This window comes from Notolepis coatsorum (assembly GCF_963971535.1).
Source record: "Notolepis coatsorum genome assembly, chromosome: 7".
NCBI lineage: Eukaryota > Metazoa > Chordata > Actinopteri > Aulopiformes > Paralepididae > Notolepis > Notolepis coatsorum.
Window position 1 is genome coordinate 136,384,083 of NC_140171.1, and position 141,610 is coordinate 136,525,692.

The following is a 141,610-nucleotide window of genomic DNA, read 5'->3' on the forward strand; positions in this document are numbered from 1 at the left end:
AGGTCTTCGCTGTTCCCGATCCTTCATAACTACACTGTTCGCCTTCCACCACCGATCACTACTCCCCAACCTGTCTTCAATGCACAGTTCCGACGGAGGCAGACGCCGCCACTTGGCGCACCTCTTCAAATCCATCCTCCCACATGAACATGCCATACTTTCCAAACATTCAACCCAGCAGCGTTTCAGACTCTCCTTCCCGCTCCGGCTTTTTTCGTTTGTCTGAATCCATGTAACAGCATTGGAACATGTGCCGGCAAGACACCACCTGCATTGAACACCACACTAGGACCCCTGGGCTGTCCGAAGAAGTGCCTGACTGGAAATAATAGGACCCCTGGGCTGTCCAAAGAAGTGCCTGACTGGAAATAATAAAACCCAGCATAACAAATAATGGGGAATTTACAACACTTAGCATGATGTACAGGTCAGAAGTGAGAAGAGACTGTTCTTTCAATGCTCCCTTAGACCTGTATAATTGTATAAATGGTTTTATCTTCTAAGAAAGCTCTACCCAAATCCTTCAAGGCTTTTAAACATACTGCCAAATTAAAGGTAACATTAACATTTAAATGCAGTGTGTCTTGTGTCTTAACCAAATTACAAAGGCTCTGCTGCTCTCACTTGGGCTTTACTCTTAAGTACCGCTCTTTTTATTAAGCTGAAGAGAAGATCATTGTTTTAAATAATCCCATTGGACTCTGTTGAGAAGCGTTCTGGAGTAGTGAGGGCTGTTGTACAGTAGCTTGTTGAGAAGCGTTCTGGAGTAGTGAGAGCTGTTGTACAGTAGCTTGTTGAGAAGCGTTCTGGAGTAGTGAGGGCTGTTGTACAGTAGCTTGTTGAGAAGCGTTCTGGAGTAGTGAGGGCTGTTGTACAGTAGCTTGTTGAGAAGCGTTCTGGAGTAGTGAGGGCTGTTGCTTGTTGAGAAGCGTTCTGGAGTAGTGAGGGCTGTTGCTTGTTGAGAAGCATTCTGGAGTAGTGAGGGCTGTTGTACAGTAGCTTGTTGAGAAGCGTTCTGGAGTAGTGAGGGCTGTTGCTTGTTGAGAAGCATTCTGGAGTAGTGAGGGCTGTTGCTTGTTGAGAAGCGTTCTGGAGTAGTGAGGGCTGTTGCTTGTTGAGAAGCATTCTGGAGTAGTGAGGGCTGTTGTACAGTAGCTTGTTGAGAAGCGTTCTGGAGTAGTGAGGGCTGTTGCTTGTTGAGAAGCATTCTGGAGTAGTGAGGGCTGTTGCTTGTTGAGAAGCGTTCTGGAGTAGTGAGGGCTGTTGCTTGTTGAGAAGCGTTCTGGAGTAGTGAGGGCTGTTGCTTGTTGAGAAGCGTTCTGGAGTAGTGAGGGCTGTTGTACAGTAGCTTGTTGAGAAGCGTTCTGGAGTAGTGAGGGCTGTTGTACAGTAGCTTGTTGAGAAGCGTTCTGGAGTAGTGAGGGCTGTTGTACAGTAGCTTGTTGAGAAGCGTTCTGGAGTAGTGAGAGCTGCATGCTCTCTACAGTAGCTGCCAACATTAGATTTTATTGTACCTGTGAACATTCATAACTGTGAACAGAAGATCCTTATTGATTTTGGTGACCCCATGACCTTTCTTCTAGTGCCACCATCCTGTCAACATTTTCCAATGAGCACATCTCGTGACCCATTAGTCATGCAGTCAAAAGATTTGCTGTGGACATTCATGACCCCTAAAGGAAGAACCATATTTCCTCTCCCTTTAGTCATACAGTCACAAAAATGATAGAGATATGGCTTCTAATGGACAAAACATTTGCCATTGGAGCTATGAACTCTGGCATATTGATTTAATTTATTTTTACAAATCTGTGTAATCCCGATTCCCTACTCCTCCTGACCTCCTGGACTATTCACTTAATACAAAAAAAAACAAGCTGTGTGGCATCTAGGAACCAGCATATTTATATGAACAATCGAATGTTGGATAAACATGTGGTAAACAGGAATACTTGTGAATAGGGATGTCCGATATTATCGGCCTACCGATATTATCGGCCTACCGATATTGGCATTAAAATGTGATATCGGAAATTATCGGTATCGGTTTTAAAATTTATTTTTTATTTACCCAGGCAAGCAAGAACTAATTCAGATTTTTTTTATTGTCAAAAGTATGCATAATGTTGTGTTAATTCCACGACAAGAGATATGTAAGGATCGGAAATGCAGCCTTTATCAACTATGCCCCAAAACTGTGGAACAAACTACCCCAAAACATCAGGGAAGCCAACTCGCTAGACATCTTCAAAAGACAGCTTAAAACCTATCTCTTTGCTCAGGCATTTCAATGACTTACCTGCACTATTCTTACCCTGCCTACTTTTCTATGCTAATTTTATCTTATTTTACACTGCCTATCAAATTAATGTGTCGGTTATCACACTTTTTACTTCTTACTGATGACTATTTTTAAACTGAATAATTTGAAACAATTTTTCACACTTTTTACTGTAACCTTGCTATTTACATTTTTTACTGTTGTTGTATGTCCGTTCTATTTTATAATTTTTAGACTATTTTTAAACTTAATCATTTTAAACTACTTTATTATTTGTATTACTGAATAGAGAGCCTATTAAGATGCTAGATCCTAATGTGAAACACTGTGATTTACCATACCCTGCTATGCTCACCCATGCCTGTATTTTTGCTGTTGTGAAGCACTTTGAACTGCAACCTCTGTATGAAAAGTGCTATACAAATAAAGTTATTATTATTATTATAATTACCTGAAATTATTCCGTTTGGGGGGGGGGGGGTTGATATCGGTTGATATCGGTATCGGAAATTAAGAGTTGGACAATATCGGTATATCGGTATCGGTAAAAATGCGGAGGTTTGCTCTCTACTGAGTGCATTCTAGTAGTTTTAACTGGCATGATTTCAGGCTTTCCATTGGGATATCCACTTAAAACATACAGAGAAATGTAAGTCCCTTGAGCAGGCTGTTTGTAAAAATGTCCAAGCCTTTATCAACCAAAGTCTGGGACAATATTATCAGTCCTTTTTAATAAGGGGAAAGAAGAATCAGAGAATCAGTGTGCTGTTAGTTGAAACATTTATTCTTTAAGCAGCTGAATGCTATGTAGGCCTATTACATTGATTAATGTGAAATGGTGAGCCTTGATTGCAGAGGGTGTTGAATAAAAATCATCTTCCGCTGCATATCACAGTGCACAATATAAAATTTAAATCACATATCCTTTTGTACTGGAGTTATACTATTATAGTTTTTTTTTGTTTTACAGAGATGTGATATATATTATAATTACAATTATAGATAACCTTTTATATGAATAGTAAAACGAATGGAGACATACAGTATTTTTATTCTCTATTGCTCGACTGAGCTCTTGATACAAGGACTAACACTACACAACAGATACTGTCAGGGGTGTAGCTCCAGATTCTGGGCCCCATGAAAGAATGTATTTGTAGGCCCCCAGTGAATGCGAGTGCGCGTAAGCGATTTATTTTTTTGCCATTTTTTTATTGATGAAAACGCATAATATGGTTTTCACCTATACATTCGGATCAGCAGTTCAGCACCTGCACTGTTGGTGGGTGAGCCTAGTAAAGGATGTCGCATTGCGTTCATCTTCAATGAATGGACCAATGCAATAGTCTACCAAAGCCCCCCCTCTCTCTCTATATATCTCACACACACACACACACACACACACACACACACACACACACACACACACACACACACACACACACACACACACACACACACACACACACACACACACACACACACACACACACACACACGCACACACACACACACACGTCAGAAAGAAACATAGTATCAATGAGAGCTTCAATAATACACCTGAGTGATGTCTAGTAAATTTTTTTTTTTTTTTTTTTTGGCCCCCCCCCAGTGCTGGGCCCTTGGAATCATCCTAAACTACCCCCCCCCCAGCTACGCCCCTGGATACTGTACATGTGAGTTTTAAACAGTATTTTCTGTATTTTCAGGCTGTAATAGGTTTGTTTATGTTGGTAATGTTTGTAAACATTGGAGTAAAACAGACCTATATTTGTATTTATTTGGGGTAAGAAAGTTCCACATATATTGTCCATCTACAAATGAAAAGCTTTCGGAATGTATATGAATATAACCCTATTTATATGTTAAAAGAACGTCTCTCTGTATCTGTCCCTGAGACATATTCCCACGTTTCTCTGTATCTGTCCCTGACAGCCAACATATTCCCACGTCTCTCTGTATCTGTCCCTGAGACATATTCCCACGTCTCTCTGTATCTGTCCCTGAGACATATTCCCACGTCTCTCTGTATCTGTCCCTGACGTCTCTCTGTATCTGTCCCTGACGTCTCTCTGTATCTGTCCCTGACGTCTCTCTGTATCTGTCCCGGACTGACAGCCAACATACCAATGTCTCGTCCTTGTCCTCATGATGCTGCACTCATCTCTTTTTTTTTATCCACTTTTTCTCCCATTTTCTATATTTTCTCCCATCCCAATTTCGTATCATCCAATTCAACCCTCCCCTGTCACGGACGCTGTTTCTTGCCTCCCACAAGCCGGCTGCAATGTGGACTAAGTCATACATAGCACAAGTCCCCTCCGGTACTTGAGGTAACAGCAGTCGCATCTTTTCACCTGCGCAGCTCGATCTCTCAGTGGCGAGGAGTAACGTGTGGGAGGCTCACGCTGCCCCCGACACTTCCTGATTCTACTGCGCAGGCGCACCAACCGACCTGTAGGAGTCGCTGTCCACAACGCCCGATCCCCACCCATCAGTTTTCCTCCCCCTAATACGGCCAATGTGTATTAGTACGGACGACCAGCTAAACTGAAAGCAAATGTGATGCGCTGGGCTCGAACTGACGAGCCCAGCGTCTCCAGCATTTCGTGGCGAGCGCCTTGCCCACTACGCCACGTAGCCGCCCTATGCTGCACTCATCTCTAAGAGGATTGGACAAACAAGACTGCAAAAAGTCCCTCTTCCCTTGATTGATAGGTCGAAGTAGCCAGCCACCATTTACATTTAGTCATTTAGCTGACGCTTTTATCCAAAGCGACTTACAAGTTCTGTATGACAAGTCATCAGGAAGGGCACAACTCTATCAGCTGAGTAACAATGTTCATCAAAGTGTTGAGTGCTACAGTGTAGGTTAGTTTATTAGGACATGACAGTAAGGTTAGTTAGGGTTAGATTTTTCTAAAGACAATTTAAATTTCAGATAATGGTTGAAGAAGTGCGTCTTTAGTCGATGGCGAAAGATTGGACAAGTTTCGGCTGTCCTAACTGGGGTGGGTAGTTCATTCCACCATTGTGGGGCAAGGACTGAGAAAAGGCAGGTTCTGTTTGATCACCCTCCCGGAGCTTGGATAGGAGTAGGTCTGAGGCGGCCAGAAGATGCAGAGTGTAGGGATCTTGAGGGTGTGTAGTTAGAGACCATTGACCGGAGGTAGGCGGGAGCGGTTCCCTTTGCCGCACAGTATGCCAGGTCGATGCTGGCAATGCTGGCTTGAAGAGGGGAAAATCTAGTCAAGGGTGTTCTATCACTGCCAATAGCCCTAGTCGATGTTCACCCTCACTGGGAGATTCATTTATCATCATCTATCTGATCCCATACCCGTAATTAGGAAGGAAATACAGGACTTACAGTAAGTGTTAGAGGAATGAGGCACAAACAACAGGGAGGCTGAGCATCTTCTCTGTCATTCTTAACACCAGTAGCCCAGGATGACAGAGTCATTGTCTGAGGAACCCGTCAGGGCTGATCAATTACTCCTGCTATTACAACATGCCACCTCTAAATGGCCACTGAACAGGGTGGTTGTGGAGATATCACTACATTAATACATTTGGAATCAAAATAACTAAACAACCTGCATAGTTCTTGCAGGGATTCATGAATATATTAGTGGAGAGTGGTTCCAGTCAGCCAGTGTTGAATAGCTTGTTGTACATGATATTTTGTTGGTCCAACTTATTATTCAGATCAATATTGTTAGGACTCGGTGACAGGTGGGCTCGAATGCACAACACGGGAGATGGGATAATGTTAAACCCTGTAGGGCATTTAATAATACGTTGAAAAGGAGAAAAAGAAAAAAAACAAGTGTGGTGTGTGCAGGAACACACCACACACCCTCCCCATGTTTAGGGTAACAATGCCTGGTGATATTGGTTCCCTGCGGTTCCGCCTGACCTCTGTCTGTCAGACAGTTCATGCCTGACTGCCAACTCACATCCCCCGATGACTGTCCTCAACCCACCGCTGTGTCGTGAAAGGGTTCATTGAGCACAGACGGTGTTTATAGTGGTACGGTCCCAACACACACACAACCTTACTCACTCTCACACATTTTAAGCAAAACACTTATCCACGCCCGCACAAACACACACACATGCAGACACAGATACACACACTCCAGGGGCGGTTCTAGCATCAGACCTTTAGGGGGGCTCAGCCCCTAGAGCTTAGCATTTTTTTGAGGCCTCAAATTGACTAATTTGAGGGAACAAAATATTTTTCTATTTTGAAGCCACAAAATATACTAAATACATTTTGAGGTAACAAAATACTATTTTGAGGCCACAACATATTTTTTTCATTTTGTGTGGCAGCAATAAGCCTTTGTAGCAAGCAGATTAGCTGGGCTAGCTAGCTAACATTAGCTGAACTGACATTAGCTTGATAGCTAACTAGCGAATAGCATCAGCTAGCTAACATTAGCTAACGTTCTTTGACACTATTATTACACCAACACCATGGAACTAATGACCAATTTGACAACGTTCTCTGTCAGAATAGTCAGTAATTTTATATAGTGCTAGCTAACGTTTCAACATAGGCTACTTGTCTTGTTACCCATCAGCAGTGGCAAATTCACTATTACTAAACTAGTTACAGTAGGTAGCTAGCTCCACAAATCATGTTAAACCCAGATTCGGCTCACACAAGGGACTAAACACATTTAGCAATTATGCCACATCAATGTGGAACGCCCTACCCACAGCTGTACAGGAATGTGAATCACTACCCACTTTCAAAACCACTCTCAAAGAGCACCTACGGGAGACTGCAATTCGAAACTGGCCCCTGTAAATGTCCTAACCCAACCCCCTCCAATGTACAGTTACCCCCCCCCCCACCCATCTTAGGGGGGCTAATATTACATTTAGGGGGGCTTCAGCTTAAAGGCACTGGATCCTATGTACATTTCTATACAATGTGCAGTTTTTCTTCTATGTCCCTATGCTATACTTGCTGTTACTAACTATACTATACAACAATCACAACAAGTTATTTTCTTAAAGTGTCCTTTTCCTTCCTTTAAAGTGTCCTTTTCTTGTGTAAAGATTAGTGCACTTGATATTTTCCTCAGGCTCAGACCAGGGGCGTTTTTAGGGTTAGAAAACATTGGGGGCTTCAGCCCCCCCCCCCCCCTTTTTTTGTCCACACAGAAATACGCAATTTTAGAGTAATTAGAGACGAATACTGAAGAACTAGATTCAAGGTTTTTAAAGTGAGGTCCAGGTCCATGAGAGGGATATGGGCAGTCCCCATAGAAAATTCAAAGTTAACAGGACCAAATCATCAGTTTCTTATTTATTTATTTAACCTTTATTTAGCCAGATAAAACATTGATATGGTCCAAGAGGCCCCAACGAGGGTACAAATATACATATATACACATATACATACATACATACATACATACATACATACATACATACATACATACATACATACATACATACATACATACATACATACATACATACATATATACATATATATACATATACATACATACACACATATACACCAATAACAAAATAAAAATACAGTTAAGAATCATACACATAAGCAAATAAACAAACAAACATTATGCACAGCCTATGTACAAAAGAAATAAACAGTTAATCTCTAGTCTTTACAGTTTTCTTCGATTACATAAACACTCAAATCAAAAGTATTACACAATTATCAAAACCTTACACTCAAGGAGCAAAACATAGGCCCAGATTTGCACCCCTATAAGCACAAAGTCAGCCTCACACTTTTTGCAAAACAATACACACAGTGATTTGCAAAACACTAAACACACTTGCATTACATTACACATAGAATGTCAAATTACCACACATATGCGCCAATTGGTTAAACACAGCAATCAGATGCACAAACACACCATTGCTTAATTGTAGATACACCAATCAGGTTTAAGCACTATAAAAATGCAGCAGGTGAGTTCACCTGCCTTCAACCAAAATGGAAGGAGAGTGAAGTACTGTACACAGAGAACGTGAAAATATACAATACATTCACCAAACACTACACAAAACAACCAATGATGCAGACTGATGAAAATATAAATGTTCTCTCCATATACCCAAATCAGTCAACATGTCAACATGGAGAATCACAACAAAAGAATCTCTTGCCAGATCCAGCTAGGCAAAGTGATAATGTCTAGTATTTTCTGTACTCTATTTAAATTGTTTCTATTTTTGTTTTTGTTTTACTGTAATTTTAACCTGTACTGGATACAGTATTTTATGTTTGTCTGATATTTGCTGAGCTTACTGTGTTATGCACACTGTAGTAGCATGAAAACTGGGACATGTTTTGTTGTGATTCTCCATGTTGAAATGTTGACTGATTTGGTTATATGGAGAGAAAACTTATATTGTCATCAGTCTGCATCATTGATTTGGGTATATGGAGATAAATAAATTATATTTTCATCAGTCTACAGCATTGGTCTTGTGTAGTGTTTGGTGAATTTATTGTATATTTGCACATTCTCTTACAGTACTCTAATCACTGAGAAGTAGAATTGCTAAATGTGTTTTAGGTTAAGCACAGCAGTGTGTAACTGGTTCAAACAGAATTAAGTCATATGAAACGTGTGTTTCATATGGTAATTTCTTTTAGTTTTTATAAATTTGTGTATAGTTTGTGTTTAATTTAGCAAAGGATCTGAGGTGTTCTGATAATTGTGTGTGTGGTTGTGCTAATTGTGTGTAGTGTTTTGAAACACGGGCCCTGTTTTCAAAATCGTGCTTAAGCAATCGAAAAAATTATATACATAATGTTTCAGTCTTTTCATAAAAAGAATATTAGATTTTGGGGTATTTTCCTGCCTTTGGTCCGCTTTGCATTCACATCTCAAATGAACCGCAGCAGGGTTCACTTGCAAGAGTGAATGAGCTTTCACACCACCCCAAACCAACCGGACTATCCGAGGAAATGAACCAGGGTTCGATTAAAGCTTATTATAGTTTATCACAGTATCATGAGCATGTCTTTGTCAGTGGACACTGGACATGGGTATGGATGGCTCCAGGTGCTGCTGCGTTAAAGTGCACATCTTCAATACCTATCTGTACTATTTAAAAGCACAGTGCAGGACACACTCAAAGGTTATCGCACCTCAGAGATGGCAGTGGACATGTATGACAGGACAAAGGCCATATGTAATGGCCTTGGGAGGCGGCTACGTGGCGTAGTGGGCAAGGCGCTCGAATGCCTGTTTGATCCCAGCGCTCCACATTGCTTTCAGTTTAGCTGGTCGTCCGTACTAATACACATTGGCCGTATTAGGGGGTGGGAAACTGATGGGTGGGGATCGGGCGTTGTGGACAGCGACTCCTACAGGTCGGTTGGTGCGCCTGCGCAGTAGAATCAGGAAGTGTCGGGGGCAGCATGAGCCTCCCACGCGTTACTCCTCGCCACTGAGAGATAGAGCTGCGCAGGTGAAAAGATGCAACTGCTGTTACCTCAAGTACCGGAGGGGACTTGTGCTATGTATGACTTAGTCCACATTGCAGCATTGTAATGGCATTGGGATTGAGGAACATACTACCAGCCAAAGGAGGAAGCAGAAAAGGATGGACGAGTATGTAGTTGAGTCATCTTGTGGCACAAGCTCAGACCTCATGGAGATCAGCTGAGACAGAGACTGTTCTATCCTCGACAGAATGCTGCAAGAGCTTGAGAGCAGGTTCTCATGAGTTGGAGAACAACGTATGAGAGGCATACAGGCATGTTATCCAGCCTCAGACCAGTTTCTCTCAGTGGAATTGCTGCAACCCCTCGCCACACATTACAATATGCAACTACTGCCAGAGGAGATCACAGTTGCAAAGTGTTTCCTGGCCAGGACAGGCAGAGATGCAGTCCCTACTATCCAAAGTGTATTTCCCTCCTGGATGATAATAATAATAATGCATTTGATTTATAATGCGCCTTTCAAGACACTAAAAGTCCACAAATCGGTGAATGATTTTTTTTTAAACATACTAAAAACCAAAGAAAAATACCAAATACTAACAAACATTCATCACAGACAATGGGGATGCTGCCATAAAAAAATTTAAAACATTTTTATTTATTTTTTTTAGATCCGGGGCTAGGAGAAAAACATCCGGGGCTAAAGCCCCGGAAGCCCAGGGCTAACGACGCCACTGGCTCAGACATTCTGTCATCTCCTATTCCTCAGCGTTCTATACCCTCAGGAGATGCATAGTCTCAAAGCTCCACATTCTAGTTAACGGTCATGGCCGGAGTGTGTCCTAATCAGCCCCGTCAATCATTGGTCATTCTCGAACGGACATACGTGAAAGTTACCAAGGAATTCCTTCGTAACTCAATTTACAAACTTATTTGGCATTCTTGAACGGCTTCGTATTGTAAATTTGTTGTAGGATTTATGTAGGATTTACGAACTCCAAAAGGCAGTCGTAACTCAGACATTAGTCAGCTGTACTCTACTACAAGGTAAAGACATATCACCTATCCTTTTTACATAAGACATGTGTGAAACTGTCTTGCTCTGAAGAGAGTTATCTGTTTCCTGTGAATGAATGAATGAATGAAAACTTTATTTAACAGATTGCAGAATGGGTACAATACTGTAACTGAGGGGTTACAAAACCCTGACTGTATTAAAGATTGTGATAGATTAAACCACTGCTAGTTATGTACTTTAATTACTGGCCAGACAGTACATCAAATATAGATGGTGAACACCCACAAGAACATGGCATTGACAAAGAAATAGTATTTGAGGGTAATTTATTATTATTAGGCAACATTAGGTTACAGAATGAGAATTAGGGTCGCGCTTGTATGGCGAAGAATATACGTAAAGTCAGTCAATAGCATGAGTCACTAAGAATAGCAGGAATCCTACGATGGGTCTAAGTTGACACCACCTGTCGTATAGTAGCAACTAGATAGGGCAACACTGGTACCGCCTGGAGACAATGGGTTCCCTCCGGGGGTGTAAGGCCTGGAGGGTAGAGGAATGTTTGGGTACTCCGTCTGATTCAATGAGGAATAAAGAGACTCCAGGTACAGGAGTCGGTCCTTGTAAACTCCCTTGATCAGCAGCAAAGTAATAATTGTAATCCAAATGCTAGATAGCATTGATGACAGCTAGCCAGCCTCCATCCACGAGGCCGGCCCGAGTTGTAATCCTCACGAGGTTGAATCCCAAACGACAGTGGAAATCAACGATGCTCTTCTCCGGGTACCACGTTCCAAATCAATATAATCCAACCAGTAATGGTTCTGCAATCGCCGACGCCGATTCTCCTGTGTACATGTCCAACGGTTCTCCGCCTAGGACTCCTCGGGTGTGGGCGACGTATTTAGGCCACACACCCTGGCTAAGTACACTAGCTAAAGACACAACGAACCGCTGGGTAATGCTACACACGAACTAACTGTGGCCGCACGATATACAATAAATGAACGACTATTTACTTCACATTAGATTAGGTCGAACTCGACGTTACTTTAATAAACTATTCGCACGTGGTTCTCAATGCTCTGTTAGACGCAAGGTTGCTCACTTCACTGCACGTTGACTCGTGGTGAAGGTGGGTAAGGTACTGAACGTAACTGAATTGAACTACTGCTGTGCGCACCTTGCGCTCTATTTATACTTAAGTGAATATCTAGTCCCAAACCGCAGTCTTTGTCTGGTATCAATACGCTGACTCCGGGCATGTTCTGACATGCCTGAACTTGTCTTTGAACCTGCCGTTGGGGGCTTGCGCGCTGGCGCCTGGGGGCGCTGTCCAATAGGAGAGCGAATATTACTCTGGTTTGAACGCAGGTAAAGGGATATTCCGTGTATATATATAAATAATATACAAAGTATATCAAACAATAAAGGTAGATTCTCAGTTTAATCTGGCCCTTCACAACAATACAGTACGGCTCAATACATACAATTGGTAAGGGGATGCAGACCAGAGAAAGACGTTTGTCTTGTTTACATCAGGGTCCCCCATTTTCAATTCATAGTGACATTTATGACATACACAACATACATGACATCATGACTGTTACATCCCAATGTATATATTCCCCAGTGTGTGTCTCCATGTGTGTGTGTTCTCCATTTTTCTTTCCTCCCTCCAGCCATTGTTCCCTCCACCATTGGTCCCTGCCAGGCCTGCCCTTTCATTATCCAGCACAGCACCGATTGGTGGATGGTTTTCCAGACTCCAACACTCAATCAACACCACCCAATCATGGATCACCACACACCTGTTAAAACATGGCTTCTCCCTTCAGTCTTTCTCTCTCTCTGGCATGAGGCTAGGCCTAGTGTTATTTTGTGGCATTGTACTTTGATAATATCCCTTTTTGTTTATAGGCCTTTGTAATAGTGAAAGTGCCTTTGTGATTGTATGGCCGCAGAGAGAGCATTGTTACCTATAGATTGTTTTGTTATGTTTCCATTTTGTTGTATGTATCATTAATGTGTTTTTCTCTCTTTCTCAGGAAGCACAGATGGGGTGAGCTGCCATTTCCTTTGGATATTGTTTTCTCCTGTTTTGGTTAGGTAAGAGTAGTTTAGGTAATGTAATTTATTTTACCATAGATTAGATTGGGTTTATTTGGAGTATAGTGGTGTTTGTTTGTTGTTTTGGCCTGGGCTCACCCCTGAGCTACATGTGCTTCCTTTGCATCTCTCAATAAATATCATTGTTGTTTACAAACGTGGTCCATCTTTTCTGTCAACCAACTGTTATGTTACAGCCCTTTACCCTTAGACACACAGGGGTCGTAACAATGACATTTATGGCATAGGGACATACATGACATACAGGTATATAGTACTGTTACATTTGTGATATATATGATATGCAAATATACAGTACTGTTACCCATAGATCCTGACAGAGAGTATATACATATGATGGGGAGGAGACTGTACATTAGGAGGGGGTGGGTGGGTGGGAGAGAAATATACATACGGCGGGGAGAGAATATATACATACGGTGGGGAGGAGACTGTACATTAGGAGGGGGTGGGTGGGTGGGTGGGAGAGAAATATACATACGGTGGGGAGAGAATATATACATACGGTGGGGAGGAGACTGTCTATTAGGAGGGGGTGGGGGGGTTTGGACATTTACGGTGGCCAGTATGGCAGACTATGGTGGAATAGCATACAGTAAGTGATCTAGGCTAATATTCACAAAGACAGTAACATAGCCTAAAGTTTCAAAGGAGTTTTAGCTTTTATTCATGAAAGTATTTAGAGCAACTCTGAGCAAAACATGAACAAAAGTTATTGTATTAGTGAAGAGGTGTGGTTGCCCTGGTTGCTAGGTGTCTTTCAGCTTCTGTCATTGGTTGATGGAGGAATATCCAAGCAGGATATTCCCTCGCGGGAATGGGAGTGGTTGGCTCTGCGCTGGCATGGCTGTCATCCTACCTCGATGACCGCTCATACCAAGTAACATGGAGAAGGACCCTGTCCCCAGGGCTCAGTCCTGGGCTGGGACCCCTCCTCTTCTCCCTCTACACCAAATCTCTGGTTAACATTATCACGTCTCATGCCTTCTTGTATCATTGCTATGCCGACGATACTCAACTCATCCTCTTCTTTCCTCCCTCAGATATCCATGTCTTTGAGTGTCTGTCCGACATCTCCGCCTGGATGATGACCAACCACCTCAAACTGAACCTAAGCTAAACAGAATTGCTTCACCTGCCGGCCAAATACTCCCCGCTGACCGACCTTTCCATCACAATGTTGTCATTGACAACCGTCTGAACCAGTGGCGTCGTTAGCCCTGGGCTTCCGGGGCTTTAGCCCCGGATGTTTTTCTCCTAGCCCCGGATCTAAAAAAAATAAATAAAAAATGGTTTAAATTTTTTTTTACTTTTTTTTTTATTTATTTTTTTTTAATGTCAGCATCCCCATTGTCTGTGCTGAATGTTTGTTAGTGTTTGGTATTTTTTGTTGGTTTTTAGGACTTTTAAACATCCATTTTTAGTAAGTAGTTTTCATTTGATCCTATAATTTTTTCATTCACCGATTTGTGGACTTTTTGTTAGTGTCCTGAAAGGCGCCTTATAAATCAAATGCATTATTATTATTATTATTATTATTATTATTATTATTATTATTATTATTATTATTATTATTATTATTATTATTATTATTATTATTATTATTATTATTATTATTATTATTATTATTATTATTATCCAGGAGGGAAAAGACACTTTGGATAGTAGGGACTGCATCTCTGCCTGTCCTGACCAGGAAACACTTTGCAACTGTGATCTCCTCTGGCAATAGTTGGATATTGTAATGTGTGGCGAGGGGTTGCAGCAATTCCACTGAGAGAAACTGGTCTGAGGCTGGATAACATGCCTGTATGCCTCTCATAAGTTGTTATCCAACTCATGAGAACTGTTATGGTTTGAAACCGACCCCAACAGCACGGCACAGACAGGTAGTTCAGAGTTAGCCAAAAACTAGGGCGTATTTATTTACAAAATAGGAAAGAGCGAAAAACAACAAAAGCACAAGGGGAGAAATGTTCTTGGCAGAGTTGTCTGCGGCTCTGCAGCTCGTCTTCTGAGCAGAGATGGCACCGTGGCGTTGCGCCTCTGCCTCTGTTGCTCTGCAGCTACTTGTCGATCCACTCGGGAAAACAGAGAGAGAGATAATGTCAAGAGACGAGCGAACGGGATAACAGGCAGTCCAGTATTGATTAGCTGAGTCAGTAACAACAACAAGCGGCTCCTCTTCAGTGTTAACAAAACACACAAAAAACAGAAAAGTCCCGAGTCCTGGAATTTGCGAGAAAAACAGAGTATCCAAAAAAAGGTATGTTCCAAAACTCACCAAGGCGCAATTGCGCAAAGCGGTCTACGAGGCAGAGATCCAAAGGATGGCAGAGCAAGCAACAGCGGCGACTTCCAACAGACGTCCTGGAGAGAAAAAGACGAGGTACAACACAGGGGGAACAAGCAGCAGCCAGTGGAAATCCAAAACGACCCGACAATGAACGTTAGGAAACCCAGAGTATATGAAGGGCTCCAGCGAGCTGATTAGAACTCACTTCAGGTGCGCGACGGTAATTGGTACCTTGAAGACCTTGAAGCATGCGGCGACAACGGACCAATCCTCACAAGAACCTGCTCTCAAGCTCTTGCAGCATTCTGTCGACGACTGGATAGAACAGTCTCTGTCTCAGCTGATCTCCTGAGCTGAGGTCTGAGCTTGTGCCACAAGATGACTCAACTACATACTCGTCCATCCTTTTCTGCTTCCTCCTTTGGCTGGTAGTATGTTCCTCAATCCAAAGGCCATTACATATGGCCTTTGTCCTGTCATACATGTCCACTGTCATCTCTGAGGTGCGATAACCTTTGAGTGTGTCCTGCACTGTGCTTTTAAATAGTACAGATATTGAAGATGTGCACTTTAACGCAGCAGCACCTGGAGCCATCCATACCCATGTCCAGTGTCCTATAATAAGCTTTAATCGAACCCTGGTTCATTTCCTCGGATAGTCCGGTTGGTTTGGGGTGGTGTGACAGCTCATTCACTCTTGCAAGTGAACCCTGCTGCGGTTCATTTGAGATGTGAATGCAAAGTGGACCAAAGGCAGGAAAAGACCCAAAAATCTAATCTTTTTTTTATGAGAAGACTGAAACATATGTATATAATGAAACACACAATACAGTTTTTTTTCGATTGACTAAGCATGATTTTGAAAACGGGGCCCGGTGTTTCAAAACACACAATTAGCACAACCACACACACAATTATCAGAACACCTCAGATCCTTTGCTAAATTAAACACTTGTCAAAACCATACACTAATTTATAAAAACTACATTTTGTTACCATATGAAACACACGTTTCATATTAATGAATTCTGTTTGAACCAGTTACACACACTGCTGTGCTTAACCTAAAACACATTTAGCAATTCTACTTCTCAGTGATTAGAGTACTGTAAGTGAAGTACGCAGAGAATGTGCAAATATACAATAAATTCACCAAACACTACACAAGACCAATGCTGTGTAGACTGATGAAAATATAATTTATTTATCTACATATGTGTCACCTGGCAGCGCTACTGACCACAACTCGGCCCGCCCCCTTCTCGTCTAGACGTTATAGATTTTTTTTTATTTTTTTTTGTGTGGTTTTTTTTTTTCTTCATATTATTATAAATTGAATGTATAATTACATGTTTACTATAAAAACGAACAGTTAGAATATCTAAAATAGTGTCAATCCTGTGTTTAAAAATAGGTTGTTCACAGACTTTATTTCAATGAAACTGGGGCGTAATTACTGTATTTGCATCTGAATCAAACCTAGGCGGCATCCCGCAGAGATTTACATTGGGGGTGTGTTAGAGCGACGCACTGGCTGTCTGTTTACACTTTCAATGGGATTATCATCACGTTGGAGCAGCTGCACTCTGGATCAGAAAGAGATGAATGCATCGGATCTAATGAACGAGTACATGAACTTTGTTAAACCAGTTAATTAAGTCTTGGCTCACCGGTGAAAACACTGCGCTATTCAACGGAATTAACTATGAGATCGGTCGAGATGCGTCTGCATGGGTAAGTTTAAGAATGTTTGTTTACAGTAGCATCCAACTCCTTACAATTCCGCATCTTTTATAAAACTACACCAAGTTTTTCTGCCGACCACAAGTCCAACCATGTCACGTTTATTGTGTTATTACGACGAGCCCATGCTACATTAACGTTAGCGTTAGCTAGCTAGCCACACAGCCATGTAAGTTAAAGTTGCTAACGTTATATTGATAGCTATTGTTTCAGATAGCAAGGTGGAGAGCTACATAACATTAGGTTGTGGTGGCTAGGAGGGATATGAGAACTGTGTGTGTGTGTGTGTGTGTAACTAGGAGGGATCACCTCTTAACCACTGAGTCCAGCTAGTTTAAGATGCTGCATCACCTCTTAGCCACTGAGTCCAGCTAGTTTAAGATGCTCATCACCTCTTAACCACTGAGTCCAGCTAGTTTAAGATGCTGCATCACCTCTTAGCCACTGAGTCCAGCTAGTTTAAGATGCTCATCACCTCTCTTAGACACTGAGTCCAGCTAATTTAAGATGCTCATCACCTCTCTTAGACACTGAGTCCAGCTAGTTTAAGATGCTCATCACCTCTTAGCCACTGAGTCCAGCTAGTTTAAGATGTGTGTACGTGTAACTAGGAGGGATATGAGGACTGTGTATGTGTAACTAGAAGGGATATGAGGACTGTGTGTATGTGTAACTGTGACACTGACATCCATCACTTCAATCATACATTATTTTATTATTTTTGCATCAGAGAATGGCCCATGCCACTGAGTGAGGACTTTGTTGCTTTTTCTCGTTGTGACATAGATTTAACAATAATTCTGCTTGACTGAGTCCAGCTAGTTTAAGATGCTGCATCACCTCTTAGCCACTGAGTCCAGCTAGTTTAAGATGCTGCATCACCTCTTAGCCACTGAGTCCAGCTAGTTTAAGATGCTGCATCACCTCTTAGCCACTGAGTCCAGCTAGTTTAAGATGCTGCATCACCTCTTAGCCACTGAGTCCAGCTAGTTTAAGATGCTGCATCACCTCTTAGCCACTGAGTCCAGCTAGTTTAAGATGCTCATCACCTCTCTTAGACACTGAGTCCAGCTAGTTTAAGATGCTCATCACCTCTTAGCCACTGAGTCCAGCTAGTTTAAGATGTGTGTACGTGTAACTAGGAGGGATATGAGGACTGTGTATGTCAATGTATGTCAATGTCAATGACCGCTCCTACCAAGTGTCATGGAGAGGGACCCTGTCGGCCACCCGCCCCCCTGCGGACGGGTGTCCCCCAGGGCTCGGTTTTAGGACCCCTTCTCTTCTCCCTCTACACTAAATCACTGGGTAACATTATCACGTCTCATGGCTTCTCCTACCATTGTTATGCCGACGATACTCAACTCTTCCTCTCCTTCCCTCCCTCAGATATCCACGTCTCTGAGCGGATCTCGGCCTGTCTGTCCGACATCTCAGCCTGGATGACGTCCAACCACCTCAAACTGAACCTAAGCAAAACAGAATTGCTCCACCTGCCGGCCAAATCCTCCCCCCTAACCGACCTTTCAATCACAGTCGAGAATGCAGCTGTGACTGCGTCCCCGACCGCCAAGAACCTTGGTGTTGTCCTCGACGACCAGTTGAACTTCTCTGCTCACATCGCAGCGACGACCAGAACCTGCCGATTCCTCCTGAGCAACGTCAGAAGGATCCGCCCCTTCCTGACAAAAGAAGCCACCCAACTCCTCGTCCAATCAACAGTCATCTCCCGCCTCGACTACTGCAATGCACTGCTCGCTGGCCTCCCGGCCACTGCCACTAAGCCTCTTCAACTCATTCAGAACGCAGCGGCCCGCCTGATCTCAAACCTACCGAAGTCGGCCCATGTCACCCCACTTCTTAGGGACCTGCACTGGCTCCCCATTGCTGCACGAATCCGCTTCAAGGCCCTCGACCTAGCATACCGTGCGGCAAAGGGAACCGCTCCCGCCTACCTCCGGTCAATGGTCTCTAACTACACACCCTCAAGACCCCTACGCTCTGCATCTTCTGGCCGCCTCAGACCTACTCCTATCCAAGCTCCGGGAGGGTCATCAAAGAGAAGTCGCCTATTCTCAGTCCTTGCCCCACAATGGTGGAATGAACTACCCACCCCAGTTAGGACAGCCGAATCACGTCCAATCTTTCGCCGTCGACTAAAGACGCACTTCTTCAACCATTATCTGAATTAAAAAAAAAAAAAAAAAAAAAAAAAATCTAACCCTAACTAACCGTACTGTCATGCACTTGTCCTAATAAACTAACCTACACTGTAGCACTCAACACTTTGATGAACATTGTTGCTCAGCTGATAGAGTTGTGCCCTTCCTGATGGCTTGTTGTACAGAACTTGTAAGTCGCTTTGGATAAAAGCGTCAGCTAAATGACTAAATGTAAATGTAAATGTATCTGTAACTAGAAGGGATATGAGGACTGTGTGTATGTGTAACTGTGACACTGACATCCATCACTTCAATCATACATTATTTTATTATTTATGCATCAGAGAATGGCCCATGCCACTGAGTGAGGACTTTGTTGCTTTTTCTCGTTGTGACATAGATTTAACAATAATTCTGCTTGACTGAGTCCAGCTAATTTAAGATGCTGCATCACCTCTTAGCCACTGAGTCCAGCTAGTTTAAGATGCTGCATCACCTCTTAGCCACTGAGTCCAGCTAGTTTAATATGCTGCATCACCTCGTAGCCACTGAGTCCAGCTAGTTTAAGATGCTCATCACCTCTCTTAGACACTGAGTCCAGCTAGTTTAAGATGCTCATCACCTCTCTTAGACACTGAGTCCAGCTAGTTTAAGATGCTCATCACCTCTTAGCCACTGAGTCCAGCTAGTTTAAGATGTGTGTACGTGTAACTAGGAGGGATATGAGGACTGTGTATGTGTAACTAGAAGGGATATGAGGACTGTGTGTATGTGTAACTGTGACACTGACATCCATCACTAGAAAAACAAAAACCATATCCATTCCACCTGGCACTGGCAGTTCAGGATACTGCAAACCATGAACATCCAGAGTAGGACGCACCGCCTCAGGTACAGCCCCACCGTCCCTGGAACATGGCAATACATCAGTCACAAAAGCATCTGGAACACCATCTAAAATGGCGTCGCACAAAATAACATTGCCCTGATCAAAATGGTTGCCACTCATCAGACCAGGTCGCGAAGGCGGCTCCTGCTCCACAGGACACAGGTAACTAGGTTGACTAGCACACCTAGTGCATGGCAGAGAGTCAGTGTGGACACGTGAATCAATGTCAGAATCATCAACTGACATACTGGGACCATCCCTGCCCACAAGTGAAACATCAGGGACAATAGAGCTACTGTGGGAAGGCTGGCAGCCTAAGTCAGGCCTTGTAGCCTCTTCAACTAGAACGGTGTCACATGAATCAACAGCATCTCTCATAGCATCCTTCCCACACTCATCCTCCAATTTGTTCGTGGCCTCAGCCACTGTACAGGCTGGGAAGACCCTGAGACACTGCGCTGCCAGATCATCTCCTGCCACATGCCTATCTGGCACGCATGTCAACTCTGGTTTCACCACCGGGCCTGACACAAAGGCACAATCAAGAGAATCATTATGCAGAGGTACATCCACAGTGTGCTTTCCAAAATTCTCAACAGGTACACTTTTCAATTCAACAAAGAATGTGTCACTAAGTGTAATGTCACAAGTCGAAGTATCAACAACATCACTTTTGTCTTTTGATATTGCCCGTGTCACAGCACACACAGGGAACACTCCTGGATGTTTCTGTGCCAGCTCATTAGGGACCACAGAAACCACAGGAATGGGAGTTACAACTGCAGTAGCCAACACTTTGTCACCAGCCAAATCATTCCCTAGAATGAAGGACACCCCTCTTATGGGAATGTGAGAACATATCCCCACAACAACATTGCCTGATACTAAGGGAGAATTGAGTGTGACCTCATGCAAAGGTGCATCCGCAAATCCACCTCCAAAGCCACGAACAACGACACCGGAATGCAAAGAAGACTTGAAGAAGAAAACGGCAAAATCCCCTCCAGAATGAGGGACTGAAAAGCTCCGGTATCTCTCCAAATTGTTATAGCCTGTTTGGACTCTAGTGCATTAGTCAGGGAAACAAATCCATCCATCATAAATCTTGAGGAACCCTCGAGCTCTTTGTCCACACGTTTGATACTTTCCCCATCACCCTCTAACGTTGGCATAGGTGTTCTGCATATGGTTTCTACCAGAGCCACCGTTCTGAAATTTTTCTGTTCAAGCGCCAGGCATCCAGCAACGATATGACCAGGCTCTTTACAGTAGAAACATATAATCCCTTCTGGGAATGCACTAGCAGAACCACTAGGAGGTGAAGTTAACTGACCAGCAGACACAGGTTTTGGGAAACGGCCCCCCTGAAAAGGACGCCTATCCCTGGACTCAACACAGTAGTCCTCCACAAAAACGGACTTGTGTGTCAACACAAACTCATCAGCGAAGACAGCAGCGTCGCCTATCTTCAATACCCTACGCTCGTTTAGATGCGTGGAAACGGTATCAGGAACACATCTTTTAAATTCCTCTAGGAGAATCAACTGTCTAAGCTGCTCTCTTGACTCTGCTTTCTGAGAGGTGCACCACCTGTCAAACAGGTTCTCCTTCTCTTTTCCAAATTCAACATACGACTGTCCCTCCGACCTGCGATAACCTCTAAAACGCTGACGATAGGCCTCTGGAACTAACTCATAAGCCCTCAATATGGAAGCTTTAACAAGCTCATAGTCAGCACTTTGTTCAAGGGACAGAGCAGTATAGGCTTCTTGCGCCCTACAAACAAGAACAGCAGCAGCAGTGTCCAGGCTGTATCAGGCCACTTCAACGTGGTTGCCACCCGTTCAAAAAGGGGAAAATACCTTTCCACATCCTTCTCAACAAAAGGAGGCACCATCCTAATATTCCTGCCGACATCAAAACCAGAACGCGACTCTGAATGTAGAGCACCCGCCTGCAAGGCAGCATGCTTATAATCAAGCTCCTTCTGCGCACGTTCGTGCTCTAAGTCCTTCAAGTAATGCTCTTGTTGTAGCTGTCTCTCCTTAAGCTCACGCTCCTTAAGCTCACGCTCACGCTCATGCTCACGCTCCTCTCTCCTCGCTCTCTCCTTAAGCTCACACTCCTTAAGCTCATGCTCACGCTCCTCTCTCCTCTCCTCATGCTCTTGCTGTAGCTGTCTTTCCTTAAACTCGAACTCTCTAAGCCTCCACTCACCCTCCGCCACCGCAGATAGTAGCGGAGACACGTCAGACAAAGGAGGCTCCTCCACCCTCGCCGCAAGCACCTGCTCCCTAACGAGCAAAACCCTCAAAGCACTCCAGGCAGTTGGTTTCAAACGTTTCTCACTGGCAGTAAGCTCTACCTTGTAGTGCACAGCAAGCTCCAGAAGCTGTTCTTTGGAAAACCTCTCCAACATGTCATGCGAAGGGCGATCAACAAAATCCTTAATGGAAGCCGTCTTTACTGCACCAGCGCCACAACCTGCTCACTTTAGAGTCACCAAAAGCACCCTAGCATACACACAATTTACCTGAGAACCACCGAAGAACCACCAAAGAACCACTGAAGAACCACTAAAGAGCCACTAAAGAACCACCAAAGAACCACTGAAGAACCACGAAGAACCACTGAAGAACCACTAAAGAGCCACTGAAGAACCACTACAGAACCACTGAAGAACCACTGAAGAACCATAAAGAATGCTAATGCCAATACCAATAACCATAAGGAGACGCGGTGGAAATGTGTGCTCTACTGAGCGCACCTTTCTAGTTTGCAATAAAAAATTTAAAAAACAACCACCCTGAAATAAATAGATGTGTTATACGCGCAGGAGGTCAGGTGCTAACAGGTAGGCTAACCAAACACTCAAAACAAATAAAATAAATACAACAAACAAACAAATTCAAACAGGTGCCCCTTATAACCTGATACAACTACTTACGCTTCTGCATCTAAACTGCAGTCAAAACGGCCCACCACATGTCTACCCTAAGAAACACTAAATCAGGCCCTACCACACTACCTGTGTTTTCTGGCCCCCTAGACTACCTACCCTTAAGCTAATGCCCTGTAGACCTAACCCTCTTCAACCACACCTGCTACCAGCCAAAGATCATATTGACCATCCACCCGTCAAGTATATGGTATGGTACAAGACAAGTAGATGGTGCTAATCACTTCTCTGACTGCCCCAGGAGTATGTGGTGCACAGGAAGCTAACAAACAACCAGAAAATAATATCCCTACCTACATGTGGTGTGCACTAAACTATATATTTTAACAGCATTAAGTAGTCACATCAAATTACAAACAAATAAGGGCATACTCACCTGTTTGATGATCGGCTCAAGTCCCCACGTTACACAACATGTAACGAACACCACCCACATTATAGCACCACGACACACCATGCAAAACAAAACAAAAAACACCAAACAAATTCTAGGGGTATTTGTTTTCCAAATTCACTCCCGGACGAGCGCCCAACTGTTACGACCCTGGCTCAAAGGCACGCAACCTATGTGCAAACCGACACCAAAACCCGTGTTTAACCCAAAAAGACTACTCTAACAATGAAATACTGATACAAACTAAAGAACAAAGAATGGGAGAACGTGCCAACTCTCCCTCTAGCCACAGACAGAGTGCATGTGTGTCTCAGAGACTGTTTTTTTTTTTTTTTTTTCTCCATTTTCCTCCGATTTTCTCCCATCCCAATGTTAGTCGTATGCCAATTCCCAGTCCCTTCCTGGTCGCTGCGCTTTACCCCCCACAGTCAGATCATTTGGGAGAGTGGAGGCTACCACGTGCTTCCTCCGACACACGTCCAGCCAATCACCGCTTCTTTTCACCTGGCAGCGCGGATTCTCATTGAGAGGGCGTAGCGTGTGGGAGGACCACACTATCCCCCTCACGTCCAATCCGCGCTTAGCAGGCGCCCTGACCGAACTGTAGGAGTCGCTGTTTACAACGACCCGGACCCACCCCGCCAGCTTCTCCCACCCTCTGATACAGCCAATTGTATCAGGGCAGACGGCCAGCCAAGCTGGTGACAACCCCGGAGCTGTGAGCTGGATTCGAACAGGCGAACCAAGCTCACAGCTCCGGGGCTGGTGACGAACGCAATCTCCGCTCGACCACCTAACCGCCCCAGAGACTGGTTTTAACCTGCCAGCAGGTATCCAATCAGCAGCAATTAGCTAATTAGCAGCCCTCACCTGCCTGCCCAGTGACACAGGAGTGATCAAGCTCATGGTACATAACATGTGGTAGTGAAATGGTTAACCCTCTGTAGTGTGGTAGTGAAAGGGTTAAGGTGAGGTATGGTCGTACACAGGAGGCGTATAGTAATGGTGATGTTTTGGTTCCCAGCTAAAACTAGTCCTGCCTCTGGGTCTGTGTACATCCTCCTGTGCCTTTTGATTTAGCTTAGTTTATTTGATTTGTAATATTTTTTTAATATATTTAATTAAAAATAAAAATGAAAAATAAGTACGTTTTTTATTTCTACTAACATTTGTGTTGTTTTTTATTTGTGTTTCTTTGGTTTGTTATTTTAGGGTTGTAAGAGATTTTGTTTTATGTATGATATTGTGAGGAAGGGGCAGGACTAGATAAGCATTTGCTTCCTTATCATAATTTGTATTGTGTTTTTTTACATGGTTGATTGTTCGAGATAAAATAAACTCAACTCAAGTAAAACAAATTAAACATCAATGCTCTCAAACTTTAGGTAAAAAACGAATAATAAACACGATTGAGAGCTGAGTGATGTCATGTACAGAGGTCTATTGACCATACAAGATAGTAATCTGGGCAGGTGTTACATGAGCAAAAAACAACCCCCTCAGTAGAAAAATGCTTCTCAAACAGTCCCGGGTAGGCAGATAGTAAACAAAGACGTTTTCAAATGGTAAATCAGGTTTTTATTACATAGTGGGGGTTTCAACCCACGGCCCTTTTCTCAAGGGAAAAGGGGATGTCATCGGTGGGGATTTCAACCCACACACACAAAGGGGAAAAAGGGAATGGAGGACAAACAAGACATATGAATAAAGTGGCAATGGCATACCGCCTACCACCACATATATATCCAGTTCCACTTGAAGGGAACAATAGCAAAAAGGCAGTAAGGTATCACTCCACACTCAGTGGAAAATAGGCACAAAGGCCAACAAGAGGATACTCACTCAGGTAGAGAAATGGCACCTAGGCCAACAATATATATATATATGCACACATCAGTGGTCTAACAATGGCAACCTCACTCCTCTCTAGTCACCAGCAATTGACTGAGACTGAGGCGCCGAGACGTGTGTGTGCTGTCAGGTATTTGGCTACCCATCCCTCTTGAGCTAATTGCCAATCAGCTGTCATTCATTAGCAATCAGCACTCTTCAGTAGGGATGGGCAGCACCTGACAGGGAGAGAAGAGACAGCATTAGCTCTCATGTTTACACACACACACATCATCTACAAAACATAACACATTAAATATACTAACCTGATGTTCAGAAGGTGTCATAAATACAGTAATAATGGTAATGACCAACCCACGTACCCAAGGTACGTCACAAGTGAGTAGAGAAAAACTCTACTCTATTGAGTTTCTCTTCCCTATTTGAAGGGAAAATGCGAACAATTTGTTAACAACGGAGACAATCTCTGGTAACAAGAGGTCAAAAGGTCCTTTAACGGTTTTCCACCTCACGGCTTCTCTTAAGGACTGCTTCGTGAATTGTGGGCATTATCTTGTGTTCATATGGGTGCTGCTCTGTAAAACGTGTTTCTTGCCATTCGCCGTGTCAAACACTGCTGCCCTATTACTCAGAGAAAGGTGGTATATTATGGGATGAGGGTCAAGGCCAGTGCACCTGTATGGTTGCTTTTTAAATGGTCGTTTTTTTTCCTATAGCAGATAATGATGACCATTCAACACACAACATAGTATACTTCCTATGTCCTGTTTAGAGAGAACATCTACCAGTAAAGGATACAATACTGAAAAGGGGCCCAACTAAGGCACCTATAATAACAACTTTCCAATAAGAAGGTTACAGTTTGTTGTTAGTGCATCCTCCTATCTACATCCCAGGCATTCTGGGAGGCACGCTGGACTACAGCAGTTTCTTATTTACAGAGGATGGTGGCAATAACAAGCCAGAGATGAAACCTAAGATTAAAGGACAGGAGGCAGCAGTAAGCAGGAGCAGCTCTCTCCGGGGGTAATTCAGCTTTAATCTGAGCTCTGCAGGTGTGCTTGGGACACAAAGGGATTTGAGCAAGGCACTAGCACAAAGATTTACTCTCAACAGTCCAGTGTTATCACACCCCCAGCAACCACACATACACACACACACACACACGCACATGCACACACACGCACACGCACACACACACACTCTATAAGACTCTCTAGCCTGAATTACACTGATAGCCACAGGAGTTTGTCATGATAAGGGTCCCTTGCACCATTGCCAGACTCAAAGTTTACAACCGGATCGTCCGGTTTTCACATTTTTCAAAGTTTGTATAGATCCACTCACTTTTTTTTTATCCAATCAGAAATACTTTGGTTGGTACTTTTCCCAAAATTGAATGATACATTTTATGAATGTTGTTGTGCTAGTGGAGTTATCAAGTGGGTGCCTCCCATAGCAGATGGAACCACCTTGATTGATTGATTGATTCATTGAAAACTTTATTAACATATTGCAGAATGGGTACAACACAGTCTCAATACACACAATTGTTAAGGAGATGCAGACCAGAGAAAGACATTCGTCTTGTTTACATCAGGGTCCCCCATTTTCAATTCATCGTAACATTGTTCCTCCACTCCATTCTTGTAGGCAGAACACTGCTGCACTGCTACCCTCAACATGTCTGCCAATGTAATAATTAAGGTAACTTTGAACCCTTTGTTTAATCGAGAATGAATACTGTACTGAAAACGATCTGATTTAATTTGTCCAAAAAGAACATTGTGTGTGCAAATTGGATCTGGGATATTGCCAGGTATGTGACAGGTACTGCTGACACTGGGGTTCGAACCGGTGGTAGGCGAGTGCTTAGACCTCTACACTACCCAGCCACTCCTAGTGCTTAGACCTCTACACTACCCAGCCACTCCTAGTGCTTACAGCTCTACACTACCCAGCCAGTCCTAGTGCTTACAGCTCTACACTACCCAGCCACTCCTAGTGCTTAGACCTCTACACTACCCAGCCAATCCTAGTGCTTACAGCTCTACACTACCCAGCCAATCCTAGTGCTTAGACCTCTACACTACCCAGCCACTCCTAGTGCTTACAGCTCTACACTACCCAGCCAGTCCTAGTGCTTACAGCTCTACACTACCCAGCCACTCCTAGTGCTTAGACCTCTACACTACCCAGCCAATCCTAGTGCTTACAGCTCTACACTACCCAGCCAATCCTAGTGCTTAGACCTCTACACTACCCAGCCAATCCTAGTGCTTAGACCTCTACACTACCCAGCCAATCCTAGTGCTTACAGCTCTACACTACCCAGCCAGTCCTAGTGCTTAGACCTCTACACTACCCAGCCAATCCTAGTGCTTACAGCTCTACACTACCCAGCCAATCCTAGTGCTTAGACCTCTACACTACCCAGCCAATCCTAGTGCTTAGACCTCTACACTACCCAGCTAATCCTAGTGCTTAGACCTCTACACTACCCAGCCAATCCTAGTGCTTAGACCTCTACACTACCCAGCCAATCCTAGTGCTTACAGCTCTACACTACCCAGCCGCTCCTAGTGCTTAGACATTCTACACTACACTGGATTAATCATTTCTGATTTATTTCACAAAATTAATGACTATAGTGTGAAAATAGGCTCCTATTAATTAATAGATTCGAGCACAACTGATAAATTAATGAGAAACTCCAGTTAATCGCCGGTAACTCCCACTCAATTCTATTTTGAAAGTGTAAAATTCTTATTTTGCTGAATATTTGGAAAAGGCGTGGGAAATGAGAAAATAATTAGTAGTATTTTTCAGTCTGTTTATATTATTTATTGTTCAATTGGAGGGTTATGAGATGTGAGGGTTATGATGCCTCTGAGTGACAGGGTCCTAATTATAAGTCACTGGGGCCTCTATCTGTCCACCTGTCACTCAGGGCCCCTCACGGCCCCTCACCTCACTAGTTATCTTTGTACCGGAGGTTGTGTCTGTATGGCTGTGGGCGCAGTGCTTGGTGGGCTTTCCCTGTGTAATCCCATGTGTGATTCATTTGTTATGTCCACCAGAGGAGCGGTATGCCCGGGGCCGGAGTGTGTGTGTGTGTGTGTGTGTGTGTGTGTGTGTGTGTGTGCGTGCGTGCGTGCGTGCGTGCGTGCGTGCGTGCGTGCGTGCGTGCGTGCGTGCGTGCGTGCGTGCGTGCGTGCGTGCGTGCGTGCGTGCGTGCGTGCGTGCGTGTGTGCGTGTGTGAGTGTGTGTGTGTGTGTGTGTGAGTGTGTGTGAGTGTGTGTGAGTGTGAGTGTGTGTGTGAGTGCTCAGAATATCTTGCAAACTATATTGCAAGCCGCTCTGCCTGTGCTTTGGTGCAGAAAGTTGCAGAGGCACAAAGGATGAGCGTGTGGACAACTTATTTTAACTGGTTATGTATGTAAATGTATAATCTGTCAAATGTATTGTCTAATCATTGTTGTGTTAGTTTATGTTTTTGGATGTCTTTTATGTATTATTGTTATTATTGTGTTGTGAGTTGTGTTGTTTCATGTTTGAAAAATGGAAAATAAAAAAGATTTGATCACAAAAAAAAAAGGATGAGCGTGTGGGAATATGTTTCACATTAAGGCAATGGGTCATATTCATTCATGTCCATTCGGTGACATACAGTTCTTCAGCCCTCCTGTTTTTGGCATTTTGACTTGGTCACCTCTTATAAATACCTGGGAGTGTGGATCGACACCAAACTCTCCTTCTCTGAACACCTAATTAAACTGCAGGCCAAAGTCAAAGCAAGGCTTAGCGTTCTGTATAGGAACCGTTACTCCTTCACTAGATCTGCTAAACTCACCCTGGTCCAGATGACTGTCCTGCCGCTGTTTGATTTTAGCGATGTAATCTACCGCTTGGCCCGTAAAGGTGATCCTATCCTATATCACTCCGCCATTCGCTTCGCTACCAATGCCCCCTACAGGACCCACCACTGTGAGCTATACTCCCTAGTAAACTGGCCCTCCCTGGAGATTAGACGCAACATCCACTGGCTGGCCTTTGTATATAAAACACTTCTAGGCCGTACTCCCCCTTACCTTACTCGCCTAGTCCACCCTCGTCCACTCCCGAATTACCACACCCGGTCAGCCACACATATCCTGGTAAACGCCCCCCATGCCAACTCCTCACAAGGCCGTTCCTCCTTTCAGTACGCAGCAGCTGATAGTTGGAACACACTACAAAAAACCTTAAATATGGAAACGTTTATTTCAATTAGATTGTTTAAGGAAACTTTAACAAACTCCCTAGATCACTCATGTAGATGTTTCTCCATGTGCTAACACCATTCTGCCACTATTGTTCTGTTGTCCGCCAGTTGTTGTTCAGTTCAGTTGTTGCTCTGTATGTATGTCCTGCCTTTTTAATAATGTTCCTTTGTGTTTTATTTTTATTTATTTTATTTGATCCCCCATCCCCTTTCCCCTAGGGGGCTTTTTACCCCCAAATAGGCCGTTATTGAAAATAAGAACTTGTTCTTAATTAACCTGCCTATTCAAATAAAGGTTTGATGATGATGACACACACACATACACACACATACACACTGATGCACCCAATTGTATTAGGTTCTTGGGGTTGATTTTATTTTTGGCTAAGCAGACATTTACATCGGGAAAGAATCAGAATAAAGAAAAGGATAAAATGCAACTGTTGATATATTACACAGCTGATAATCTTTCAAATGTGCTTCAATCCATCAGATGCAGGGGGGGCTGAAACAATGCCTGGGGCTGCACAGCCCGTCACATTACCTGAGACAACACCATCACAGCTGCCAGATGCAGCCATGGAGGCGATTGATTATTGTTTTAAGCAGACACGTACAAATAGATAAATGGCCACTGACGATATACTACACAGCAAAGTAATGTGATATGCAGAATTGTTAGGCTTAGCAATATATATAGTACACAGCGGATAATGTCATAATGCAGAATTGTAATGATTTGAAAGTGTAAAATAGATAGGAACAAATGCATCAAATTATGAATCATTGAAACAGCATTGAAATCTCCTCTTTTGCTATGCCCACATTGTAGATAAATGCTACTCAATCCAATCTTGATGCAACTCTGACTATCTTAGTTGAATTGTTTTTGCAGAGCAATGAGGATGGAAACAACTATCTGGTGAAGGAGCATCAATCTCAATGAAAGCCAGGGACTGTATCAAGCACTGGTGACTGACACTCATCCTGAAGACACAGCAGCAGAAGACGTGTACATGCAACACTTATTGGGGGGATTTTTTTTTAACAAATAGACAGTGGTTGAGAAAGCATATTTGCTATGTAAATATACACCTTCAGTAGTATAGCATACTAGTGGCGGACATTTGTGATCTACTGAGAACACTCAGTTTGTTCATTCATACATTCATTCAATACACTACACCACGGCCCAAAGTATCAGCAATGTTGTTACTACAGTATAATTGATTATGATTATTATGATTATTTTTATTATTACATAGTATTGTTTTCTCTGATTAAAAAAAATGCAGTTTCTGTTTAAACAAAGATTTGCTCCATTCAAAATGTAACTTTCTTGTTTTTCCTTCCATGCTCTCTGGCTTTATGTGCTTTAACATCCATTAAACTAGAGCCAGCAATCAATGTTTTGCTCAATAAGGTTTTCTTGGTTTGTGGTTCCCTACAATTCAGCAGTTTTTCTTCTCTTTGCCTCAGCAAGTTTCTCTTACAGGGTTACTATTTTTCATTAGTTTAGTATTTATATTTTGTTTGCTAGTTTCAGTTTAGTTTTTATTTTATTAAAATGGTTTATTTTTAGTTTATTTTTGCTCAGTTTCAGTATTAATAATCGTTTTAGTTTTTTTGTTGTTGTTTATTATAATATGGGTGATATTTGTCAGGGGCGAGATTTAAGAAGCAGGTATCATGTAATACAAACACATCACTCTGTGAAGGTAATTGACTCAGTCATCAATGAACATAAGCACCAATATGGCTCATTATGCTTGTTCTGTTAACAAATTTGACCAAATTGACAAAGACATGTTCTGTTTATATATTTTTGTTATTTTAGTTAGTTTTGTAACACAATATAGTTTCAGTTAGTTTTAGATATTTTTTTCTGAAGTCTAGTTTTTAATTGTATTAAGATCTTGTCTTTGTCTTGATATCTATCCGTGTCTATCTTCCATTTTCTCGTTATAGTGTTTGCCTTATGTCTCTGATCTTGTTTTGAGTTACAGGTTGAAAAAACCCTCAGCTCAGAACTCGGCAGAATCTACACCTGGCTCGCTGATAACAAACTATCATTACACCTGGGTAAAACAGAGTCCATTCTCTTCTGATCAAATGACAAACTCAGCAAGACCGACAGCTTCTCAGTTACAGTGGGTGACAATATTGTCACAAGGAAAGATGAAATTACATACCTGGGTTCCATCCTAGAGGCAAATCTTTCCTGTGACAAAATGGCATCCAATGTTGTAACTGAGGGGTACAATTCCCTGACTGTATTACTAGATATGATACTTACTACCACTACCTTTGTACTTAATATTCGGCCACCCAGTACACGGCATAAATATATTATGATGAACACTGTCACGTAGATGAAACGGATCCAACACAAATGTACGAATTAGAAATAGGTCTTTATTTCTACACAGCGATGGTGTGTAGAGCAAGCACTTAATCAAATCAATCACATTTATGAATGGAATTAGTATGCACTTTTATGGCAAGAGTATTCGTCGCTATATCAATAGAGAATGTCCAATCTCTGAAGGCGCAGGTGGTACATATACGACCTGGAATAGTTTAAGGAATAACAGCAATGATACTTTAATGATTATATACTGGATACACTAGAGGGGGTTAATCCGGTCGCTTGTAAGCCGACAGGAGTAGGAAGGGGGGGGGGTAGAATCCGGCTGCCTCATCCGGCCAAGGGTATCCCAGGTGAACCCACTGTAGTGCCGTTCAATGCGCCGGCGATCCTTGGACCACAGATGAAAGCAGGTGGACTCTTTGTGGGCCGGCGTCATCCGGTCCACGGAGGAGAGACGTGAAGCGACCTCGTCTTGCAGAGCGTCTCCTCACCTTGCGTCCTCTCCAGGGGGGGGGGTTCCAACACACGGCAGTGTCGGGGGTCTTTATCCATGGAATAATCAATGTGTACAAAGCATAATCCGTGCCTGGGAAGGCGGGCTGTCGTCGGTAGAATAATCCGGTATACAGGTCCACTCGCTCGTCGGCTCTGGGGCTCCTCGGGTGCAGCTTCACGTGGGGTCAACCACCCTGGGTAAGCAGCCAGTTCTCTGCCCGAAACGATGGGGTACTGACTACGGTAGTATTCTCACCGCACGAAGCACTATATATTAACAGACTATTATTAGCTTAATAGACTACGTCCAACTCGACGATATAGTGCCAAATATGACTATTCAAATATTAATATACACGATGTCTCAATACCGATGGTAGGCGAACTTGGCCTTACTCCCACACGTGGCGTCGCGGGGAGGCTTTACGTCTGTGACTCTATTGGAGGGTAAGAAACTGGACTGAAAAGAAAGTCCTACTTTAGTAGCGCAGTATATATACGCACTATGAACAAATAGTCCCATTAGTGGTGCGGTAGTCAGATTCCTACGCGGAACTAGGACTTGTTCGTACATGTGGAGCGGTACGTTTGAACTGGGTCTGAGGGGTATGGCAGCCTGGCACCAAGGTCTCGACCAATAGTAGAATGGAGACTATTATGGGATGTTCAGTAGGCTAGAATGGATATTCAATGCATATTGTACAAGGAATATACAAGGGATATCAGGGAATATTAGAGAATATACAAATACAATTAAATATATATATATATAAATAAATATATATATTCGGTTTAATCTGGCCCTTCACAACAGCCACCCCCTGATTGGTCCCAGACCTAATCAGTTAAACAGAGACAGATTAATCGCGTTGTCTATTTACACATAAGGGTTTGCTGTAGGGGTCAGTCAACTTCACAAAGTCATAGGGTTGTAGGGTCATGGTCATCATCGATTGTGTCTGGGAGTCGAGGCAGTTCTATGAGCCTCGCCACGGGACGGGTGTAAGTGCGACCCTGGACGAGCACTTCAGCTGCTCGGACCTTGCCGTCGGCACCGGTGATCACTTTGCTTACGCGGCCGGCCGGCCACATAGCTCTGGGCAGTGATTGATCAATAATCATGACGACTGTTCCTTCTGTCAAATTGTCTCTCTCCTTTACCCACTTCTGGCGGGTCTGTAGAGACGGTAGGTAGTGCAGTAGGAAACTGTTCCAAAACTTGTCGGCTAATACTTGGCTGTACCTCCACATTCGTCGGCCGTTCGCTTCTTCAGGCCGGTACATTGTCTGGGGTAATGCAGGATCTAGCCGCCCCATCAGGAGTGTGTTGGGGTCTGCGGAGATAACAGTGCTCAATCCACAGAACACAGGCTTCTTATTCTCAGCCTCCTCCTGACTGGCTTCCCTCGGGATAGGCGTGGGCCACTCTCCTTCCGGGAGCTTTAGGAATGCTGGGCCGTCACTGTAGACATTGCGACGGGTGAGGTCATCTAGGGGCATTCCCCGGGTGATGACGTCAGCTGGGTTCTGTTTTGTATCAACGTAGCGCCACTCTGTTTCTCCGGTTAACTCTTCGGTTAAGTCTTGAATCTCGGTGACTCTGACTCCCACGAAGACTTTGTACTTGCATGAGTCCGATTTGATCCAGGCGAGTACCGTCGTGGAATCTGACCACAGGATTGTTCTAGACACCGGTATGGTGAGCTCACGTTGGATGAGCGTGGCTAGGTGCGCTCCGGCTAGGGCTGCGCAGAGCTCTAGACATGGGATAGATTGTTGCTTGCGTGGGGCTATTCTCGAGCGGGCGAGGACAAATGCTGTGTAGATCTCTCCCCCCTGGTCTTGGGCCCGCAAGTAGGCTACTGATCCGTATGCGACCTCTGAGGCGTCACTGAAGACGTGTAAGTCCATTTTACATGTCTCTGGCCTCACCGTGGGTGGGAAGTAGCTTCGGCGCATATTAACGCCTGGGAGTGAGTGGAGCTCCATCTCCCACTCTCTCCAGGTGGATGCAAGGTGTGCGGGAATGGGGTCGTCCCAGCCCTGGTCCTTGTCCCACAATGCTCGTACAATCATTTTTGCCCTGGTGGTGTACGGTAGAATACATCCTAGCGGGTCATATTGTCGGGCGAGTGTTGTGTACACACTCCGTCTGGTGGTCGGCGCCGCCGCCGGCCTTCCCTGCTCCGTAGTCAGGGGCTTGTGTCTGTAGTGAAGCGAATCTGTTTTGAATCGCCACACCAATCCCAGGGTCATCTCCTGGGCTTCTCCCGGGATTGTAGCCATCCAGGTCTCGCTGCTGGCTGCCTTGTCCTCGGAGGAGAGGCTGCGCAGTACTTGCGGATCGCTGCTGGCCCACTGCCTGAGATCAAAGCCGCCTTTGATCAATGAGGCGCGGAGTTTAATCAGGAGAGCCTCGGCTTCTTCTTGGGTTGAAAGGCTTTGTAGACAGTTGTCTACGTAGAAGCTGTTCTTTACGCTGTGTCGGACCTCTTCGTCCGCTGCTGGGTCCTCTGCTACATGTTTCTGTAGTGCAAATGTAGCACAGCAGGGGCTGCACGTCGTTCCGAAGGGGAGGACTTCCCATTGGTAGATGGCTGGGTGCTCATCTCCTGGCTTCTCTCTCCATAGGAACCGTAACAGGGGCTTGTCCGCCTCTACTAATCTCACCTGCAGGAACATTCCTTTAATGTCCCCGCTGATGGCCACCTTTTCCTGGCGGAAGCGGAGTAGAACGCCGAGTAGGGAGGGGCCGAGTGTGGGACCGGGCAGTAACTCTTTATTCAGATTTTGGGATCCGATCTGGTAGCTGCAGTTAAATACTATGCGGTCTTTACCGTTGTGATGGACCTTGTGGTGAGGCACGTACCACGATTCAGTGGTCTGGTCAGCCTCTTTAATGTCCATCTTTGTGACGTGTCCCGCTGTGATGAGCTTCTCAATCTCAGCGCGGTATACACTCTCTTGGGCGGGGTTCTTGGCTAAGCGCCGCTCCGTGTTCAGCAGGTACCGTTCTGTGGCGTCTGTCTTGGCGTGGAAAGTAGGCATTCCTTCTCGCCGCAGGAGTGGCGTGGCGTATCTCAACACGCCGTTGACCGGGACTCTCTTGGTCCCTGTCTCGAGGAGGTGAATGGCGTAAATGTCATCTTTAGAGCGAATGTCTTTCTTTCCGTTCTTAAAGGGCATTTGTTCCAAGGTCCATAGCTGCTCTACGTGTTGCAGGAGTGCGGTTTCTCCCTCTGTGACGCGGGAGTGGAGACATCTAGTGGCTGTACTTCGGTTGAGAGATTTGGCGAGCGGGCCTTGGAGAGTCCATCCCAAACGGGTCTCGACTGCTGCAGGACAGCCTCGGGGTCCGGTATGAACCCGGTCTATCGGGACAATGAGGTCTGCATGGTTGGAGCCTATCAACAGGGTCGGCATAGCATTGTCTATGAGCGGGATCGGTAACTTGCGCAGATGTGCATATTTCTCCATCAGCTTGGCGACGGGGTATGTGTACCGCGACAGTCCTATTTCTTGGCTGGTGAAAACGTCTGTAATCTGGTACCGTCGCTCAGGCTGGCCGCTTGCTGCGATAGAGAATGAGACATTCTCGCCCTTTATCGTCTTCAAATCTCGTCTTATTGTCCGAATTGTCATTTGGGTTTCGCTTCCCCGCAGCCCTAGCTGGGCCGCAGCGGAGGCGAGCAGCAGGGTCTTCTCTGACCCGTCATCGAGGACGGCGTAAGTGTCCAGGACTTTATTCTGGTAGCTTAGTGTCACACGCACTACTTTTAGGAGTACTCGGGCTCCACTGCTGCTGGCGGGATCGATGTACATGACGCTCGCTTTGCGGCTGGATGGTGCGGGTGAAGGGCGCCGTCTGTTACTGTCGTGAAGTATGTCCAGATGGGCTCCATCGCACTTGGTGCACCTTTTCTTTAAGCGGCATTCGGCTGCCATGTGTGAGCGCGCACAGCGAAAGCAGCGCTTGTTGGACTTTATCCATTGACTGGCTTCCTCCGCGTTCAGCTTGGGGAAGGAGTCACATTGCGCTAGCCAGTGTTCTTTCTCACAGTAGGGGCACACTATCTTCCACTTCTCCGTTCTGGAGGGGGTACTGTGGCTCCTGCTGCTCGGTACTGACTCCGATTGGTGCATCACGGTCACCGATCTTCTTCCATCATTTAGTCGTCTGGTTCCTTCTCTGGAGCCAGGGGTGCTCCGTCCGAATGTATCTAGCCGTAGGCTGCTGACTTCTCTCGCCAGGAAGTCTGCTAGATCGAGGAGGTTCGGTTCGGGGCCATTCGGGTCTCTGTGGTCCCTCTGCCGCCTAAAGCGCTCCTGACGAGCGGGCGGCAGCTTCTCCAGAATCCTTTCCACATTTGAGTTGGCGTAAAGTTCATGCCTCCCCTTCTCTCTCTGCGCTCCCAACATCCCTACCAGGGACTGCACTCTGATGGACAGGTCGTCCAGTGCTCGATTGTCTATGGCTGGGGGTAAGCGGTCGATGTGTCGGATCTCCTGGATCACGTAATCCCATATGCGCCCATACCTCTGGTCCAATGCTACCAGCGCTGCTGTGTATGGGGTGGTGGAAGTCGCGTAGGCGAGCGCTATATTATGTGCGCGGGGCACCTTTAAGTGCTTCAGTAGGATGGCGTATTTGTGGCGTTCATCCAATACATCCACCAACATGGTCTCCAGACACATGCGGAGTTCTGTATACTGGGCCCGGTTCTCTTGGGTGAAGTCGGGTACCATAGGCGTGCCAATGTATGACGCTGACTGTGGATACATCGGCGAGCGTTGGGGGAGAGGCCTCCTAGGCGAGTCTCCTCCCGCTCCTTGGTATGGGCTGGTACCGGCAGTGTACCATGGCCCGCTTGTCCAGGTGCTGTTCCTCGGTGCGGGTCGTGCGTCGTGCTCACCCGTGTATAGAGTCGGGGGTCTGTAGCGCAGCTCCGCGGGAGTATAGCCTGGGCTGTACCGGACCTCCTGGTCCGGTAGAGTACTGTGCTGTCTTCGGGCGTGGTTCTCCTCCTCTTCCTCTTCGTCTTCAGTTAGGTCATCCAGTGCTTGTAGTCTCTGGTTTAGCCTCTCCACAGGATATGCTGCTCCTTCCCGGTTGCTAGGTCTCGCTTGGACCGGTGGGGGGAGGTGGTCTGTGGGGGGTATAGACCTCGTCTGTTGGTCAAGTTCAGGGTTGTTTACTCGGCTAGGGGATGCCGCCCTGGAGGTGTGTCTAGACGAGTTCCTGGAGCCTCTGGCGGAGGGAGAGGGTGTTGTCCGTCTGATCAGCTGTTCTATTAGTTGCGACTGCTGTCTGTCGCGCGCTGCGTCCCGTTGAGCACCGGCTCGTTCTCGGGCCACATTCTCTTCCATCTGAATGCGTCTTATTTCTAGACGTATCTGCTCGTGTTCGCTTCGCTGCTGGATCTGCAGTCGGTCGCGTTCAGCAGCGGCGTTCAGGCTGATGAGGAAGGCCTGCTGTAGGGTTCTCTCTGCCTCGCTGGGAGAAGGCGGTTGTATAGGGGAGCCTTCCCTCGGGGTACTCCTTGCGGAGCCTTGGAGCTCTATCTCCACGGTGCTCTCCCCGTCTTCTTCCGTGCCGAGTTCTCTCTCGGTAGCGTTGTATTCCTCCCGGGACTCATCGGGGACTACTTCTTCAGTACTGGCGGGGTGTGAAGTCATGTCTGGTTCCCACTGGTCAGTTACATTAGAGCCCGTAGGGGCCTCTATGGTCGGGGTAGTCTGGGCGTTGGGGTTAGACATACTTTTACTTTCTAGTTTTACCGCGTTTACTGTTAGTAGAAGACTAGGTTGTTGACTGACAGCGTAAGCCTCTAAGTACTGAGGGAGCCGTCGTTCGCGCTGCGGGCGTTGGTTAGGAGGATCGTTTCGTGGAGTGTTCATCATAGGCCATTTCAATATTAATAACACTATATTAATATTACACTAATTACCCTCCGGCTCGAAGGACCAATTGTAACTGAGGGGTACAATTCCCTGACTGTATTACTAGATATGATACTTACTACCACTACCTTTGTACTTAATATTCGGCCACCCAGTACACGGCATAAATATATTATGATGAACACTGTCACGTAGATGAAACGGATCCAACACAAATGTACGAATTAGAAATAGGTCTTTATTTCTACACAGCGATGGTGTGTAGAGCAAGCACTTAATCAAATCAATCACATTTATGAATGGAATTAGTATGCACTTTTATGGCAAGAGTATTCGTCGGTATATCAATAGAGAATGTCCAATCTCTGAAGGCGCAGGTGGTACATATACGACCTGGAATAGTTTAAGGAATAACAGCAATGATACTTTAATGATTATATACTGGATACACTAGAGGGGGTTAATCCGGTCGCTTGTAAGCCGACAGGAGTAGGAAGGGGGGGGGGGTAGAATCCGGCTGCCTCATCCGGCCAAGGGTATCCCAGGTGAACCCACTGTAGTGCCGTTCAATGCGCCGGCGATCCTTGGACCACAGATGAAAGCAGGTGGACTCTTTGTGGGCCGGCGTCATCCGGTCCACGGAGGAGAGACGTGAAGCGACCTCGTCTTGCAGAGCGTCTCCTCACCTTGCGTCCTCTCCAGGGGGGGGGGTTCCAACACACGGCAGTGTCGGGGGTCTTTATCCATGGAATAATCAATGTGTACAAAGCATAATCCGTGCCTGGGAAGGCGGGCTGTCGTCGGTAGAATAATCCGGTATACAGGTCCACTCGCTCGTCGGCTCTGGGGCTCCTCGGGTGCAGCTTCACGTGGGGTCAACCACCCTGGGTAAGCAGCCAGTTCTCTGCCCGAAACGATGGGGTACTGACTACGGTAGTATTCTCACCGCACGAAGCACTATATATTAACAGACTATTATTAGCTTAATAGACTACGTCCAACTCGACGATATAGTGCCAAATATGACTATTCAAATATTAATATACACGATGTCTCAATACCGATGGTAGGCGAACTTGGCCTTACTCCCACACGTGGCGTCGCGGGGAGGCTTTACGTCTGTGACTCTATTGGAGGGTAAGAAACTGGACTGAAAAGAAAGTCCTACTTTAGTAGCGCAGTATATATACGCACTATGAACAAATAGTCCCATTAGTGGTGCGGTAGTCAGATTCCTACGCGGAACTAGGACTTGTTCGTACATGTGGAGCGGTACGTTTGAACTGGGTCTGAGGGGTATGGCAGCCTGGCACCAAGGTCTCGACCAATAGTAGAATGGAGACTATTATGGGATGTTCAGTAGGCTAGAATGGATATTCAATGCATATTGTACAAGGAATATACAAGGGATATCAGGGAATATTAGAGAATATACAAATACAATTAAATATATATATATAAATAAATATATATATATTCGGTTTAATCTGGCCCTTCACAACAAATGTAATAAAAAACGTCAACCAACGAACTAGATTCTTGTACTGGATCTCCTCTCTGGTAAACAAGAATACCCTTAAGACTCTGGCAGGAGCACTCATTCAAGGGTACTATGACTATGCTTGCACCTCAAAGGCGCTAAAAACAAGATTACAAACATCACAAAACAAACTTGTCAGACTACTACTTGACCTTACTCCTCAAACGTAAGGTTATCCTATAACCCTAGTTATACGAGTATAGCGAGCGATCTGCTCTATTGGAACTATCCCTTTATCCACTCTAATAATGAATAACTTTCTCCACATGCACACACCTATTTACCTCCGCCTAACCACACCCACATCCGCTCCTATATAAGCGGGGGTCGTGGCCACACAATCAGCTCCTTCCCAAGTCTTTCACCACCGAAGGCGAAGACCATGGGGTCCTCAGTGAGTCAGAGCAGAGCGCTCGCTATACTCATATAACTAGGGTTATAGGATAACCTTACGTTATAGATCGTATAGCTTTACGCTCTGCTCTATTGGAACACAGGAGCTGAGCAGAGGCCGGGACCCCACCAGACGGTCACTGGTGACACCACCCCCCACATCGCCAGCGTATCGGACAGGGCCCAAATCAAGAGCAGGCCCTTCCCCCCTTGGCACGCCGCTCTGAATCACTCTACAAGAGGCTACCCCCCCACAACACTGCAGGGCCAGTCGGCGTGCCGGGGAGACAACCCCCAAGGAGGTTGATCCCTCAATCCAGGTGTAACGGAGGTACTGTGTGTCTATCCTACAGTCACGATGGACAGTGTTGTGAAGTGACTGTGGACGGCAGCGGTACTGCAGGTAAACTCACTCCACAGAGGCGTCCAGACCCATTACTTAGAAGGTAATTCACCTCTTGGTATAGTGGTCTGTGATGCCGCCCGTCACGCGGGAGACCGGGGTTCAACTCCCACTCGGGGCATGTCCGAACCGATCTGTTACACCAGGCAACAGACCCCAAGAGCAGAACTCGACTTGTGCCTGGAGCACTGCGGACTAAACAGGCGCCTAAAGGGTCTACTGTGAGAACAGTATCCCGGCGGAAGGGGTGTTCGGTATGCTGTGCACCATGTCATAACCTCCACAAACCCGACGTGGGGTCAAGCCTGGCCTCAACCCGAGAGTCGACTCTGCTACCAACACACCGGGGAACCAACCACCCCCCTATGTTTAGTTTAACAGGAGGCGGTTGTTCCCTTAACCCACCAAGAAAACTCAGAAACATAACTGCGCGTATACACAGGCTATACAAGCAGTACAAGTGTTTCAGTTTTCAAAGGGTTAACCCAGGCCAACAGGTCGACGAGAACGAGTTCGGACCTGGGCCTGGCGGACTGGGACCTACACAGGGATGCTTAGAGGGGTTGACAGGAACCTCCTCGACAGCCCCCGCCCAGCAGGGGGAGGGAGGGGTGAAATAAATGGAGAAGGACCAGGCCCCCTAACACAGCGCAAGGTACAACACAGTATGGACCAAGCACGTCACTGTTAAGGGCAACTCGTAGTGGCATACACATGACACACACATCCACATTATCAATCCTGCGACGCCCGGGTCGACCCGGCATTTCCCCCCCGGAAAAGCACAAAGTCCTTCGGGGTACCAGAACAGCAGATCTGCGCCCCGGCGGACAACGGGTTAACTGACCTGGTCCGGCGCAACCAGAACCAGTCCTGTGTCCTAGTCCTAAGAGGGGGGTAGGTACGCGTGTCGATCCAAAACATCACAAAGGGCGCCACCAAGACGGTCAGTACGCGAATACACTGCTCCTGGTTGCCTACCTCATGGGCGTGGGACCCCTCCGCCAATGTATTGATCTACTCTGTCATCTCCCCCCGGAGATGTACGTGAGCCATCGAGTCTAACCTAGTGCACTGGTGCTCGGTAGAGATAAAATCTCCTTCCCAGCCGCCCGCATAAAAAAACGCCATTTCTATGAATTGGGCAACCAAGGCGCGCCAGCCCATAACGTGGTTCCACATTTAAAGCACCCAGGGCCATCAATGGTGAATTCTAATAAGAAACACCAGACAACATTCCCTCCATGCTGTCTGGGACGAGCAGCAGGAAGCCGGTCAATAAGACACAGATACGGGTCTCATATGACACGTCTGAGGGTAAACCCTGTCAATTCTGCTCTTTACACAAGAGGGGAAGACAGAAAATCCCCCAGAGAGACCTCTACGTGAGTAACCATTGAAAAAGATATATGTAATAATTGGGCCAAGTGACCAAAGGCCTAATACACATTTTAATAGAGAGCAGAGCAGAAAACAAACAGTTTTCAAATGCATCGCATCATCCAACTTTGACAATGACAGCGGTCCGCAGCACAGAGCCTGAAAAAACTCACGGATGTCTCATGGCCAATAGAAAACGCGCCCAGTGACGTATTCCATGGCCGGGGAAATCCTGTGACCCACCCATCCTAATATGGAGTAGGACCAGGGAACTGCCCCACTCCCTAAGCAAGAACACAACCCCAACAGTAGTTGAGGGTTTACATTGTATCCCCAAATATATAGTGAATAAATCGGGGAGTCACTAGCGTCGCCTGCCGCGTGCAGAACGCCATTTGCCCCCATGGGAAGCTGGCCCGGAGGGACGGTGCTGAGGAGCCTCCTGGTCACGTCGATCCCTACCGTTCCTTCCGGACGCCTATCGCCTGCAGCTGGGTCAGATGCAGGATCAAATCAAATCAAATTTATTTGTAAGGCCCGACAACACACGTTAATGTCCCCATGGGCCGTACAAGTCTTCTTAAAACAAGTCAAGAAGAAACATAACAATAAGTCAAGAACAGAACAAGAACACCATAAGGTCCAAATAAATGAAAGAATGCAAGCACTCCCAGACATACCCCACGCGAAGGTAAGGGAAAAACTCACTAAAACCTAACAATAGGGACAAATTGTTGGAGGTACCGTTGATGGTCATCTAGTACCGTCCCGCCCGCCATCAGCCCCGACATGTAGCGCGCCAGCTGCGCAATGTTGGAGGTTGCAGCCAGGCTCTGTGTCGAGGCGATGTACACCTGGTCACTCCATGACGCCAACTGCCTAGCCGACTTCCCCTGGGGAACTGGCTTTCTTAATGGCTCCCACACCATCTCGGGATAAAGGATGGCTGCCATCGGGCTATCAAGTCGAGGCACCCCGTCCCTTAGCCCCTGGACCAAACTCACCACCCGCGTGATTGGCACGTAGGCGGGGGTAAGGCCAACGATGCAGGATATTACCTGTCCCCGCGCCACGTAAGCCTCCATTGCTGGGAAGAATGGGCAGACAACGCCCGTCTCTCTCACAGGACGACGTTGCCAGAGATGACCTATCATGTCATCGGGAACAGGTGCCGGCAGTGGCTGCGGCAACGCCACGCCATTGGCGGCTGCGGCAGCCGCCATGAGCTCGGGGAACAAGGCAAGCAACTCCTCTTGCATACCTTCTTCCACGTCACTCGCATCCCTCGCGTACGGGAGGCTGCACAGGGCACCATCGTCCGACGCGGCAGATAGCTGGGCATCTCGTTTCCGACCCCCTCCATGTAATCCTCAGTCTCCATCGGATATGGAGAAGAGGCGAGAGTCTGCGAAGAGTCTGCGACGCAAATCCCCGGCCACCAGAGGAACTGTCGGCCTATCGGCCGACTGTCCTCTGACGGGGGAACCAGGGCCGGAACTCGGCCACCTCACAGGAGATGGGAGCTCAACGGCCCCTCGGCGAAGCACACTCTCCTCCGGGCGCCGCCCAGGCGCACCTGCTTGCCACGACCGTGGAACCAGAGAAGCCCCACGACGCACGGAGGACACCGCGATAGTGAAGCACTGGTGGAGGGTAGCGTTGTAGTCGTCTAGACCCTCCGACGGTGAAGACATTATCTCTTTGTTTTTTCGAAAAATAGCGATAGAGAAAAAACAAAGATACAATGTCAACGCAGCTCCTCTCCAACAAACTACTTTGGCACTAAACTTAAAGTGGTGTATACAGACACTTTCGGTGGTGAAAGTAGGGAAGGAGCTGATTGTGTGGCCACGACCCCGCTTATATAAGAGCGGATGTGGGTGTGGCCAGGCGGAGGTAAATAGGTGTGTACATGTGGAGAAAGTTATTCATTATTAGAGTGGATAAAGGGATAGTTCCAATAGAGCAGAGCGTAAAGCGATCTATAACCCACCTCACCCCTGCCCACTTTGACTACCTAGGATGGCTTACGCTTACAGAACGCTGCTAGAACAAGACGCAGACGCACGTTGGGAATGTTTCACGTGCACAAGCATCCCCGTCTCTGGCAGCAGCGTTATCAACCCTACCTGGAGCGCCGGTTCTGGATGAGGCCAGGGAGAACGGGACTATGATGGAGGAATTTTGTCGACAGAGTTACAGTACGCTTCCTGAGGAATGGCGTGAGATTTTAGAATGTCAAGATTGTCTGTGATCAACCTCAGCGAGAGACTCCGTCCGCATTTGGAAGGAATCACAACCAATATGCGGGCTCCCGTGGATGTACTCACAAAGGTAGCTTGAACATTGTATTACCTGAGCGGCGGGGGCAGACAAAGGAAAGTCGCAAATTAATTTGGAATATCTCGACCATCTGTTTCTATCATAGTCCGACAAGTCTGTAAGGCCATCACCACCTACCGGGGTCCAGAATACATCAGAATACCGAGGAGCTCTCTGAACTGTTTCACTATGTGTTACCGGATATGATAAGGTGATCCTAAATGGAGACTTGAACAGTCTAACAGACTCCAAAACTATAGAGCTAAAAAATCTACTGGATCTAACACAGCATATAACAAATGCAACTCACAGGCTTGGGAATACATTAGACTTAGTTATAACAACAACTGGGCTAAGCATAAAAAAGTTCTCAATAACTGAATTACCTCTCTCCGACCATCACTGTATATTTTTTGATACTCAAATAACCCTTACTAAAACAAAAAAAGAAATCATAGTTCAAAAGAGGCTCCTAAACGACAAGTGTTACGAAGGATCAGATTAAACCGAATATATATATTTATTTATTGATATATATTGCATAGTATTTGTATATCGTTTGATATCCCCTGTATATTCCTTGTACATATACACGGAATATCCCTTTAGCCCAGACCATAATAGTTCATTCTCCTATTGGACAGCGGTCCACCGGCGCCAGGGACCGGCCTCCGGAGCCAGGTTCAAAGTCACCGTCAAGATGTGTCTGGACATGCCCGGCCTTGCCCAGGGATACGCGACAGAAGTGAGAGTGGAACTAGTTTTGTTCACCGTGCGTATAAATACGGCGCAGGTGAATGTAGAAGCCCCTTACCTCCGTACCCTTCTTCCTTAGCATGTTACCGATAAGTTGAAGCCTCACCCACGATACAACGTGCGGTGAAGTATGGCCTGTTTGGCCTCAGAATAGAGCATCGAGACCGCGTGCGAATTAATAACTGAATTGTCAGAGTTTGGCGCTATACCGTCGAGTGCGACATATTTCTATTAAGCCTTTAATAGTCTATTTGTGTATAGTGTATCGTGCGGTTAGAATTCTATAGTGACCAGCATCTCCAACGCTTTCTCGTATTAGCTAGAGTTCTTATCCAGGCTGGGCCGACCGCATGGCGCTTTCACCCGAGGAGACCTAGGCGAGAACCGTATGGACATGTACACTGGATTAATCTACCCGACGACTACATAGCCCTTTGCGGCTGGAATATATTTGCTTTGGTCCTGTGATTTATGGAGCGGATAATCGCAGACGCCTGCACGTGTTGGATTTACCCCGAGAGGAGTCAAGTCGAGTCGGCGCCCAGAGAGCCTGAGGCCGACTAGCTTTCTTCCCTGTGGAGCTACAGTCTACAAGAGAACCAAGCTGTATTCGTCTGTGGATCAAGAGGCTACTACACCGGCTTCTGTACCTGAAGTCTCCCTAGTCATCGTTGACCAGACGTCCTACTACCGACAGATCTTCTACCCCCCTTGCTGGCTTACAACTAGTGGGAACCCCTTCCAGTATCTCCCGCTATATCACTAGTGCACCATAGATATAATTCCCTAAGATTCAGGTTGTATAATTACCTCCTGCGTAACCAGAGAATGGACATTCAATATTGATTTGCCTACGCATACTCCTTTGCCTTACAAGTGCATTCAAAGAATAATGTAAAGTATCCTATGTACCTTTTGCTCCATTAAATACTTGATTAATACCTTTGACTGGAACCGATTTCATTGTGGGAAGTGTTCATCATATTCATATATCGTGTACTGTATGGCCAGTAATTAAAGTACATAAAGCGGTAGTGGTTTAATGATACCATACTTATCAATACAGTCAGGGAATTGTACCCCTCAGTTACAACCAGGCTGAATCAAAGTTCATTAATCTTATCAGACTACATGAACCACACAATCATGACAGCTCTCTAAATGAAATGGTAGAAAAGCTCAATGATATACTGTCATCTGTATTAAATTCTGTCGCCCCACTAAAAACGAAAAAGAAGAAAACCAGAGCCTCGCCCTATAATAACTATAATGCGGTCAACAAAGAAAAAAGGAACTGTCGTGCAGCGGAGCGAAAATGGAGAAAAACAAAAACCACCATATGCTGTGATATATACAAAGATGCTTTAACTGCTTATAATAAAACCATCCGCTTAGCAAGGAAAGACTACTTCTCTAAAATCATTACAGAAAACGCTGGAAACTCCAGAATCCTTTTTTCCACTATTAATGTACTACTCAACACTGCCCCTACACCTCCTCAGTCATCAGTACAGTAAATGACCAAGTAAGGCTTTGTCAATATTCCAATGTACAGTGTAAAATGTGTGTGTGTCCCCTTCCCAACCCCCCCCCCCCCCCCCCCCCACCTCCAATGTACAGCCCTCACCCAACCCACCCAACCCCACCCCACCCAACCAACCTCCTCCAATGTACAGTTTCTATGCCAAATGTATATACACTCCTTTTCTGGACACTTTTGTATCACAAACAGTACTGTATTTGCAAATCTGATATGTCATAAATGTATAGATGTAGCAGTACTGTCTATCTGTATGTCATGTATGTCATAAATGTCATTATGAATTGAAAATGGGGGACCCTGATGTAAACAAGATGAAAGTCTTTCTCTGGTCTGCATCCCCTTAACAATTGTGTGTATTGAGCCGTACTGTATTGTACCCATTCTGCAATCTGTTAAATAAAGTTTTCATTCATTCATTCTTTTCTTGACCATGTTTACATGTATTTCGTTCATATATGATTATGGACATTGATGGGACGGGAATGGAACTTTGTACAAGCCCTTTGGGCTTCGTTCCCTCCTAGCACTGTTTTAAAATAATGTGCTAAATAAACTAAACTAAACTAAACTAAGATGTTTTCTTTTCATACCTAGTTAAACTTCTTAGTTGAGTTCTAGTGTACTATTATAACCTATAATAACCCAACACATTCACGTGGTGGAGCTCGGCAGTTATAAATGGCTGCTTTTTTATATAGCGCTTTTATCCAAAGCGCTTTAAAATTGGTTACTCACATTTTACCCATTCACTCACACATTCACACACACATTCACACACCGACGGCGGAAGGGAACCATGCAGGTGCCAACCTGCTCATCGGGAGCAATTAGGGATTAGTGTCTTACTCAAGGACGGCAATCGAACCAGGAACCCTCCGGATTGCCAGACGACTCCTCTACTTCCCGAGCACACTGTAGCCCCAAAGTTATGAAGTGGACGGCTGCCGCCTCCCTCTGTGTTTTAGTGCCGTGGGGTGTGGTGGTGGTGGTGTGGTATATGACCCTGCAGCTTCCTCCTCTGCACAGTTAGCACATTATTAGCTGACAATCTCTCCTTCAAGTTCCTTTTCTCCACAAAGGAAAGAAGCATAAACCTTTCACTACCACACTACAGAAGGTTAACCTTTCACTACCACACTATACAGAACCGTCTGTAGTGTGGTAGTGAAAGGGTTAACCTTCTTTAGTGTGGTAGTGAAAGGGTTAACCTTCGGTAGTGTGGTTGTGAAAGAGTTAACCCTTTGTTGTGTGTCAATGAAAGGGTTAACCTTCAAATGCTCAAATCATATCTCTAAATATAATCCATACCTAGCTATATTATTTATGTATCTATGTTGTATGTTTGTTAGTAGGTAGGTGTGCAAGCATACCCCATGTTGTATGTTTTTGTTTGTTAATATTTTGTTTATGATTGTGATCAGGCTCCCTCCAAAAGCTTTAAATAGCATCTTGGAGGACCTGGCACACCACACACACACACACACACACACACACACACACACACTACCCTCAGGGAAAAATAGCCGACTTCAAATATTTACAGTAGACCATACTGCTTTTTTTTTTTATCCATTTTTTCTCCTATTTTTCTATTTTTCTCCCATCCCAATTTCGCCAATTCTCCCTTCAATTCTCCCCTCCCCTGTCTCGAACGTTGCTAGACTATGCCTCCCACTGGTCGGCTGCAGTGAGGACCAAGCCTTGCATCACGCGTCCCCTCCGGTACACGAGGAGGCAGCTGTCGCAATCTTTTCACCTGAACAGCGCGATCTCTCAGTGGCGAGGAGTAACGCGCGGGAGGCTCACGCTGCCCCCCGATACTTCCTGATTCTGCTGTACAGGCGCACCAACCGACCTGTAGGAGTCACTGTCCACATACGTCCAATCCCCACCCACCGACTTTCCCACCCCTAACACTGCCAATTGTGTTAGTATGGAACGACCAGCCAAGCCAGTAGCAACGCCAAGAGCTGGGCTCGAACCCAGCATCTCCTGCGTTAGTGGCAAGCGCCTTGCCCACTGCGCCACTTAGCTGCCCAGACCATACTGCTTTTCATAATCCTTGTTGTCTGCCTAATGTGAGAAGAGGTACTCATAAGACTACTGTATTTTGCACAGATACTGTATTTGGATCTTCCTCTGATGGTTTAGCTTTGTAATTCCACAATCCTCCCCATTATCAACCACAAGCTGAATTAAATGTATGAGTATGTGTGTGTGTGATTTGATTAGATTTTTATTTAGTACATACTATTTATACAAAAGTATAAAAACAAGGGTACAAGGATAACATGTGAAAGTCTGTCGACTTGTTTCCAACATGGTCCCAAGAAGAATAGAATCAATCACAAATAAATAGTTAAGAAGATAAGATAGATACAACAAGTAGATAAAATAGACAACACAATTTTCTGAAAGAGCCTCATTACATCATGTCATGTTCCTGTTCTTTAAGAGTGGTGGCCAAGCACCCCACTGCAACCTATTGTTGCAGATGTCGCTTCACACCCCTCTTGAAGACAGCAAATAGTGGGGGAGTTTTGGATGGCCCTGGGCAGAGAGTTCCACAGCCGGCAGGCTGTAGACCAGCGGTTCCCAAACTTTTTTGGCCGTGCACCCCCTGTCACCTCCCGACCTAGCTGACGCACCCCCCAATGGGTTTCTGTTAGAAACAATTGTTGCTGGTCTCCGTGCACAGATGAAGCACACCTGTGTCAGACACGCCCAAGACATTATTGTTTATTATTATTATTAAAACGTACTTTTTTATTAAAACGTTTCTTGAATTTCATGATTTACACAGTTTGAAATAATGTATATTAGTTATATTTATTAGGCATAAAAAAAATATTGTTTGGTTCCTGTTGGTTGTCAGTTAAGGCCATGAGTAGGTAGGGAATTTATTTAATTTAATTTTTTATTTTATCCCTTCTATGGATAGGGAATTTCTTTATTTAATTAAAAAGTTCATGACAACATGGATGCATGTACTCTTCCAGCATGTTTAATATCCATAATACTAAAGGTTTGACTAAGATTTTTATGAAATTTTATTGTAAAAAAAATAAAGATTTACCACCATTAGCCTTTTCATGTCACGCACCACCTAGAGGGCGCTCGCGCACCACAAGGGGTGCGCGCACAAGGGGTGCGCGCACCACAGTTTGGGAACCACTGCTAGACAGAAAGCCATTCTGTGAATAGGAACCCTTTCTAGGCTCATAAACTGAGAGCTGTCCAGACCGTAACTGTCATCCGTGGACCTGGCCGGCCACGCAGGACAATGCGAGAGCATTGTGTGTGTGTGTGTGTGTGTGTGTGTGTGTGTGTGTGTGTGTGTGTGTGTGTGTGTGTGTGTGTGTGTGTGTGTGTGTGTGTGTGTGTGTGTGTGTGTGTGTGTGTGTGTGTGTGTGTGTGTGTTTGTGTGTGTGTTATTGGTTTTAAGTAACAATTCATTCCTGACAAAAATGTACTGGACCACTGGTTTTGTTTGTATTGCGCATTCAAATCAGTCCAATGCGGCAACCGCACAACAGTCAAACAGTCTTCTTTATACTCTGAAATTACTTTGAAAGGTCATATTTTGTGTTTAGCTAAAAACTAAAAATGTGTCTGTTGAATTGCAGCCAACTCAAGCGTCTAGAAAAACGCAACTCCAATGGACAAGATTCTGGTCAGAATTAACCGGTATGAAAGAGTTTTAAGCACAGATAATCATTTGGTTGACCTCAGCTTTCTTCTTTTATTATTTTTTTTAATTTTATTTTTTCCTCCTTTCTTTTTTCCGTTTTTCTCCCATCCCAATGTTAGTCGTTATGCCAATTCCCAATCCCCTTCCTGGTCGTTGCGCACTCTACCCCCTACCGTCGGTCCGGGAGGGCGGAGACTATCATATGCTTCCTCCGACACATGTGTACCCAGCCCGCGTGTAGCTTTATGCCAAGCAAGCAGTGCAAAAATTTACCGTAGTGGCATGCAGTAATGCGCCTTTCATTTTCGCGGAAATAGGCTGTCTATTGCCATTCTCTTTGACAAACTCTAACCTTAACCAGCTCCTTAACAGCGCCTAAACTTAACCGTTCTAACCTTAACCAACTCCGAAACAATGCCTAACCTTAACCTTAACCATAGAAATTATATTGCCATTCTCTTTGACAAACTCTAACCTTAACCAGCTCCTTAACAGCGCCTAAACTTAACCGTTCTAACCTTAACCAACTCCGAAACAATGCCTAACCTTAATCGGCGAAAGAATACACGTTAAAAAAAAATCACGTTAAAAAATATTTTCGATGGGATTCGAACTCGCCAGCAAACAAGCCATAGGATCCACAGCCATGTGTCCTTGCCGATTGAGCTATTTGTTGGATACTGAATAAGGGGCGGTGACTTATATATATTGAGCTCCGCTCGTGTCGCATGCGCGGGCACCTCGCGCGAGCACGCCGGCGCACGCACGCACCTGAGCGAGCACGCCGCCGCCGGTGCACGCACGGTAGCATTTGTCTGAAAAGAAGGGCGCTTTACCGCACTAGCGTGCGGTGACGAATGCGGAAGCATTTTTGCACTGCTTGCTTGGCATTAACGTACAGGCACCCAGCCCACCGCTTCTTTTCACCTGGCAGCGCGGACTCTCACTGGGAGAGTGTAACGTGTGGAAGGTCACACTACCTCTCTTAGATCCTTCCCTTGCTGTGCAGGCGCCCTGACCGAACTGTAGGAATCGCTGTTTACAACGACCAGGACCCACCCTCGCCGGGTTTCCCCCCCTCTAACACTGCCAATTGTGTTAGTATGGACGGTCGGCCAACCCGGAAGCACCACAGCTGGATTCGATCCCACTGTCTCTGTGGTGGTGGGCAGACGCTTAGTCCGCTGCGCCACCCGGCCGCTTACTGACCTCAGCTTTCTTTACAGACTCACCACTACATGTCACCTAGCAGCGCTTGCGACCACAACTCGGCCCGCCCCTTTGTTGGCTAGACCTTCTAGAGTTTTCTCTTTTTTTTTTTATGTGTTTTTTTCTTTTCTTCACATTATTATAAATTGAATGTATAAGTACTTGTTTACTATAAAAACGAACAGTTAGAATATCTAAAATAGTGTCAAACCTGTGTTTAAATTTAGGTTGTTCACGGACTTTATTTCAATGAAACGGGGGCGTAATTACTGTATTTGCATGTGAATCAAACCTAGCCTGCAGCCCGCAGAGATTTACATTGGGGGAGTGTTTGAAGCGACGCACTGGCTGTTTACACTTTCAATGGGATTAGCACTCTGGATCAGAAAGAGATGAATGCATTGGATCTAATGAACGAGTACATGAACTTTGTTAAACCAGTTGATTCAGTCTCTGGCTCTCTGCTCACCGGTGAAAACACCGCGCTATTCAACGAAATTAACTGAGATCGGTCGAGATGCGTCTGCATGGGTAAGTTTAAGAATGTTTGTTTATGTTTACAGTAGCATGTTTACAATTCCGCATCTTTGATAAAACTACACCAAGTTTTTCTGCCGACCACAAGTCCAACCATGTCACGTTTATTACATTAACGTTAGCGTTCGTCTTGTTTACATCAGGGTCCCCCATTTTCAATGCATCATAACATTGACATACATGAACACAACGCATTGTAACGTTAACGCAGCTGTCAACTGTACTTTACTATGGAATATACATGTATATTATCGCGACGCGTCGTCACAGACTAAACAGTGTTGTGAACACAACACATTGTAACGTTAACGCAGCTGTCAACTGTACTTTACTATGGAATATACATGTATATTATCGCGACGCGTCGTCACAGACTAAACAGTGTTGTGAACACAACACATTGTAACGTTAACGCAGCTGTCAACTGTACTTTACTATGGAATATACATGTATATTATCGCGACGCGTCGTCACAGACTAAACAGTGTTGTGAACACAACACATTGTAACGTTAACGCAGCTGTCAACTGTACTTTACTATGGAATATACATGTATTGTTAGAAAATGTTTTGGATCTAAATCACTTGGAGTTTGAAAGTGATATCAGAAGAAACTACTCAACCTCGGCTGTCTTTAACTATGATTGAACACAACACTCTAACTCACCATGTTTAGATAATAAAGTACTCAACCTCTACTTGTCTACTGTCTGACTGAACACAACACTCTAACTTACCATGTTTAGATAATGAAGTACTCAACCTCTACTGTATTTAACTATGAGTGAACACAACACTCTAACTTACCATCTTTAGATAATGAAGTACTCAACCTCTACTGTATTTAACTATGAGTGAACACAACACTATAACTTACCATCTTTAGATAATAAAGTACTCAACCTCTACTGTATTTAACTATGAGTGAACACAAAAGTTAGAGTGTTGTGTTCACTCATAGTTAAATACAGTAGAGGTTGAGTACTTCATTATCTAAACATGGTAAGTTAGAGTGTTGTGTTCACTCATAGTTAAATACAGTAGAGGTTGAGTACTTCATTATCTAAACATGGTAAGTTAGAGTGTTGTGTTCAGTCAGACAGTAGACAAGTAGAGGTTGAGTACTTTATTATCTAAACATGGTGAGTTAGAGTGTTGTGTTCATTCATAGTTAAAGACAGCCGAGGTTGAGTAGTTTCTTCTGATATCACTTTCAAACTCCAAGTGATTTAGATCCAAAACATTTTCTAACAATACATGTATATTCCATAGTAAAGTACAGTTGACAGCTGCGTTAACGTTACAAGGTGCAAGGTGGAGAGCTGTAAACAAGACGAAAGTGTATGGATGCAGGGTCCATGTGTGTGTGTGTGTGTGTGTGTAATAACAACAAGTTTATAATCTCAGCACAGATTGCAGAATGGGTACAGTACAATACAGCTCAATACACACAATTGTTAAGGGGATGCAGACCTGAGAAAGACTTTCGTCTTGTTTACATCAGGGTCCCCCATTTTCAATGCATCATAACATTGACATACATGACATACAGGTAGACAGTACTGCTACATCAGTGTCTAAGAGAGGTGATGAGCATCAGATAGCAAGGTGGAGAGCTACATAACATTAGGTTGTGGTGGCTAGGAGGGATATGAGAACTGTGTGTGTGTGTGTGTAGTTTAAGATGCTGCATCACCGCTTAGCCACTGAGTCCAGCTAGTTTAAGATGCTGCATCACCGCTGCCACTGAGTCCAGCTAGTTTAAGATGCTGCATCACCTCTTAACCACTGAGTCCAGCTAGTTTAAGATGCTGCATCACCTCTTAACCACTGAGTCCAGCTAGTTTAAGATGCTGCATCACCTCTTAACCACTGAGTCCAGATAGTTTAAGATGCTGCATCACCTCTTAACCACTGAGTCCAGATAGTTTAAGATGCTCATCACCTCATGACATGAGGACCGTGCGTATGTGTAGCTAGGAGTGATATGATAAGCAGTGTGTAAGCAGCTTGCAGAGCTACATAACATTAGGCCCATGCCACTGAGTGAGGACTTTGTTGCTTTTTCTCGTTGTGACATAGATTTAACAATAATTCTGGTGTCAAAGCAGCATGGGGGGGGGGGGGGGTACATAGCTTCACAGTCCTATACAGTCCAGATAGGGGGTCCTGGAGAGACAGGGGTCCTGAGGAGAGAGAACTCTGATTCAGCAGCACTTAATTATGTTAATGTTATTCAGGTGAGGGGCGTTGCTGGAGGGGGGTTTGTTGACGCCCAGTTGAAACTGTCTGAAGTGTGAAAAGTTGCCTTCCTTTGAGACACCTTTTCACCTCTTTGGTAATCTAGAACACAGCCAGTTTTAGAAGTTATAATTGGGCACATCGTGTTCAAAACATTCTCAGATGTCAACATATGACACATCATTTGAAAGCTTAGATTCTGTACTTTAGCAATCTGGAATAATCTGAAAAATGAAAATGTAGAGATCTGGCATAAAGCGCTGTGAGGTGACATTATACACTAAGAGGAAACATGATATTTGAAGTCCATTTCTGTCTCTGCTAACCTTCTAAAATAACCTCAAACCAACTGTTTTAAAGTCATGGTGTGTATGCGATGCAAACACGATGTCGCCACAGCTAGATACATGCAGAGACAGAAATGGACTTCAAATATCATGTTTCCTCTTAGTGTATATGTACACAGACATACCCTGTGTGTAGTGGTGAGTCTGTATACATATATAATACACTAAGAGGAAACATGATATTTGAAGTTCATTTCTGTCTCTATAACTAAAATAACCTCAAACGAACTCTTTTAAAGTCATGGTGTGTATGACTATTAGATGCAAACACGATGTTGCTACAGCTAGATACATGCAGAGGCCCCCCTCTAAATCCTCATTATCAGTCTCTTTAGCTCCAGGGATCTCTCTGTGTACAGATGTCCTCTGGTATGCGTATAGAGTGGACAGAAAATAATCCATTCTGCCTGAGGGGCAGAATGAGGCTAGAATCGCTGCATTTCTAATGTGGCTGATATCTTTCTGGGGGGGGGGGGGGATAGAGGACAGGAGTCCAATTCCCTTGGCAATCTTTTGGTGATAGCTTTTCATATAAAGGAGCTAAACAGTATAACTGCCAGTCAGGAGGGATATCGGTTGTCCTGATGAGATGTAATGAGGCGTTAAGGCATTTTCAGCGCCAAAGGCAAGGAATGTGGATTACTTCACATACACATACAATTTGTGGCAAAACAGCAGTGGAATTCTGTATGGCTTTACGGGGCAAAGTGAGAATGTCATAACAATTGCGCACTTCTTCATTATAGGGCCATGCACTTCAACCAAAAAACAATGCAGATTTGTTTTTACTTTGCACATAATCTCACACAAAAACGATAAAGGTTTTTTCTTACATTCGTTTAGTTTGACACTTACTGACAGTTAATGGGTTTGGATATGTCCTCTAGTGATATCAATGGAGGACACTGAGTCCCTGTTAATTATAGTGTTCAAAACTGCTCACAGCTCTGGGATGTGTGTGAGATTATTGTTTTTTGTTGAAGTGCACCTTTTAAGGTTTTACAGTTCAGTTCATATTTTTGCTTAATAGTGAAATAATGAGTTTGGTTTATGGTAAATGTTTAGGTGTATGGACAAGGCGACAGTATGGACAGTGGAAACAAATTAGCTCCCAGTGTGTGATCATCTATGACCGCATGGAGTATATTCCGCCTTCATTTTCTGCAGTGTATAACACCACATACAGTGTAACATAGTGTTGAGTATGTTATGCTCATATAGTGCAAACAAAATGCATTATTTGCATTATTGCATAGAAATAACTAGGTTGACGTCACGGTGACCAAATGCGTCCACATTTTTATAGGATTCTATCACATTTTCATAACAATAGCGAATATAACTTACCCTGCATCGTTTTCATTGAGGTTTCTTACAAATTAACGATGTTTTATTTGTCCTTTATATGCGGATAACATTCAAATCTTAAATTGTACCATTATGTTCCCGTTTAGACAACAAACATAATGCTAATGATGCACTTTTGTTAAGATAATTGGGTGACCATTCTCGATCACTGTACTCAGGTCCCATTAATAGTTTAACGCTGTTCAGATCGCGTCAAAAAATAGACGCGTCCCAGTGACCTGTGACCTGTGCTAAAGGTCTTGGGAATTGTATTAATTTTGTAGTTTTCACATTTTCACCTTTAAATTTTAAACCAATGCTGCCATCTACTGACAACAGAAAGTGTTGTGTAAGTTATAGTATAACGTCAACTTGACACCCGCACTTCCATAAACACTGTCGCCCAAAACACATTCTAGAGATTCCCCCTTTTTACTGGTACATAGGTTCATATCTAATAGTCTGTAGATGACTAAATATAGATGAATACTCATGAAATTTGATATATATATTCTAAAATAAGTATAATTTCACTTCATCTACCTGTCGACATGAAATTCCCAAACGCTGACGGTAAAAAAAGCCTGGATGTCGCGCAAAATGGGGCGTGACCGAATTTGGTCCCAGACAATAAGAGTGACTGAGATTGGTCTACGTTCCGTTAGTTGACTGTTTTTTTTTCTTCTTTTTTTTTTATCTTGGAATTTGGAATTTTGTAGAGTGTGTTCATTAGACGGGTGAAATCCTCTTTCAGTGCCTCTGTGCCCGTTTTCTTAGGCAGTTAGCCTCGCTGGTATGCACACCATTAGTGTTAGCCACGCTTTTAGGCCTCTTTGCTTTTGGAAAGAATGATAAAAAATATATATTATACTTTTTTTTGGCATTCAACTAAGAGGTTGGCAGTCGACTACGGCTCCTTACGATCGATTAGTCGACTATTCGACTAGTCGAGGTCAGCCCTAGAAATAACTGAAGGCATTGGATTAATGATTTCAGTCTATTCTCTAAGTGAATTCTACTGATATGTCCCAGACAGGGACCCACTAGGGTTCCAGTGGATCCTGAGAAATCTTAATTGGAAGAAGTCTTCAAAGGTTTAGTGTGTGACACATGAACCATGGAGACAATTCAATTCAGACTAATTTAAAAGGAGGAGGAAATGCCCTGACATTCTACACAGGAGACTGAATAACTGAACTAAAACCCTGTGCTGAATCTCCTGGGGACAGATAGATGGTCCCAGGCACACTCAAATCATAGGCCTACACTTTTAGTTGGGATGTGAAAGAATCCGTTTTAAATGCATATCATTATAATATTCCAATTTTTTTGCCGTTGTCTGGCATTTAATGATATTTCAGCCAAATATCATGACACCTACAGAGCCGAACAGCTACATAGGATGAGCTTCAAGAGCCGGAACAAATTGAAATGTCATTCATGTAAATTTTCCTTTTGATACGTGACATTAATAGGCTCACAAGCTTGTGGTGGTTAAACATTTTGACAGACTAAGAAGCGATGACCCATGGATGGGACATACGTTGCATCAGAATACTGTATTAGAATCATGTGATTGTACTGTAATATGGCATTAATAGGGAAATCATTTTGATTGTGTTCTGAAGGTATAGGGAGGTGTAGTGGTTACGTCATTGGTGTTTCCCGCGCGGTCCACCCTCCTTGAAATTGCAATGTATTTCCAATGGACCCATTTCTAAAACAAATAAAGCATGAACATTGGCATGGTGTACCTTTCTGTGTGTATTCATCCACAATCTATAGCTCAACATGAAAGAATTCGCAATTAATCGTAAAAATAGCAAAATAATAATATTATATGTTTATGTTTTCGTTCACTGAGGAACTACACTCACTTTGGCGCTGCTGACAGCGTAGACTCCTGGCTGCAGGCACGTGCACACATAGAGGCCAAGGGGTGCCTGAGCACCTGCCTTTTTGAGCCTCATCAAAAAAGTGCATTTTTTTTACCATTACGCATATAGACGGCCCTTCCAACTGAAAAATGTCAGGATAGAATCAAAATATTAGGTAAAGAGAGAGAGATGCCCCATATTCCATTGCAGTTTGCACGGCCTCCCCAGCGTGCCTCTCCGCGGACCTATATATATTATGCATAGCGTGGGTGGTGATGATGATGATGATAGAAACCGCTGTGGCGCATACAGTTGAATGGTGGTATTACACTCATTGAGGGACACGAAGAAGTCAAGTCCGATGGGATTTGGGAATCTCAAATACAAATCGGGATTGGAATAAAAAATGCATTTATATTAAACAATACAGAATATACAGCACTTATTCCCTCCCCCCTGAACATTTATGGAGATGTATGGGCCTTTTAAGTCAGTGATAAAAGTGTCTTTCAAGGATAAGTGAGCTCCTGCACTGATTATTATAGTTCAATATTCAATATTTGATCACCAAAACCCCCCAAAAATCATAAAAAGGGGGCCCCCGCCCGAAAAGGGCCCTTAAAAATCAGGCTTGCGCGCTACGCGCGCTCGGTTAATACATACACACAAGTGTAGTGCCCTTTTCAGCCTTTGAGCACCTGCCCCTCTAAAGTCCTGTGCACGTCCCTGCCTGGCTGTATTAGCCGACAGCACTGAGCAGCAGCCGTGTTTGCGTCAACAACCTTTGAAGATCTCTATGATGACGTGACTAGGGCTTTGTAAAAGACAGCTCGCTGTAATGAATATATTTTTAAAGGAAACACACCAACATTATGGGGAAATGCGCTTATCGTTTTCTCTAGAGTCAGACAAGAAGATAGATACCTCTGTGTGTTCAGTAGAAAGCTATCCGGGCTGCAAGCTAGCCTAAGCACAAATTAATGGAAGTGGATACGGATCAGCTAGCCTACTGTAGCTGAGTTTTAAGCTAGGCTAGTGGTCCATATCCGCTTCCATTAATTTGTGCTAAGCTAAGCTAGTTTACAGACAGATTTAGTTTCTACTGATGCACCAGTGGCGGCTGGCCGATAGGGGAGCTAGAGCGCCGCCCTCCCTGGTTAAAATAAGAAGAAGAAGATTTTTTTTTTTTTTGGGCCCTATAAATAAAATAAACATGTTTAAAATGAATAATATTTACTCATTTTAAGTATGTTTGTGTTTCCAATGCACAATATAACGTTAATATATCAAATATAAATTATTGTTTTCATTAACAGGAAGTGACTCCTTTCCGTAGCCGCATTTCTCTCGGGCTAGACGCAATAGGCGTCTATTCTTTCCGTAGCCGCATTTCTCTCGGGCTAGACGCAATAGCGCTTACAGTGGGCGTGCACTGGTTTCATCGCTGTATCCGTCGCAGCCAATCAGTGCGTAACGCGCTGTGCGTTGAAATATGATTATGATGTATTATGATGGAAGCTGGGCGCTTTTCCAAGCGATCTATTATCATCTAAGCAAGCAGCATCTATACTTTCCGTAGCCGCATTTCTCGGAGACGCTCTCTGATTGGCCGACGCCAGTATTTTTTCCGTAGCCGCATTTCTCGGAGACGCTCTCTCTGATTGTCCGACGCCAGTTTCTGGTTAGGAAAGTTAGTTAGTTAGTTACTCGATGCTGTTGTGTTGTGATGCAGTCACTCTGGACAGTGGATATACATCGACAACAACAGTCTGGGACTGTGGGACAGTGGACATTATACACTTTATCAAGCCCTCCGGCTGTACAACGTTTCAACTAAACAGTGAGTTAATGAGTTAATGCGGTCTCTCTCTGTCTCTCTCTCTTGCTCTCTCTCGCTCTCTGTCTCTCTCTCTGTCTCTCTCTCTGTGAGGTTCGCCTGTTCCCTGGACCTTTAATTCCCTGTCTCCCCACCCACTCGCTCCGTTCCTTTAAGGTACGTTGTTTATTTATTGCATTCCCTGCCTCGCTCCGTTCCTTTAAGGTACTGTGAGTACTGTGAGGTTCGCCTCTTCCCTGGACCTTTAATTCCTGTTCCCTGGACCTTTAATTCCCTGTCTCCTCACCTCTCCAGCCCCCACCCTCGCGTTCGTTTACTCTCGTCTGCTCTTCAGCAGCCCACACCCTTGGACTACCTTTCATTATGTGTTTGATTGGTCCGTGCCGAACACACACTTCTGAGTCAAGTATCAATTACCATCACGCACCTGATGTGTGTTCTAATTAGCGCCCCAGTGGGCTTTAAATACCTCGATCTCCCCCCCAGTCCTGGTCGGGTCGTTCTCTATCTGTAAGCTCCTACGGGAGATTCCCTATCTGTATCTGTTTCTGTATTCTGTATGCTGTTTCATCTCCGGCGTGAGACGAGGTGCAAGCCTTCGCCACCTGTCGCCGTTTGCCTGGAGTGGGACACAGCCTGCGCTCTCTAATTCTCTACGGGAGGTATTCCAGTGTTCCACTCCAGACCCCGCGCCAGACGCGTTCCTACAGCAGATGCGCTCCTACAGCGGACGCGCTCCAACAGCAAACGCGCTCAACTCCAGACCCCGCGCAGACGCGCTCCTACAGCAGACGCGCTCCTACAGCAGACGCGCTCCACTCCAGACCCCGCGCCAGAGGCGCTCCTACAGCAGATGCGCTCCTACAGCGGACGCGCTCCAACAGCAGACGCGCTCAACTCCAGACCCCGCGCAGACGCGCTCCTACAGCAGACGCGCTCCGACAGCAGACGCGCTCCACTCCAGACCCCGCGCAGACGCGCTCCTACAGCAGACGCGCTCCTACAGCGGACGCGCTCCTACAGCAGACGCGCTCCACTCCAGACCCCGCGCAGACGCGCTCCTACAGCAGACGCGCACTACTCCAGACGCGCATCGCTCTCTAATTCTCTACGGGAGGATGCGTCTCTCCGAGCCGGCACGCTCTCCGAACCGGCGCATTCTCCAAGCCGACGCGCACCACTTCAGACGTTTAGCCGGCGCGCTACTACTCCAGACGCGCATCGCTCTCTAATTCTCTACGGGAGGATGCGTCTCTCCGAGCCGGCGCGCTCTCCGAACCGGCGCGTTCTCCAAGCCGACGCGCACCACTTCAGACGTTTAGCCGGCGCGCTACTACTCCAGACGCGCATCGCTCTCTAATTCTCTACGGGAGGATGCGTCTCTCCGAGCCGGCGCGCTCTCCGAACCGCCGCGTTCTCCAAGCCGACGCGCACCACTCCAGACTTCTAGCCGGCACGCTACTTCTCCAGACGCGCATCGCTCTCTAATTCTCTACGGGAGGATGCGTCTCTCCGAGCCGGCGCGCTCTTCAAGCCGACGCGCACCACTCCAGACGTCTAGCCTGTGCGCTCCTACTCCATCCCTGTAAGCAGCTCTGGCCCTCGCCCTGTCCAAGGCCTTACCCTGTTTTCTCTGTCCCTGTCTCCAGCCCGCCTCCCCGGGCCTCTGTCCCTGTTTCCCCTCTCCAGTGCCCCTGTTCCTGCCCTGTCCTTTGCCCTGGCCCTGTTCCTTTAGCCTTAGCCCCTTAGCCTGCTCGCCTCTTAAAGGCACAGTGCCAATTTTCCCTAATTCTTGTTTCCAGTATTTTTGTGTTCTCCCTTAAAGGGACAGTGCCGCTTTTCTGTTGTATTCAATAAATGCCCAGTTCTTGGCTTACTCTCATACCTGTCTTGTGTTGTGCGATTGGGGTCGGTTACAAACCATAACAGTACGACCCGACCAGTCGACGACCCCAGCCAGCACAGACAGTGTATGTTGAGTTTGTCCTTCGTTAGCCTTTGTTAGCTCCCCTGTTAGCCTGTTAGTCTCCCCTGTTAGCTCCCCTGTTAGCCTTTGTTAGTTCCCCTGTTGACTCCCCTGTTAGCTTCCCTGTTAGCTCCCCTGTTAGCCTGTTAGCTCCCCTGTTAGCCTTTATTAGCTCCCCTGTTAGCTTCCCTGTTAGCTCCCCTGTTTGCCTGTTAGTCTTCCCTGTTAGCTCCCCTGTTAGCCTGTTAGTCTCCCCTGTTAGCTTCCCTGTTAGCTCCCCTGTTAGCCTGTTAGCTTCCCTGTTTAGTTTCCCCTGTTGGTTCCCCTGTTGACTCCCCTGTTAGCTTCCCTGTTAGCTCCCCTGTTAGCCTGTTAGTCTCCCCTGTTTGCTTCCCTGTTAGCCTCGTTAGCTCCCCTGCAGCTTGCCAGGCCTCTACTACCAGCTTGGCCCCAGTCTGCTAGCTTAGCCCCGGCTGCTAGCACAGCCTCTATGTTAATGCAGCCCTTGCAGCTAGCATAGGCCCTGTAGCTAGCCATGCCCAGGCAGCTAACCTGGTCCCTCTGCATGGCCTCCACTTTTTGTGTAGTTTTCTCCCACTGCTAGGACTGCCCCTTCAGCTAGCAAGTTCAGTTTCCCCGCTGCTAGGACTGCCCTTTCAGCTAGCAAGGTCAGTTTTCTCCCACTGCTAGGACTGCCCCTTCAGCTAGCAAGGTTAGTTTCTCCCACTGCTAGGACTGCCCCTTCAGCTAGCAAGGTCAGTTTTCCCCACTGCTAGGACTGCCCCTTCAGCTAGCAAGGTCAGTTTCTCCCACTGCTAGGACTGCCCCTTCAGCTAGCAAGGTCAGTTTTCCCCACTGCTAGGACTGCCCCTTCAGCTAGCATGGTCAGTTTCCCCGCTGCTAGGACTGCCCTTTCAGCTAGCAAGGTCAGTTTCCCCACTGCTAGGACTGCCCTTTCAGCTAGCAAGGTCAGTTTTCCCCTCTGCTAGGACTGCCCCTTCAGCTAGCAAGGTCAGTTTTCCCCACTGCTAGGACTGCCCCTTCAGCTAGCAAGGTCAGTTTTCTCCCACTGCTAGGACTGCCCCTTCAGCTAGCAAGGTCAGTTTCCCCACAGCTAGGACTGTCCTTCCAGCTAGCTTGTTCTCTCATGCTGGTCCAGCCCTGTCTGCTAGCCTAGCTCCGGCAGCTAGCGCAGCCTCTATGTTAATGTAGCATTACAGCTAGCATAGGCCCTGTAGCTATCAGTGCCCTGGCAGTTACCCCTCAGCTCCTCTAGTTACCCCTCAGCTCCTCTAGTTACCCCTCAGCTCCTCTAGTTACCCCTCAGCTCCTCTAGTTACCCCTCAGCTCCTCTAGTTACCCCTCAGCTCCTCTAGTTACCCCTCAGCTCCTCTAGTTACCCCTCAGCTCCTCTAGTTACCCCCCAGCTACCATAGTTACCCCTCAGCTACCCTAGTTACCCCTCAGCTACCCTAGTTACCCCTCAGCTACCCTTGTCCCTCTGCTAGCCCCACTTTTGGTGTAGCTTCCCCGCTAGCATGGCCCAATTTTTTGTTTGTTGCCTTGTTATGTCCCCTGCCCCTCTGTCTTTATTTTTGGGTCGCCCGGTGGCTCCCGTGGAGGGGGGAGTACTGTGAGGTTCGCCTGTTCCCTGGACCTTTAATTCCCTGTCTCCCCACCCACTCGCTCCGTTCCTTTAAGGTACGTTGTTTATTTATTGCATTCCCTGCCTCGCTCCGTTCCTTTAAGGTACTGTTAGTACTGTGAGGTTCGCCTCTTCCCTGGACCTTTAATTCCTGTTCCCTGGACCTTTAATTCCCTGTCTCCTCACCTCTCCAGCCCCCACCCTCGCGTTCGTTTACTCTCGTCTGCTCTTCAGCAGCCCACACCCTTGGACTACCTTTCATTATGTGTTTGATTGGTCCGTGCCGAACACACACTTCTGAGTCAAGTATCAATTACCATCACGCACCTGATGTGTGTTCTAATTAGCGCCCCAGTGGGCTTTAAATACCTTGATCTCCCCCCCAGTCCTGGTCGGGTCGTTCTCTATCTGTAAGCTCCTACGGGAGATTCCCTATCTGTATCTGTTTCTGTATTCTGTATGCTGTTTCATCTCCGGCGTGAGACGAGGTGCAAGCCTTCGCCACCTGCCGCCGTTTGCCTGGAGTGGGACACAGCCTGCGCTCTCTAATTCTCTACGGGAGGTATTCCAGTGTTCCACTCCAGACCCCGCGCCAGACGCGCTCCTACAGCAGATGCGCTCCTACAGCGGACGCGCTCCAACAGCAGACGCGCTCAACTCCAGACCCCGCGCAGACGCGCTCCTACAGCAGACGCGCTCCACTCCAGACCCCGCGCCAGACGCGCTCCTACAGCAGATGCGCTCCTACAGCGGACACGCTCCAACAGCAGACGCGCTCAACTCCAGACCCCGCGCAGACGCGCTCCTACAGCAGACGCGCTCCGACAGCAGACGCGCTCCACTCCAGACCCCGCGCAGACGCGCTCCTACAGCAGACGCGCTCCTACAGCGGACGCGCTCCTACAGCAGACGCGCTCCACTCCAGACCCCGCGCGCAGACGCGCTCCTACAGCAGACGCGCACTACTCCAGACGCGCATCGCTCTCTAATTCTCTACGGGAGGATGCGTCTCTCCGAGCCGGCGCGCTCTCCGAACCGGCGCGTTCTCCAAGCCGACGCGCACCACTTCAGACGTTTAGTCGGCGCGCTACTACTCCAGACGCGCATCGCTCTCTAATTCTCTACGGGAGGATGCGTCTCTCCGAGCCGGCGCGCTCTCCGAACCGGCGCGTTCTCCAAGCCGACGCGCACCACTTCAGACGTTTAGCCGGCGCGCTACTACTCCAGACGCGCATCGCTCTCTAATTCTCTACGGGAGGATGCGTCTCTCCGAGCCGGCGCGCTCTCCGAACCGGCGCGTTCTCCAAGCCGACGCGCACCACTCCAGACTTCTAGTCGGCGCGCTACTTCCCCAGACGCGCATCGCTCTCTAATTCTCTACGGGAGGATGCGTCTCTCCGAGCCGGCGCGCTCTTCAAGCCGACGCGCACCACTCCAGACGTCTAGCCTGTGCGCTCCTACTCCATCCCTGTAAGCAGCTCTGGCCCTCGCCCTGTCCAAGGCCTTACCCTGTTTTCTCTGTCCCTGTCTCCAGCCCGCCTCCCCGGGCCTCTGTCCCTGTTTCCCCTCTCCAGTGCCCCTGTTCCTGCCCTGTCCTTTGCCCTGGCCCTGTTCCTTTAGCCTTAGCCCCTTAGCCTGCTCGCCTCTTAAAGGCACAGTGCCAATTTTCCCTAATTCTTGTTTCCAGTATTTTTGTGTTCTCCCTTAAAGGGACAGTGCCGCTTTTCTGTTGTATTCAATAAATGCCCAGTTCTTGGCTTACTCTCATACCTGTCTTGTGTTGTGCGATTGGGGTCGGTTACAAACCATAACACTCTCTCTCTCTCTCTCTCTCTCTCTCTCTCTCTCTCTCTCTCTCTCTCTCTCTCTCTCTCTCTCTCTCTCGCTCTCTCAACACAGCGTGTTAATTTCGCTGTGGGTATTGCATGGATGAATGAATGAATGGTAACTTGTTTAAAATGACAAGATAGGCCTATATATATGTGTTCATTATTGGATTGATGATCATACGTGTACTAGTGTAGTATGAATCAATTAACTCGACTTAACGTTGGTAACGTTATGAGTCAGTATTCGCTTGGTCAGCTTGGTCAGATGCCCGCGACCACCCAAATGTAGTTCACACCGGCCGCCACTGTGATGCACAGAGAGAAAATTGGTATCTATCTTCTTCTCTGACTCTGGAGAAGATGGTACGTGCATTTCCCATAATGTTCCTATAACATTATGGTTATTGGTGTTTGTGCTATATGAAATGTTTTATTCATGAAGAAAATTAACACATCCACCGCCGGAAACGGCTTACGACGTGTTTCAAGTTCATGCGAATTCTGCCATTCCACGGCGTACGACGTTATTGAGATCATATTTCATTTTTTCACGGAGCCTGGTCTGATGCAGTGGGAGCCTGCACAACTCTGCAACGCTTCAATACTGCCGCCTGGTGGATGATCGGTGAGTTGCAACCGGAAGTGGATCTCTGGAGATCTCCGGTGCATCTGGCAAATGCGTCCGGCACTCGCATATTGTTGCGGGACTGTAGACACACATCCGTGTGTAGCGATCGCTGCCATAACGCAATAATCGATACGATTTAGGCGTTTATTAAGATTATACAAACCGGAAATGGATTTAGGAGATCGCCGTCAAATAAGTTGGATCTTTTTCCTCCTGTCTCATCGGCGAACGGTAAGAGGACGCTGACGTTACTTTCAGCCTGTTTGTTTATTATTATCAATGCAAACTGCCCTGATCAATATATCACCCATACTACATAAAGCATTTACTGACGATCACGGAATTATAAACGACCCCCCCCCCCCCCCGTTCATCCGCGCATGATAAATCATAACATTTAGGATCATGTACAGTTGAAATGTTTAATATAGCGTGTATCGCCAACAAACGGCAGTTGATAATATATATATGCGTTTAGGCCTATAGCTCACATTCTAGGAATTACTGCAGAAAACGATAAAAACATATTTATATTCTACGGTATTTTCGTATGAATATATGAATGAAAAAGTATAACGTTCCTACATCCTGAACGATAGATAATCGATGTTGAATGGGCCATAGTAATGTCAATTTAGCAATACAATTTAAAAAGTTATAGCCCTGCAAAGAAGGTAAACATCTCCATAGGCTTAGACTGGTGGCAGTGATCATACATTGATGGATATAAGCGTGACAGGGAATGTGTTAAGAGGGACTGGTAAACCTAATCCCATAAAGTGGATGATGCTCTAAATCTGTTGGTTTCTGAATAGGTTCAGCTGTACCAATTGCCTGGAGGTTCTCACTACCTTTCCTCTCATGGCTTCTTGATAACATCAGGAGTTGGTATACATCAACTTATTTATACACACACAATTTGAGAGGGAGCTCTAAGCACAGTGCAGCATAGAGATGGGACAAACAGATCTTTATAAGATATAATACTGTGAATTGTTTTCTTCTATTTTATAGTTTATCCTCAGGCATGTCATACTTTTTTTTGGTCTCAGATTTTACCTCTATTTCACCTCAGTCAGAAGATCACCTTTGTCTTATATTGTAACCATTGTGCCATATAACACAACACAATGATAGAACTGCCTATTGTACATTATACAACATGTAAAAGGTTTTATTCAAGAGACAGCATCAGCTACTGGTTTATGGCAGTCTAATACATTTTGATTGTTGCTGAATATTAGGGCAGATGTTACCCTGAATAAAGCTTAGGTGTTAAATAAAACCAGATGCTAAGGTTTGTCCGAGGGAAGCAACAATTGTGATCTGGGTTTGAGATAGGTCCATAACACTTCTGGTATTCTGAAATCATGGCAGAGAGAGCGGGGGGGGGAGACATTTTATGAATGTGGATGAGAGCCTTGACATTAAGTGGTTGTAGCTACGGCATGTGGGGGTGCTGGAGACATGATCCAATAGACTTTTATACGCCTGGGTCTCCTGAACACAGAGTGACCAATCGATCTGCACTTTATCGGCCGAGCTATAGTCACTTTTCCGCACCTACTCCCAAACTCTGCATGCGCAGATCAAGTCAAGTCAAGTCAAGAGTTTTATTTGTCACGGCATACAAGTATACAATGAAATGCGGGTGGTCTTGCCCGCAACGATGTGCAATACAGTGGTACAACATTTACATTTAGTCATTTAGCTGACGCTTTTATCCAAAGCGACTTACAAGTTCTGTACGACAAGCCATCAGGAAGGGCACAACTCTATCAGCTGAGCAACAATGTTCATCAAAGTGTTGAGTGCTACAGTGTAGGTTAGTTTATTAGGACAAGTGCATGACAGTACGGTTAGTTAGGGTTAGATTTTTTTTTTTTTTTTTTTTTTTGTAATAGAATGTAATAGAATCCAATAAAAACAACATTGTGCAATAACAGGTAAATGGTAACATGGTGTGACATCTCGGTATCTGTACATAGTTATTTACAGTGCATATAGGACATGCTAGGTAGCTTTGGTAGTGCAATACACTGTTACTGTTGCTATACTCATTTAAAGTGGCCTTTCCTTTTGGCAATACGTGTGGGTGTGTGTGGCATGAGTGTGTGCGCGCTCATGTTAAAGTGTTAAAGTGGCTGCTAGTGTGTGAGCGTGCACAGCGTGCATGTCGTGTGTGTGCTCATGTGTGCTTGTGTGTGGATAGTTCAGTGTTCTGTGGCACTCAATGTTCATTGTTCAAGGCTCTGATGGCCTGGGGGAAGAAGCTGAGCCTAAGCCTCTCTGTCCTAGTAGCTGGGGTTCGCAGGCGTCTGCCTGACCTCAGCAGGTGGAACAGGCTGTTATTGGGGTGGTGGGGGTCTTTCATTATTCTGCAGGCTCTGGATTTGCACCTCTTGTTGTATAGAACCTGCAGGGGAGGTAGTGCAATACCCGTGGTACGCTCGGCTGAGCGCACCACTCTCTGTAGGGCCTTCTTGTCCTGTGCCGTGCTGTTTCCATACCAGGCAGTGATGTTTCCGGTCAAGATGCTCTCTACAGCTCCTGAGTAGAAGGACTGGAGTATCTTCCCCGATACTCTGAACTTCCTTAACTGTCTCAGGTGGTAGAGGCGCTGCTTCGCCTTCTTTACTACTGTGTCTATGTGTGTTGACCATGTCAGATCCTCTGAGATGTGGACCCCCAGGTACTTAAAGCTGCTCACCCTGTCCACGGTAGCCCCGTTAATCCTCAGTGGTGTGTGTGTCTCCTGCTGTCCTCTCCTATAATCCACGATCAGCTCCTTGGTTTTACCAATGTTCAGGAGCAGGCTGTTGTCCTGGCACCAGCGTTCCAGTACCTCAACCTCCTCCCGGTAGGCCTTCTCGTCGTTGTCCTAGATCAGCCCCACCACCACCGTGTCGTCTGCGAACTTCACTATGGAGTTGGAGCTGAACTTGGCCACACAATCGTGTGTGTAGAGTGAGTACAGCAGGGGGCTCAGAACACAGCCCTGGGGGGACCCGATGCTCAGGGTGATGGTGTTGGAGGTCTGACCCCCCACCCTGACCACCTGGGGTCTTTCACTCAGAAAGTCCAGTACCCAGGCGCTCCGGGCGGAGCTCAGACCCAGCTCGATCAGCTTGTCCACCAGTCTGGTGGGGACTATGGTGTTGAACGCTGAGCTGTAGTCAATGAACAACAGTCTCACATAGCCCCCCTTCTGACGGTCAAGGTGAGAGAGGGTGCTGTGCAGTACCTGGGAGACTGTGTCGTCAGTGGACCTGTTTGTTCTGTATGCAAATTGCATAGGGTCCATATCACTGGGGAGGGAGGCACAAATGTGGTCCTTGACCAGCCTCTCGAAGCATTTCATGACCACAGAGGTGAGTGCCACTGGTCTGTAGTCATTTGGACATGTTGGGGAGGGTTTCTTCGGTACAGGGATGATGGTAGACATCTTGAAGCAGGCAGGGACCACTGACTCCGCCAGGGATTGATTAAATATGGCGGTGAACACCGGGGCTAGCTGGTTGGCACAGGACTTAAGTATGCGTCCTGTTATACCATCTGGGCCAGCAGCCTTCCTGGTGTTCACCTGCATAAATGCTCTTCTCACACTGTGTTCCGACAACGAGAGAGCGTCCCCGCCCCCCCGCGGTTGCCCCCCCCCCCTCCACAACAGCCGGCGCGCCAGTGACGTCACTAGCCGGAGAGCTAGCAGCGCCACTGTCTACACCAAACCGAGCGTAGAAAGAGTTGAGCTTGTCCGCGAGGGAGGCGTCGTCGCTCCCCATTGAGGGGTCGCTGACTTTGTAGTCAGTTATTGTCTTCAGTCCCCGCCATAAGCCTCTTGTGTCGTTTTGTGCCATTTGTATCTCCAGTTTGTCAGCATATGTCCTCTTAGCAAGTTTAACAGCCTTGCGTAGAGTATAGACTGAAGCCTTATACTCCTCCATGTTTCCTGACTCTCTGCCCAGGTTGTAAGCGGTGGTGCGAGAGTTCAGAGGTGCTCTAATAGTACTGTCCACCCACGGTTTCTGGTTTGGGAAAACCCGCACCTTTTTTGTGGGGACAATACTATCAGCTATTGTTGTTATATAGCTCACCACTGTGTCTGCGAGCTTGCTGACGTCACTGGAGCTGCCTTGGAACATATCCCAATCCGTGTCTGCTAACACGTCCTGGAGCGTGGCCTCTGATTCGTCAGTCCACTTCTTTGTCTCACGTGACACGACACTTTGCTTGTAGGCGGGGAATAACAAGATGGAGTCGTGATCGCTCGAGCTTGAAGACCCCGTTAATGGCGGAGCTGCTACCGCCTTGTAGCCGGCTCTGAACGGGGAATAACAGTGGTCTAGCATGTTCCTCCCTCTGGTGGAGCAGGCGATGTGCTGAAAAAAGGACGGCATCACTTTCTTCAGGTTCGCCTGGTTGAAATCGCCAGCCACGATCATCGCTGCGTCCGGGTGTTTGATCTGGTGTTTGTTGAGGTGATCATGTAGTTCCCCCAGCGCTTTGCCAGTATTCGCCTGTGGGGGAATATATACGGCGGTCATGATGACCGCGGTAAACTCCCGGGGGAGGTGGAACGGACGGCACAGGATTGAAAGATGTTCCATGTCCGGGGAGCACGAGCTGAGAGAACATGCACTTCTTTGGGGTTAACCCAGACATTGTTCGTGAAGAGGCAGACCCCACCGCCGACGCTCTTTCCAGAGGCTGCCGTTCGGTCCGCACGTAATACGGTAAAGGCGTCCGAGGGAGAGACGCTGTTGTCCGGAGTCGCTGACTTGAGCCATGTTTCCGTGAAACACATGTGTTGATGTCTCTCATCTCCCGTTGGAAGCGGACCCTCGCCCTTAAGTCATCCATCCTACCCTCCAGCGAACGTGCATTCGCCAGAAAGATGGATGGAATTGCTGGGCGGTAAGCAGCTCTTTTAATCTCAGCCTGATACCTCCTCGTCTTCCTCTGTGCCTCTTCTTGCCGTATCCTTTGTTCTTTTCTTTGCCGCCGTTCTCCCTTCTGATCTCGGTTGGCCATTCTAGGCATAAAGTGTCTCCAAACTCCTCTTTGAGCCCGGGGTTTAGGTCCATAAGTGTCTGGCGGTCGTATGACGTACCCGCCAGTGTTGCTTAAATAAAAAAAGTAGAAAAAACAAACATAATAGCTAAAAGTGTGTACATCGTTGCGGAGCTAAACCAGAGGCGTCTGACCGGGGTCGCGTCCTCCTCATTGCCCACAGAGTCTAGGTTCATCAATCTGCGCATGCGTAGGTCGGGAGTAGGTGCGGGAGAGCGACTTGGGATTGGTCTCTCCGTGTTCAGAAGACTCATGCATATAAAAGTATATTGGATCATGTCTCCAGCACCTCCACAGACGTATCTGCTACCACCTAATGTCAGGGCTCTCATCCACATTCATTCATTTTCTCCCCCCGCTCTCTCCTCCTTGAGATCAATGTAACGCGGAAGTGCAGTGGTCTATTGTGACAAAAGAAACATCTAAATTTATATTGAATCGTTGGCTCGGATAATCGCTACCCCTAGTACCATTATGTTCTGTCGTGGTCACCATTGTACACACTCATGTGGCACAGATGGCAAAGCTGTTTACGACAGATTCCAGATAAAATACGTATTAGGTTCCTTATCATACTTCTTCAAAAAGCTTTCAGTAAATATGCAACACAGGGAGCATTTGAAATGGCCAGCGCTCCCATCAGTTGAAGCCACCTATAACGGTCTGTTTGACCTTGACTGGGAGCCTCCTCTCTCTCTCTGCTCCCTCGGTCCTGAAATATTTATGGCCTCCTTAATGGTAGCTGTACCTCCAGTGTGGGCCGACTATGATGACATTATCAAAGCTTTATTCCACCATAAACGACTCCCATTTCCAGCCCCTTTCCCCTCTTCAATGGATAGATTACGTGCTCAATCTGAGAATGTCACATGAACACGTAGAAGAAATGAAAATAAATGTGCATATTAGATTGGTTACATGATAGGCTATATTCAAAATGTATAATTTTGGCATATAAGTAAGTATGAGTATAAGTCTTTATTTGTCATCAGATTAACACACAACACACACACACACACACACACACACACACACACACACACACACACACACACACACACACACACACACACACACACACACACATGCACTGAGTCGCTGACGAATGTTCTCTGCACCTCCCAGCAGCGAGCGCCACGCCCGGGGACAAATCTTCGTCAGGGACGCGAAAGCGTTAGCGATCTGTTGTGCATGTTTTTCCATTGGGTTTATCTTATCGGGAGGGGAATCCCTTGCAAGCACGGGGAGAACATGCAAACTCCACACAGAAAGGCCCGGGAGATACCCCACCTGGGTAATTGGCAACGCGGCAACCTGGTCCCCAGCGTTACATGAATGTTATACAGAATGTGGGACTGTAGTTCTATGTGAGAACGTTTTTGACATGAACATAAGATCGGCTGGCGTTCGTTACAAATGGAAAGAAACAAGTAATGTTTAGGAAGCCATTGTTGAGACAGACATGCAGGTCATTTGGGAACAGTTTTATCTGCCGCAGTTTACTTGTGGCAGGTTTTATTTTTACTAGCTAATGATATAAACTAGCAGATAATTAACAGGGAAAGGAGTTCCACCCATGGCTCACAGGGGATTCCTAATTAAAAAACGATTGTTTTTGTGTGAATTTATTTTTTTATATATATTTTTTTTTAATTAATCTTCAGATATGCTTTAGCAAATTCCTGTAAGATGGTGAATGGTAGCAATCTGAACTTTGACCCATTGGTTGGAAGTTGTGTGTAAATGCTTTCCAACTAATATGACCCCAATTGGCCAAAAGGGGGCGCTATAAGGTCAAACTTTTAAACTTTGAAAGGTCAGAACTCTTACTTACTTATACACCGTGAGTCCGATTTACACAAAACTTGATACAGACATCCATCTCTATGGCTTCTACAAATTTGCCTCAAGGACCCATAAAGTCCACCATATTGGATTTTCCGCCATCTTCGATCCTACTGTAAAACACATTTTTGACATCTCCTCCTAAACTGTAGGTCCGATTACTACCAGATTTGCTGTGGATCTTATTGGATGAAGCTTATTAAAGTTAGTATAAGGATTGTTGATATCTTTTTTAGTTTTTTTTACAAGATATTAACCAATTCACTTCAAAAAGGTGTGACTAAGTACATAAATAGATGCAAGTCAACAACCGTTTGGCCAATCATCACGAAATTTGGAGTGTATGTCCAGGTATAGACAGGGAATAGTTCATTAAAATTGACGACTAGGCAGCACTACAAATGCACAAATAGGCTTGGCAACACATTTTTGACATCTCCTCCTAGTCCAATTATGACCCAATTTGCCATGAATCATTATTGGATCAAGATTATCAACTGTTGTATAAGGCTTGTTTATATCTTTTTTAGTTTTGAAGATATTAACCAATCAACTTCAAAAGGCGTGGCTCAGCACATATATAGAAGCAAATCAACAACTGTTAGGCCAATCATCACGACATTTGCAAGATATGTCCACATAACTACCGGAAACATATCCTGAAAATCTCCTTAACATTGACCACTAGGGGACACACCCGGTCGCTTGTATGCTTTCTACAACGGAATTCGGCGATTCATTTCTGGTCATGTGACATGTACGCCCAATCGTGGGACCGCAAGTGTCTACACTGGTTAAGCTTAGGCGCTCTTTCGAAGTTGGTTAAGGTTAAAGTTTGTCTTAGAGCATGGTGATAGATTCTTTCGACGGTTAAGCTTAGGCACTCTTTCGAAGTTGGTTAAGGTTAGGATTTGTCTTAGAGCATGGCGATAGAACGCCAGGTGCTTTGCAGGCTGTTCGACGCGGAAATGGGCAAGTGGCCAATCAGATTCGCAAATCGCCGAACTCCGTTGTAGAAAGCATGGACGCCACCCGGTTGGCACAAAGCACACGATGCAAAGAACGAGAGTGTGTCGGGTTAATTCTCTAGTGGCCCATTCAGGTTGACTGTATTACACTTCTGAGAATACTGCTCGCTACTCTCCTGGATAGATGGACGAAGCAGGAGCCAAATGGACACAAAGCCAAATATTTCCGGTGGTTTCCAGGGAAGAAAGGCAGCATTGTTGTTCTCTCTCTCCTCCCACCTCTAGGCTCTGGGCTGTTCCATGGGTGGGTGCTGGGCTTTTTACTTCCCTGGCTCCACACATTGTGGCCTTGTGATTTATAATGAAATAAGAAGAAGAAGAAGAAGAAGAAGAAGAAGAAGAAGAAGAAGAAGAAGAAGAAGAAGAAGAAGAAGAAGAAGAAGAAGAAGAAGAAGAAGAAGAAGAAGAAGAAGAAGAAGAAGAAGAAGAAGAAGAAGAAGAAGAAGAAGAAGAAGAAGAAGAAGAAGAAGAAGAAGAAGAAGAAGAAGAAGAAGAAGAAGAAGAAGAAGAAGAAGAAGAAGAAGAAGAAGAAGAAGAAGAAGAAGAAGAAGAAGAAGAAGAAGAAGAAGAAGAAGAAGAAGAAGAAGAAGAAGAAGAAGAAGAAGAAGAAGAAGAAGAAGAAGAAGAAGAAGAAGAAGAAGAAGAAGAAGAAGAAGAAGAAGAAGAAGAAGAAGAAGAAGAAGAAGAAGAAGAAGAAGAAGAAGAAGAAGAAGAAGAAGAAGAAGAAGAAGAAGAAGAAGAAGAAGAAGAAGAAGAAGAAGAACCGCCGACATGCGACAGGCTGCCAGACCCGAGATATCTCAAGTTTTGGTTTATTATTCTTTTATTCGATATTTTTATTCATTTTTCATCCAGGGACCTTAGTGTTACCATAGGATAGGGAATGAGTCTGAGATCGCCAAAGTGCAATACCGGCCACATCCAGCTAGACGGCGGTATCGAGCAGCCTTTGAAACCTTGTATCTTGGCCTGTGTAACGGTCAAATGTCTCCGTACTCACTTTTCTTTGTCTCGGATTGAGAAGCATCAAATGCTCCTGATGATGATGTGTGGCGGATTATGTTGGCGACACGATGGACACCAATACTTGGAATCGCGATCAGATAATTGGAATATTCTTTTTGGGGTACATCCTAGTGAAGGTAAGGACTATATGATATCAATCCTGCGTTGATCCAACCATGTCTTCACCCCGATCGCAACGTGTATGTGTAACGTTACTCCCCAATGTATGCCGTTGGGGACGATCAAAGCATAAAAAAACTACCCCCCCCCCCCCCCCTTTCATGCATTCATGATGAAACATAATACCTACTATATAGATTGGATTTTGGGAATAGTAGCGTGTCCAGGCAAGAAACGCCAATGGTTATAGTAGAATTGACGTATAAGGCTGTTACTCAGCCTTTCGAGAATTACCCCAGACCACTCTAAAACCATACTTATATTCACCACGGTATAACACGGGAATGTATGGATGAAAATGTTTATTCTTTTTCACATACTAAACGATAGATAGTTGATGTCAAATGGGCCATAGTATTGTATCCATAGCTATAATATAGAATACAGTTATAGCTCTACAAACAAGGTGACGCACTCCTATCTTTTAAAGTGTGGCATTGCTACGCCAGGCCCTGTCTAATAGCTGGCAGTCAATGAGTTAAGAGGGTAAAGTAGTTTTCTATAGAGGCTTTCATTCATTAATCCCACTTGAATCAAGATAACATTCTTAAGACGCAATGCACTGTTATAGTACAGTAAGGATGAGAGGCATTTGTGAATGATGTTGATTTTGACTAATAATGCCGATAATTTGTCATTGATAATGTTCTGAGCTCTTTTTACACAGATCATCAAACAGGGCACTTTGCCATGTTGATCTGTCATTTCAAGCTGTTCCAGCGTCTATCTGGTGTAACAGAGGATCCACAGATAGATGACATACCTCACTGCACTGATCCTAGGAGAGTACAGGGGTGAAGTGAGGCCTTCTCTGTGTTTTGTGACTTGAACCATCTGGATCTCTGCTCTGTACGCTGCACAATACCCCCTTTCAACACTCACCATGCAGCCTTTACTCCTCCGTCAACTGGCCATCCCTGCACACCCGTCGAAATATGCACTGGTTCATGCTCATTTACAAAACCCTCCTTGGGTCGTCCCCCCCTTACCTATGTCACTTGTTGCAAATTACATCTGCCACTTACAACACTCGTTCTGCTCAACAAATTCTCCTAAAGATTCCGAAAACATACACTGTACTTGGTCAAACTTCATTCAGGGCTGCTGCTGCCAGGGACTGGAACAACCTACAAAAACCTCTCAAACTGGTCACCTTTATGCCCAAGTCAACATTCAAGCACTCTCTGATGAACATTCTCACTGATTCCTGCAACTGTTTCTCAACCCAGTAACATCCCCAACCTCCTGTCTGTCATGGTGCCCCTCTCACTGCTATATTGCTTGTTGTATGTATATTTATATTGTAATAACATATATTGTATGTCGAAAATGTTTAATCTTGAATTCCTTTTCAGCCCCCCCCCCCCCCCTCCCTTCAAGAGGCATTATTGTCTCTTGCCAGGCCATCAGTGTAAATAAGAATTTGTTCTTAATAAATTAAATGAAAAGACAGGTGAGGAACCCGGGAGAAGAGTGAGCCTTGTTATCGTCATTCACAACAATCAATGTCCATATTTTATTTGCCTATACGTGATGCTCTTTTCTGTTGAATAGGTACAAACTCAAAACAAAGCATGTGAACCCAGTGTGACAAACAGTGTGTGTTAGAATGACCTGGTGAGCGGTTGGACTTCAAATGAAGAGGTAGAGACAGGATGCTCAAAAGCCCCAGCCATGGGCATCTACTGTATTTAACAGAGATAAACCTACATGGCAGGTGGGGTTACCCTTGGGTGCTACCAACAACAGGTGAATCTACCATAACCCACTGAACTTACATTTAATACAGACTAAATATCAAACATGACACATATGGCAAAATATAGTAGTAGTAGAGTGGTAGTGAAAGGTTAACCTTCTGTAGTGTGGTAGTGAAAGGTTAACTGTCTGTAGTGTGGTAGTGAAGGGTTAACCTTCTGTAGTGTGGTAGTGAAAGGTTAACCTTCTGTAGTGTGGTAGTGAAAGGTTAACCTGCGGTAGTGTGGTAGTGAAAGCGTTAACCGTCTGTAGTGTGGTAGTGAAAGGTTAACATTCTGTAGTGTGGTAGTGAAAGGGTTAACCGTCTGTAGTGTGGTAGTGAAAGGTTAACGTAAGGTTATGTATATAACCAAGTTCTATGAATACTGGTGACGCTCAGCGTCATTCTGCACTAAGCTCACTTCGTGCACAGCACTGAATAAAAAATCCACAATGTACCTTTACATACCAACATCCGTCTGGCCACACCCCTATCCGCTTACCTTCATAAGCAGGTGTGTGGTCACCTACTCGCCTCCTTCCCAAACTTTCACCACAAGGCGAGGTCAAGGGCCGCAGAATGAGCGTCACCAGTATTCATAGAACTTGATTATATACATAACCTTACGTTCTATTTCATACTGGCTTCCGCTCAGCGTCATTCTGCACAACAGGAGCTGAGCGGGAGCCAGAAGCTCGACAAATGTACTCCGCTGAGGCCCCTCACAACCATCAGACCGGAGAGGACCGAGCCCCCCGACCCTCCCTAATGGAGGATACCCTCCCTATTGGAGGACGGGAGGGAGACGGATCCGACCGTGCGAAGAGAAACTCGAGCAGCTCAACGCACAGGGTGAGCAAACCGTGGCTTGACCCCACGACTACGCACACGCACAACCCGCATGCCACCAGGGAACGAACGGAAGGAACAAACCTCGTTACTGCCCCCAAAATCACGGGGTCAAGAGCAAACTCAACCCTGTGGCAAGGCCGTAGCAGCGGAGCGCGAAGGAAGACCCAGACCCACTGAAGGGACTGGATCCCCCGGAAAAAAGGGGGCCCGGAGAGGTCAATGACGCCAAAGCATCAAGACCTCACCAGGCGGTCACTTAGTGACACCGCCCCCCACATCGCCAGCGTATTCGGACAGGGCCCCTCCAAGAGCGGGCCCTTCCCCCCACTAGTACGCCGGCTGGCACACTGACCCTGCAACACAGGCAGTCAGCATGGCCGTAACTTGAAGCACTCAAAAGGCTAACTATAGCGGAAGCAGGCAGCGCACCGGGGAGACGACCCCAGAGGGGTCGATCCCTTAAACCAGGCAGCAGGCTTTAGACCCGAGCCTGGAGCACTGCGGACGAGACAGGCGCCAAAGGGGTCAACTGAAACAGCACCCCGGCGGAAGGGGCGTATGCTGGCATTGTTGCGCACCATGACAAAGCCTCCACCAAAAAAAAACCACGAAGAGGGGTCGAGGCAGAGAAGGCTGACACGATTGGCAGACGTCATGAACGTGCAGAGGCACACTCAATTGGGTAACCCGGGAGTTGACTCTGCTCCAACACACCAGGGAATCAACCATCCTCTTGGTACCACATGCGGTGGTTGTTCCTATAACCCCTCAAGAAAAAACTCCAAAACACACCTGCGGGTATACACTGGCTATACCGCAGTACAAGTGTTTCAGTTTTCAAAAAAGGGGTTATTCCAGGCCTACGGGTCGACAAAACACAACTTCGGACCGGGCCCGGCGGCCCGGGAAGCACACAGGGATGCCAGAGGAGGTCCATAAGACCACCCCAACAGCCCCCTCTTCGCCATGCGTAAGAGAGGAGCGAAAAGAATGGAGAACCAGCCCCTTCATGATAATGCCAGGTACAACATGTACCCAACAAAGGGTTTCCATAACGCCCAACCCTGTGACACCCGGGCCGACCCGGCATTTTTTCCCCTGAAAAAAGCACAAGTCCCTCAGGGTACCAGAACAGCAGATCTGCGTCCCCGGTGGTCAACGGGTTAACTGACCTGGACCAGCGTGACCAGAACCAGTCCCGTGCCCTAACCACGCCGACATCCCCACTCCAAGAGAGGGGGTAGGTACGCGTGTCGATCTAAAACATGAAAAGAGGGCGCCACCCAGACGGTCCCATTTGTACCGCGCTCAGTGGCCCACGCCAAGGGCGTGAGACCCCTCTACCTATGTTTTGATCTATTCCGTTAACATCCCCCAGATATGAACGAGAATCCGTCGAGACCTAGTAACGGCGCTCGGAAGAGAAAACCTCCATCCCAGTTGCCCTATAAAAACGCTGTTTTAATAACGAGCAACCAAGGCGTACCAGCCTCATGCGTGATTCTTATCAGAAAGACCCCGAGCCAGCACTATGTACGCGTCGAGACCCAAACACATCAATGGATAGTCTAACAAGACACCAGACATTGTTCCTCCAAGTCGCCTAGGAGAACGACAAGGAGCCGTCGTGCTTCATGTTCTTCCCTCTTTTTTATTTAAAAAATAAAGAAACACAGACTGACATGAATCCCACGTGACGCAGCTGAGGGTAAAAATTGGTTTCATTTTTACATCCCGCCACCCTCGCCACAGGGAGGAGACGGGAATCCCCAGAGAGACTTCCCACGCGAGCTGTATAGATTGAAAAGAAACATTGCAACATTGAGCTATGTAACACTTGGGTTAGGGCTCTCCGAGGAGGAGGCACTGAACCAATACACACTCAATAATCGAATTTAATCGAATACACATACAATAGAGCAGAACTCCTTTTTTGAAGTTCTACTCACCTTTACAATCTGAGGAGGAGGCTCTGAAACTCTGAGGAGGCTCCCTCACTGGAAAGGAGAGTCCGAACTCACAGAAGGCACTTCTCCCTGAGGAGGAGCTTCATGAGGAGGAGCTCTGACAACTCCCTGAAACAGATCCATAACATGGAACCTGAACAACTCACGGAAGTCTTACCAATAGAGACGCGCTCAGTGACGTACTCTATGGCGGGGGAATTTCCGCAGTGCACACGCCCAATTTTTCAGGGCGTGGGACCAGGAAACTCCCCCCCCTACCCTGTAACGTGCCGAACAGCAACGTGACAGGAACCCTGAAGGACAGGGGGTTTTAACCCCTGACCAATCAGAAAAGGGGAGGAAAGGATTACCAGTTCACCCCTTTACGACCCCTCACCCCTGATACGATATAATGACAAAGTAGAGCATGACACAGTCATAGAATGCTACATGAAGCATCTAACAGCTTCACATAGCTCATGTGCTAACCTGCTATCTGAGTTTGACTAAGGAAAAACTTACACATGTGCTTCTGTGGGCCAAACCTAACCCAGTTGTAGATCACAACAACACACACAACCCTTCATCACAACAAAAAATTGCAAAAGTACACTCTTACTACAGAGGAACACCGTTTTCCATAACGAGAGAGGACACAAGTCCTCGATTATGTAATGGCCACAGACCTTGCTAAGCACACATGATAAGTGACCAAACAACCCTTTCTTTAGGAAAAAATAGTTTCTCAAGCGGAAGCACAACCCCAGCAACGTAAGCTGAGGGTTACATCGTATCCCCACAAACACAGTGACACAATATATTGTAAACAACATGTCTGAGAGGAGGGGGGGGAAGCCCCAGGGAACCGGGGGGTCACCCCTCCTATCTTACCCTTGATACGACCAAGTTGAACAGGTACCCCTGTTAATATGTGAACATGCTGTTCATTGTCATCACAGGCTGAGAAAAGATTCATTCCTCAATCACATGTCACTAAGCATAGCTTCACAGGTTAACTAACCCTCTTAGTTGTGAGTTCACCCACGTTACAACATTACATGAACACACATGTTCTCATCACAACTAACCAGTTCATTTTTACACATGTAAAAAACAACGCCGATTTACTATGGAGAGAGAAGCTATACCAGTGACAAGACAATTCACACACAACACGCGTCGTATCCTCAATGTATTGCAGCAACACATGTTTTGGAAACATCGTTATTACAAAACATTTAGAAGGGAAGAAAAGAAGAAGTGTTTAAAGTCCGGTCAGGACTCCTACCTTCACCCTGAGCGTAGGCCGAGAGAACTACAACACTGGTTAACGGGACACCGAGTCGAACCCAGCATCTCCTGCGTTGGTGACGAGGGTATGTCCGCTACGCCACCCAGCCGCCGTTTTCCATGTTGACGAAGTCCTCGCTGGCACTGGCACCCGGGTGTAGGGTCGACTAACATCCTCTGTCAAAGATGACATCGTAGTCAGAGTGTTTAAGGCATGTTATAGTCGCAGTAACGTTTCAACAGTGTAGCATTAAGCTAACAGCCGTCCGACTGATAGCAACAAGCTAACGTTTACTAGCCTAGTAAACACAACGAACTAGCGCCGCAGCTAACAGCTGACTGGCTAACACAGTAGGCCACAACTAGCACGCCAGCTAAGCAGCTATCACCTGAACTGTACACAACGACATAACAAGCCACACTTCAGACAGGCCGCTGTCCAAGTCCCTCCCCATCCTAAGAGGGAAGAGAAAAAGAAATGTCAAACACAGTTTTCAACTGTGATTTACCAGACATACAGCGGAGCCGGCACAAATCTCATCCGGGCTGCAGCCGACTTGAGCATGGAACTCCTGATAATGAAGATCCATGCCCACTTTTCCTCGTGATTTAGGGTGTACTTCCACATTCATGTGAAAGATGGGGCCTGCACGGGACAGAGAAGCATCCGCTCGTCCAGAGAATCCCGGGTTTTAACCAGGTCTCGGTCGCGGCCCACTAGGTTGACCATCATGGGCGTCAGACCAAGATCCTCCGTCCACCGCTTAAGAAGCCGAGCAGAGGACCCCAGTCCGGGGTCCGCTTTCGTAAAATTGTCAGCTAACCCCCATAGCGTTAACAGACAACTAGCGTTCGCAAGCAAAACAGTACTCACCCAACACGGAAGCAACCCAGTTTCTCACAACAGCCGGTGCCTCCCACAGTCCAGCTGTATGACCGGAGGGTCAATACCCATCCAGCCGCAGCAAGGAGGACTGCAGTTGGGGAGTATATCAGCGGCGCGAGCCCCTAATACGAAAAAGCCGGTGGAGGTCAGAATGATCATCATCTTCCAGACACTCCAGTGACGAAGACAATATCGCCGTATTTTCTCGAAAATAGTGAGAGAGAAAATAAAGATATAATGTCAACGTATCTTCCCGTCTTCTGTTTTCCTCTCAACTTTCTTCTTGTCAAGTGGGGTATATACCAGGCACTTCCTTGTGGTGAAAGTGAAGAAGGAGGCGAGTAGGTGACCACACACCTGCTTATGAAGGTAAGCGGATAGGGGTGTGGCCAGACGGATGTTGGTATGTAAAGGTGCATTGTGGATTTTTTATTCAGTGCTGTGCACGAAGTGAGGTTAGTGCAGAATTACGCTGAGCGGAAGCCAGTATGAAATAGAACCTTCTGTAGTGTGGTAGTGAAAGGTTAACCTTCTGTAGTGTGGTAGTGAAAGGGTTAACCGTCTGTAGTGTGGTAGTGAAAGGTTAACCTTCTGTAGTGTGGTAGTGAAAGGTTAACCTTCTGTAGTGTGGTAGTCAAAGGTTAACCTTCTGTAGTGTGGTAGTGAAAGGTTAACCGTCTGTAGTGTGGTAGTGAAAGGTTAACCTTCTGTAGTGTGGTAGTGAAAGGTTAACCTTCTGTAGTGTGGTAGTGAAAGGTTAACCGTCTGTAGTGTGGTAGTGAAAGGTTAACCTTCTGTAGTGTGGTAGTGAAAGGTTAACCTTCTGTAATGTGGTAGTGAAAGGTTAACCTTCTGTAGTATGGTAGTGAAAGGTTAACCTTCTGTAGTGTGGTAGTGAAAGGTTAACCGTCTGTAGTGTGGTAGTGAAAGGTTAACCTTCTGTAGTGTGGTAGTGAAAGGTTAACCTTCTGTAGTGTGGTAGTGAAAGGTTAACCTTCTGTAGTGTGGTAGTGAAAGGTTAACCTTCTGTAGTGTGGTAGTGAAAGGTTAACCTTCTGTAGTGTGGTAGTGAAAGGTTAACCTTCTGTAGTGTGGTAGTGAAAGGTTAACCTTCTGTAGTGTGGTAGTGAAAGGTTAACCTTCTGTAGTGTGGTGCAGGGACAACTGTTGGTGGAACACCCTGGGAGACAGAGACGAGACAGCATGGGTAAGTGGTGCGCTACACAATATCACTCTTGCTTATATTTACATGCTGCACTAGATAAGGAATTGCACACAATAAGAAAGACAAAATATATGGCAATTAACCCCTTCGAACAACGGAAACACTTTTCACAGCGGCTCGGCCAGTCCCACACCCAGCATCTGCCCTGTTTTCAACAGCTTTCTCTGGGACAAGTCATTGGGGATTGCTGATACTACACACATCCGTGGAATTAAATAATTATAATGATAAAAAATACGACAATATTTGTATCAATTACGTTTTGCATTTATAGTCCTGACTCAATGAGGTATCGTGAGCATTACACACACACACACTGCAAACTAAATAAAGCTAGATACATGAAGCAGACATACTATGAAGGGGGACCGAGAGCGACCAGACTTTTAGCTAGACGAATCAGGACACAACAAAAACTGAACACAATACACACAATAAGGGACACAAACACAAACAAAATACTGAGAGAACCAGCTGAAATATTTGAAGAATATTATAAGAAGCTATACACACAACCGATAGCGGCAGGAGAAGAGGAGATAGAGATTTTTCTTTTTTAATTTGATCTACCATCGATAGGGAAGGAACAGAACGAAATATTAAATCCAGAGATCACAGAACAGGAAGTATGGAATGCGATTAGTAAAGCAAAGAGTAGTAAGTCACCGGGTAGCGACGGATTCCCCTCGGAATTCTACAAAACATTTAGACAGGAACTGAGCCCCATATTAGAAGCAGCATTCAGACACACAATGGAAAAAGGCACAATGCCACCTTCATGGAAAGAGGCCATAATTACTACAATTCCAAAAGAAGGGAAAGATAGAGAACTATGTAGCAGTTTCAGACCTGTGTCCATACTTAATGTAGATTACAAGATGTATACATCGGCGGTTAGGTGGCCGAGCGGAGATTGCGTTCGTCACCAGCCCCGGAGCTGAGCTGGATTTGCCTGTTCGAATCCAGCTCACAGCTCCGGGGTTGTCACCAGCTTGGCTGGCCGTCTGCACTGATACAATTGGCTGTATCAGAGGGTGGGAGAAGCTGGCGGGGTGGGTCCGGGTCGTTGTAAACAGCGACTCCTACAGTTCGGTCGGGCGCCTGCTAAGCGCGGATTGGACGTGAGGGGGATAGTGTGGTCCTCCCACACGCTACGCCCTCTCAATGAGAATCCGCGCTGCCAGGTGAAAAGAAGCGGTGATTGGCTGGACGTGTGTCGGAGGAAGCACGTGGTAGCCTCCACTCTCCCAGATGATCTGACTGTGGGGGGTAAGTGCGCAGCGACCAGGAAGGGACTGGGAATTGGCATACGACTAACATTGGGATGGGAGAAAATCGGAGGAAAATGGAGGGGGAAAAAGACCAAAAAAAAAAAAAAAAAGGATGTATACATCAATAATATTGGATATAAATTTGGATTAGACAAAAACGCTATGAAAACAATTAGGGCATTATATCAAGAACCGACGGCTAGGATTAAGGTAAATGGTAGTTTGACGGACCGGATTAAACTAGAGAGAGCTACCAGACAGGGCTGTTGTCTTTCGCCGACGCTCTTCGATGTATTCATCGAACCACTGGCTCAACTAATTAGACAGACCAAAGACATCAAAGGGGTGGAGATAAGGGGAACAGAACATAAATTGGGACTGTTCGCAGGCGACGTGATAGTGAGACAACCAGACACAAGCTTTCCGACACTGATGGATTTACTGACAGAATATGGATACTACTCAGGATACAGACTCAACGTGACGAAGACACAGACTTTAGCACTGAACTACATGCCAACGATAGAGATCAAATAAAAATACAAAATTAAATGGGACATGGACAGGATCAAGTACCTAGGGGTGAACATTACAAGAGGGGTGGAGGGGTTATACGATGCAAACTATACACAGATCAATCAAAATCAAGAGAGACCTAGAAAAATGGACAGTAATGCCCCTAGATTTCAGCTCAAGGATCTAAATCATTAAGATGAACATATTACCAAGGTTATTATTATACCTATTTCAGTTTCTACCTATATTAATACCACAAAAACAATTCAGGGAATGGGACAGACAGATATCAAGATTCATTTGGGGGGGGGGAGGCCAAGGGTCAGATATGTGACTCTACAACTACCAAAGGAAAAAGGAGGAATGGCAGTACCCAGTTTAGAACGCTATTACTATGCAGCACAGCTTAGAACAGTAGCATGCTGGTGCAATGTGAACTATGAGGCCAAATGGAAAGATATAGAAACCAAAAGAGCGGGATTCAAAGTGCAGGCATAGGCGGCGGATGGGCTTATGTTCTCGGTAGGCCGTAGAAAATGTGACCTTTTATTTTTGGTTTCACGCAAACTGTCCAGGTTCTGATTTCATATACACACACACTACTAGGCTATACTACAGCGAGCCCCACTCATTTATATATAGTGCAAATTAAGTGTTCAAATGAAGGCATCCAATAATATATGAACCATTGTCTTACCTTAATGCAGATAAATGCGACGTTTCGTCTTGGTGAGAATTGAATCACAAGTTGCAATGAAGTGAAAGTTTTTCGTAATTTAGATCTCATCATGCTTTGAAAACAATGTACATACAGTAGCTCTAAAAAGTGTCCACGATTTGATGAACTCGGACTCTCATCATGTCCTCTTAGAGCAAGCCCTTGTTTGCCAAGATAAAACAACATACAGCCTCAGGTGATCGCTAGTTATGCCTCCTCGCTTCTCTACAAAGCGATCGGCGGGCTGAAATTCAGAACACAGATGTTTGCTTTACTCTGCCTGCGGGATCAGATTCAGGATGATCATGTGAATGATGTGATTGGCCACATTATTTAACCTGAGCCTATGCGTGATTGGTTACTGCCTGTATACCTGGAATGTTAAACGCTGCCACAGATTGACACCTTCGTCGTTGACACCTCGGCCAGCGAGCCGGCTGCAGCACAAGACACACACTAGCCAGCAGCCTGCGCATATATATTATATACATTTCAACAGCGGCGGCCGCTGGCGCTGGTGCCTTGTGGTTCGCAGTTCACGTTAATAGGTCGAGTTGAAAATGTAATGCTCTGAGATGCTCTGGAGCAATCTCTCTCGGTCTCTCGGATCAATCAAATCAAATAATTAACACATGTATGTTGTCATTTTAAACAACTCACCATTCATTCATTATGCATCAGCAGCAGCTACCCATTGACACCTCCGTCGGGGCGACCCCCCCCCCCCCCACACACACACACAGACAGGCTGCCTAATTCTGCAGTATGCCCAATATTATTTATATATAAATGCTAAATATTTACATCAGACATGTACAGACAATGTACAAACAAACAATAATTCTACATATTAGGTACAGGCAAGCATATGGTGTTAGAGTTCTGCAGGGATGTTGTTGACAAGTTCTTTTTTAACCATGTTTTGAAGTGGGGGTGGGTGGGGGTGGGTGGGGGCTCCTGCCTGCCAGTCTTCAGTGTATTCAGGCCGTCTGGAATGTTAAGTGTCACCACACCTATCCATTGACGGACCCCAGCCCCCCCACACACACGTCACACAGGTACACAGGGGAAAAAATAAAGGCTACATTTTTTTTTTTTTTTTTTTTTTTTAATAAATAAAAATAATGTGTCGACTGGTCTGGGAAGGCACAGCCTGCCCCAGCCTTATACACCCGCCGCCCATGAGTGCAGGCACTGATAGGAGATAGGGAGCTGTTCAGAAGACAGGAACAACTACTAGACCCAATTACCAAATTCACTATAAACATATGGAACACAATAGTAAAGAAATACAAGATAGAAAAAGAGTCCAAGATACTGAGATGGATAACACACGACAACAAATTCAAACCAGGGATAGAAGACCATGGGTTCAAAAGATGGGAACGGGGGGGGGGGATAACAGCAATATGTACAATGATAGAAGGAGGGGAGATGCAGACTCTACAAAAATTGAAAGAAAGATTCGGACTAGAGAATAGGGACCACTTTAGATATTTACAGATTAGAGATTACTATAACAAGGTAATAAAGCAAGACAGAGACAAAGAACAGAATGGGGTAATTAAGATAATGGTAAAATCATACGAAGGAAGGAAGGGGAGGGAGATATCAGCACTATATCAGGCAATAATGGACAGTAAGGGAAATACAACATTGTATATAAAAGAAAAGTGGGAGAAAGAGTTAGAAATAGAGATAACAGAGGAGGAATGGTATAACACATGTAAGACACAACAATCAACCACAGGATCAAGGATATGGAGGGAGTTTGGGTGGAAAAACATAATTAGATTCTTTATAACGCCAGAAATACAGGGCAATTACACACCAGCAAAGAAACCATGTTGGAGGGAGTGTGCACAAGAAATAGCAAACCACACACACATATTCTGGAGATGTCAGAAAATAAGGAACTACTGGGAAGAGATAGGAGAGATAATAAATGAAATAATAGGATACGAAATACCCCAGGAAGGCCAAGTGTTGTATCTGGGGAACCTATCACAGGAAGGAATTCAAGGGGAAGACAAATACTTGATTAAGATACTAATAGTGGCAGCCAAAAAAGCTTTAACTAAACTGTGGTACAGGATAGAAGTGCCGACGAAGGAACAATGGATAGAGATAGTAGAGGGGATACAGGAAATGGAGAGAATCACGCATCTGCTGAGGCTGCAAGAAGAGAAGTTTGAATCAAAATGGGAAAAGTGGGAAGAATATAGGAGGGGAAGGAACGACATCACAGGGGATTGAAAAGGATACAAGGAAATGATTAAAAATGTAAATAAAGGATGCAAATATAGAATGGACCGAAGGACCCATGCCACACTTTTTCTTTTCTCATTTTTGTATATCTGTTTTATTTTTATTTCTTGTTGATGAGTCTTTATAGTTTTGTATGCTGAAATGTATTGTCTATGTATGTTGTTGAAAAAAATGTAAATAAAAACTTAAGTTAAAAAAAAAAGAGAAGCAAGAATAATAGAAGCCTACTTTGCTGGAACGAGGCTGCCTCACTAAACCGTTTCTCCACGCATTTATTTATTTATTTATGGAGCATTTATTTATCCACTCTGGTTGGATGGTGTATTGTACTTGTGCTGCATAATAACAATACATTGGAATGTAATCTAATTTTCAGATCAAGAGAATTTTCCTAAATCTGTTGGTACAAAATCTTTACTAAGATATTTACAAAGGTACTTACGAACATGTTCGAGAATGAGGACCAATATTTGTATCACAAGATCTCTTCAGGTGTGCATAAGGTCTTACTAACTATGGTGATTGCGGCTCCAATTCTGAATGGGGAATGGGAGGATTCTTCACAGCTGAACTACAGAAAAGGCACAATGCACATATGTACTGTAAGATGTTCTCAGTGTTGGGATAACCCCATATTCTGTGAAAACAATGCAAAACAAAGAAAAGGGCTATTTTCTTATTAGGTCTTGTTTAAAGGCACACCAATTGACCTCAAACTGCCCTCTTTTCTTAATCCTTGTTTGTCCGAAGGAAGCAACAATTGTGATCAAGAAAAGAGGGCATGCAGGTTTAATATAATTAAGAACCACTGGTGTGAATTGCTCAATGGTCACTCCTGAGTCCGAATGGCCAACCCAGAAAATACAAACATTTTAATTTAAAATGTCATGACTCATGGAATTTAATGAACATTCAATAACCACATTTATTTACACTTGGGTCAAATTAACACAGAGCTGTCCAATGTGACCCTCCCCCAGTTCTGTCTTTCTTGTTCTTTCTGCGTTCCTGTTCTTTCTGGACTCACTGTAACCTTTAGAAATGTCAGTCATAGACAAAAATAAGCAAGCCTAGCATCTGGCTCTGCTTCTGACTGCCCCCTGCACTCCCAATTGAATGTGTCCACTCATTTCCCAGTGTATTTAACCCCTTCTCCCTGACAGGGGAGCAAGACTAGTTTTCCCCAGGTACACATTTCAATATTCTACCTCCCTCTTGCCCTCTGTCACTCACTCACCTGCTTGCTCGCTGACCTCCATTAAGGCGCTCCCATAGTCCAGCAGACTGTACACAGAGCGGACTCCGCGGATGTCCGCGCGGACGTCCGCGCAGACTTTGAGCTTTGATCTATGCGGACAGCAGACCCACAGGTGGGAAGCTCCTATTTTCTGACGCGCGGACATCCGCGCCGCTGACTTGGTGTCACACAAAACGCTGCTGGGCGTTTTGGTTGACATCGAACTGCATTTAATGTGACGCCGCACGAGCGATTGGTGGCGCGAGGAGAGAGATGAGCCCGTGAAGCTCTCTCTCTCTCTCTCTCTCTCGCTCTCTCTCTCTCTCGCTCTCTCGCTGATAATGTTCCCGAGTGATCTGCCAGTACAGCAGAACAGACAGAATTGTGGGAAATGTAGTAAAACTGGTGCGAGAAATGTAGGAAATAGACCGCGGACGTCCGCTGAGATCTGCTCGACTATGAAGGCTCAAAGAGCCGCGCGGACATCCGCGGAGTCTGCTCTGTGTACAGTCTGCTCGACTATGGGAGCACCTTTAGGCTTGCCCCCTCGACAGATGCCTTCAAGTCTAGACTCAAAACCCACTTCTACTCGTTAGCATTTCCCGATTCACACTGACTCATGCCCTGTTTGCTTGTGTGTCCTCCCGTAAAACTGAGATGTGATTGTTGTCTATATGTGTATCTACCCTCTGTACAGCACTTTGGTTGACATGTGTCATGTTTAAATGTGCTCTATAAATTAGTCTGATTGATTGATTGATTGATTGATTGATCGATTGATTGATTGATTGATTGATTGATTGATTGATTGATTGATTGATTGATTGACCAACCAACCACACAGTAGGTTGACCCTTTAAGGACCAGCAACTAAAAAAAGACCATGATCTCACTTGTTTGGAATGTATTTATGTAGCAGGTGGGAGAGATTTGTTTTAAGGGAAATATTATTGAAATAACAGAAAGCACAGCTGGATGTATTTTCCTGTATACTGATATAAAATGTTTCGGTCTAATGGTATTGGAAACCAATCCATGATAACTTAGTGCATATCAACTTGTGCTACACAATGGAGTGTTTGAATCTCACAGTATACAGTAAAATCTGCGAAAACAGTAACCTCATCACAGAAATGTACCAATGGAAACAAACATTAGGGGCAGTATTGATTGAGATGTAAAGTAGGTGATTTAGAAGATTTGTTGAGCTTTGAATTTGAAAACAAACAAGTAAGAAGTCACATGTGGTCTGTATCACACGTTTGGTCATCTTAACCCTTTCACTACCACACTAGTACAGAAGGTTAACCTTTCACTACCACACTACAGACGGTTAACCGTGAAAGGGTTAACCTTCTGTAGTGTGGCTGTGAAAGGGTTAACCCTTTGTCGCGTGGCAGCGAACCTTCTGTATTGTCACAGTGAACTGGTTAACCCTTTGGTAGTGTGGTAGTGAAAGGGTTACGCGCCGCCACAGTCCACAGTATACTCTATAATGTAGGCACTGTACACTGATAATATGTCTCCCTTGCAGGGGTGTAAAAAGTACCCAGAAATTATACTTAAGTGAACATATGGGTACCGTCTCAAAATCGTACTCAAGTAAAAGTCACAGTATCTGGCTAAAAACACACTTGAGTAAAAGTCAAAAAGTTTAAATGTACTTCAGTACTAAAAAGTTTAAGTAAAAACTTTTCTTCTGACTGTCTATTCTTCTGATAGCAGGTGTTTAATCAAAGACCCCCGCTTTCTAGTCTTGCACAAGGACCAATCAGCATGGGTATGGGCGGATTCATTTTCCATTGATGGGGATTTGATTGGCTGTTTTTAAATAAAGTGCAGCCGCAGGATTAATAACGTTAACGTTAGTTCGGCCAGAGAAACAAATACTTTATTGGACCTGCAAGATTTGTAGTTTGTAGGTCTGCATTTTAAATGTAAGGAGTAAAAAGTATGTTTTTTTTTCTCTGAAATGTAATTGAGTAAAAGTACAAGTATACAAACCTAATAATACTTGAGTAAAGTACAAATTCCCAAAAACAGTACTTAAGTATTGCAACAAAGTACAATTACTCAAGCACTTTACACCCCTGCTCCCTTGCAACACACAAAGCCTACACTGGTTGCCTGTAACTGTTCCGCAACAGTAAGTTACTTCCGGGGTAGGCCTGATTGGCCCCGACAGGCACGTGACGCGGCAAACTCAGGACGCGCAACGAGGCTGCTGAGAGCTGTCGCGCGGAAATAGGCTGTCTATTGCCATTCTCTAACACAAACTCTAACCTTAACCAGCTCCTTAACAGCGCCTAAACTTAACCCTTCTAACCTTAAGCAACTCCGAAACAATGCCTAACCTTAACCAACTCCGAAACAATGCCTAAACTTAACCGGCGAAATGAATGCACGTTAAAAAAGATTGCCATTCTCTAAGTCAAACTCTAACCTTAACCAGCTCCTTAACAGCGCCTAAACTTAACCCTTCTAACCTTAAGCAACTCCGAAACAATGCCTAACCTTAACCAACTCCGAAACAATGCCTAAACTTAACCGGCGAAATGAAACGGCGAAAGAATGCGAATGCACGTTAAAAAAAAAAAAAAAAAAAAATTGAAGGGAATCGAACTCGCCAGCAACAAGCCGTAGGATCCACAGCCATGCAGTCTTGCCAATTGAGCTATTTCTGGATACTGAATTAGGGGGCGGTTACTGGCATATAATGAGCTCCGCTCTGCCGCTACGCTCCGCGGCAGAGAAAGTTGCGCGTCACGTGCCTGTCGGGGCCAATCAGGCCTACCCCGGAAGTAACTTACTGTTGCGGATAAGCTATAAGCACACTGCCTAGGCTGTAATATTGGCAGCGATGCAGTTTGTTGTTGTTGAGGCTGATCTTGTCAATATTTTATGTAGTGTCACTGGGTAAAGTATTCCCCCTGCACCTTTTTGGTAAGGAGGGAATACCTACCCTATGACCTTATGTTCCAGGACAGCTTTGTAGAGACTGCTATGGTAAATCGCCGCAAGGAGGACAGAGTAAAACTGAGACAAAAAATCGAATGGAAGAGAAGACAACAGGAAGTATTCTGTTACCGTGGGGCATCTATGACGGCAACTCAGCGCTTGAGGGTGTAGGACACAGATGAGTGCCCCTGGGAAGAAATGTAAATAAACGAATAAATAATTAACTTTTTACTGGTTGCAATGCCAGATGCCTGTTTTAAGTTCCAGCTGAGAGGTAGGAGCTGGAAAACATAATGGTTCCATAGCCTGAAGTCTTATGTAGTACAGGTCCAATGTTTATAAAAATCCCATGGAAAATGAATGTTTTACAAAGGTTTTTGTAATGTGTGTACCGCAATAATTCAGCATGATTATCCAAAATGGTCGCCTGCTTCCATTCATTCAGACGTGCGAGCCAAAACAAAGAACTTGTTGATCTTCTTCTGCCCCCTTCTCGTTGCAATCGGCGCTCGTCTGGGATCGCTTTACATCAAGACATAGACATATTTATTATCATTATAATTATTTAATTCCGTGGATATCTGTAGAATCGAAATGACAGCAGTCCCCAAGGATTTCTCACAAAGAAAGCCGCTAATAAAAACACGGAGGGCCGTAGCCAGGGTTTAGAAATTAGGGAGGTCCATTTATTTTTTTGGCCCAGACCGGCCCACCATAATCGGTCGGACATCACCCACCAGTACACCATCCTTGCGGTCCCCTTAAATATGCGTACCTACTGTACTATTCCCCCAAACCACTACAAAGCTGGGTAGTAAGTGCCATGGACAAGTGGACCAGTGTACTCACTCGCTCTTGGCTGAATCTTGTTTTGGGTGGTGATGTAAAAACACCTGCATCATAGCAGGCTCAGGCTATAGCCTGTTCATCCCTGTCTCTCTCCTCCACAACCTGGCTTGACTAGACATAAGGAGAGAGAGAGAGATGATTACAATTAACTGGTACATTCAGGTCCAGAATTGTTGGAATTCCCTGACAAAGATGTGCAAAAAGTTGTACAATTTAAGCAATACCATACTGGTAATGAGCAAATAGTTGTTTATTCAATTAATGCATGGAGTTGTTCCATCTTATTTCATTTGATACTAACTACTCAGTTCATACAGATTTCAAGTATCCAAATATCAATGATGAATATTGCATAAGGTTTACACAGTTAATAGATCACCTTTTTGTTTTATATTCATGTTCAGAGAGGAGTAATAGTTAGATATTTGTATGTGTGATTTGTATAGCAATTAAATCAATGGTGTGCTTGTTTGTTTGGGGAGTTTGACCTACAGTTAATGTGCCTACCACGTGAAGGGGCATGCTCAATGGACAGCACAAAAACTATTTGTGTAGGTGGAGACTAGAGCTACCACAGAGTTATAAGAGTAAGTAATCCATACCATATATATCCTAATAGTTACCTTATTACCATACTTGGCTGAAAATAAACTTTGCTGCCTGTGAATGTGTTTTTCCCTGTAGGCTAATACATAAGTAGGCATACATTTTTGCAGTTGAGCAAAAATTTGCAGTTGAGTAGGCTATATGTGCTGTGTTTTTATGTCTTCCATCGAGGACCACCTTGGAAATAAGTGTTTTAATGAATGCTTTTAGGTGATATCCTCAGGAATACAAATTGGTCAAGATAATTTGTTTTTATGATGTGTTTTCAATTTCCAAATACTAATCAAATCAAATAAAAAAAGCAGTTTTTGCAGTTGAGCCACAGCCTTTTCATGCATCTTTATCAAGGGAACCCTTATCCTAATGATTTTTTAAATAATATTATGATGATACGATATGGACCTTGTTGGGTCATCTGTGGCACTTCGTTTCTCAATGGATTTGTCATCTAGGAGGGTTAATAAACAAATGTAGCCGGGTGTATTAAAAAAAAAGGCGGGGACAATTTGTGAGAGACCAAAATCCAAAATAGCTGCCATGGAAGTTAACTTTTTAATGGTTTGACCTACAATGATGCACAATACATGGTACCAGCCCCCACTCAGTCATGTACCAGCCAGCCCCCTCTCAGTCATGTACCAGCCAGCCCCCTCTCAGTGATGTACCAGCCAGCCCCCTCTCAGTCATGTACCAGCCTCCTCTCAGTCATGTATACCAGCCCATCTCAGTCCTGTATACCAGCCCCCTCTCAGTCATGTACCAGCCTCCTCTCAGTCATGTATACCAGCCCCCTCTCAGTCATGTATACCAGCCCCCTCTCAGTCATGTACCAGCCCCCTCTCAGTCATGTATACCAGCCCCCTCTCAGTCATGTACCAGCCCCCTCTCAGTCATATATACCAGCCCCCTCTCAGTCATGTACCACAGCCCCCTCTCAGTCATGTACCACAGCCCCATCTCAGTCATGTACCAGCCCCCCTGTCATGTACCAGCCCCCTCTCAGTCATGTACCAGCCCCCTCTCAGTCCTGTATACCAGCCCCCTCTCAGTCATGTACCAGCCCCCTCTCAGTCATGTACCAGCCCCCTCTCAGTCCTGTATACCAGCCCCCTCTCAGTCATGTACCAGCCCCCTCTTAGTCATGTACCAGCCCCCTCTCAGTCATGTACCAGCCCCCTCTCAGTCATGTACCACAGCCCCCTCTCAGTCATGTACCAGCCCCCTCTCAGTCATGTACCAGCCCCCTCTCAGTCCTGTATACCAGCCCCCTCTCAGTCATGTACCAGCCCCCTCTTAGTCATGTATACCAGCCCCCTCTTAGTCATGTACCAGCCCCCTCTCAGTCATGTACCAGCCCCCTCTCAGTCATGTACCACAGCCCCTTCTCAGTCATGTACCACAGCCCCCTCTCAGTCATGTACCACAGCCCCATCTCAGTCATGTACCAGCCCCCCTCTCAGTCATGTACCTGCACGACTGGTGGGGGGGGTGCTTAGTAAGAGATGTGATTGGGCCAGCCCAGTGTCAGTCAGTACCAATGGGCCGCTGTCCCAGCCTAGTAGTGGGCCGGTCGTTGACCAAACTTAAAAAATATATATAAAAAAAATGTTAAAAAAAATAATAATTAAATATATATATATTTTTTTTATAGTTACAAATAGTTACCGAGGTCCAGACCTCGGTGACCTCATAGCTGGCTACGGCCTTCTTACGACTGCCTTTTCGAGTTTGTAAATCCTACATAAATCCTACAACGAATTTACTATACGAAGCCGTTCGAGAGTGCTGAATAAATTCGTAAATCAAGTTACGAAGGAATTCCTTGGTAACTTTCACGTATATGTACGTTCGAGAATGAGGACCATTGTCATCACCAGCTTCGCAGGGTCTTTGAAAAACAGCATTGTTCAATGTTCACAAATCCAAATAAATCAAAGCACAATTGTGCTCAATAGGCACACAGCATCCCTATAATACATTAAACATTCTGAAAGATCCCGAGGCGGCTGAGTGGCGCAGTGGGCAAGGCGCTCGCCACTAACGCAGGAGATGCTGGTATCGAGCCCAGCTCTCGGCGTTGCTACCGGCTTGGCCGGCCGTCATACTAACACAATTGGCAGTGTTAGAGGGTGGGAAAGCCGGTGGGTGGGGATTGGACGTTGTGGACAGCGACTCCTACAGGTCGGGTGGGTGACGCCGGTGCGGCGGAAACAGGAAGTATCGGGGGCAGCGTGAGCCTCCCACGCGTTACTCCTCGCCACTGAGAGTTTGAGCTGCTGCGGTGAAAAGATGCGACAGGCTGCCTCCTCGTGTACCGGAGGGGACATGTGATGCAAGGCTTCTATCCTCACTACAACCGACCAGTGGGGGGCATAGTCTAGCAACGTTCAAGACAGGGGAGGGAAGAATTTTAATACGAAATTGGGATGGGAGAAAAATTGAAAATGGGGAGAAAAAGTGGATACAAAAAAAAATCTGAAAGATCCCGTCCACTCTAAAACCTGTTGTTTTTCAACTCCTCTTGGGAGCATGTCTTTGACTATACAGATTGTTATTTGTGCAGAGCTTGTCACCAGAGCACCTTTTTCACATTCCTCTCCCTGAAGAGGGAGAGCTTCACTGTACTTCCCTGAAATCTGAGTAGTATGTGTAATGTCACTAATAGGTGGACCCTCTCACGGAAAGACTTCTTCACGGGTCAATATGCTGTAACTTGACACCTAGCTTCAGCATACACAGAAAGCTGAGTAGGTATTGACACATCTTTAGCACATTCAGTGGGTCATTAGCAGTGTTGAGACTAACGCGTTACAAAATAATGTGTTACAGTAACGCCATTACTTTTGGCAGTAACTAGCACTCTAACGCATGACTTTTTAAATTCAGTAACTCAATTACCGTTACTAAATGGTTCGTTACTGCGTTATCTTTATGTAGATTGGTAGCGAGCGGTAGCGAGCTGCAGTGCAGTCCTGACTCCTGTGTCACATGCGGAGACACATTGTAGGTGTGTTTGTGTTTACTCTAGTCTAGACTGTCATGGCAGCAGCCACTATCGATTTTTTACACATGGATATATTCTCACTATTTCTCTTTTGTCGAGCACAAAGAAAATAACGTTTTAGTTAAATGTAAATTGTGTCTTGGCTCAAAGATCCTATCTACTGCCCAAAACAGCCATTCAAATCTGTTGACGCACCTGGAGAAACAACATGCTTCGACGAAGCTAGTAGCTGAGTCAGTCTAATGTTAAAGACCCGGACTCATCCGACTCATACAAAAAATAAAAAATGAGCTAAAGAAAATGTTTGAGGGGCTGGACTACATCTCAACATTTGGTCCGTCCACAACAAAAGCTTCCTCGGGATAACGTCTCACTGGATAAACCCCACTACTTTACAACGCCAGAAAGCTGCATTGACCTGTGAAAGGATAAAGGGTAGGCACATGTACGATGTCATTGCTGGTGAGATTGACCACATTCAAGCAATTGAAATAATGTTGTTTTTGTTTTTTAAGTCACTAAAAAGTTACTTTTCACAGTAACACATTACTTTTTGGTGTAAATAATCAGTAAAGTAACTGAGTTACTTTTGAAAGGAAGTAACTAGTAATGGTAACTAGTTACTATTTTTCAGTAACTAGCACAACACTGGTCATTAGTCACCTATTTCTGTCTTTTGACAATGTGTCAGTGTGAGTCTATGAGATACATGTATGAGATCAGGGGCGTAATTATGGGGGGGGACATGGGGGACATGTCCCCTGCATGTTTTCAGAAGGCAGTTATTGTCCCCTGCACTGTTTTACTGTCCAAAACAATGTTACGCGATAATAAACGGTGACGCGACGCTGCACTTGGACCACACGGAAAACGGCTGCTTGTTCCATCTCTGAGCTCAGGTCTCTGACGACCTGAGCCATTGTCATGCAAAGACAAGTAGCCAGGTGAGCACCCGGCGAGGGACGAGTCGCATTTTTGTGTGCACGCGATAAGTACCGACCACAGCTGTCTTTGCATAACAACAGCCATGTTGTCAGGTGTGCTCAAATACATAGCACCCCTCCCTTCAAAGTTTGGTGTGAAACTGTGAACGTTAGTCTGTGTGATTGCCATGAAATGCAACAGCATGGCGGCAAGAGACACCGGGTTCGAATCCGGCTGTCATACTAACTCAATTGGTGGGTGGAAGTCGATGGGTGGTAATCTGGACGTTGTGGACAGCGACTCCTACAGGTCGGTTGGGGGACGCCTGCACAGCAGAGACAGGAAATGGCGGGGGTAGTGTGAGCCTCCCACACGTTACACCTCGCCAATGAGAGTCCGTGCTGGCAGGAGGGGACACGTGATGCAAGGTTTCTATCCTCCCTACAACCGGCCAGTGGGGGGCATATGCGAGCAACGTTCAACACAGGGGAGGGGAGAATTGGCACAGCGAAATTGGGATGGGAGAAAAATAGAAAAAGAGGAGAAAAAGTGGATGAAAAAAAATAAATGCAACAGCATTGCTTGGTGTCTATGAAATATCTGTCTATGACTTCGTTGTATTTTAAAGCCTCCAGGCTGTTGTTTTATACATTGTAGATAATAAATAGTGCAATCTATCTCTCTCTCTCTCTCTCTCTCTCTCTCTCTCTCTCTCTCTCTCTCTCTCTCTCTCTCTCTCTCTCTCTCTCTCTCTCTCTCTCTCTCTCTCTCTCTCTCTCTCTCTCTCTCACGTTTCGAGACTCGCGCAGCGTTATGACTTGTCATAAGTGAATTGTATATAGAAACAACTCACCAAAATTGACTTGCACAACTGATTTTTTTTATCTACGAAGGGGGGGGAACCCCCCCTTCACCCACCCTCCCCCACCCCTCGTGACCTTACAACTATACGCAGCAGCCACACTCCGCCACTGACCACGCCCCCAAATGTGTCCCCTCCACCATTGAAAACAAAATTACGCCCTTGTATGAGATCCAGAAGACACTGACTCTCTTGTCCGTTTGACGTGTACAAATGTGTACCGAAATAGTCTTCTCAGTCTATTAATCAGTCATTATGCTTTAAGAAAACACACAACATTTGTTGGAATAGTGTATCTCAGGGGGTTATCTTGGTGTCCAGCATGAAAACAATCAGTATGACTCAGTCGTTTGAAGTACAGTAGCAATCTCTCAACAAATAGCCCACTTGGGTATCAATCAGTGGGGCACTTATTCTTCCCTGGACAGCTAGCCCTCTGTCTCCGCCTGTAACCCACTCACCATCACCAAGCTGAGGGGGTAAAAATAACAGGCAAATCTTTGTGGAAAATGGACACATGGATTTCTTTTTAAATTTTTTACATATTGCATTGTAAAAAGCCCAACCTGTGATCCAAAATGTAAACAAGGTAGCCCCACCAACAACAATAAAAAATAAGAATGGAGATATTCTCTGACTGAGCTCTTGATACAAGGACACTAACACAAGACAACAGGTTAACCCCTTAAACATACTGCTGAAAATATACACTTTGACTGCTGTTTTGCTTAACAATGATTTATGGAAATATGAGTTCATGAATATCTCGGTGCATCCCGGCGGGAAACCGGATGAATTAGACGTCATACTTGTGTGTAGTCCTATGAAAGAGGAGACCCACGGCATTCGATGGGCTTTCGAATTCCATAAATATACACTTCCCAGCTCACACCAGCCCCTGTCAATCATCTGACTTCCAGTGTGGATATTTTTAAATTTTTATTATTATTATTTTCGGGGTCATATCTCACGGGTCGAACAAACCTGAACGTTATTGCCATAAAATAGAATATAGTTAATTTCTTTCCCTTTCTGTGAATGTCTAGGGGAAAAATTTTGTCGCAATCTGATGAAAATGGCGGAGCTATTTACATTATAAAAAAGTAACTGTACTTTTATTTCATTCACAGTTTTTGCTGCCCTGTCAGGGGCTCCAGATTTGGCCCGATCCATATATGTGTGACTTGGCCATAATAAGGTCATTTATAGGCCTGATATTCTATATTCTATATTCATATTTAAAATGGCATGATGTCCGGATGGCAAAAAAAACATATACTGTCTTCTTCTCTATGACATTATTTATTGTTGATTTGATTTATTCCTATTGCTAGAACTAAATAAATGTGTGGAGAAACGGCCTGGTGAGGCAGCCTCAGCACACACACACATACTGTATACGTGCAAAATGTATCGTTCCAGCAAAGTAGGCTTCTATTATTCTAATGACTTGTTTTATTAGGTATTATAGTAGTAAGTCCTACTGTAGAACTTGACATATTAGCATGACATCTCATTTAGTAATGTCAATACTGAACGACTTGACAAGCCATTCGAGAATGCCGAATATGTAAATCGAGTTGCAAAGGAATTCCTTGGTAACTTTTACGTATGTCCGTACGAGAATGATGACCAATGATCCTTCCTTTTGTAGGTTATCTTAATTGCATCCCCACTTCAGCAGAGACAACACCAGGGGCAGCAAACAGGTGGTTTTAAGAATTGCTACTGTACAGCAACCGCTATAACCAATTGCATGCCATTTTCTATTATATAATGTCATAATTACAGTGTGGATATCAGTCTGTCCCTTTACAACCAGTGGCTAATTCTTTTTAAATGCTCCATGTTACAAAACAACATTTCCATAAATGTGCCTTTTATAAAAAAATATATATAAAAATTGTTCTACATATTTGAACTATGTCATACATTTGTGAATATGAAATGCGTTTTGTCCCTTAACTGTTGATTGTCTTATTTAACTGTGTTGTGCTATTTTCTGTTAACAAATAATAACAGTGAACCTTATCTGGCTCTGTGCTCTATTTAACCTCAAGGTCATGTCTCTCTGTTTGATGTGGTGCTGTGAAACATGGCCTCCTTGCTATATTCCCATGATTACAACAGATGCAGTAAATCTCTCTGCAGTGAAGTCCCCCTATAATAGAGCCAGTGAGTCTGCCGGGTATATGATGGGACTGCATGTGGAAGACTTGCCACGCTAGGTTTATTTTTTTTTATAATTTTTTTTTTATAAATGTTTTTCTTTTCCTTTTTCAAAACATACATAGAACAAGACATCACAATACAGTAGACTTAATAACAAAGACACTAACAACACTAGCACTGACAACAATAACAACAATAATGACAACTAGACAATTCCGCGCAGGGGAAATTGTGAAAGTGTGGGTGACGCCTGTGCACCGCCGGCCAACGGGGGAGAGGGTCGCTCGCGAGTCTCTATGACAAACGGTTCAAAGGATACAAAAAGGGGGCGCGGCCTAAGGATCAGGGGAGTGGTCAACATAGACCAATCAAAGAGGATATCCCTACTGAGTGCAATGACACAACCCGCAACACTATTACACTATTACACTATTACACAATATTACACTATTACACACTATTACACACTATTACACTATTACACTATTACACTATTACACACTATTACACACTATTACACTATTACACACTATTACACTTTTACACTATTACACTATTACACACTATAACACTATTACACTATTACACACTATTACACTATTACACACTATTGCACTATTACACTATTACACTATTACACTATTACACACTATTACACTATTACACTATTACACTATTACACTATTACACACTATTACACTATTACACTATTACACACTATTACACTATTACACACTATTACACTATTACACACTATTACACTATTACACTATTACACACTATTACACTATTACACACTATTACACTATTACACTATTACACACTATTACACTATTACACTATTACACACTATTACACTATTACACACTATGACACTATTACACTATTACACACTATTACACTATTACACTATTACACTATTACACTATTACACTATTACACACTATTACACTATTACACTATTACACTATTACACACTATTACACTATTACACACTATTACACTATTACACTATTACACACTATTACACACTATTACACTATTACACACTATTACACTATTACACTATTACACTATTACACACTATTACACTATTACACTATTACACTATTACACACTATTACACTATTACACACTATTACACTATTACACTATTACACACTATTACACTATTACACACTATTACACTATTACACTATTACACACTATTACACTATTACACACTATTACACTATTACACACTATTACACTATTACACTATTACACACTATTACACTATTACACTATTACACACTATTACACTATTACACACTATTACACTATTACACACTATTACACTATTACACTATTACACACTATTACACACTATTACACTATTACACACTATTACACTATTACACTATTATACACTATTACACTATTACACTATTACACACTATTACACTATTACACTATTACACACTATTACACTATTACACTATTACACAATATTACACTATTACACTATTACACACTATTACAATATTACACTATTACACACTATTACACTATTACACACTATTACACTATTACACTATTACACACTATTACACTATTACACTATTACACACTATTACACTATTACACACTATTACACTATTACACCATTACACACTATTACACACTATTACACTATTACACACTATTACACTATTACACTATTATACACTATTACACTATTACACTATTACACACTATTACACTATTACACGATTACACTATTACACACTATTACACTATTACACTATTACACAATATTACACTATTACACACTATTACACTATTACACTATTACACACTATTACACTATTACACACTGTTGTGAAGGATCAGATTAAACCGAATATATATATTTATTTATGGATATATATTTAATAGTATTTGTATATCGTTTGATATCCCTTGTATATTCCTTGTACATATACACTGAATATCCCTTTAGTCTACTAACAGCCCATAATAGTTTCATTCTCTCATTGGACGAGAACCTGGCGCCAGCAGCCAAGCCCCTTGGTTCAAGTTCAATCGTGCCGACGAACATGTCGTTACTAGCCCGGTTCCGCGTAGGAATATACGTCTGGCGAAATACGAATGGTACTATTTGTTCACAGCGCATATATATATGGCGCAAGTAAAGTAGAACTTTCTTTTAGTCCATTAGTCCTTTACCCTCCAACTAAGTAACAGACGTGAAGCCTCACCCACGACCCACGTGTGGTGCAGTATGGTCAATTTGGCCTCAGAATGGCATTGAGACATCGTGTGGATTAATAGTTGAATTGTCATAGTTTGGCACTATACCGTCGAGTGGGACGTATTTCTATTAAGTTAATAATAGTCTATTATGTATGGTGCATCGTTCGGTTAGAGTTATAAAGTGAGCAGTACCCCCATCGTTCCTGGCGTTATCTAGAGTCTTAACCAGGCTGGGCAGACCACGTGTGGTGCTTTCATCCGAGGAGTTCTGGGCCAGGACGAGTGGACCTGCACATTGGATTACCTTACCCGGACGACGGCGAGCCCTACACGGCTTGGATTATCTACTTGCTTTGGGTGCTTTGATTATGCCATGGATAACAGCCAACACTGGTAAGTGTTGGAACTACCCCCCGAGAGGAGTCCAGGTGAGACGGCGCTCTACCCCGAGTGAGGTCGCCTCACGTCTCTTCGTTGTGGACCGGCAGCTACCGTCTACAAGAGGGCCCAGCTGTATTCATCTGTGGACCGAGGTTCTGTGGGCACCGTGTTCAGCACTCTGAATTCTCCCAAGAAATCGTTGGCCAGATGGGATATCGCCAGCGGCTCTCCTAACCCCCCCCCCCCCTACTGACTTACAACCAGCGGGAACCCCTTTTAGTATATCCAGCTATAATCATTTAAGTACCATCGCTATAGTTCCCTAAAGAACCAGGTTGTATACTTGCTTCCTGCGTAACCAGAGATTGGACATTCAATGTTGATTTGCCTACGAATACTCATTTGCCTTACAAGTGCATTCAAATCATAAATGTCATTAAGTGAACGTTGTATATACCCTTTGCTATATAAAATATTCGATTTATACATTTGTGTGGACTTCGTTTCATGGTGGGAAAGTGTTCATCATATCTATATCATGTACTGTGTGGCCAGTAGTTAAAGTACATAATCGGTAGTGGTTTAATGATACCATACTTATCAATACAGTCAGGGAATTGTACCCCTCAGTTACAATTGGTCCTTCGAGCCGGAGGGTAACTAGTGTAATATTAATATAGTGTTATTAATATTGAAATGGCCTATGATGAACACTCCACGAAACGGTCCTCCTAACGTAGAACGCCCGCGGCGCAGACGACAGACACCTCAGTACTTAGAGGATTACGCTGTCAGTCAACTACCTAGCCTTCGACAAACGGTAAACGCGGTAAAAGTAGAAATTAAAATTATGTCTGACCTTAACGACCAGGTTACCCCGACCACAGAGGCCCTAGTGGGTTCTAATGTAACTGACCAAGCTCACGGTGGGGACCAGGAGGGAGCTGACATGCCTTTACCCCCCGCCAATACCGAAGAAGTAGTCCCCGACCAGCCCCGGGAGGAAGACAACCCTACAGAGAGAGAACTCTGCACGGAACAAGATGAGGAGAGCGCCGAGGAGATAGAGCTCCAGGACTCCCCAACGAGTACAGCCAGGAGCGGCTCACCTCTACAACCGTCTTCCCCCAGCGAAGCGGAGAGGATGCTATCACAGGCGTTCCTCGTCAGCCTGACAGCCTCTACCGAACGCGATCGACTCCAGGGTGAACGCGATCGACTTCAGGGTGAACGCGATCGACTCCAGACACAGCAACGGAGCGAAGAAGAGCGCATACGCCTGGAGATGAGACGCCTTCAGACGGAAGAGAAAATGGCAAGAGACCGAGCAGACACCCAGCGTGCCGCTGCCGGTGCCCAAAGAGAAACAGAGCGCGACCTCGCTCTCATCCAGCGCGAAACAGAGCGCGACATCGCTTTCATCAAGCGCGAAGCCGAGCGCGACAGACTACAAGCGCAGCTAATGGAGCAGCTGATCCTCAAGGCAACACCCTCTCCCTCCGCCAGGGGTTCAAGGAACTCGTCAAGACAACAGTCAAGGGCAGCATCCCCTAACCGAGCAAGCGACCCTGAACTTGACCAACAGACCAAGCCTATACCCCCCGCAGACCCCCTTCCCAGACCGGTCCAAGCGAGACCCAGCTACAAGGAAGGAGCAGCATACACTGCGGAGAAGCTAAATAAACGACTACAGGATCTAGAGGACCTGATAGAAGAAGAAGAGGGAGAGGAGGAGAACCAAGCCCGACGACAGCACAGTACTCCACCGGACCAGGAGGTCCAGTACAGCCCAGGCTATACCCCCGCGGCGCTGCGCTACAGACCCCCGACTCTATTCATGGGTGAGCACGACGCACGACCAGCCCCGAGGAATAGCACCTGGACCAGCGGGCCATGGTACCCTGCCGGTACCAGCCCACAGAGAGGCGCAAGAGGAGACTCGCTTAGGAGGTCTCTCCCCCAACGCTCGCCGATGTATCAGCCATCCACGGCGTCATACATTGCCACACCGACGTTTCCAGACTTCACCTATGAGAATCGAGCACAGTACACGGAGCTCCGGATGTGCTTAGAGACAATGATGGTGGATGTCGCTGATGAACGCCACAAGTATGCAATATTACTGAAGCACCTGAAAGTACCGCGAGCGCACAATATAGCGCTAGCCTATGCCACCTCTACGACCCCATACACCGCGGCTCTAGCAGCGCTGGACCAGAGATATGGACGTATATGGGATTACGTAATCCAAGAGATAAGGCATATTGACCGCCTACCCCCAGCAACAGACAATCGCTCATTAGACGACCTGTCTATAAAAGTGCAGTCCCTGGTAGGGATGCTGGGAGCGCAACGAGAAAAGGGTATGCACGAGCTATACGCCAACTCTAACGTCGAGAGGATTTTAGAGAAGCTGCCACCCGCCAGACAAGAGCACTTCAGGCGGCAGAGAGACCACCGTGATCCTAACGGTCCCGAACCATCCCTCCTCGATCTAGCCGACTTCCTGGCGAGAGAAGTCAGCAGCTTACGACTGGATACGTTCGTGCGGAGCACACCAAGCTCCAGAGAGGGACCCAGGAGAATAAACGATGGAAGAAGATCGGTGACTGTCATGCACCAATCAGAATCAGTACCAAGCAGTAAGAACGACAGTACCCCCTCGAGAAAAGAGAAGTGGAAGATGGTGTGCCCGTACTGCGAGAAGGAACACTGGCTGTCACAATGTGACCTGTTCACAAAGATGAATGCAGAAGAAGTGAGTCAATGGATAAAGTCCAACAGGCGCTGTTACCGATGTGCGCGCAGTCACATGGCAGCCGAGTGCCGCCTAAAGAAGAGGTGCAGTCGGTGTGACGGAGCACACCTAGATGTCCTACACGACAGTAACAGAAGAAAGCCTGCACCTGCACCATCGAGCAGCACCAAGGCAAGTGTCATGTACATTGACCCCGCCAGCAGCAGCGGCGCCCATGTGCTCTTAAAGGTAGTCCGTGTAACATTGAGCTACCAAGATAAAGTCATGGACACTTACGCCGTCCTTGATGACGGGTCAGAGAAGACCCTTCTGCTCGCGTCCGCTGCGGCCCAGCTGGGACTGCGGGGGAGCGAGAACCAAATGACGATTCGGACAATAAGAAGAGATTTAAAGACGATAAAGGGCGAGAATGTCTCCTTCACTATCGCAGCAAGCGGGCAGCCAGAGCGACGGTATAGGATTACAAATGCTTTCACCAGCCAAGAAATAGGACTATCGCAGTACACCTACCCCATCGCCAAGCTGATGGATAAATATGTGCACCTGCGTCAACTACCTATCCCGCTCATAGACGGCGCCACCCCGACCCTGCTGATAGGCTCCGACCATGCAGACCTCATAGTCCCGATAGACCGGGTCCATACAGGACCCAGAGGCTGTCCTGCAGCAGTCGAGACCCGCCTAGGATGGACCCTACAAGGCCCCCTCGCTAAATCTCTCAACCGAACAGCAGCCACTAGCTGCTTCCACTCCAGAGTGACAGAAGAAGACACCACTCTCCTGCAGCATGTCGAGAGGCTATGGACACTAGAGACAATGCCCTTTAAGAACGAAAAGAAAGACATTCGTTCTAAAGAAGACATTTACGCCATAAACCTCCTCGAGCAAGGGACAAAGAGAGTCACAGTCGGCGGAGTGATGAGATACGCAACTCCACTCCTGAGGCGAGAGGGAATGCCCACCTTTCACGCAAAGAAAGACGCTACGGAGCGGTATCTAGTGAACACAGAGCGGCGCCTAGCCAAAGACCCCGCTCAAGAGAGTGTGTACCGCGCTGAGATTGAGAAGCTAATCACAGCGGGACACGTAAAGAAGATTGACTGGCGACGCCGTGCGCTGCTCCGCGCCTCTCTGATCAAAGACGGCTTTGATCTCCGGCAGCAGGCCAGCAGCGACCCCCCAGTATTGTTTGCACTACAGAAACACGTCGCAGAGGACCCAGCAGCAGATGAAGAGGTCCGACACAGTGTGAAGAACAGTTTCTACGTGGACAACTGTTTACAAAGCGTTTCGACTCAAGAAGAAGCCGAGGCTCTCCTACTCAAGCTACGCGCCTCTCTGATCAAAGGCGGCTTTGATCTCAGGCAGTGGGCCAGCAGCGACCCGCACGTATTGCGCAGCCTCTCCCCCGTGGACAAGGCTGCCAGCAGCGAGACCTGGATGGCGACAATCCCAGGAGAAGCCCAAGAAATGACACTAGGACTAGTCTGGCGCTTCAAAACAGACTCGCTCCACTATAGACACAAACCCCTGACCACGGAGCAGGGAAGGTCGACGGCGATACCGACCACCAGACGGAGTGTGTACAGAACACTCGCCAGACAATATGACCCGTTGGGATGTATCCTACCTTACACCACCAGGGCAAAGATGATTGTACGAGCACTATGGGACAAGGACCAGGGCTGGGACGACCCAATACCCGCACACCTTGCCTCCACATGGAGACAGTGAGGCCAGAGACATGCAAGATGGATCTACACGTCTTCAGTGACGCCTCCGAAGTAGCCTATGGATCAGTGGCCTACTTGCGTGCCCAAGAGAAGGGAGGAGAGATACACACTGCTTTCATCCTGGCTCGCTCAAGAATAGCCCCACGAAAGCAACAATCTATCCCGCGTCTAGAGCTCTGCGCAGCCCTAGCAGGAGCGCATCTAGCCACGTTAATCCAACGTGAACTCACCATTCCGGTGCACAGAACAATCTTGTGGTCAGATTCCACGACAGTACTCACATGGATCAAGTCTGATTCATGCAGATACAAAGTCTTCGTGGGAGTCAGAGTCACCGAGATTCAAGAGTTAACAGAAGCAGCGAGCTGGCGGTATGTGGACACCAAACACAACCCAGCTGACGTCATCACCCGGGGAATGTCCCTAGATGACCTCACCCGTCGCAACATCTACAGTGACGGACCAGAGTTCCTCAAGCTCCCGGAAGAAGAGTGGCCTACGCCCACCCCACGGGAAGCGAGTAAAGAGGAGGCTGAGAACAAGAAACCTATGTTCTGTGGACTGAGCACAGTCGCCTCCACAGACCCCAACATAGATGATTGCATTACCCTACAGAGTGCGCAGCTAAAGACATTCCTGTGGCACCACCCAGAGATTCAGTCCACTGCCGACATTTCAGCAGCTGACTACGAAGAAGCAGAACTTCTTCTACTACAACGAGCCCAGAGAGACTCGTTCCCCGATGAGCTAGACTGTCTACAGGGAGGAAAGCCCGTCCCATCAGACAGCAGACTGCTCCACCTAGCCCCCGAGAGCGACGCCCATGGTCTCATCAGAGTGGGTGGTCGTCTGCGGAGAGCCCCCGACCTACCGGATGACGTTAAGTACCCGATAGTCTTGAACAGCCGACACAAGGTCACAGAGCTGATCATAAAGAAATACGACGAGGATGTACACCACGCAGGAGCAGAGAGAGTCTTCGCGGAGATCAGACGTCGCTATTGGATACTTCAAGGAAGAGAAGCAGTGTGACGCTTCCAGCGAACCTGTCTAGACTGCCGAAAGTGGCGCGCGCAGCCCAGCATACCCCGGATGGCTGACCTACCTCCCTGTCGCCTCCGACTCGGCGACAAGCCATTCCACTCCACAGGCATGGACTGTTTTGGCCCGTTGTACATAAAGAAAGGAAGAGGAACCGAGAAGCGGTGGGGTATTGTATTCAAATGCATGACCACCAGAGCGATACATATCGAACTCCTTTCAACCATGAGCACAGACTCATTCCTTATGGCCTTCCGAAGATTCACATCACGGAAAGGAAAACCGTCTACATTGTTGTCTGATCACGGGACAAACTTCAAAGGCGGAGAAAGAGAACTGAGAGAGAGCTTCCAAGCTATGGGCCCAGAACTTAAGACCCACCTCGCTCCATCCCAGATTGACTTCCAGTTTAATCCCCCGAACGCACCCCACTTCGGTGGAACCTGGGAACGAGAAGTACGTTCTATAAAGACAGCCCTGTACGCCGTGCTTGGGGCCCAGACTGTGGCGGAAGAAGTCTTAATGACAGTCCTCACGGAGATCGAGGGAGTATTGAACTCCAAGCCCCTCGGTTACGTCTCAAGTGATGTAGCAGATGTCGACCCAGTCACCCCCAACACACTCTTGATGGGGCGGCTGGACCCCGCGCTACCCCAGACAATGTACAGGCCTGAAGAAGCGAACGGCCGAAGAATGTGGAGGTACAGCCGAGTACTAGCTGACAAGTTTTGGAACAGCTTTCTACTCCACTACCTACCGTCTCTACAGACCCGCCAGAAGTGGGTAAAAGAGAGAGACAATTTGACAGAAGGAACAGTCGTCATGATTATCGACCAGTCACTACCCAGAGCTATGTGGCCGGCTGGCCGCGTAAGCAAAGTGATCACCGGTGCCGATGGCAAGGTCCGAGCAGCTGAGGTGCTCGTCCAAGGGCGAACTTACACACGACCCGTGGCGAGGCTAATAGAATTGCCAAGACTCCCAGACACTATCGATGACGACCATGACCCCACGACTTTGTGAGTTGACTGACCCTTACAGCGGACCTTGAGTGGTAGACAGTGCGGTTAATCTGTCTCTGCTTAGCTAATTAGGTGGGACTAATTAGGGGGCGGCTGTTGTGAAGGATCAGATTAAACCGAATATATATATTTATTTATGGATATATATTTAATAGTATTTGTATATCGTTTGATATCCCTTGTATATTCCTTGTACATATACACTGAATATCCCTTTAGTCTACTAACAGCCCATAATAGTTTCATTCTCTCATTGGACGAGAACCTGGCGCCAGCAGCCAAGCCCCTTGGTTCAAGTTCAATCGTGCCGACGAACATGTCGTTACTAGCCCGGTTCCGCGTAGGAATACGTCTGGCGAAATACGAATGGTACTATTTGTTCACAGCGCATATATATATGGCGCAAGTAAAGTAGAACTTTCTTTTAGTCCATTAGTCCTTTACCCTCCAACTAAGTAACAGACGTGAAGCCTCACCCACGACCCACGTGTGGTGCAGTATGGTCAATTTGGCCTCAGAATGGCATTGAGACATCGTGTGGATTAATAGTTGAATTGTCATAGTTTGGCACTATACCGTCGAGTGGGACGTATTTCTATTAAGTTAATAATAGTCTATTATGTATGGTGCATCGTTCGGTTAGAGTTATAAAGTGAGCAGTACCCCCATCGTTCCTGGCGTTATCTAGAGTCTTAACCAGGCTGGGCAGACCACGTGTGGTGCTTTCATCCGAGGAGTTCTGGGCCAGGACGAGTGGACCTGCACATTGGATTACCTTACCCGGACGACGGCGAGCCCTACACGGCTTGGATTATCTACTTGCTTTGGGTGCTTTGATTATGCCATGGATAACAGCCAACACTGGTAAGTGTTGGAACTACCCCCCGAGAGGAGTCCAGGTGAGACGGCGCTCTACCCCGAGTGAGGTCGCCTCACGTCTCTTCGTTGTGGACCGGCAGCTACCGTCTACAAGAGGGCCCAGCTGTATTCATCTGTGGACCGAGGTTCTGTGGGCACCGTGTTCAGCACTCTGAATTCTCCCAAGAAATCGTTGGCCAGATGGGATATCGCCAGCGGCTCTCCTAACCCCCCCCCCCTACTGACTTACAACCAGCGGGAACCCCTTTTAGTATATCCAGCTATAATCATTTAAGTACCATCGCTATAGTTCCCTAAAGAACCAGGTTGTATACTTGCTTCCTGCGTAACCAGAGATTGGACATTCAATGTTGATTTGCCTACGAATACTCATTTGCCTTACAAGTGCATTCAAATCATAAATGTCATTAAGTGAACGTTGTATATACCCTTTGCTATATAAAATATTCGATTTATACATTTGTGTGGACTTTGTTTCATGGTGGGAAAGTGTTCATCATATCTATATCATGTACTGTGTGGCCAGTAGTTAAAGTACATAATCGGTAGTGGTTTAATGATACCATACTTATCAATACAGTCAGGGAATTGTACCCCTCAGTTACACACACTATTACACTATTACACACTATTACACTATTACACTATTACACACTATTACACACTATTACACTATTACACACTATTACACTATTACACTATTACACACTATTACACTATTACACACTATTACACTATTACACAATATTACACTATTACACACTATTACACTATTACACACTATTACACTATTACACACTATTACACTATTACACACTATTACACTATTACACTATTACACACTATTACACTATTACACTATTACACACTATTACACTATTACACACTATTACACTATTACACCGAGTACAATGGCACAATCCGCAAGTCTCTACGACAAACGGTTCAAGAGATACACTGAGGGGGTGTGGCCTAAGGGGGCGTGGTCTAAGGATCGGGGGAGTGGTCAACATCGACCAATGAAAGGTGGTCAACATCGACCAATGAAAAATGAAAGAGGATATCCCTACTGAGTACAATGACACAACCCGCAAGACACAACCCGCAAGACAGAGGGCGCTGTCCAGCAATTCAGTACTGCAACACAGTGATGGGCAATGATGGGTTAAGTGGATGATGTCATTGGCAGGTCAGCTGAGCCATGAGCCCTGAGCCTCACAGCTGTTAAGCCTGAACCAATCAGCCATGAGCACAATGACTTGCATATTCTGAATTTTCTTTACATGACTGCATTGTCACGTTGATTAAAAGAAAACTATAAGAGATGAAGCGTTATGACGCGCACAGAAGCACTACAATGAGTAGGCGAAGGGTTGTGTGCTGTATTGTGGCATTCGTGCGATATTGTGGCACTCCTTCGGCGATCGGAACAGAAGGCTAAAAAAGAGTGTGAAAAAAGAAATTCCTAGAGTGCGATTGCATGGCGGTCAATGGGGAGGAGAACCTTCAAACAAATGGTCGTCAGTTGAGATAGAAATGTCCAATTCCATTTATTTTTCTTTTGTGAGCGGGCTGACAACCGTGTCATCGTTTTGATGTGTTTGTTTTATTTCTACGTCCAAAATTGAGATCACACTCGCAATTCACCCAAGGTAGGGGAAAAAAGATTATTTCAGCTGCTACACTCTAAATTGCAATGCATTTCCAATGGGACCGAAATTTTACCGTTTAAAGTCGATTCGTAGCCAGACGGTGCGGTGAAACTTTACGAGTTCGAATACCGCAGTTGCCATAGGCAGGCCGCTCGTTTTGATACCTTTCACGTGTATGGGGCGCGAACGCTCTGGCACGAGTGGTGTTGGCAAAATCGGTGGAATAAAGAAGAAGAATAAAAAGAGTGACAAGAACTATAGTGTGGGTGGCAACCTGGCTTCGCCAGGTCACCCACACTAATAAAAAGAGTATAGATATCTATAGTGTGGGTGGCAACCTGGCTTCGCCAGGTCACCCACACTAACAAGAACAACAGTGTGGGTGGCAACCTGGCTTCGCCAGGTCACCCACACTAATAATAATAATAATAACAATAATAATAATAATAATAATAATAATAATAATAATAATAATAATAATAATAATAATAATAATAATAATAATAATAATAATAATAATAATAATAATAATAATAACTACAGTGTGGGTGGCAACCTGGCTCCGCCAGGTCACCCACACTAATAATAATAATAATAATAATAATAATAATAATAATAATAATAATAATAATAATAATAATAATAATAATAATAATAATAATAATAATAATAATAATAATAATAATAATAATAATAACTGTATTTGTATAGCACTTTTCATACAGAAGTTGCAGTTCAAAGTGCTTCACAGCAGTAAAAAATACAGGCATAAGCGAGCATAAAAAAGATAGAGAGGTAGCAAGGTAAGGTAAAAGTGGAAGATTTTTTTGAAGATTTAGAGATGTTTAGTTTTTCAGCAAGGACCCAAATGAGGTTGAAGAACAATGGGGGGGTACACTTCCCAGGAAGTTTTTTGACTGAGAAAAATTGTGCAGAAGCTCAGACAATTGAATAATGTAATATTACCATGATAATGGAGCCTCTGATGTGTGGAGCCTGGCTGGACATTCAGGAAGGGAGTAGACCTGGGCTTGGACAGTGACGGGACAATGTTTCAAGTTTCAAGTTTCAAGTTTCTTTAATAGTTGTCATACAGAAGTACAGAATACTTTTATACAAAATGCTTCTTACTGTTGCGCTCCAGAGACTGTGCAAGACAAGATAAGTATGAAATAAAATAACATAGTAAAATTAGAAGTGAAAAAAATGAGGTCACAGTGTTCAGTTTAGACATGTACAATGTTCGATGCAGAATAGACGAAGTTACCATACAATATACAATACTGTGCAGTGTACTAATATACAATACTATATAGTGCAAGGCAGAAATGGAGAAATGGGACGAGGTGCAATTTAGGTACAATTCACAGTAGGTGTACGAGTTGTAGTGCAAATCCTTTATCAATAAATATAAAGTGTAAGTGTGTTTGTGTGATCTAAAGTGTGGAGAGTGGGTGCTGCAGTGTGTTGTTTGTTTGAGTGAGTGTGTGCGTGTGGGTGTGTGTGCTGTGTGCATTTGATGGTTGTTGCATAGTGATTATTGTTCATTTAGCAGCCTGATGGCCTGGGGATAGAAGCTTCTTCTGAGTCTTTCTGTGCTCGCCTTAAGACTCCGGTATCGCTTGCCTGACCGCAGCAGTTCAAAGAGGCAGTTGTTCGGGTGGCTTGAGTCCTTAATAATTCTCTTAGCCTTCCCCTTGCACCGCTTGTTGTAAATGTTCTGGAGGGTGGGAAGCCCCCCTCCAATTGTGCGTTTGGCTGAACGTGTCACTCTTTGTAGTCTGCTACGGTCTTGTGCAGTGCTATTCCCAAACCAGGAGGTGATGTTGCCGGTCAGGATGCTCTCTATTGTACATGAGTAGAAGTTCCTAAGGATCTTCTGACTGACTTGGAACTTCCTTAGGCGCCTGAGGAAGTAGAGGCGTTGTCGTGCCTTCTTCACAACACTGTCAATGTGTGTGGTCCATGTCAAGTCCTCGGATATGTGGGCTCCGAGGTACTTGAAACTGTTCACTCTCTCAACCGGTGCCCCGTCGATGCTGAGGGGGCTGTAGTCCTTGACCCCCGACCTCCTGAAGTCCACAATCATCTCTTTTGTTTAGCTGACGTTCAGGGAGAGGCAGTTCTCCTGACACCACTGTGACAGGTTCTCTACCTCTTCCAGGTAGGCCGTTTCGTCGTTGGCAGAGATCAGGCCCACCACTACTGTGTCATCAGCAAATTTGATGATGGTGTTGTTGTTCCGCTGTGCTACGCAGTCATGTGTGTACAGGGAGTAGAGGAGGGGGCTCAGAACACAGCCCTGGGGGGCCCCTATGTTGAGCGTGATGGATGAGGAGGTGCAGTTGCCGGCTCTTACCACCTGGGGTCTGCCCGTCAGGAAGTCCAAGACCCACTGGCAGAGGTCATAGTTCAAGCCCAGGTCCCTGAGCTTGGCTATGAGTTTGGAGGGGACTATGGTATTGAATGCTGAGCTGTAGTCGATGACAGCATTCTCACATAGTTCCCCTGCCTCTTGTCCAGGTGTGATGCTGCTGTGTGCAGCACATGGGCTATGGCGTCCTCCGTGGACCTGTTGGGGCGATATGCAAATTGCAGAGGGTCCAGGTTGATGGGGAGGGAGGAACAGATGTAGCCCTTCACTAGCTTCTCAAAGCACTTCATGGCTATGGAGGTGAGGGCTACAGGGCGGTAGTCGTTGAGGCAAGCGGGCGTAGATTTTTTGGGTACAGGGATGATGGTGGACTTCTTCAGACAGGTGGGGATGACAGCCTGTTCCAAGGACAGGTTGAAGATGTCAGTGAATACCGGGGCCAGTTGGTCGGCACAGACTTTTAGGACGCGGCCGGGGATGCCGTCCGGTCCTGCTGCCTTCCTGATATTCACTTTTTTAAAGATCCGTCTCACCTCATGCTCTGTTACCCTGAACACTGAGTCTCCATCAGCAGACCCCCCCCCCCCATTGCCGTGGTTTGTAGGCTGGTGTTGTTATTCACAGCCTCAAACCTCGCATAGAAGGAATTCAGATCATTTGCTAAGGAGATGTCACTGTTCAGTTTGAGGGGGGTGCCTTTGTAGTCTGTCATTGTTCTGAGGCCCTGCCACATGCCTCTAGAGTCAGCCTGTTCAAACTGAAGTTCAACTTTATCCCTGTAACGCCGTTTTGCCTCTATTACTGCTCTCCTGACGTTGTATCTTGCCATCTTGTGTTCTTCCATGTTGCCTGTCACCAGCCCGGTGTTGTATGCTGATGTGCGCACTTTCAGAGCCTCACGGACGGATTTGTCTACCCAGGGCTTTTGATTTGGGTAGATTTTAATTTTGGTGGAGGGGATTGTTTCAAGACATAGTCAATCACTGTTTCGGTGTATTCGTTAATATTGGCTGTGTTATCACGGAATACACTCCAGTCTGTGCATTCAAGTGCACATGGCCCAACGCTTAACCTCTCGCGAGACCACCGGCGTTCGCTTGAGACTTTGTTTGTACTTTGGCAAAAGAAAGATGGCGGCGTGATCGCTTTTACCGAATGGACTAAGAGCCTGTGACTTGTACCCATTCTTAAATTGCGAGTATACATGGTCTAATATGTTCTCGCCTCTGGTGGGACAGGTCACATGCTGATAGAAATTCGGCAACACCTTTTTAAGACGCGCGCTGTTGAAATCACCCAGAACCAAAATGGCAGCGTCAACATTAGCTGTCTGGAGTTTGTTTACCTCGTCGTGAAGTTTTGAAAGTGCGACCCCAGTGTTCGCGTGTGGTGGAATGTACACTCCGATGAGGATGATGGACGTTAACTCTCTTGGGAGGAAGAAGGGTCGACATTTTATCGTGATAAACTCCAGGTCTGGGGAGCAGTGGTTAGACAGTTCCTTTGTGTTGCCTAAATCGCACCACTCCTTGTTTATCATGAAGGCAATGCCGCCTCCTTTCTTCTTTAGTGACTCTTCTGCCGTCCGGTCCTTGCGGAGAACGAAGAAGTGGTCTGCCGGTTCTATTGCGTGATTCTGGACTCAGCCAAGTTTCTGTGAAACAGAGGACGTTACAATCCCGAATGTCCCTCTGGAATTGGATCCGTGCTCTGATGTCGTCCAGTTTATTTCCTATCGATTGCACATTGGCCAACAATATGCTGGGCAATGTGTTTCTGACACTGAAAGATGTTGTGGATGTAGCCGGGTCAGAGGAAGTGGCTTCTTTATTGGGGCTGAGGACAGCCTGTCACAACAGGGTCTGTCTGGACGATTGGACTGAAGCGCGGAGCATCGGGGAACAATACCTGTTGCAGGATTATTTCTGTGGAACGGAAGGTCCTGATGAAGGGGATCTATTTCATGCGCTGAATATAAAAACGGACACAAATGGACTGACGGGACCCTTCTTGGGTTGCTCATATGTTGTTCTTGATGAAATATTATGTGTTGAATGGACGCATGGATACTTTTTTTGTTTGGGTGGAGCTTCAATGTTTTTTTTGTTGTGTTGCAGAAGGACAGGTGTATTTAAAAAAAAATTATTGTGAGATCTCAGGTGGTTTTAAGTGTGATGGGGACACATGTTGCCCGATATAATGTGTAGTTAGTTATTTAATTGTATTGACACACGCATTGTAATGAGAATTATGTAAATAAATGTTTTTCTAAAATCAAATCTCTCTCTCTCTCTCTCTCTCTCTCTCTCTCTCTCTCTCTCTCTCTCTCACACACTCCACCTGCTAATCTGATCCAGGGGCCTGTCATCAATCAAGAGACCAATTGGAAACCAGCCAGTCATCCCAGCCATCAATCATATCACCAGTTGACCAATCGGAAGCCCTCCCCTTGTTTTAAAACCCATGTGGCACTTCCTGTTTCTCCTCTTCTTTTTGTCTCCGTTGCTGTTGGCTAAATGTAGGTATGTGACTTAGTTAGCCAACTTGGTAAAAGTGTCTGTGTGTGTTCTGTGTTGGGAATTGGAGCAGGTAAGGGGCCCAATACATTTGGTGCTACACGTAGGCATAGTATTGTCTAGGTCAGAAGTGATGCCACTCATTGTATGTTTTGGACATATGTTTGGTTAGGTAGTGAGGACTCAAGTAGTTTTTATTTGACCTTTTGTGTTTGTGTAGAGTTAGTTTTGTTTCGTTTGCCTCGGTTCATTCCTTTTGGCATCATTCAAGCTCCTTTTTCATACCCCCCCCCCCCCCCTCCCCTTTCCCCTTGGGTTGTGTCTCAAATCCACCATTGTCATTGTATATTAGTCTGTGTTTTTGTTTGTATATATAAAGGCACAATATTATTTTCCTTCACTTAAACTTGTGGGCATTTTATTTTTCCTGTAAAATCATCCTTTTATTATTCACCCCTTCCCCTTGACATATGGGGTTGTAACATAAAATGGCGGCTCGTTCTTTTTGCTTTTGAGTTTGTCAACTCTTAATTGTGTTCTCTGAATAGTGATCATCTCCACTCAAGAAAGATGTACGCAGCTGTCACCACCTTCATCTTCTTGTGTATGGGTGCCACCACCCTTGCAGACCACGACCAGCCTTGCCGTAAGGATGTTTGGTTTCAACTGTAATTTGTAATGCTTAGTTTGCTATATCTTGTATGTATACCAATGTTTATTTAACCTTAGCTACTTACAGCTATTTCAGTAACAGTAATGTATATGTTTTCTTTTAGATTCACCCAGTATGACCGGAATGTTGTGTGTGGTGAGTTTCCCTATTTGGAATTTCAAACCAGATATCAGTCTTGATCTTAAACTTTTTGTTTGTAATTTTATCAAATTCCCTCTTTGTTTCAATGAATCAGTTCAACTTGAGGACTGGGAAACATGCAGGTGGTAATTATACGTACGATAATGTGGCCAAGAAGCTCCGGCTCAAATATACTGAGCCCTACAACGTCAACTTTACACTGAGTTTGGATGTGCTGATGTTTTTCAAAGAGGTAACACTTAAATATATATAAATACGCTTATGTATAAAACTGTGTATATCCACATATCTCTGTACATACCTGTATATAATCATTTTTACATATCTGTACAACTTACCTACTCTTACTAGTTACGCTGCTGGCCAGTAGCCTATGACTTACTGCCGTAGTGTCTTTATACAGTACCTGTATCACTGTACATATTAATGCTACAACTCTGTACATCTGATTAGCACTATTAATCAGTAGTACGAATTTATAAATATTATACCCAGTTTAATCACCTGTATATTACTCTGCGCTTTACTTTTACATTCGCACTCTAGTTGGACTCTTTTTGTTGTACTGTACTTGTGCTGTATGATCGAATTATTATATTTGTGTTGCTCAGAGATTCTGTCCTCTTATCCCCGGCAGGGGGTTTTCTATGTGATCGACGGCAGTAACCAGACCTGTGCGAAGAAATCTCTGCAGTCAGACCTGCATCCTCTGGAGATTCCCTCCGACGCCAATATGTCTGTCGAAATTAATTTAGGGAGTCCAACCATTGCAGAGGACGGGCTTAAACTCTCCATATGGACGGGGGCCGTTCCAGAGGCAAACGGTAAGACGAGGCACATTGTTTCATTCAGGTGAAACGCCACAGGAGTCACGTTTTAAGTGAGTAACATTCATCAAAGGGCACTACGTTTGAATATTGTGTTTTATTCATAGTTAAAGTGATGTATAACGTTGATCCTCTAAATTGTTTTGAGTTTTTAATATACTGTGTCGGTATGTTAACTGCTTTTTAAAAACAAATTAAGCAATACAATTAATCCACTATGTTTCTTTGTCGGGAGGTTTCAGATGCCAACAGACAAATTGATGGATTTCTGAGCTTCTCAGACAAGTGATGGGAGACTTGACAATAAATCAGTGAAACAGATCAGTGATGATAAATAATGTGTGTTTTTGTTTCTTTGTGGTGTTGTTTCAGCTACTTATTCCATGTCTGTAAGCGTGGGATGCTTGCCTCTCAGCACACTCTACATCTATGAAGGAAATGCACTCTCTATCAGGTTAGTTTTTTATTATTATCACCAGGAATATTATTGGAACTTGGTTCCAGGATCTGCTGTGCTGCTGTAATACATTCAGTCCAGGAGAAACGGGTTGTATCGTCTGCCCCAATGGTAACGATATCATGCGTCTCTCACACAGCAACTTGAACACAGAGACTGGTATTAAGGACCCCGGTCTCCTCACCCTGCCACCTTTCTGCGAGGGCGTAGCTTTGGAGGAGACGCCTGAAGGGACGGTGAACAGTTTCTACAACCTCTTCACCTAGAGGGAACCTCGCCAGCAGAAGAGCCAAACCTTATGGGAGCGGTCGACCAAACCCCATTTATAGACATGTCCCTTCTTAAATCTTGAGTGTTTTGCATAATACCTTCGGAGCATCATATACATGCACTACCCTGTGAAGAGATGGAATGTGAATGAATAAATTGGCACTGCTTCAAAACCTGTAAATTATTAATCGAATGAGTCTTTCTTTTGTTACTCGTCAATCAACCAAGAAGTCTTCCTGTTTTTTGTATTTTCTTTGAAATTAAGACGAGATATTCCTTTATTGATCCCCTTGGGGAAATTCTGAGTCATTGCAGCCTGTAGGAGGGGGATACAGGTATGGGATGGAAGAAAGACATAAATATAGGCAATACAATTGAGGGTCAGCCTTATCAGTTATAATATGTTACAATAAAGGGTAAACGGTATACACAATGTGCTTATTCCCTAAAGTCACTATCTTCAAAGACTCAGCCACATTTTTACTGTCTGTCTTTAACTAGTTTTGTGTTTACACTTGTTTTAGCGGATCTCAGCCTAATTTTATAGTTGTTGATGAAGATGTTTTGTCATTTGTATTCACCAGTGAGGAAAAAAAACGTACCAATAAAACCACCCAAGCAGATTATAGCGTATATACAGGGGTGTAAAAAGTACCCACAGGTCACCCACACTAATAAAAATACGTACAATAACTACAGTGTGGGTGGCAACCTGGCTTCGCCAGGTCACCCACACTAATAAGCATAATAAAGACATAATATAAACTATAAAAGTACATTAACAGACCCGATAGCCTGATAAGGACTTAGTTGAAGACTAGCGAAGGGACACCCACTCTCCTATCCCACAACTGATATCCACTCAAAATAGATTATATTCTTTGAAGGGATAATGGTGAGCAAAAGTGCACACTGACAAGAAGATACATTTTTAAACCGATGATGATAATGATGATGATCATCGTCATTTTTCTAAAGAAACAATAGTATAAGAGTTTACAAAGCACTTTACATTATAACCATAAACCCATACAAAAGGTAAAATACAAACAATTTAAGCTTAGCAAAAAGGAGACTACCATGCATCACAACTCATTATCATTATCATTATGAGTGGCGCGCGGGCTGTTTGTGTTTTCCTTCGGTCATGACATGCTTTATCAGGGGGTGTGTCTTGGATGCGGATCTAGTAGATTGATGTGTGGAGTGTTTGGGGGATTGACTGTTCCGGAGGGGTTCACATGCCTTTGAGCGTCATTGTACTTATTTTATGCTGAGTCTGCATGTTTACATTGCACTACTTTTATTGTCTTTTATACCTATTCTTATGTCTGCAATTTATGCATTGTTTTTTATTGTCAATTGTGTGCTGATTTTATGCCTATGTTAATTTTATACTAATTGATGTTAGGCACTCTGGACTGCGGTCCATGTGTAAAAAAAGAAAAGAGTACTATATAGATAGTTATTCATATTTATTATTGTTATATTGTAGAAATGTGTGCATTGAAATGTCTGTAAAATCTTGACGACATTGAAAATGAGGGTGACCTCAATTGTCTTTTCGAGAATAAATAAAGGTTTGAATTAATTATCATTATTAACTCAATGGAGGCCAAACCCGAGATAAGTCGGGTTAACTCGCCATGCGTTGGGCGCCAGACCCGAGATTTCTCGGGTTTTGGTTGTTTATTCCTTTATTCCTTTATTCTTTATATACTTTATAAATAAAAACTATATATAAATAAAAACATATTTAACCCTAACTAACCTTACTGTCATGCAGGCACGTGCACACATAGAGGCCAAGGGGTGCCTGAGCACCTGCCTTTTTGAGCCTCATCAAAAAAGTGCCCTTTTTGAAGAAAAAAAAAAAAAAAAAAATTACCTTTACGCATATAGACTGCCCTTCCAACTGAAAAATGTCAGGATAGAATCAAAATATTAGGGACAGAGAGAGAGATGCCCCATATTCCATTGCAGTTTGCACGGCCTCCTCCGCGGACCTATATATTTTATGCATAGCGTGGGTGGTGATGATGATGATGATGATAGAAACCGCTGTGGCGCATACAGTTGAATGCTGGTATTACGCTCATTGAGGGACACGAAGAAGTCAAGTCCGATGGGATTTGGGAATCTCAAATACAAATCGGGATTGGAATAAAAAATGCATTTATATTAAACAATACAGAATATACAGCACTTCTTGGGGCTGTAGGGTGAGCACTTATTGCCTCCCCCCTGGACATTTATGGAGATGTATGGGCCTTTTAAGTCAGTGATAAAAGTGTCTTTCAAGGATAAGTGAGCTCCTGCACTGATTATTATAGTTCAATATTCAATATTTGATCACCAAAACCCCCCAAAAAAGCATAAAAAGGGGGCCCCCCGCCCGAAAAGGGCCCTTAAAAATCGTGCTTGCGCGCTATGCGCGCTCTGTTAATATATACACACAAGTGTAGTGCCCTTTTCAGCCTTTGAGCACCTGCCCCTCTAAAGTCCTGTGCACGTCCCTGCTGTCATGCACTTGTCCTAATAAACTAACCTACACTGTAGCACTCAACACTTGAACATTGTTACTCAGCTGATAGAGTTGTGCCCTTCCTGATAACTTGTCATACATAACTTGTAAGTCGCTTTGGATAAAAGCGTCAGCTAAATGACTAAATCTAAATGTAAATGTATTCGATATTTTTATTCATTATTCATCCAGGGACCTTGGTGTTACCATAGGCCAGGGAATGAGTCTGAGGTCGCCAAAGTGCAATACCGGCCGCATCCAGCTAGACGGCGGTATCGAGCACCCTTTGTAACCTTGTATCTTGGCCTGTGTAATGGTCAAATGTCTCCGGTTTCACTTTACCTTGTCGGGCAAATGGAGCGGTTCTCCCGGTTCCATTGAAGCGCGTAAAATATCCCAGATCCATATGTTGTGGTGGGTTATGCCGTGGACCAAATGGACATTGGATGTACCAGATGGCGATCAAACAATTGGCATATTATTTTTGGAATACTCCCAATCACAGGTAAGTACAATCTGACGTCAATTATAGCTTGATCCTGCAATGCTTTTATACCGATCGGGCTGATAAGCGTTTTTTGTGTTCAATACGAATGCCGTTACTGACAATCAAATAATCAGAATTTCATGCATTCATGATGGAACATAATACCTAGATTTGATTTTGGAATAATAGCGTGTACAGGCAAGAAACGGTAACGTCTATAGTGGAATTGACGTATAAGGCTATAACTATAGCATTTCATGAATTACCCTAGACCGCTCTAAAACCATATATTCACCATGGTATAACACAGGAACGTATGGATGGAAAATGTTATTATTTTTCACATATTGAACGATAGATAGGTGATGTCAAATGGGCCATAGTATTGTATCCATAGAATATAGAATATAGTTATAGCTCTACAAACAAGGTGACGCACTCCTATCGTTTAAAGCGCGGCCTAGCTACAGCGGGCCCCGACTAATAGCTGGCGCTGAATGAGTTAAAAGGGTCTGCATATCTACAACCCCAGGACGGACAGCCGGCCTGATAGGTTGCCAGCTAAATGTGGAGCTAAATGTCATTTGGAGTATCTGGCTTCCGTGTAAACAGGACAGGCCGTCGAGACATAACATTGGGAGGAATTTGATTTGATTGTTGAAAACATCTGGGTCAACACTTAGGCCTAGTCTCCAGAGTGAAAATGTCATGATATCATAGGTTGAAATTGGTTTGTCCTACGTACGCACACGCCATATTTTTTTTGACAGGAACACAATTTTTTTTGGGCATATATTGTTAAATATATAGCACAATATGACATTGTAAAATGGTTCAAAATGCCTTTTTCCATTTCGGCTCGACTTGTAAATGTGGTTAAATGGTCAGTGATGTTGTAGCTTGGGACCATATCTTGCAGACCTATAAAAGTCATCAGCAAAATCAATGGTAAACTGGCTAACTGGTTGCTGGTTGTAGGGCTGCCAACATTGATCTTCTGTCCAAGGGGTTGCTCTCTTTTTCCCTAAACCATGTTGAGTTGTTTCTGTCAGGTGAGACTATTTGACATGCCCTTTGTTCGTGGAGACATTATACGTCGAAGAAGAAGCCTGTCTGACTTGTCACCGCTGGCCTCACCACCACCACCAAAGCAATACTTTTATTAGTTTGTGTGATATAGGTCACAGTGAAGAGTCAGAGTGACAGGAATGGCAGAAAAGAGACAAGAGAGCAAGTGACAAGAGGCAAGTGGTCTTCCAGGCACCTTGCCTGATTGACAGCTGGAGACCCGGCTGAAAGCGGTACACACAACCCATCATGACTGTACTTTTTAAAGTGGCTGCCCAATTTGAATTCCTCTGAAATAATTGCCTGATGGATCCATTAGCTATGAGTGTGATGACTGTGATTGCAATTTTGGCTGTCATATATATCCCTCTGGAAAAGAGGTTCATGAGCTTTATGATGTATTTCCGAATAGCCAATCTCGACACCAGATTTTGTGTCTAGTGCCAAGTGCTAGGCATGCGTTGACAGGCATTTCAAAATTTCTACATATACTGTCATCTTTCAATTCATGATTATTATATGTGTGCTTATAATTACACAAACTCTAAATGTATAATTATATCTTCTCTTTTAAAATGTGCTCCAATTGGGGCAGCTGATTGGCGCAATGGGCAAGGCGCTCGCCTCTAACGCAGGAGACGCTGGGTTCGAGCCCAGCTCTCGGCGTTGCTACCGGCTGGCCGGTCGTTCATACTAACACAAGTGTTAGAGGGTGGGAAACAGGGGCGTTTTTAGGGTTAGAAAACAACAGCGACTCCTACAGGTCGGTTTGGTGACGCCGGTGCGACGGAAGCAGGAAGTAGCGGGGGCAGCGTGAGCCTCCCACGCGTTACTCCTCGCCGCTGAGAGATCGAGCTGCTGCGGTGAAAAGATGCGACAGGCTGCCTCCTCGTGTTGCAAGGCTTCTGTCCTCACTACAACAGACCTGTGGGAGGCATAGTCTAGCAACGTTCAAGACAGGGGAGGGAAGAATTGGATAATACGAAATTGTGGAAAAAAGTGGATAAAAAAAAGTGCTCCAATTGCATGTCCAAATCTTCAGTTGATTTAATTTAATTTGTAAGTAATAAAGCATGCTCAGTTTGTTGTTCAGTGGATAAGATAAGACTGTATAACTGTATTCCTTATGTGTAAGCATTTTCCCTATTGGCTTTCATTGGCATATAGTTATTTTCATACAAAAAACATTGTCAGAGTATTTATTTATTTATTTTAGTTGGTTTAAAAACATTCACAGTCATGAAAGGCTAGTGTGACAGATGCCATGCAATTAGATCTGTAATGTATTCTTGTCTGACAATGAAGTTCCTTTATTCTTTGCCGTATGTAGACTCATATGCACAATGACCATTCCACCGGAACCCATCGTTTGGTAAAATAGAAAATAAACCATTCAGTAACCATATTAAAATATTTCTTTTTGGCAGCTGTTTTCCAGTGATAACAGATACTGTTAAGAATAAACAATATTGTGGCCACACTTCTATTTGAATTCAATTATAATATAAAAACACAACTTTTTGTATTCTGTCTCTCGAGGATATTTCAAAGCCTTTTGATGTGTTATCAGCGTTTTATTTTCACAATTAAAAAAAAAAGTATTACAAAAGAACATTTTAAACGGTGGACACATTCAATCAACTGTCACTCAAAGTGTTTGTATGTGCAATAACAGTTCACAATTCAGTTTTAGAGCCATGTTGCTGACTTCGAGCCGAACATTTTTCAGATTTGAATTAGCCTCATGTTATCACATTTCTTTTGATGCATTTCTTAAAACATGTCCACCGTTTCTATTGGAGCATGGTGTGTGTTTCAGTGGGGAAGAAGGCGATGCATTCTTCTCTATGCTATAGTACAGGGGTAGGCAACCCTAGGCACGCGTGCCTGCCGGGGGCATTTGCATAGGCACAGGGGGTGAAATATTTTGCACTGTTGTCGCATTTATCTTGTTGAAATCCTCCCACAGGTTCTTTTTACTACCACATATTTAATTGAGACCCTTTATTTGTTTATTATTTCAATTTAGCTGGAAATACATTGCCACATCATTCAGTAACATTTGCAGAGCCTTATAACAAAAACATTATTACGGTCACCATTGTGACCAGTGGGATTAATCAACACATTTTATTATTTATTTTTCTATTTCATTGAACATTGCACATGTTAAAAGCCATTTTTTTTACTCAAAATGTGAGTATTACCAAGTCAACTTGTGTTCTTAAAACAATGACAATAAACATAGGTTGAAATAATGTGGTTGTGTACTTATTTTTCTGTTAACTTATTATGGATTGAAAACTGAACCTTAATGCACAGTAACTGAACTCAATATTTTTAAGTTCTGGTAACTTATTATTATTATTTTTTTTACAGTGTAGTGTTGCGATCAATCAAAACTTATTTACACGATATACCTCACATTCACCCTCCATTCACATCCTGGTGTTCTCCATTAGGCCTGTAGGTGGAGCTATGACAGCACACGTACAGTACACACACCGATGGTGTGTGATGTGTCCAAAAATGAATGGGCAAATGTGAGTGAAATGGTCACACTGTATGCAGCTGTTTGTCTGCATTGCATCCCCCCCCCCCAACTCAGATTTAAGGTTGATACAACCATCATAATAATATTGTTAATAATAACAATAACAATAATGAGGTAATAATGTAAAAATTATCATTAAAAATACCTGATTATGAGAAAAAAAAATTACGATGCATGGAATATTGTTGAGGCACACTAGTTACAACTATATTTCAAACAGGCACTCCATGTCAAAAAGGTTGCTGATCCCTGCTATAGTACATGCTTGCCTCTGTCTATTACAAACATTAGGATGTCTAGCTTGATGACCCTGAAGAGAACAATGAGTACCTCAGACAAATAACCATATAACTCTGTTTGATATTGTCAGAGGAACAATGTTAGAGGCTGAGTAATTTCTGGTGATGTATCACATTCACATTCACACGTTCTTCGGCGCAAGGGTTCAATTGTTGAAATGTTGGTTACATTTTGTTATGTTAAATGTTGTATTTTTTGCATCAAAGCAGTGACTGAGCCACCCAGCCTCTTTGTTGGAGGTGCCAGCCTGCACTTCTACAGTATTGGTGGGTATTGTTAGCCTTGCAAGCCAGAAAGAAATCTTGGATAATTTAGTTCTCTAACTGATGCTTGAAAATGCATTAATTCATTAATTTGTTCGTTCATTCATTCATTCATTCATTCATTCATTCATTCATTCATTCATTCATTCATTCGTTCGTTCATTCATTCATTCATTCATTCATTCATTCATTCATTCATTCATTCATTCATTCATTCATTCATTCATTCATTCATTCATTCAAACATTTATTTAAAAGACCATAGAGAGCAAGCTCTCATTTCCAATGATGTTGAGAAAATACAGCACATAATAAATACACATAATGATTACAACAATAAAAAACAAGAAAGTCAATCAATAAAAACAATTCAAATAAAACAATTAAAAGCAACTGCAAACTGGAGTGAAATGGTCAGTCATTAAGGATTTAAATTGGCCAAAGGATACTACTGTTTTTAGTTTTAAAGTGCATTGCAGGGTGTTCCGCAAGTTGGGACACAGAAGCTGAAAGCAGATTTCCCAAGTTTATTGTAAACTCTGGGGGTTCTGAAGTATAAGCCAATCATTGGAGCGAGTATGATAAGGTCCAGAGGACCAGTCCAATAAAAGTGATAAGGGAGAAGATCTCCAGCAATGAATTCATATCATTCAATTACTTTATATCAGAGCAATAATAATAATAATAATTAATAAAATTTGTACCACACTTTATATTTGTGAAAATCTCAAAGTGCTACAGGAGATAAAGATAAAAAGTTAAATGAATAAAAACAATTAAAATGAATAAAACAACCAATTAAATGGAAGGACATAAAAAAAAAATAATAATAATAATAAAATGAATAGAAGTAAAAATAAAAGTAAAAGAATAATTCAGGCAAATGTTAAAAATAAATGTTTTTAGGCCCCTTTTAAAAACCTCAACGGACTGTGGTGCTCTCAGATGGTCGGGGAGGGCATTCCACATCTCTCTGCTAGAGACGACAAGCCAACCTTATTGTACATTGTAATGATACGGTTGGCCTTAACCCTTTCACTAGGGTAGTGAAAGGGACTTAACCCTTTCACTACCACACTACCACATGGTTAACCCTTTCCCAACCACACTACAGAAGGTTAACCCTTTCACTACCACACTACAGATGGCTAACCCTTTATCTACCACACTACAGGCGGTTAACCATCTGTAGTGTGGTAGTGAAAGGTTAACCTTCTGTAGTGTGGTAGTGAAAGGGTTAATATGGCCACAGAGGACCAGTCACTCAAGGTTGATTTACTTTGCAATCAACTCACCAGTGTTCAACACAGTTATAGAGTCATAAAGCCAGCAGTCCCTATATTGTGCAATGCAGACAATGGTCCTCATTCTCTAACATGTTTCGTAAGTACCTTTGTAAATATCTTGGTAAAAATTTCGTACTAACAAATTTACAAAAATCCGGATTCCTGGACGCGTGAAACGGTCTCTGCAAGTGGCCAAAGTCTTCGCTTATTTATTTAGTTTGCAGTGTGTGTGTGTAATGCTCATAACGCCTCATTGAGTCAGGACTATAAATGCAAAACGTAAAAATACAAATATTGTCGTATTTATAATTATTTAATTCCACGGATGTCTGTCGTATCGGCAATCCCCAATGACTTGTCCCAGAGAAAGCTGTTGAAAACACGGGCGCACACCGGTCTGTCCGACTTACGACTGCCTTTTCGAGTTCGTAAATCCTACATAAATCCTACAACAATTTAGCTGTTCGAGAATGCCGAATAAGTACGTAAATCGAGTTACGAAGAATTCCTTGGTAACTTTCACGTTTGTCCATTCGAGAATGAGGACCAATGAGTATTAAACTGCATATCAGATACAAATAATGTAAAGGCGTTGAAGGCTTAGTGCCTGGGAATGGAAAAAACACACCAGAAAATGAATGTGGGAGTATGCTGATTACAATAATGTTAAAGGAGACTTCACCAAAAACAATGCTGATTATTTATTGTACTCATCCAGAAACAGTCCAAATAGTTTTGCACACATTCATTTAGTTGAACAGTTATTGAGAGTAAATACGTTTGAATATGGCATCACACCACACAGTATTATTTTAGGTATTCTTCTGACATTTGCATGCTGACCGAAATGACCAAGGAGGCCCTGTCTGTCACACAATACAAAGTCAATGGAGAGCGATGAAATGTTATCCCCTCTGGTGTGGGCGGGACCCATTTGCTCTCTGTCTCTATTACTTACCCTTAGCTGCCAGAGTTGTATGCTTTGTTGTACAGAACTTGTACGTCGCTTTGGATATATCTGAGAGTACCACAGACCACCGATTCTTTTAAAAGAGGACTAAAAACGTACCTCTTCACCAAAGCTTTTTCTTAGTTTTAACCTTTTATACATGCCTTTGTGTGTTTTATCCCGTTTTTTATGTTTTTAAAGCCTATGTTTTTACCCTGTAGCACTTTGAGATTTGGTTCCAAATGTAAAGTGCACTACAAATTAAATGTATTATTATTATTATTATTATTATTATTATTATTATTATTATTATTATTATTATTATTATTATTATTATTATTATTATTATTATTATTATTATTATTATTATTATTATTATTATTATTATTATTATTATTATATAAACGTCAGCTAAATGACTAAACGTAAATATAACATGGTGTGACATCCGACTTGTTTTTCATATGTGTATATAATGTAAATATCTGTAGATGACAGCAGACATCTACTCTGACACTCAGGCTTTATAATTAACACCGAGAGGGCCTTTGAAGCTGAGAGAATTGAAGGAAATCGATGATTTGCATTTGGTTTACAACCTATATAGATATTAGTTTTAACTCTCCAGAACAGACACATGCAGGCAGGCCCTGTGAGTGAGAGCAGCCAGCAGCACGAGGTCATCGGCCGCATCAACAAAGATAGCTGGGCGGCTAGGGAGGGGAGAAGCCGTTGCTATGGTGATGAGATAGGGTGGGGTTGATAGAGAAAAGGGCGTTTGATTTGGATCAGAGGTGCCACCACCATTGCTATAGTAACAGTCATCGGAGAGAGAGAGAGAGGGAGAGAGAGAGAGAGAGAGAGAGAGAGAGAGAGAGAGAGAGAGAGAGAGAGAGAGAGAGAGAGAGAGAGAGAGAGAGAGAGAGAGAGAGAGAGAGAGAGAGAGAGAGAGAGAGAGCATCGCGAGACTTGAAGACGGTAAGCTGTGAGTTCTTCAGAAGACTAGCCAGACTAGGACACGAAGCTGACACATAGAGACATTGACAGAGAAACAGCAGAAATCCCTCCACCCTCCTCTAGCCGGAGAGTGGGGGAGGGGGAACGCCATGAGGAGCTAGCTTCAGCTAACAGGAAAGGCTTTGGCTACCCACTGGGCCGCAACCATCATCGAGCTGATAGCAGATCGGTAGAATTAATGAATTCAATAGACTTTTCAAAGACTTTCAGAACGGTTTTCATCTTGTACGAATCTATGTTTATGGAATAAACATCAACATCAAGGAAAGGTATCACGTTTCCAGTGTGTCGATTCTTCTGATTACGAATGCATTAACGGGGGAGACAGAGTGTGCCAGCCAGTAAGATGAGAAGAGAGATAACAACACAACGCAGAAACTTCACGGGACCACAGACCATGAGTTGATTACGGCTGATAACCCTGATTATCCAACAATGGCTTGAACTAAAGTATAGATGCAGTATTTTTGGTTATGAAGAGCCTATCATTTGGAAGTGAATAATGGCATAAAGAACGTTTGCAGTCTTGATTGATTTTGTCTTGATTTTAATGACATACTTGTGCATCTCTTTTCTTTAGTTTTTAGAGGTATTGAAGGCCCAATCATGTATTCGAATATTTCATCAGAAATACATGTTATATATAGGGCGGTTAGGTGGCCGAGCGGAGATTGCGTTCGTCACCAACCCCGGAGCTGTGAGCTGGATTAGCCTGTTCGAATCCAGCTCACAGCTCCGGGGTTGTCACCAGCTTGGCTGGCCGTTCACACTAATACAATTGGCTGTATTAGAGGGTGGGAGAAGCTGGCGGGGTGGGTCCGGGTCGTTGTAAACAGCGACTCCTACAGTTCGGTCGGGGCGCCTGCTAAGCGCGGATAGGACCTGAGGGGGATAGTGTGATCCTCCCACACGCTACGCCCTCTCAATGAGAATCCGCGCTGCCAGGTGAAAAGAAGCGGTGATTGGCTGGACGTGTGTCGGAGGAAGCACGTGGTAGCCTCCACTCTCCCAGATGATCTGACTGTGGGGGGTAAGTGCGCAGCGACCAGGAAGGGATTGGGAATTGGCATACGACTAACATTGGGATGGGAGAAAAATCTGAGGAAAATGGAGGGGGAAAAAGATCAAAAAAAAAAAAAAAAAAACATGTTATATAATATATATAATAGACGAGAATGGAGTCATGTTTTCATTCTCTGATTGAAAGAAAGAAATGTGGGGCTTTAAGGGACTGTCTATATTCCTTTGTTTAGTGAATTGAACGTAGAGAGAGGCAGAGAGAGCGAGAGAGAGAGATAGAGGTAGAGAGAGAGAGTGGGGGGGGGGGGGGGGTGAGAGAGATTGGTGGAAAAAGAGAGAGCGAGAGGTAGAGAGAGAGAGAGAGACAGAGAGAGAGAAAAATTGAAGGAGAGGATGAAAGAGAGAGACAGAGAAAGAGAGATTGATCTCATAGCCAAGGGGTGTACAGTATACCGCACAGTCTGAGCACATTGGAAATAAGCCACATAACACAATAATACAGTAAGCCTTTCCACTTCCCTTGGATGAAACTTTTATTTCATTCCATTGTTCTCCTATATTTGCTCCCCACAAACTCTGAAAACTGACCTTGCAGATTTCCGCACGCTGTGTACGGTGAAATTAATATTGATTTATCGATTCGAGCTCCATATATATGCATCTTGAGTTTGAGCCTACAGTAGTTATGATGGACTTTAAGCTGTAGTTGCAGATTTGTACTGTACAGATAATGATCCCAGTATAGATCTCCTTCTGGTGGATCCCTGTGATAGTTAAAGGGTCGTCCTTCATCATTTTCAAATCCCTGTGTCTAATTAATCCCTGACATGGAACGTACTGGACAAAAGAGGTTCCAAAACACAGGGTGGGGGGAGGGTTGCATGTACAAGATACAAGATACTTTTATTGCGACACAACCAGGTTGGTGGTATTTGTGATCGGTACAGAGTGTATTGAAGCTCTGCAGCCTGCAGGAATACATAATATTTATATTTGATATACATAAAACAGGAACGTGGATACATTTACCCCCCCCCCCCCCCCCCCCCCTTCCCAGCAATACATAATACAGCACAACATTAGTTGTGTAAGGGGGGGATGGGGAGAGGGGGGCCAAGGGAGTTCAGGGTCCGAATGGCTGTTGTGTTGGCCTAAGGTCTCATTCACATCTAATCAGACAATGCGGGAAATCCCCTTCTTTTGAATGGGGGTAGTTGCGTTGGGCCAGACAGTTATTATTACCACACAGGGTTCCAGAGGAAAACAGCAGCGTTCCAGAAGAAAGTTTAACTCATCAACCTTTCGCCGTAATGCAGCCCCTCCCCACGATGCTGTGGCCAATCGATCACAGCGGAAGACGAGGAATGGGGGGTGTTATTAAAAAGCTCACAGCATGATGTTACACAAATATCATATTATGTCCATAATGTGTGACATATATCACACATCCACACCAACACACCAACCAAGGTGCTGCATTGTCGGATTAGATGAAAATGAGCCCTAATGACATGAACTGAAACATCTACATAATATGAGAACTACAGTACATCTTTGTGTAGAAGCTCGTCTTTGTGGAGTGGAAAGGTTCATTGCAGTAATCAAATCTCTAATCCGCACTGTGGTTCTCAGAGGTGGCCTTGTTATTGTGAGACACGCAAATTCACAAACTATTTGTTTGTCATGAACAGTTCTATTTTGGTGGAGTAAATCCCCACGAGTCATTCTTTCCACATTTCCCGTCGGCGTCAGCTCCTTTTACCCACCACACTGTGTTCCTGTGCATTATTGAATTAAACCACTCTTTCAGTGAAGATAAATAAAAGAAAATTAAGCAGACGTTAGATCACTATAATTGAGTTGTGCTCTGTCGCGAGCCCAAGGGGTTGTGTGACTGGTTACTTTCATAATCCATTTAACCTATTACCAGTCCCATGATAGTGCGGATCCCTGCTTGAAACAGGGGGAACTTCGGACATTTTCTGAATTCATGCGTGACATAAGAGCAAAATGGCCACTGTGTTAAGAGGCTGAATATAGGAAAAGTGAAGGCAGGCGAGAAAATGTATGGGAGGCGATGTCCTCAATTTCAATATTGTAAATTAAGTATTTTCCTCAATTTAGCCAAGTGTGCCAAGTTACTTACCCTTGTTTTTTGTAAATCGTGATGCACCCAAAATATAACAAAAATCCCGTTTAACCTCTTCCAGCTGTGCGGTCCATCGGTGGACTGCAAATGACATCACGTCATAAATCAATCTGTCTAGACTGCCGCTTAACGCGTAATGCGTGGGAGGATCACACTACCTCCCCCAGATCCCTTCCCTGCTGAGCAGGTGCCCCGACCGACTAGTAGGAGTCGCTGTTTTACAATGACCAGGATACATACCCCACCGGCTTCCCACCTGCTAACACTGCCAATTGTGTTAGTAGGGACGACTGACCAAGCCGGAGGTACCGCTGACAGCTGGATTCGAACCCAGTGTTTCTGCGGTGGCCTAGTCCGCTGCGCTACCCAGCCGCACCTCTATGAATTTTTTTTTTATATCTCTTATTACTCGGGATAATAAACCACACAACTCAACGTTATTGGCATATATTGGAGCACAGTTCGTTTGTCTCCCCTATTTTTAGCATGTAGCAACAATCAGATTTGAAATTAGTTTCAAAATGGCGGCACTCTGGCCAGAATAATAAACATACTGCACATACAGTAGATTTCATTATCTGTTCTTATGCACGCCTGGTGATACTAAATCCAAATTGAACTTGGGCATTTGAAACATAAGATTTGGCACAATCCATAAATGTGCGAATTGGCTATAATAAGGTAATTTTTATAAGCCTGCTATTCTATATTCTATAATAATATTTCATAAGAATTCAGTACTGTATCTACAAAACCTTCTGTTTAATCATCTTCCCTTTAATCATTTCCTTCGATTTTTTGTACGTACATGATCTCAAGAAGGTACTGAACGAGATCAGTGGCAGTTTTTTATTCATATTCTCCTTTGTTTCATCACAATTTAAAGGTCCCCTGTCATATAAATTGCCTTTTCCAGTCTTTAGCATTGTTTTCTAGCAATGGGGGTTTGTATCAATGGGGTCTGTGTCTCTAATTCTCATTTTGGCGGATTGCTCCAATTCAGTTGAGACAAGATCCTCCCCCAGTGAACTAAGCCATTCTGATTTGACTCGCTCCCTGACGTCAGTAGGTGCTGCTGATCTGCATAACTATGGTTGTAGCGCACACAACAACAGAGCGAGTGGAAATACTGACACTTCCTCAAACAGGTTGACGTGCGTGGGTGCCGACAGAGAGAATCAACTATTCGTTCAACAACGGAGCAGTGGGAATAATACGGAAGCGGTCTCCCTGTCCCTGACTCTCCCTCTCTCTCCCTCTCTCTCTCCATGGTCCACCTGCATTTTACACACAATCGCAGTCGAGCCGCTCACACAGCGCACACGCACACTAGAGGATGACATTTTTTCAGGATGGGAGTCAAATTCACTTTGAATCCCGTGATTGGGCAGGACCGGGAGTAAACGTCAACGGGAGCAGAAGGGAGTGGGAACTATGACAACAAAATCAATGGGATTCGGGCGGGAGTGGGAGGGAGTGGGATCAGTCTCTGTGAGAGTGGGAGGGAGTGGGATTTTTTTTTAAACTCTCACTCCGGATTGGGATGGGATGGGATTATTTCTGTGGGAGTGGGAAGGAGCGGGAGTCAAAATCCACTCACATGTCAGCCTCTAACGCACACACGCGTGCACAGAGCAATGTATCCTCTCTCTCTCTCCCTCTCTCTCTCCATGGTCCACCTGCATTTTACACACAATCGCAGTCGAGCCGCTCACACAGCGCACACGCACACACGCGCACAGAGCAATGTATCCTCTCTCTCTCTCCCTCTCTCTCTCCATGGTCCACCTGAATTTTACACACAATCGCAGTCGAGCCGCTCACACAGCGCACACGCGTGCACAGAGCAATGTATCCTCTCTCTCTCTCCCTCTCTCTCTCGCTCGTTCTCTCTCTCGCTCTCTCTCATATACATGGATCACGCTGTGTGGGTGACTGTCACTCAAATTGCTTATGGGCGGAGCCCAGCCCAAAACAGCTTGAAATCTTGAAGTGGAAAAATGCTGCTTTAGTTTAGAGTACTTGATTAGAAATACAAAACAATGAATTTTTTTTTTTTTTTTTTTTTTACCTTACAGATGTGTTCCATAGACTCACAGGAATTGTGTAACATTGCCCAAATAGTGAAAGGAATAGCAAAACATGGGACCTTTAAGCAAGCCTAGTAATAGACACAATATTTTTGACACTGGGAATACATTCCCTGAGGTCCATAGATGTCCCTAGATACCAAGAACATGCAAATGGACCTTGTAGAAGTGGAGCAATATTCCATTTACTTAGGTATGTATTTTAGGCGGATTTTCAGAAAATAGGGCTCCGGGTTTAAGAGGTTTAAGATAATCCACTGAAGGAAATTCTGTGTTTAAAATGTCAATATGTTTCTAAGACCCTAAACATGGCAAATCTGTTGCTCAACCAAATAAGCCTCCTCTACTTTTACTGATATGAGCAATTTTACGTCTCATTCCATTCATTTTGTAGAGTCCCTTGTCTGCTTATTTCCCCAGAGCTGGTGACAGAAGTAGCTTGAGAGTTCTATGTCTCGGTTCTTTCCTGTCTCTGATATGGTCAATGGACAACGAATTGGGAGAAAGGGAAAAGGTGACACTGAGAGCACCCAGGATAATGATATATTTAGATAAATAATGATATATATTATATAGTATATGGGTCCATTCACTGTTTCAGAGCTGAGAACATGAAAATTAAGCAAATTTCAGTATAAAAATTCTGCGTGCCGTAAAATCAGTAACCTGATGCATCAGATGGTTTGTATGAGAAGTCGTCCTTGGAAACTGTTTGGAAAAAGGTCAGGCACTTTCAAAAAATACTTGGCAGGTTATTGGATGAACCATCTGTCTATCACCATCTATCATGAGCTAACTTCAACCAATCAGATCGATGAACAATATTCACATATAGTAGGAGAGCGCTGAAGGGGAAGCTAGCTATGTAAGTAGACGGTTCTTGTCATCTTTGTAAGGAATATGAATACCAAAAATATTTGATTCACAGAAGGTAACAAACGTCACGCCTAAACCACACCTGTATAGCTGCCAGTCGTTCCTCATAGGCCGCTGATTGGTCCGAAACCATTGTGGTTTGGCGACAAGCACATAACTATAAGCCTGACAAGATGGATTCTCATGGGATGAAATTAATCCAGCTGCCTCTGCAAGATAACAAAATCAGTTCCCCATTCATTGTCAATGGAGCAGCTCCAAACTTTATATACCTGATGATATCACAAGTTTGAGTCTTACTTCTCCAGTCTCTGGCTTCATTCTCTCTCTAACTCTATCTCTCTCCAACTGATCTAGCTTGATGGGCAGCTCTTACACAACATACATACAGCGATCATCCATGATTTAAAGGTAGAGCGTATTGCTGCCACACCAGAAAAAAATAATATATCTGTATCACGTTATAACATAAAGGTTTTACGTTATAACGTGATAACTTCTTGTTTTAACATAAAACGGTTCACGTTATAACATAAAGGTTTCACATTATAACGTGATAACTTCTTGTTTTAAGTTATCACGTTATAACGTTAAACGTTTTATGTTAAAACAAGAAGTTATCACGTTATAACGTGAAACCTTTATGTTATAACAAGAAGTTATCACGTTATAACGTGAAACGTTTTATGTTAAAACAAGAAGTTATCACGTTATAACGTGAAACCTTTATGTTATAACGTGATACGGATATTCTTTTTTTTCTGGTGTGGCAGCAATACGCTTCCGTAGTAATGTGATCAAACAGTGACCTCTAGGCAAAAGAGCCCTGCTTTGCTTACATTTTCTTTTGGTCTGGTGTTTGGGTTGGAGTTTAGTAACATATTCTCCTGTGAATCTCTGCAGACTATGAGGTGTGGCCAGCAATATCAACCCATTGTAATACCAAGTGGGGCTATTTTGCCTAGAGGTCGCTGTTTGGCGGCATTACAGAGTCTACTTTTAACCCTTTCACTACCACACTACCAAAGGGTTAACCATTTCACCGTGACAATACAGAAGTTTAACCATTTCACTACCACACAACAAAGGATTAACCCTTTCACAACCACACTACAGAGGTTAACCATTTCACTACCACACTACAGACGGTTAACCGGCTGTAGTGTGGTAGTGAAAGGTTAACCTTCTGTAGTGTGGTAGTGAAACCGAACCTCCGCAACACAATGCTTGCTAGTGCATAATGTTAACTACAAAAATACAGCGTGACTGAAATGAGCTTGAAGTGATGCCCGCTTGTCTGCAGGGAGAGACGTGGGAGCATGGTGGAGAGAGTGAGAGTGGCGGACACAACAAACTTGCACTTGTGTTATTGTAATACCCTGCACAAATGCTGCACCACATGCACAATAGTCATTCCGGATTGGGCCTTTAACATACAATTTGAATTGATAGATTGGCCGTTCTCTTTTAAATCTACTGTATACAGTATGCTGCTTATATGGACGTTTGTGCCTTTGTAAACTTTTACACAATACCATGGCAAAGGCACATTTGTATTTAACTGCTATTGTGTTGGTTGGGAACCATTTGGAACCCAAGTCAGTTATTGCGTTAGTGATCATCGCGATGGGAAATAAACTGGGGTCCCTTTAGAATGTTATTGTTGTCACTTTAAAACCGTCTATACAGAAGAAAATTACCATGGTCCTTTCTATCCAATCAAATTCACATATACATCTCACACGCGCAGGCAGGCACACACATACACACACACACACACACACACACACACACACACACACACACACACACACACACACACACACACACACACACACACACAGGGGCGTAGCTGGGGGGGGGGTAGCTTAGGATGATTCCAAGGGCCCAGCACTGAGGGGGGGGCCAAAAAATGTTTGCTTTACTAGGCTCACCCACCAACAGTGCAGGTGCTGAACTGCTGATCCGAATGTATAGGTAAAAACCATATTATGCGTTTTCATCAATAAAAAAATGGCCAAAAAGAATTCCGCTCGCGCGCTTACGCGCGCTCGCATTCACTGGGGGCCTACAAATACATTCTTTCATGCGGCCCAGAATCTGGAGCTACACCCCTGCACACACACACACACACACACACACACACACACACACACACACACACACACACACACACACACACACACACACACACACACACACACACACACACACATTATGACAAAACATAACAGTGACAGAATGACAGCTATTCAGTTTGTCCAGTGCCACATAATATTGCACCCTTATTGCAATGTTTTGCAGTAGGTTGCGTGTCTGTCTGTCTGTCCGTCCGTCTGTCTGTCTTTCCCTCTCCCTCCCCGGTCCTCTGTCTATCTCTTTCAGTCACATGTGTACACGCGCCACACAACACTGGTCTCCCATGTGACAGATCGCAGATAAGCTGAGACTCTATTCCGCAGTATGAGCAGCATGCTTAGCTTCTATCCACCACTGATTCCAGCGACAACGACAGGACGGCTGACAGATAACAATCTCTCTCCGAGAGACCGGGCTGGTGCCAGAGGCAGCCTGGTGGTGGTCCACATGTTCTATCACATCAGCCCATTAGGACCCGTTCTTTCATTACATGTATCAAAAGGAGAAGAGAAGATAAGAAGAGAAGAGAAGAGAAGAGAAGAGAAGAGAAGAGAAGAGAAGAGAAGAGAAGAGAAGAGAAGAGAAGAGAAGAGAAGAGAAGAGAAGAGGGTGAGGACAGGAGAGGGCAGAAGAGGAGAGGAGAGGACAGGAGAGGGCAGAAGAGAGGAGAGGAGATGAGAGGAGATAAGAGGAGAGGAGAGGAGAGGAGAGGAGAGGAGAGGAGAGGAGAGGAGAGGAGAGGAGAGGAGAGGAGAGGAGAGGAGAGGAGAGGAGAGGAGAGGAGAGGAGGAGAGAGCAGAGGACAGGAGAGGGCAGAAGAGGAGATGAGAGGAGATAAGAGGAGATGAGAGGAGAGGAGAGGAGAGGAGAGAGGAGTGGAGAGGAGAGGAGAGGAGAGGAGAGGAGAGGAGAGGAGAGGAGAGGAGAGGAGAGGAGAGGAGAGGAGAGGAGAGGAGAGGAGAAGAGAAGAGAGGAGAGGACAGGAGAGGGCAGAAGAGGAGAGGAGAGGAGAGGAGAGGAGAGGAGAGGAGAGGAGAGGAGAGGAGAAGAGGGGAGGGGAGGGGAGGGGAGGGGAGGGGAGGGAGGGGAGGGGAGAGGAGAGGAGGGGAGGGGAGGGGAGGGGAGGGGAGAGGAGAGAACAAAGATGATATTAAAAGGTTGTTGTTCAGGTCTTCCTGGAGAGAGAAAGAATGTAAGAGGAAAAAACACAGTCCACCTGTTCTCTGTTGCCAGATTGAGACAAAGGCCAAAAGTGTGAAGAGATAAAGACCGTGCAACATTAACATAAACAGGGCTCTAAGTGTTCATATTGATTGGAGTTCCAAGGGTCCTAGAAATTGCTCTAGTTGATTGTGTCACTTAGTCACACAATTCTACAGCCAGCATCTTTAAGACTCAGAGTCTCTGGGTTCCATTACGACATCACAGCACCTGTGGGAAACATGTAATAACTTACTCAGTCGAATGGCTCTGGTTAATATGATTTATTAACTCAGAATGATCAATACATACAAAATAGTTAGAGAGAATGACTGATGGCTCTCATCCAGGCTACTAGCTAAGACACCAGGAAGAAGAGAGCGAATGAGAGAGAGAGAGCTCCTTTATAGTCAGGGGGGGGCATCATATTTGGGGGAAGGGAGGGGATAAAAACACGTCCTCTCTGGGAAGACAGAGGGAGACCAGCTCCATATTTCCCCCACACACCCAACAGAAGGGTTGCATGGTTTGTATGAAGCTGAAGTATTTGCCCTCAACATGGGAGAATATAATTTCAAAAGTATTCAAATAAGGATTCAAATGTTTTCAAGGACTTTCTGGAGTTTGTTACCTATGAGACTCTGCACGTATCAACAGAGCTTATGGTGAATAATGCCATTTTGATAAATGTTCTGCCAGTTTGAATTTGTCCTCTGCCATAAGGACACAAGAGACTGTACTGTGGGACTGTTGGCTTCCTGTGGAGGCCATGTTTAAGTTTCCTATTTGATCTGTCCTTTAGGAGCTGGTATGTTTTCAAGATTCAAGATTCAAGAGTTTTATCTTCAAAACATACCAGCTCCTAAAGGACAGATCAAATAGGAAACTTAAACATGGCCTCCACAGGAAGCCAGCAGTCCCACAGTACAGTCTCTTATGTCCTTATGGCAGAGGACAAATTCAAACAGGCAGAACATTTAGAAAAATGGCATTATTCACCATAAGCTATGTGTGTGTGCTTTTTATTTTTATTTCACCAAGTCATTATCCCTTTCACTACCACACTACGGAAGGTTAACCTTTCACTACCACACTACAGACGGTTACCCTTCTGTAGTGTGGTTGTGAAAGGGTTAAGCCTTTGTCGTGTGGCAGTGAAACTGTTAACCTTCTGTATTGTCGCAGTGAAAGGGTTAACCCTTTGATAGTGTGGTAGTGAAAGGGTTAAGAACAAATGACACAGGGAAAACACAGGCTAGCAAACAACAATCAACAAAGTAGGGGGAAAAAAAACAATTGTAGGAATCAGGTAGAATGTCTGAGATGTATCTTTGAAGGCAGAAATGTCAATATGTTTTTTTTGTAGAGCGTTCCAATCACAGGCAGCAGTGGACTGAAATGATGCAAGACTGAGGGAGGTGTTGCTTTTGGGAATTTTAAATTGGATATGGAGTGAGGATTGTGTGTGTGTGTGTGTGTGTGTGTGTGTGTGTGTGTGTGTGTGTGTGTGTGTGTGTGTGTGTGTGTGTGTGTGTGTGTGCGTGCGTGCGTGTGTGTGTGTGTGTGTGTGTGTGTGTGTGTGTGTGTGTGTGTGTGTGTGTGTGTGTGTGTGGTGTGTGTGTGTGTGTGTGTGTGTGTGTGTGTGTGTGTGTGTGTGTGTGTGTGTGTGTGTGTGTGTGTGTGTGTGTGTGTGTGTGTGTATGTATAGCTGCAGAAGAATGGCTGGGAGTGAGAAAACAAATGATGGGTAGAGGAGAGTGGATGGAAAGCAGGGTGGGGGTGGGCGGGTGATTGACAGATAGGCCAATTGGTGGCAAATGAGTGGTGGGAGCGGACTGTAAGTCATGCCTAAGTCGGAGTCCATCATTACAGTTTGAGATTTATTTGTCAGAGATGAATCTGTGCACTCGGTGTGCCAGACAGAGTAGGTTGTCCTCGCCACTCAGAATAGATGGAGACAGACTAGACTGTCATCATAGGTTTCATTTTGAAGTAAAGTCTAGCCTTGGTAGCCCTTGGCTATTTGATCAAAGGAATGTATACATACATACATACATACATACATACATACATACATACATACATACATACATACATACATACATACATACATACATACATACATACATACATACATACATACATACATACATACATACATACATACATACATACATACACACACACACACACACACACACACACATACATACATACATACATACATACATACATACATACATACATACATACATACATACATACATACATACATACATACATACATACATACATACATACATACATACATACATACATACATACATACATACATGCATGCATACATACATACATACATACATACATACATACATACATACATACATACATACATACATACATACATACATACATACATTTAAAATACATTTAAAACATATAATAAATCAATCACCAACACACAGACAAAAATAAATACAGCTCAATAACAATATGCAATATCACACCAGAGAAAACCATTACAAAATTACAGTTATTCATAAAAAATCTAAAATATGTGTGTGTGTGTGTGTGTGCGTGCGTG

General features: G+C 44.7%; 1 protein-coding gene across 2 annotated transcripts; it reads left to right on the forward strand.

The window, feature by feature from the left end:
- The first annotated feature begins 51,769 nt into the window (after positions 1-51,769).
- On the forward strand, positions 51,770-119,275 carry LOC311231501 (ependymin-1-like). Of its 2 annotated transcripts, XM_084318109.1 has the most exons (8): positions 51,770-51,972; positions 116,578-116,742; positions 117,285-117,382; positions 117,513-117,544; positions 117,645-117,782; positions 118,188-118,374; positions 118,750-118,831; positions 118,974-119,275. In XM_084318109.1, exons 2-8 carry the CDS (start codon positions 116,684-116,686, stop codon positions 119,098-119,100), a joined length of 723 nt encoding a protein of 240 aa, XP_084174235.1. In that variant the 5' UTR covers positions 51,770-51,972; positions 116,578-116,683; the 3' UTR covers positions 119,101-119,275. The 2 variants fall into 2 exon arrangements, with proteins under 2 accessions (XP_084174235.1, XP_084174236.1); XM_084318110.1 differs by lacking the exon at positions 51,770-51,972 and having other exon boundaries at positions 116,598-116,738.
- The last annotated feature ends 22,335 nt before the right edge of the window (positions 119,276-141,610 follow it).

Coding starts and splice junctions, on each gene's coding strand:
- LOC311231501 (XM_084318109.1), top strand. CDS start 116,684: ATGTGGCACTTCCTGTTTCTCCTCTTCTTTTTGTCTCCGTTGCTGTTG. Junction 116,743..117,284: donor TTGCTGTTGGCTAAATGTAG/GTATGTGACTTA, acceptor TTCTCTGAATAG/TGATCATCTCCACTCAAGAA. Junction 117,383..117,512: donor AGACCACGACCAGCCTTGCC/GTAAGGATGTTT, acceptor GTTTTCTTTTAG/ATTCACCCAGTATGACCGGA.